This window comes from Lactuca saligna, chromosome 2 (genome assembly GCF_052625555.1).
Source record: "Lactuca saligna cultivar CGN05327 chromosome 2, ASM5262555v1, whole genome shotgun sequence".
NCBI lineage: Eukaryota > Viridiplantae > Streptophyta > Magnoliopsida > Asterales > Asteraceae > Lactuca > Lactuca saligna.
In genome coordinates, this window is record NC_136418.1 from 127,592,048 (window position 1) to 127,736,226 (window position 144,179).

Here is a 144,179-nt window from a genome sequence, read left to right on the forward strand (position 1 = left end):
GGAATTCGTCATTCCATTCCAATAGAATTGGAATCTCACCAATATCATCCATTAAATCATCTACATAAATGAATAAGATTATTCCAAGATTCACAATGTACAGAAAGCCAACCAGGATCTGAAATAACAAGAAAGATATTAAGCCAACAACAAATTTATGTAATTGTGAAATACCAAATGCAAGTAAAAAATCACCTGGGCAGGATACAACTGGCCTCCTGTAACATATTGTATGTCACCTTCCTTTTTTTAACAACAAAATCGATAAATAATGTTTAAAATATATATGAGAAATGAAAGAAAAACCATTGAAATATGGATTTAAAACCTAAAAACGGGTTCTTGAGCTTTTGTTCAATTCTTTGACATTTTATGGTCAACCCATTGAAGTCTGAATTGAGTCCACCGAGTCCTGTTTTCAGAAATGGCATAACGAATTACAATCAGGACTTGTATACTAAAAACAATGGATAAAATGTTTGGTAGATTGTTTTAATAATTCCTGTTTTTTTAAAGATTTGTGAGAAAATATCAATAACTACATCATATGTTATGATGAGTGAAACTATGAAAGACATTGCATTGTACCCATTAGGTTCACTGAGTCGAAATGAAAACAAAACTTAGTGTAATAAATCCAAAAAAGTAAGAAACTTGCCATGATTTATGAATTCAGGCTCGATGATGTTGCTTCCAGTGCCACTAAAGCGGCTGAGACTATGAGTCGACGTACAGATACTGATCTCGATTTCGCCTTTGATCGTTTCAACGAATTCGGAATCTGGATTGTTGGGGCCGATTCTGGACCTATCGAGAACTGAATCTGCGGCATGAATTCCCTCTTGGGTGTAAGAACCCACCTCCGGGATCGCGTAATCCACGACATCTCCAACTTTACAGAAATAGGTTCTTATTGAAAAAAAAAACGCAGAAATCGACACAGTAGAACCATAGGCGATGGGGGAAGAAATCGACATTTAAAGTAAGGAAGAAGACGTGATGATCAGTAAGGAAGAAAGGGAGAACATCGATTACCAACACCAAGACCACCTCTATTCGATGCTTGATCGCTCGATTCTTCCCTCTCTCGATCTATGAAGAAGACGATGAAGGGTCGATGGTATCGATTTGTTCAATTTAGGGTTTTTATAATCGGTTTTTAGATAAAGAAGAGAACGAGATTTACACTGGAGAGATACCATGATTATAGGGATTATTTTTGGAATTTATTAAGCAAATTACTAATTTACCCTTATTTATTTATTTAATTATTTATTTTTTTATTTAATTTTGATTGGCCCTCATTTATGCATACAATAACATAATACTTAGTTAAAACATTTGAACCTAGCTCTCTCTCTCTCTCTCTCTATATATATATATATATATATATATATATATATATATATATATATATATATATATATATATATCATGTGTGGTATCAAGTTCCATATTCGTATTAAGATACGAATATGGGAGGTGTTTATGATTGCACCATAATAATAACAAACAAAGAAGAAACAATGCAAATGAGATTGTAATCAGTGGCAAAGCCACTACAGGGGCATGAGGGTGTTCATCCCCCCCCCCCCTTCCTTTTATGCCCGCTTCAATTAGAAAAAAGAAAGAGGAAACCAGTAGTTTTTGAAGATGAGTCCATAATAATAGAAAAACTGATAAATTTTATTTTTATTTAGAGAATTTGTTAAAGAAAATCAAACCTAATATATTATAAACTCTTAAATCTATCACAAAAATTCAAAATCGTAGCCAAGAAGTCTAAAAAATCATCAAAATAATTAAAGAAATTAAATCATAACAAAGTATACAACTTCATAAATCTATTTAAAAAATCATAACCTAGAGAAAATTGCCACAAATCGTGTTTGATTGTCGGTACCGTGATTCACGTCTTTGATTTCACTGTATGAGATTCACCCTTTTTGCATCTCCTCCACCGCTCAACCTCTCGAAGATCCCTACGTGCTTTAATATGATCCCTAAATCTTTCAGATCTTGTCCTCTCCTGCCTTGTCGGTCGCCATTCTGCCATTGTCGACCACCGTCCGCCTCTGCTTTGCGGCTTATTCTCTCAAGAGTCAAGTCTCAATAGCATCGCTCTCAATCTCCGATATCCCAAGCATTCATAATGCAGGTATGCCACTAAAGTATTAGATTGTCCTTTTATAAACTTTATTTTTTATTTTTTGTTCTTAATTTTCTACACTTAGATATAGGCATATAGGAATAGCCTTATCCTTAGCCTTCACGTGGTGTTGCTAAACGATGTGTTTTACTAACATTCAATTGTCATTCATTATTAACTGCACTTAGATGTAGGCATATATGAATAGCCTTAGCATTATTTTTAAATATTTGTTAATTATTTTTACTTGTATATTTAACCTAAGTTTATAAAGATTCGATCCGTCATACGTAAAGTGTTTGGTGGTTACTCTTCTATTGATTTATAAATATTTGTTTACTTCATTCTTGTGCTGTTTGTTTAGCTTTTATTACTTTATGCAATATTATGAATGAATATTTAGTGAATAAACTCAAAAAATTGCACACAAACTAGACGGGTTCTTTCCTAACAAAAAATCAAGAAGCTTATCTTGCCCCCGTCATTCCAAAATCCTAGCTCCGCCCCTGATTGTAATAGGTTATATTTGTAACAATTTTGGAAATGTGATAAACATGAACAAGTAAATAAAAAGATAGATTTGATAAACAAACTAGACTTATAGTTTGTAAATCTGAAAGCAAACTAAGACCTATTAGTTTGAATGCGATCAACTTAAGAAGCACGTCCAAAAGATGATAAAATGTGAATTATGGCAATAATTTGAATGAACACGAAGGGTTTTATGAATTTTTTGATTATTTCAAATAAGGAATCAAATGACTATTTAAAGCCTATAACAACCGGTGGTTACAAACTTAAAAGCCACACTAACTAAACATATTTATTAAACATAATAAAAGTTAATTAAAAGCTAATCACAAAAACACTACTTAAGGCTTATTAACTAAACCTATTAAATGCCTAAAAACGTTTTCAAGAGTTGAAAATATAATAATCAACCAAGGTCCCCATGTCAACCCTATGGGCCATTGAGCCCAAATAATCTTCGAATCCAATAAGAAGTACCATCCCATCAGCATTTTGGCCTTCCTCTTCCACACACGCATCACACCAGAATCGACACTTCTCATCCCACCAGTTACTGTTCTGATCGAGCTCTACAATTGTTATCGTGTGGTCGATTATGGTTGCTTCGATTTTCTCCCTTTTGTGGGTTTGTATCTTGATGCAGTTAAAGGAAATGGTGATGGGATGGGGTAGGTGTGTGTGTGTGTGAGAGAGAGAGAGAGAGAGAGAGTTGGAGAGAGAGAGAGAGAGAGCAATTTATTTTTATATTTTTTAAATATTAAAAAAAGGAATAAGGATATTTTAGTCTTTTTAAGTTGGAGATGGACCTTTTCCACACACAAACATTGCCAAAATGACCACCAATCCAAAAAAAATCGGGTTTGGATCAAAACCCATAAAAATGCATACCATATGGATCATTTTTGCAGTTTTATTTAATATCTAACTTTTAACCGATCAGACCGGTTCGGTTAAGGTTTAGTAGACTGTGATCGCAAACAAATCAATCATTTATTATTAACGAAAAAATATCACTGTAGCACAATCAACTTAGGTGTTTGGTCCATTTTTACATTTTTTACGCAATAGACAATCTAACTTATACTATATATCTATACATGTCAATTAAATCACTTTCGTTAGTTTTTAATAGATTCTGCATTAACCAATTATTTCTAAATTATATGAATGATCCATATGTTTTCAAGTTCTTTCATGGTAATATTCTGTGATTTAAACAAATCTAAACAAAATCTATACATCATCCAATGTTATTATTTTAAAGAGTAGTCGTCAATACATCGAGCTTTTTCAGCTGTCAAGCCGCGTTATGATAAAAATGATGATGAGTATTTGTCGTTTAAGATGGTGATACATTTTGCTTATTATTATGGTTTTTTAAAATATTCAAGTAAAAATACAAATAATACCATGTTATTATCCTAAAAAATAGTGATGATAACATTGAGGCTTTTCAATTGCCAAATGTGTTACGATATTCTTTATCATTTGAAAAAGTTGATATACCTTTCCATATATCTTTGTCATCTTTGTAGTTTTTATCTTTACATTAACCTTATCTAATTTGATTACTTTCTCAGTGACATTTAGGTTCCAAAAAATAATCTATGTTCTCGACAAATTGACCAACATTTAAAATGTGCTACAAATTGCTCTCAATAACGAAAAAAAATGTCAAAAGAGAAGGTAATGAAGGTTTTTAAAGACGTTAGTAAAGACTATAAACCGATGGATAAAATGTTGGAGGAAATCAAAGATTTTTCAAGTCACTTAAGCATTTGTGATTAAAAGAGTTGATCATCGTTGCTAAGGACAAATATTTGCAGACCATGAGGGTTTTGTTGGATGTTCTTCTGTCCATTGAAAACTAGATTACGGAGGGAAAGATTTTAGTTGATTTTTTTTTGAACATGAAAAGATTTTTGTAATCAAACAATTGATGTAATAGATGTTTATTTTATTCATAACTTTTTGATTTTTTCTTATTTTCTGTTAATAATAGCTATAAACTATGAACGATTTTCGTTGAATCAATAACAATTATCACAAAAAAATATTTTCTTTCATAAAATGACAACCCATAGAAGTTGAAATTCTTGATATCGAACATAAGGTTATGATAAATGAATATTATATTGTTCGACATTGTACACAATCATCGACAAAAAATATTCCAGTTTTGCAACAACATCGTCGTTAGATTTTACCGAACATAAGTGTGAACAATTTTTTATTAATCAAAAATATTTATCATAAAAAACACTTTTTTTTTGTATTTTTGAAAAGTCAATTGATAGAATTTAAATTTGTGGATACCAAGCATAAGGTTATGGGAACTAAATACTATAGCCTTCTATACCGCACATAATATAGCCTTCGATACCGCACATAATCGTCGACAATACTGAATATAATTTGACTAATGTTCAACTGTAAATGCAGATATGGAGACCGAATATGTATCATTTTAGCAACGTTAATTTCAAATCTCCCTATCTAATAAAAGAATAGTTTTATTCTCATTTTGACATGTATCATCTTATTAGGCCTCTTAATTAATGCATATATTATTCTTCTTTTGCCATATATCACCATATTATATCTCATAATTAATACATGTCATTTGTAAACCTATTAATTATCCATTTCAAATTTCAAATTTCAAATTTCAAATTTCAAATTTTAAATTTACCACTCTAATTACATTAAATTAATAACATTATAATAAATATTTAAATAAACTTAATACAAATTATAAAATGATATAGTTTTACATATTTATTTAAATCAATGATTACAATTTATATACCTAAAAAAATCTTTTAATTAATAATTTATTTAAAATAATTGATTAATAATTTTTAATTTTTAATTTAAAAAGTTAATTAATTGTATAACCGTGGACCGTAGTTCTCAGATGATAAACTAGTTGGAAAATATATTAATTACCAAATATAATTTAACTAGTGTTTAACTACGAATGAAGGTACCGGGCCGAATATATGTTGGTAGTGGAGTTAAAAATTTGTTAAAAGTGATTTTGTTACGAGAAAAGAGATGATTTTGCAAAGTGTGTGCGAATAATTTTTTCGTTAGAAAAATAATTTTAATGAAATTTTGTGAATACCATGTATACGAAATAAATAAAAAAATTTATAATACCTATTTAAAAATAGTTAATTTAATATTTTTGTGAAAAATAAAACCACAAACATTCTTTACTTAAAACCCCTCAAATTTACAACCGCCACAAGCATTAAAGCATATATGTGCAACTGGCGTTTTGGAGCCTTAATCATTGAAATTCAACCTTTCCTTCCCAGAGCAGCGAGGGCCACAAATGATGGCATTTTGCTCACAGAAATCAATCAAAATTCAAAATACTTAACATTCCTCTCAAGAATCGATGACAGCTATGACGCAGTCTCATCAATTTCTCCTCCCAAATTCCTTCATTTTTGATCCAATTTCTCCAAAGAACTCTTTATCTTTGAAAACCTGTTGTCCCTATGTACATCCGAATAGATTTCACTCCCATAAACCTATAATCACATGTGCAAGGAGCAGCAATAAAGGGCTCTTCGGATCTCAACGATCCAGAAAAACCCTAATTCAATTTGTCCGTTTCGCGGCATCGAATCTCCATTACGTCTTACCAGAGCCATTGAATTCCGTGATGAGGGAATTCGGAGGCGGGTCAGGCAGCGGTGGGTCAGGCGGCTCGTGGAAGGGATTCGGGTGGGGAGGATTCGACGGCGGTGGTGGGAGAAAAAGGAGGGTTAACCGGAAATCACAGTTTTGGTTTTGGGGGTTTGCAACATTTTGCTGTTTAGGGTTTTGGGCATTGATTTTGGGTGGAGAATTGGAATTAAAGAGCGATGTATTGTTAGGTGCGCTGTGTTTGTCAATGCTCTTGGTGTTGCTTCGCAATGGATGTGTTCCTGAATGGGTGTTAGGTTTTTGCAGTGGTGCTGCTGTTGTGGGTATGTCACTACACAAGAAAGATGAATTGCAGAGGTTTGTTAAAGGTTTTAAGGCAATGGGGATTTCAAGAAGACGACAAAGAGGTCGTAGAGCTCTATGAAGATCAAGTAAAGATGCTTCTTTCACATATTCTTTAATTTTCAAGTAAAGATGCTTCTTCATGATTTTCTTGGAGCTCAATTTTGCTGTTTTTTTTTTTTTTTTTTTTTTTTTAACAATGAGGATATAAACAACAATTGGTTTTGAGATTGTACTTGGTTTGTTTTTGATGTGGTGATTGAGATTTTATTTTGGTAATCAATTCGTTCATTATGATTTGTGGTAGTGAAAGTTTGTTTGATCGTGTTTGGGTTATAGTTTTTACATTAAATTTTGTTTTTCTTAAAGTTATTGTCTTTGGAGTCTTAAATTTCTTGAATTTTTTTTGCATATTAGCATCAATAACATGAAAAACGTAACATTTGTGAAGTTTGTGTGGTGGTTGTTGACGCGTGATCATGGTGATGGTGATGGTGATTGTTGAACATGAAAAACACCAGGAACATGCATATCATGAATAAATTCAAATAAGAGTAATTTATTAAAATAAATAAACAAGATTGATAAATAAATGTATTAATTAATTAATAGCGCTTACAATATAATAGTTGTAATAATTATAACAATGTTACCAATGTTCTGAATGATCAACAACAATAACAACATATCCCATAAATCTCATTAGAATAGGAAAGAAGAGATAAATTTCGACAATTATATATTTATTATGAGATAGTTTGTACAGTGATGTGTCACATAAATACATCAAATAAATAACATTCGGCATTTGTATTATTGTATACGGGAATGGGGGAATGGTAAAAGAGGTGAAAATGCCAAAGTAGCAAGGCATACATACAAATGTTAAATCATTCAAATAATGATTATAGCAGGTTGTAACAAAATGAAGAGCCCCAAACATAATTACCATGAATGTAAATAATTAATAAAAGAGTTAAGTAATTATAAGGGTAACATAAGTTATGTTTTGTTCATATTTAGTCTTTTAAGTTTTTTTGTCCATATATTATCATTGAATTTGTTTCGACTGCATACATTATATTTTTATCACTGGTTGGTATAGATAACATCCTTTAGGTTTTGTTCATATTTAATCTTTTAGGTTCTTTTTATCAACATGTTACTATTGAGTTTGTTTGGACTGTTCACATTACATCCATATAATTTTTTTGAATTGTTTACATTATATCTTTATGACCTACCAGTTCTGGTTGTCCTCTATGCCTATAAACTATACGTCTACTAACCCGTACGAGAGGTGTTTAAGTTTGAGTCCGATCCCGCTGGATCTTTCATCTTCTTTAAACTGTCACAACTCTTGCATTTAAAGTTAGAATGACATGATTTTTTTTTCGATCCGTAGTCTAGAGTGTGTACTTCATTTTAGAGTATATAAACACCTTATTTGGTTATAGATTAAGTAAGTTACAATCCCCGAAACATAGAATATTAAAGCTTATTTGTTTTATATTTCAACATTATGTACAATCTACCCATCTTTTTTAAACTAGCATAACTTCTTCGTTTGAAGTAGGAATAACATTTTTTTCAACATGTAGTTTAATATTTGTACTTCATTTTAGACTATAGAAACACATTATTTGGTTACATATTGATTGAGTTATAGGCCCCATAAAACATGGTATCAAAGCTGAATTGTTTTCTGTTTTAGTGTTATGCACAATCTACCCCTCTTTTTTAAGTTGACATAACTCATTCGTTTGAAGTTAGAATGACATGATTTTTTTTAACATATATTTTATTGTTTCTACTTCATTTTTGTCTTCTGGTTCCAAACCGGGTTCGACCAATTCACACTGACTTCTCACACCAATTTCAGTTACGCATCATTGGTTTGGTCAACCTTTATCTGATCAATCCAAGACCAGTTCAGAAAGCATGTCTAGATTAGAGTACTACTATATATTGAGTAGCTCTAAAGTAAGCTTGATTGGACTTAATATGCCTAGATTTGAGTTCATGGCTTTAAACTAATGTTGGGGACTTTGGGCTAATATTTGTACATCACGAGCCAACAACTTTTAGCCTCTTTTTTTGCTAAAAAATTATAATACAATGTTGACGAAAAAAATATGTATGTTTTTATATTTAATCATGGTCCATGAAGTATATCTAAAAGTACGCGTTCCATCCATTTTTTCTTGGGTGAATGATTTATAAGGGTAATATAGTTTAGGTTTTGTTTACGTTTATTCCCTTCTGTTTATTCATAACGTTTTGCAATCATAATATTCATAATAACTATACAAAACTATTTAAATTATACGGTACATTGTTTAAAAAAGATTAAGTAATTAATTATTATAACAAATACAATCAGATCATCAAACCTAATTTAACTTTTATATATAAAATGACACATTATTAATGCCATGATAACACCCAAATCAAAAGGAACAACAACAATAACACCCAAATCAAAATCAATGTCATGGTTCCAAGACTCATCATTAACAAATGTGTATTTTTCAATAATAAATCAAGACACAGATAATTCTATATTCAGAAAATATAATTTTATATATCCCAAGTTTATATTATCCCAAATTATCTACTCATAAACACCCATACAACCTTTAAAAAAAGCAAAAACCAAAACCAAAACCTAACCCCATCATCATCATCAAAGCAAGATGCAATACATAAACAACATACCTGTATGTAAATGCATCAAAATGAAAGATCTTAATTCTTGATTCTTAATCATCTTTTCATCTTTCTACGAGCTTTCATGACTATTCCTTCAAGAATTCCATCAGTTCCAAAATTCCCAGAAAATTGTTGAGGATCAACAGGACCTGGAAGCTTAAATGAAACTGAAAAGTGACCTGGAGGACAAAGTTTGTGTGTCTGCATTTCAAATATTTGATCAAATCTACACACACTTTTTTCACCAGTTACTGTTACCCCTCTTACCAATACTTTCCCATCATCTTCAACCTCACAACTGAATTCTCCTACACCCATCAAATATCCATGTTTTAGCATCCTACTTTCAAGATTTAGAGATTATGATGAAAAGGTGATACCTTTTTTTAAAAAAAAAAAAAGAAAAAAAAAGTAACTTACTTTCATCCCTTTTGACCCCAGGAAGAGAGACACGAAAAAGGTAGGAGTCTTCACATTCCCCAATGTCAATGCTTCCAATACTTGGCCCAATTCGACCCATTGTAGCACTTCCACTCAAAGCAAATCCACTTTTGGTAAAATTCAAGATTCTATGCCATTCTTCCCTAGTGGGATAAGATGAAAAAAAGATCATGTCTGATCCAAGATCAGCCAAGGAATTTGTTTTCATTCCAGGTGACACGTAATCATCAGAACCAAATATAGATGGTGTTGGTGTTGTGCCATTGTTTGTAGCTACACCATTGAAAGAACCTTTTTGCTTCAGTAGAGGACTTGAAGGAATTTTTTCATCTTCTTGACCACTAGAAGATGATGGTTTCTTTAAGTCTTGATGATATTCGATTTCTTGTACATCTATGTTGTATAAAACTTTCCCATCAACGGTTGTATGACGCCTAGCATCATCTCTATCCAAACAGACATCTTCTAGTCTAGTCAACCTTTTGAACCTTTCAAGATACTCTTGCCCAATGTAAAGGATTTTGGGGTCACTAATGAATACAATGTTGTTAATGGCTTCATACTGACCTTTGATGATTGAATGTGGATGTAATTCGGGGGGAAAAAGATCATCAAACTGTGGGAAAGGTGGAGATGGGGTTCTGGAGGAGGTTGAGAGATGATTCCTCCCGTGAAAGAATTCTTGCAGCAATGGTAGTTTTAATGTGACAGATTGATCGGCTTTTCTGAGTACATAGTAGTAGATTCTTTCTACTTCAACTGTTTTCATGCAAGAACCTGCTAGTTTTTGTGGAGGATATGGTGGAAGACCCTCTGCACGTCTTTGGAAAACAGATTTGTGTGATTCTCCCTTGAGATCAGGGCCAAAATAGGTGCCCATGATGAAATATAAGAGGAAGAATTGATCATCTGTTGGTGTTCTTCCGCTTGATTTGTCATCCATGTCTGCTCCCATGTCGATGAGGTATTCTCTAACTGGGAGTGAGCCCTCCATTACTTGAAGAACAACTACAACGAAAAAATCACCAGATTGAGATCCCCAAAGTAGTTGCAGCAGATTAAAAACCAAATCCAAAAGAATTGGAGCTGTTAATATGTGTTATGGAGGTCAAAGCTGTTCGTTTCTGAATTCAAAATTGGTACAGATTCTGTCCCGAAATCAACATTAAGCTTATTCCACTTGTAGGATATGATATAAAGTTCGATAGATTTTGGAAGAATCCGTATCCAATTTCAATATGGAAATGAATCAACTTGAGCCCAAAACATCTTAACGAATTGAGAGAGGTATTAGTATAATCAAACGTAATTAACATTTTTATTTTGTAAAAAAATCATCGACTCACTGCATTAGAATCTCACAAGTTCAATTGTAAGGGCATGGAAATTTCCCGAAAACCACAATCTCTCATAAAAAAACGAATAATTAGAAAACAAATGCCTCGGTAATGATTAATTAACATGAATAGAAGAAGAAAAACAAGAATGCATGTCGAGAATGCCAATCAAATTGCACGGAAAACATAGAAGCGTAAGAAATCAAAGTGGAGACGATATTACTAAGAATAGCAAGTGAGGGAAGGGGGGAAATCTGACCTTTACGAGATGAAAATCGTGGAACCTCCGACGAAGGAGCAGTTTTCAGGTGAAATTAAGCGTTTTGATTATTGATTTTTGAGGGTTGAAGGCTGAGGGGTTGTGAGCTCCGGTAGTTGAGCACACATGATGCCGCCGGCAGGAGGAAGAAACAGTTCTAAAACGTGGAATGCTTTGGCTTTTACCCAAATTTATTTGTTTCTTTTTGTAAATTTTTACAACAGAATTTATTATTTTCTAAAATAATTATTTATTATCAACATATATTTTATTTATAAAAGAAATTACTGATGATAAATTTAAAAGCTATATGCTATTTGTTTTTTTTTACTATTGTTAAATCAATGTATTTTCGGTGTTTTTTTTATCAAAAAATTGTATTTTGAAAAGTTATCAAATTATAACGTTGTATTTTCTGTTTTATTCATATTATGAAATTATATTTTTAAAAATCTAACCTATTACCATTTAAAAAAATTGTTTTTGGATAACATTGAATAGTTAGATTGATTATTCAATTAATAATCTATTTAAAACAAAAATACAATGATTTAGGATGCTATAAGCATTTGAATATGTACTTTAGGTGACTTTTGACTTGTTCAACCCATTTGAGTATTTTTTTTATATTTAAAATTGTTTGATTCATTATCAATAAAATACAAAATATATTCACTTGTTTTAACGTACATGTTGAGATTGCTACCTTTATTAGGGATGTTATAGTTTATTTTAAAAATCAACATTTTTACTACAACATTTTAACTGTAGCTTATGATTAGTTTGATGCTAAAACATCACAAAATGATAAACTACAATCACTTTTGTTAGTTACCAGAAAATACTTTTACAACACTTCCAAACACTTTGTTAATGGTAGTTAAATTAACTTTTCATATGCCTTCAATGAACTAATTTGTAAGTTTTTGTGAGGCAATTTACTACACGTCAAGTGAAGATATCTGTAACGTACCTCAACTTCGAAGCACCAGTGGTTATAATGAACTTGTTTTTAAGCTTCACTAATTGATTGTAAATTCATGAGAAAATTAAACATTACACTGAGGCCTCATATAGAAAAGATTTATGCTTTGTTTCTAAACAAAGGAATGAAACGAATTTGATATAAACAAAAGAGAAATATTCATCGTGGAACCTACGTAACATCCTCATTTTAAGACTAAATTTAAACTTTGTTCGATTAATTATTAAATAACAAATAAAATAGTGAAATAAACAGAAAATAATAATAAAATATTTTATTTATTAGTTTGAAAGGAGAAATTCATAATTTAATAAGGTTAAATAACCAATTTGGTAAAAATAGGGTTAATTTGGTAAAGTAAGAAAAAACTTAGAGGGTGTTTGGCTTAGCTTTTGTGGGGCAAAAGTTCTTTTTGTAAAATGATTCAAAAAGTTTTTTTACAAAAGTTGTTTTTTAAAATGTGTTTGGATTAGCTTTTGAAGGGAAAAAATCAAAAGTTAAAGTGTTTGGTTTAATTTTTACATGCAAAATGACTAAAAATGACATGTTTACATATTTATTGGGGTTAGATGGAGATATAAAAGTAATTTTAATGTTTAACCCTGTTGAAAAGTTAGAAAAGTCATGATTTCGTGACTTTTCAATAAGACCAAATTTACTCTATTAGAAAAGTCATTTTCATCTTCCCAAACATCTTTTTGACTTTTTTCTAAAAGAAAAAGTCAAAAGTCATTTTAGAATTTAAACCAAACACCCTCTTAGTATTTGACTAAGACTTAACAAATTAACCTCTTGTCGACCAAACGATAGAAACATTATTAGATATGTAAATATATGAGAGACTAGTTGTGGTGTCTATTAGTGGTCAAAGTGAGAATAAAAAGTTGAGGGGTAATAGTTGATAAATTGCATAAGTTAAAAGCTAATCACATTCTCCCCGTCTCCATTTGGATTAAACGAGATTGAGAGAGGGAAGGGAGAATCCATGTTGATTTTGAGAATTTGAGAGGGATTTGAAGTGGAGATTGAAGAGTTGGTGTTAGATTTAAGCTAGAAACATTAAGAAGGTGTAACTCTTCGTTATCCTTATCTTAAAATCGATTCAATGTATGGAGAAATCTAAATATTTAAACGTTAGGGATAATTTACTAATGATTTAGGTTAGTTTTAGTCATTAGATCACCAACTTACTTTTATTCTTCTCATTCATAGTTTGATTTTTGAGTATAAATGCCATTTTGAAAGCTTCAAAGCTTTAACAATGGTAAAAATCCAATTTTAAAAACTATCATGAAATAATGTTAACTTTAACCTAATTTTGATGTTTTAAAACTCTATTTCAAGTAAGCAATCCACCATATGTTGGTAATTATACTTATGGATTTGATTTGAGACTTTCACTTTGACTTAGTGTTGGAATTCTAAGTCTTGGGGTCCAAGCAATCTAATTTATGGAAAGTTTAGTTTATGGCAAGTTGGTCATAAGTTTCCTAGTCTAATACAAGTTGGTTTGTTAGGCTATATATATACCTATCTATAATCGAGTTTATGATTATGAGAACAAATTGTAAAACATTGGTTTTGAGTGATTTTCCAATTAATCAAAGAGTTATTTTGGTTATTTGTTTTGCATTCTTGTTTTCAAAACTTTAATTGGTATCAGAGCTTAGGTTGAGAAGCTGTGAGATCGATTTGTACCTGTTGACGAGTCAGGTCAACATGACAGATACAGGGAGAGAAGGAGAAGCTCCGGTGAGAGTGAAGGAGGTTGGGACAACCTCAGTTTCGTGTCCGATGCTCACATCCACTAACTACATCGTGTGGGCAATGCGTATGAAGGTTGTCTTACGCATCCACAAAGCCTGGACTGTGATTGATCCAAGAACCGATGTCAATGAAGAAAAGGACTACCTTGCCATGGGTTTGCTATATCAAGCTCTACCAGAAAATCTCATAATGCAGATTGGAGATCAGGATTCGGCCAAGAAATTGTGGGATGCGATTAGAGCACGTAATGTGGGCGCAGATAGAGTCCAAGAAGCGAGATTACAAACCTTGATGTCGGAATTCGATCGCCTGAAGATGCTCGAGTCAGAAACAATCGACAGCTTTGCCGGAAAGCTGTCCGGAATCACGTCTACATCGTCGGCATTAGGAGAAACGATTGAGGAATCAAAATTGGTGCAGAAATTCCTCAAATCATTACCCAGAAACTTCATTCACATCGTTGCATCTCTTGAACAGGTACTAGATTTAAAATCGGTAAGGTTTGAAGACGTAGTGGGTCGATTGAAGGCATATGAAGAAAGAATAAGGGAAGTCGATGCTGGAGAAGGACAATCGAGGGTTCTATTTGCCGAAAAATCGACCGGAGATGGAGGTGGGTCGTCGACTGGTGGGGGTAACTCATCGGGAACGAAGGGAAACTGGAAAGGATCGAATGGGTCTAATAAAGCGAATGGGTTTAATGGGACTGGCGGGTCAAGTGGATCCGGATCTAGTGGGTTAACCGGGTCATGCGGATCAGGCGGGCCCAAAGGGAATAATAGGGTTTCTCAAAGCAATCGGCCCAATAAACTGTCCAATTATAATTCTGATTGCAAAAATTGTAATTGTTGTTGTGGCAAGAATCGGAAAAATAGGGAAAAGGATCGATCTAAGGTGATTTGTTTTCGGTGTGACAAACCGGGTCACTTTGCTTCTGAATGTCCGGAACGACTCCAAAAATTACAAGACGGTGATTTTTCGGAACCTGATGACAGTGACGAATCCGTTTTTTAAATACGGATCGGGTTGAAGAATTCTCTAGAAGAACTTAGAGATTCGAGGGTGATTGTTGAAATTATAAGTCTTGGGGTCCAAGCAATCTAATTTATGAAAAGTTTAGTTTATGGCAAGTTGGTCATAAGTTTCATAGTCTAATACAAGTTGGTTTGTTAGGCTATATATATACCTATCTATAATCGAGTTTATGATTATGAGAACAAATTGTAAAACATTGGTTTTGAGTGATTTTCCAATTAATCAAAGAGTTATTTTGGTTATTTGTTTTGCATTCTTGTTTTCAAAACTTTACTTAGGGCTTCAATGGTGATTCAAGCTTGACTTATGACATAACCTAGCTTTTGATCTATTAAAATTTATTGAAATGCTATAAGTTTAATTGACTAAATCAAATAAAAGCTCAGTTGGTTATTATCTATGTTTAAAAGGATCGGTGAGAATTTGAAGTTTTAAATGATTTATATGGAATTTAATCAAACTTATATTGTTCAAATTATTAGAACATCACACTTGAATCATAAATCTATGTATAATTATGTTTTCAAAGGGGTTAATAACATGTTAATGATACCATTTAAGTTATTAAGAGAATAGAATCAACCTAGATAAATCTATGAGATTAAATGAAGCTTAATGCTTAAGTTGGGAGTTTGATGATTTCTATCAAGTTCATTCAATTTCTTAAGCATTAAGACTTTTAAAACATCAAATTATTAATGAAATAAGGTACATTATAGTAATAAAATGCATTTTCAAGACTTATTACACATGTGAAAGTCGTTATGAAGGTTTGAGAACAAATGCGCCAAAGTACACTACCCAAATTAGTCAATAACCACGAAATGGCAAGGCTTGGACACCACATGGGAGGTGTTCCCTTTTGGATCACATGAAATTTTCAAACAAGTCCATATTGACTCAAATTGATCCCATACCTTCCTTAATACTTCCTTAATGTTATGCAATGATTGGATGAGTTGAATATGGTTATAAACTTTGTTTAGAACTTGATTTATATAATTAGTTCTAGATAAATTGTTTAATTATTTACCATAGGTAGTTAGAAAGTGTTTATACAACATTTTGGGTGGAGTAAGGTGGTTATAAGAAGCTTGAAGTGTAAAGGTGATTAAATACCAATAATACATGTCCTTATCCTAGTCATTTGTAATATGTTTGATTTATTTCTATAGAATAATACTCTTGAATGCTAAATGGCTATTACATGCAACTTGTTGCATGCATATAATCTATTTTTAAAGATTATTTCACTTGGAGAAATGTTGAACTCGACGTGGAAAATGGTTTAGGCACCCTATATATGCATATCACTTAGGATGGGTTGACTTGAGTGATTCTTGAACATCTTTGGGATTTAATCTCGTTTTTAGTATTCATTACCACTTTTTGGTATAAGTTACATGGTTTTTAGTATTCATTACCACTTTTTGGTATAAGTTACCATGTAAGATAAAATTTTAAGAGATGAACTTTGCATACTCATTTAATGGATTCGTGTGAGACGCATGTTTTCAAAATGTAGTCATTTTTTATCAGGCCTCTAAATTGGTTTTGGATTTGATACTACTATATTATTCATGTCATTGGACCATCGGACCTTTAGAAAGAAAAAAAAAAGACTTCGTTGAGTGTAGAGAATTTGAGTTAAACATAGAAACATGTGTATTGCATATTTTAGTTTGATTTTGAATTGATTAATATTATTAATGCTTCTTATCCCCATATACATCTTGTAAATATTAAGTGGTTTTAAAAGTATTTTTTGGAGTTGGGTTATTACCGTTGTCCAATTTCATTTAAAAGTCAATTCCGAGTTTACTCAATAGGCTTCCAAAGTCTAAGGGCGCGTTCGACAAAATTAACTGTTAGCGGATAGCTTGTAATTTGTAGCGTTTTATTTAACTAAACGCTAGAAGCTTATAGTGTCGAACGAGACTTTCAGTTCAAAACGGAACATTTTGTGAAACGCTAGAACTCCGTGTTGAACACGCCCTAACTTTGATATAGAAATTTGAAGCATGAATTGAGAAATTAGCTTGGATATTTTAGACAAATTACAAATCCTTACATCCACTACATTTTTATATATTTACTATATGCAACAATCTTACCAAAATTTCAAACATCACTCAGTATCGTCCAAATATATTCCAAGTGAGAATCAACTTTATCTATCAACACACCCAAATCCATGAAAACACCACTATAACTTTTCGGTATTACACCAAAATATGCATCCATTGAAATAATAAGAATATATAAAACATTAGCATAAGAGTTTTAACCACCAATAACTATATTACACCAGTCATCACATCTGTTTATTTAGGACATCACTATTACGATTATAAAAGGCAATTTGAACCTGACATACTATACGATAATCAAACAAATAAAGAGCCATAAAAATGTTTTTACTTGTCAAATAATTTTTTTCCTAACAAATGTCGTTTCCTAATTACATGCACATATACACCATCAAAAGTATATATATATATTATTATAATATAATATAATATAATATAATATCCATTTAACGACGTAAATCTTTTGCTTATTGTTTTTCCCTATACCAAAATACTACCCTTTTCATCATTGTCAAGTAGCGCTCATTGCTGAGATTTTTTCAGTTCTTCCACCTTCATTTCAGTTGCCTTTAATGCTTTCCCATATATGCTTATCAACTGCAACAAGTCAACAATCAATTGTCAGCTATCTGTCATTTTCTCAGATATTTTTTTAAACATCATTTAATCATTTATATACCTCGTCAACTTCACCAGATGTAATTATAAATGGTGGTGACATCATGATGATGTCACCTGAAATACGTACTAACATCCCATGTTTCTGACACTCTGCTCCAAAGTACGCACCTACCCCTAGTAAATCCAAACATTAACAACATTACATAACATTGTAAGGGATTCAATAGTAATTTATTAACATTAGAAAAACTAAACTAAACATTCTTACCCCATTCAGGAGGAAAGGGAGTGTCGCGTGATTTATTATCCGCAAATTCTGTCGCCAAAATTAATCCCGTTCCCCTTATCTACAAAATTAATAAAAACATTTGTATTTTCTCTACATTTTATAATCACAAAAATAATATATAATGAATACCTCTCCAATTATAGGACTTGAGGAAAAGGATTTTAAACCCTCTTGAAACTTTGGTGCCACCTTATTTACTGTATCAACAATGTTTCTCTCCCTGAAAATGTGAGAAACATTTATTGTATGATAATAATAATAATTATTATTATTGTTTTGAAGATGTGAAGTAAGAAAGTACTGGTAAATTTTGAGGGCTTCTAAAGCAACAGCACAAGCTACAGGATGTCCGGAATAGGTGAATCCATGAGAAAGTACACCTAAGGAATATAAAAACGTTGGAAAATGTAATTCCAGACAATGATGGGAATCACCGATTCCGATGGAATAAGGTTTTGGATTTTACCGAGTTTATTGCTTTGTGACAATATGACATCTGAAACTTCTGAGCTAACAAGAACAGCTCCAATAGGCATATATGCAGAGGAAAGAGCCTGAAATTTTTTGGCTTTTTTTATTGTATCTAATTTTAATTGTTTTTATTTATATAATGTTTTAGTGATTATGATTATACCTTTGCTATGGAGACAAGATCAGGTTTAATCTTGTATTTATCACATCCAAACATAGTTCCAATTCTTCCAAATGCACAGATTACCTGTAAATTACAATTGCAAAATGTTATTACTTATTACAACTCAACAAAATAAAAATATAAAGTTAAAAAATTTAAAAATTACCACTTTACCTCATCAGCTATGAATAAAATATCATATTTTTTAACAACAGCCTGGACCTGCAAAATGGTTAAAAAGATATATAACACATGTGAGAGTGAGTCATTGCTTACATTAACTATAACACAGGGGCAAATCTGTAAATTTATACAAATCCAACCTTCTCAAAATAACCTTCAGGTGGAGGTATCACACCTCCTGCTCCCATTACTGGTTCTGCAATAAATGCAGCAATCTGAAATAATAAAAATATAAATAATAATTTTAAAATAAAATGTGATATCATTAAAAATAACCACCAATGATATTTGAGTAACAGATATATCTTTTCAAATTACCGTTTCTGGTCCCTCTTTGAGAATTAAATTTTCCAAATTGGTTGCTAATCTTGTGGAAAACTGATCCTCTGTTTCACCTATATTTAATTTATCCAACTCATAAATGATTAAGTAGATAAAAAAAAAAAAAAGTAAATGAAATTATAAATTTATAGAAAAAGAAAAACCTGGAAGATGGTATCTCCAATAATGGGGACAATCAGTATGCAAAACAAATGGAGTAGGCAGATCAAATTTCTGATGCAATGCTGGAAGACTTTAAAATAATAAAAAAATTGATAAGAATAAAAAATAAAGATTTTAAATATTTAGTAGAATATAGAAGAAGATTACCCAGAAAGACTAGCGGATATGAGAGTTGACCCATGGTATCTGTAAAATACATAAAATTAAATTAAAAAAAAAAAAAAATGAATCTTTTTGGAAGAAATAGAAGCATATGATAAAAAATTTGAGAAATAATATTACGATTTAGATCTAGCAATGAATTTCTTCTTGTTTGGCCTTCCAAGTGCATTGTTATAATACCATACAAGTTTCACCTAAAAAAAATATAAAATTGTTGAGAGAAGTAAAAATTTATAAAATTATGAATCAACTTATACACACCATAAGCAAACCTGAGTGTCATTAGCTTCAGAGCCACTGTTTGTGAAAAAGACTTTCTTCATTTTACTTGCTGTAAACATTTCAAGAAGCTCTTTTGCAAGATCCTAAATATAATACAAAAAAGAAAGCAGATTTAACTTTTAATATACTCAAATTAATCCACTTTAATAAATAATTAACTTTCGAAATACCAGAGAGGGTTTTGTGGTACGATTCCAAAAGGAGTGGTAGAAAGGTAAAGTATTGAGCTGCTTGGTTGCAGCATCAACAAGCCTTGATTCACTCCCCCCTAAATGTTTCAAAAAGAAATATAAAAAATAAATATTTTTCGGAAAATGTTTAATCTATAAAAGGGTTTTGTGTATACCTAAAGCTGTGCACCATAAACCAGCAAGAGAATCAAGATACTTTTTTCCATTGATGTCATACACATATGAACCCTATCATAACAAGAATCAAACCTTTTTCACAATAGGTATATTATATATAGAATATACAAAATTCCAATAGTTTTAAATGTTAATAATCTTCTTTACCTCAGACTTGTGTATTATCAAGGGATGCAAATCATCAGTCTGCCATCCAGCAGTGAAAGGAGCCAACATGTCATGTCCCTTATACCTGATATTGGAATAGAAAAAATAACTTTTTTTTTAAAGAAAATGCAATATTTTGAAGCATAGTGTTAAAGATGCATTGTTATAACATAATACCCCTTATGATCAACTGCAGAATCAGCAGTTTGTACAGCTTCTGTACTAGTCCACCTCACCAGGACACTTCTAGAACCTCCAACATTTTTTGTGTATGAACAAATCTATACATGAAAAAAAAGTTTGTGCATAAGATTTCTAATATATTTTATTCTGAAAACATATTTTTAGCTAAAAAAAACCTTTTATTAAAGAAATTTGAGTAAGATAATCATAATTAGATTAAGTTGCATTCAAAGGAATATTGTGTATCATTCATTTGAAAAAGGACAACAAAATCAGCAGATCATAAAAGGGTAAGGTGCTCCAGACATGAATCTTATGCTCCATTCCTTATACTCGTTTCTAGAATTTCAATTATCCATATCGTAATTGCCTATCTTTACTTAGGTAACTGGACCACAATCAAATCTCCTTATCTTCTACCACAGTAGAAACGGTATCCAACAAATTTTATAATTAACATAACTAATTAGCTCTTAATCATCTGAAAACATATCCTCTAGTCCTAGAAGGATGGAGAATATCAGCCCTAGCCGATATCAGATCAGTAATAGCGATAGCAGTATACTAATTTTAACAAGGACCATGTATAGTTCAATAAGGCATATATTCGATTTTAATTCGTGTAATAAACTGATTCCGATTCCGATTCCGATTCCGATTACGATTCCGATTGCGTGCATGAATGGGAGGAACAACTAATAAGAGGGCCTGACCTGTGATGACGCTCTTCGAAACAGATTATTCATCTTCTCCTATATTTTAGTGAAAAAGCTCCAAGATTCGAGTGAATGTTTTCAACAGCAGTATATGATTTCCCTTTTATACGCCGTTGAAAGAGACAGTGAGGGAGTCGACTTAAAATAAAAAGGAGAGTATGTCGACCGTGCGGTGTTCATAGCTGGCTTTTAATAATCGAAATCGGATAAAGATCGGATCGTAGATATCGTTTTTGATATATTCTTATTTGTTTGAGCTTTTTATAAGAAGATAATTACTTAAATAATTAGTAGATAGACAGTTTGATTAAAAAATACATTACAGATTTGGTAGAAAACATTGGATAATTACAAATTTGGTCCATTTTCTTTAGGAATGTAAATGAGTCGAGCTAGTCGTGAGTTAGTCGAGCTCGGATCGATAAATGCTCGAAACGAGCCGAGCTTTAACGAGTCCAAGCCCAAGTTCAAGTCTAGAATAAAGTTTAGTTAGTTAACGAGCCGATCTTAAGCCTTCAAATAAGAGCTTGTTTAAGCTCGCGAGCCTTAACGGACTTTTGTATAATATAAATTCTACAACTTTATTTTATATATTATTGTTAATTAATAATTACCATACTAAAGTTACATGAGTACTCTTGGGCTTGGGTTTTGTCGTATAATGTGGTTTTTACAATAATCTTATTTTACCCTAATAGATACTTCTCTTTCTCTCACTAACGATCATACTCCACTCTCCATTTTGTTCGTATGCTGGACGCAAGGGCGGAGCTTTATAGGGGCAAGGGGTGGCTGTGGCCCCCCTGATTTTTTTGTTATATATAGCCTTTCTATTTTAATTTTGTACATATTAGGCCTAAAAATATACAAATTTTGGCCATACCCCCCTGTTTACCGATTTTTATACATATTATACTTCCGGCCAAGGGCGGATCCAAGGGGATCCCGGGGTAACCCGAGATACCCCTCAAAAAATTTTGGTAGTGTAATTTTTGTTTATGTATCCCTCAAAAAAAAATCGGTATAGTGTATATATACGCATCCCTCCACTTATAAACACAAACAAATAGTTGGTCTGCTGGTTAAGGTGTTGACTTATTGAAGTAAAGGTTTCAAGATCAATTCTTGCTTCTTACATATTCTTTGTTTACTTTTGTTTTATTTTCCCAGCTATTCTATCCCACATCGCTAAACACATGTAAACTCAGTCATTTTTTTCTATTATATAAACATGTTATCCTCATGCTTTATTTGATATCTACTTTGAATCCCACATCTATTCAAGTATCAAAATATACTTCAACTTCATGTTTATATAACAAGACTTGAGGTTAGCTAAGGATTCGATAAGATTTGGGTTTAAAACTGAAACCGTACCGGGGAAACCCAATCACCCCGGGAAAAAAGTTGGGTTACCCTAAAAAAATTGGGATACCCCTTTACTTTGATCCTGACTCCGCCACTGCTTCCCCCCCCCCCAAATCAAATGTTAAAGCTCCGCCCCTAGCTGCACGTCTTTGTTTAACACCCAAGTTAGATTTGTTTTTTTTTTCGATGTTTATTTTATCTATTTTTATTGATGTTGTCTCTATATTTATGGCATTAACCTCGATGGCCCTGCAAGATGCACATTAAGGCATTAACCTCGATGGTGAGGTAGATCGACATATTGGACAGAGGACCTTTGTAGTATGGAAGGAATTTGTTGAAGTGACTCTTCCTGATGGCAAGGTAAAACTTGAATGTGTTCATTGGAAGCACTTGACTAAAGTTAGGTCTGGCACTACAACAACATATAGACGACATTTGGATATCAGCCCAATATGTAAAGCTTAGTAAGGAAGAAATTACTACTAAAGTTGTACAACCTGCTATGAAATCAACATAGGCGACAGTATAATACCATACCCATTTGTTAACTTATAGATTTTTAATCATCTACTAAGCATCACTATTTTAATGCATATACATTTTCAAATGGAGGATTTGGTGATATATTGGTATTATGATTTTGAAGTTGGACATGTTAGTTACTTCTTAATATTTTAGTTTTACAAGTGAACTATCGTTATCATGTTAGTAATATAGTTTGGTGGTGTTGGTTTCTAGTTGATATTTGTAAGTTTCGTCTAAGAGTATTCATGTTACTTATATATTTAAGTGATTTTGGTTTCTAATTTATATTTTGGGGTATATGTATGAATTGAATACAACCGGATATTGTAACGCCCGTAGATCAGGGCTAGTCAATTTAGAGACGTTAAGCGTCAAAAATGATTTTTTGATGGAAGATTATTTTAAAGGAATAATCTTAACTAATATGTAATATATGTTACAAGGATTCTGTACATATAAAGAACGCCAAAATCCGAGTTATAACGAAGAAGTTATGACATGTCGAAGTTTCGCGACAGAACCGGTACGACGCTGAATGATGTAAAAAGTGAATTTACGTTAGAGTGATATTTAGCCTTAGTGATCTAAACGAAAGTCATAGAGTTCGTTAAACTATGAGCGTGCATAAAAAGAATGTCCTAATCTGACTTCATATGAGGAAGTTATGATTTTTCTAAGTTTCGACTTAGCGGTGTGCAACCCCAATACTCGATTTGAAATCGAGCAGTTTTTAGCCGAAAAAATCTAAACGAGAATTGAAGATCTTGTTGATGGTAGTGCAACGGTGAAAAGACAGACGAAAACATACGTCGCATGAAGACGTTATTAATTTATAACAGAGTTTTCCTGTCCCAACCTACTAAAATAACATAATAAAAATAAATTCAAAATTAGCTGACGGAGTCTAACGAAAGTTGTAGATCGTAGTCTCATCTACGTGGGGATATAAAGAACGTCGAAAACGGAGCTCGTATGAGGAATATATGAATTTGTGAAGTTTATTAAATAATTAAAGTATTTAATTTAAACATAAATTCGGATATTATCCAAAGGGGGGAGTCACCGGCCTTATCCGGGTTACGCCCAGCGTACCTAAGATTACGCCCAGCGTAATCGAAGGGTTCCAGCCCCTATAAAAGGAAGTTGAGGTTGCCGAGTTTCTTTGCTCATTTTCTTTCTTTCTCTCGCGTTTTTGCATCGTTTTTCGTGCAAGAAATATCCCGAAGCCCCGGCATCAACCCCGAGACGCAAAGCAAGTCCCGAAGCCCCGAAGATCCCGAGAATTAAAGTTTCCGAGCCGAAGCTCTGCTTGCGAGAAGCGAATTTTTGTGAAGATCTTCCAAATCTACCGAATAATACTACTTCTACAAGCCGTAGTGTTGTCCGATTATCTTCTGATCAAGTGAGTGTGTGGTCACTTTCATCTTACACACACACACATATCTATATATATATATATATATATATATATATATATATATATATATTGTTGTTTATACGTGTGAGTGTGTGGTTAGTTTCTTCTAACACATAAATATGAAGTATTTGCTTTGAAATGCGTGTTATGTGTTTATATACTATTGTTTATTTGATATAAGTGTGGAATGGATGTTTTATATGGTTTTTAAATGAGTTAAATCATACATGTATTTTATATCTACTAATATGTTAGGTAGAACATGGGTAGATGATATAGTTGGTATGTGATAAAATGATGAGGTAAATGACGAGGTATGTAAGATGCTTAAAGAATCATATTGGTAGATGCACCAAGTAGAGAATGTCATAATACTAGCAGATGCGCTTAAGAATAATATTGGTAGATGCACAAAATAGAGAATGTCCTAATACTAGCAGATGCGCTTATAGGATAATCTTGGCAGATGCGCTTATAGGATAATGTCGACAGATGCGCCCAAAAGAGAATGCCATAAACCTAGCAATCGCGCCTCATAGTGTATGACGTAATCCTGACAGAGGTGCTTAAAGGATGATGTTGGTAGATGCGCCTTATGTAGTAATAGATTTTGTGACAATTGCTTAGGTCAATCCTTAGGAATGAATGAATGGCGGGTAGTTGAATTCTGAGGGTAAAATCCTAAGAAATAAAGAAGATAATGGGTATGGTTAATTTGGTTGATTGTTTGATGGTTGAATATAATAATTATATTATTGTGGGTTGAAAACCCTATATGCTCACCAGGCTCCCAAGCCTGACCCACTCAGTTTTCTTTGCATTACAGGTAATGACACAATAGTATAAGTTGGTGGACTTGACAAGAGATTTTGGATTATAGATCAGTAGTTATAAATGATTGTTGTAAACTCTATTTTTAATGTTTATGCTTTTGGTCTGTATCGGAACATGACATCTCGAGCTCTTGTTATTTAATGAAAATACATTTCTTTAAAGAAATGCTTCGATAAATTATTATCACGTTTTGTTTTGGGAACAAATTCCGCAACTGTTTTCTTTAAAAGATTACTCTGATTTTAAAAACAAGCATAAACAAATCGGTCTTTTATGGCCGTGAAATTGGGGATGTCACAGATATTAATATAATCATATATGACTTTTACAAATCTTAAATATAAAGTATGTTTTAAGCTTAATGCGTATTTTTTGTGTGATTTTCAACTTCATAAATTGAGCTCCTTAAAGAACTTTAACTATGTTACTAACAACCCGATCTCGATCTGAGTTGCGGTCATTTAGGCTTCACAAATAAACGAGTCTTAACATGCCAATCCCCGAGCTTTTTATATGTTGCAAAAGCCAATCCCAAGCTTCACACCCCATGCTCAAACGGGCTCGAGCCTGAGCTCGAGCTTCTATAACTTCAAACGAGTCTAACTAGATTAGTGTCGGCTCGGATCGAATCGTTTACATCCTTAATTTGCTCCTTGATTTAGAGTATATCATTTGGCACCCCAGAACCAACACCCCACTAACCATTTAATTATTCTATTTAAAACGGGGTGTTACACTTCATCACCACCATCACTTTTCATCTTCAAACTCAAGATTCTCTCACTTTTTTTCCTCTCTAGCACAAAGAACATTCCCCCTCCATCAAAGATCATCGCTCTTGGTAAGTTTTTGTTTGACTCTATAGTTTTAACCTCAAGTTTACACCAAAAATATCTTCTTAACCCACATAATTTCATTATCTATGCTCTTAGAACATCTTAGAGCTCGAAAATCTCCTCAAGAACACATATAGGGCCGTGATCTCCTCATTTCCTCACCAAAAACCGAGAACTTTAGAGCAAAGTGAGTTTGTACTCCCTATTTTCGATTTTTACTTTGTTTTGGGGGAGAATACAATTTGTTTTGTGTAGATCTATGTGTGCATGCATGATTTTGTGTGTTTTCTTTAGTTATATATATATATATATATATATGTGTGTGTGTGTGTGTGTTTATGTGTTGTAAACTTCATGAACTTAAAGATCTTCTAAAAGATGATGATATTGGTATAACATAACACTTATTTCAACTTACCTTGCAAGAAAAAGGTTTAAAATACATTTAGGTTACTTGGATCAAAGAAAAACTTCATAAAAGGGGCCGAAATCGGCAAAATGACAAAGTATGGGTTATTTATGTAACTCACGGCTAGTAAGGGGTTCAAAAGAAATTTTTTGCTAAACATGGCTAATCTCGACATTTGAGACCTTATAGGGACCAAAAATGTGAATATTTTCATAAATGGGCCTTATTTGGGCCTCTCACAGTTTTAGGCCCAAAAATTACAATTTTTGATCTTGTGTGGGCTTAATTGTCATTTTCAAGAAAGTTGTGCCAAAAATGTAAATTTTTGATAAAAAAGGGTCAAAGTTGTGAAATTATGAAAATTTGGGGCAAAAAGATGAAATTTTTTATAATGGGTCGAAGATGTATATTTTCACAAAAATCAAGCCAAAAATGATATTTTTGACAAAAGTGAGTTAAAAATGTTATTTTTACTAAAATTGGGCCTTAATTGTAAATTTTTGGCTTAATAGGCAAAGAATATCATTTTTACAAAAAATAGACCTTTTATGCTATTTTAGTAAATAATTGAGTTAATACTAGCAAAATAATAACAAACGGACTAATTTTTACCATTCTCAGGTTATTGGGCCTTAGTGGCTCATCTATATGCTTGATAGGTCCTGAGTTGTTCGCTACAGTTAGACTACACTGTTTTAGGGTGACAAAAACCTTATTCTATTTTCTGTCGGCGTTCATAAACGCTAAGACATACGAACTTGTCATTATCTAGTATGATTATAACGACTCACTTAGAGGAATTAACATTATGAAATTTACAAGAGACCATTCTCTTTTCTCTATGGATTACTCGGGAACATACTCGCGCCAGTACTCAATCTCGGGGGTTGATATACCAGCATTCTCTTTTACAGGCAACATAGGGTTGTCTGGGGGCATTCTCTTTATATTATCTTCATTTACTCTTGGCATTCCATTAAACAAAAACACACATGCATTAATACAAGATCTGACACAAACATACTAAACCATTTTAAGAAAATATAGGATTTTCTTGTGATTACAAAGTTGTACAAATCATTTTCTCAAACATGTTCATGAACTCACCAACATTTTTATGTTGACATTTTTAAATTAACTTGTATTCTTAGGAAACCGTTGAAGCAAGTTGAGTTGAACAAACTAATGGATGTGTTGTTATATTTTGTTTCATCATACTTATATTATTTTGGCATTTAATATTTAAACACAATACTCGATGTAAACTATGTACGTTGTTATATTACATGTATGATGATGATGATGTTATGTTTCAATTATATACTATGTGATGATACTACAAAGATGAAGTCACGCACAAGCCCCCAGACGTTTTCGCCGTCTAGTTCGGGGGTGTGACATACCTGCTTGTACGCCCAACGTACTCACCCTCTTCAGCCCAAACTTGATTTTTCACTTAATCCAATAAGGCATAGCTCCAAAACACAAATCTGACTTCCTTGAGCTGGAATACCACGTAAAGTTGCCAACTTTACGTTCACATATGGCTAAAAGAAGCTCTTAAGCTTAAAAGGGACTTAATGGTTGTCTTAATGCATGCATGATACCAAAATACACATAAAGCTTGCACCTTTATGCTCGAGGATACCAAAACAAACTCAGATCTAAAAGGATGAACCTTCAAACAACCTAACTCATCCATAACCCAAAAAGGAGACCAAAATCATAATAAACTAGTCATGAAGAGATCTAATCATACACGATCCAAGATGCAAACTTGATACCTCATAAAGCTTCCCTACAATATGATGATCATGGATCCAAAGTCTCTCCACCAAGCCAAACAACTTCAAGCTTCTCTTTTTTCCTTCCCAAGGGAAAAATGTGCACCAAAAACCTTCTAAGAGCTCAAGAACACCACCAAGTGGCTAAAAGGATCGATCTAGGGTTTTTAGAGTATGGAGGCTAGCTTAGAAATGAACCAAAGGGACTAACATAATGTTTATATAGGGTACATCCCTAAAAATTAGGGTTTCATCATTTGCCTCGTACGCCCAACGTACGAGGTCTCGCACCCCGATCCCATATCTGCAGTACGCTAAGTGTACGCTCCATTACGCATGACGTAACCCCTCTCGCATTAGTACGCTCCACGTACTCCCTTGGTACGCCCCGTGTACTGGAGTTTTCCCCTCAAACCCTAATTCACTCCGAAGGCCATAACAACTCCAATTCAGACCATCCTTATATCCATGAAAATTGTATTGAGAAGCTCTACATTCTTATCAACTCATACTTGACTTAAAGTTCCCCGAACACAAAATCCAATTTCCATAAAAGCTTGCTGCTAATTTACCAAAATACCCCTTGACACCAAAACCAATTCTGAATGCCCGAACCATTTACATATCATCACCCACGACCAAATGGGTAACGTTTCAAAACAAGGTTTTACACAAAGGTAAAATAACTATCTTTTCCTTTCTTTCTAACTCGAGAATTGAAAATTTTACTTTACTTCCCTTTCTTTAAAGCGCTCAAAAATTACATCAATACCATTTAAAGAAAAAAAGAAAAGTTTTTAGACCATGGTGATGATAACCTAAATTATATTCCATTTTTTGCATAATTTTTTTTTTCATAACTCGGGGTTTGAGACCAAAACCAAAAATGGACCAAAAAGAGGAGAGCAGCTCCATATTCGACCCTTGCCCCATTTGCCTCTCACCGATTAATCAAGAATCCTACTTGGATCAATGTTTTCGTACGTATCATCTTCTCATCTCTTGCTTTCTGATTTCTCTTCTCACCTTGTTCGAATCTTTAATATATACAGAGAATTGGCTTGGCTCGTATTATATCATCCGGTGGCTTATAGCTCTCTTGATTTTCTTCTTTCTAGATTGTATGAACTGTGTAATCACCAACTAAACTGTTTGTATTCTTGTATGAATCGTGTCATCATCACCCCAATTGTTCGTATTCTCTCAGTTTCACCCAGAAAGACGTAATTTCATAATTTTAGGTAAGACGGACCATTATTCATCTTCAAAGTTGATTTACCTCTAATGAATTCGCTGGAAAGTAATTGTCGAAGTTCATGACAACTATTCCCTCCCTTCCATCAAATCACTATAGGGAGTTCCCATGAAAATTGCAATCTTCAAAATTAGTCCTTTGCCAAAATTGCAACTTATTTCATAATTTTCAGGATATTTACACCTAACGATCAACCATTTTTGTTAATCGATTGCAATTTTCGGAAGTGGTATGAAGAAAAACTAAACTTTTGAAAAAAAAAATCAAAATATCAATTTTGAATTTCAAAACATTAAGGCTCCATTATCTTTTCCCCTTTCTGTTCCTGAGTTGCAAGTCTAGCTTCATATATATCACTATCAATATGGGCAATGTACTTTGTTTTTACACATTTCTATGATGCTATTATAGTAAAAAAAAAGTAAGTATGTTGCTATTATGTGCATGAAGACTAAACCTGTGTATTTTACATGTGTTGTGATGACTATTTGCAGATAAATTTTGCTACAGTTGCATCCTGCAATGGACAAAAGTAGTTGCTACTAAGCATTCTCCTCGTGAACCCTTCATAAAGTGTCCTCTTTGTAAGGTTTGTCATACATAATAACTTTCAGATATATAAAAACTAATTCCATGAAAATGAGAAAAGATTTATAAAAATGCATTCTTGGTGAACTGATTTTACAATTATGGTTATCTTGCAGACAAAAAGTTCATCAATAATATATGGGTATGATGGAAGCTCTTTCCAACAGCATCTTCTTTATGAGAATTCAGAAAATAGGTAATTTTTCTTTCTATATTATATTTTATTATACTACTATGTTTTGTCCTTGTTTTAGATATTTAGTAAGCTTACTTATTCTATCCTTTGTAAATGTAGCATTTTCTTCACAAAAGCCCATAAGTACAGATTACAGTGCTACTACGTTGAGCTAGGTATTCTACTTTGCAAATGGTTTTGTATTATTGTATTAAACCAAAATAGTGATGAGATAACTTAAGAAAATCAAACTGTTTTATACCTAATAACCAACGTGACACTTTTTGCATATTTTCTTCTATACTTACAAATTATGTGTATCAGGTAACTCAACTGGTAATATTAACATATCGCGTTATTGGAAATCCAATAAATATCTTCAACCGAATCAATGGCTATATAATTGGGTTAGAAGGGAAATTCAAGCTTTGATTCAGGTCCACTTCATTATTTTTCTTGTATTCTTGATATATTTTATACCATAAGAAAGCTATTATAATTGATTCTTCTTTTTGTGTAGGAGAAAGATGTTGATATAATTGTTCATCATATTATTGGAGTCATTGATTCATGGAGAAGGTAAGTTATACCATTTGGTTGACTATTAGTCAAATATCTCAGTAATGGCAAATTGGTAATTTAGCAGAAACGAGCCAAAGGGGTCTAAAGTTTCGGCTGAATTAAAACAAGAAGGGTTCAAGAGAATGGTGGTGGATGCTGCGAAGCCTTTTTTGAGAGGGAGAGTGGATCGATTTGTGAATGAGGTGGAAATGTTTTTAGCTTCTGGATTGAATATCGAAGCATATGATAAAGTTTATGTCAAACATTTGGGTTGGAAAATTCCGGAGATAGTGGGTGATGATATTGATGATGATGATGATGATGATGATGATGCACATGTTGATTGTAACCCGGTGATTCCGTTGTTGTCTTTTTCTGATGATGATGAGCTTGATGAAACTAGTTGAATGGTTTTCGGGTTTTAGAATTAGAAAAATATTGTTTTGATGAAAATGTTAACTATGTGTCTATGTCGATGTTGTTAATTGTTTATTAATTTTTTTGGAACAACCAATTGAATATATTAAACCAACTAGCAAGGAGTTGGTGAATAAATTAAAAAAATACATCATCACGTCATGTTACAAGTGGATTTTTAATTTAATCTCATCAAGAAATCTAAAATTTTCTACATCTTGATGATAAATTGATAACCAAGAAAATGCAATATCAACTATCGAATTAGAAAGTGAGTTCTTGTGCATTTTGTCTCGTTTGTTCTAGATCTTGCAAAACCATAGTGGGAGCTTTAAACATGAAAAAACAATTAATTAGTTTTTTTTACATAATTTGATGAAATTAGATGTGAATATTCACATCTATTAGAGATCGGTAAATAAGTTCTCTAAAATGGAGCAAATTAGTAAAAAAATAATTGTTATGCATGTTTTGGACATAAAGAAGTTGTGGAATGTGGACCCCTATCCTTCATTCAAAACGTTATGTACTCCACTCTACACTCCACTCCTAATCCTCTATGTTATCTTCTCCGACTGAAAATTTCAAGCATACACAGACGATAACATGGCAGTGAGCTCCGATTACGGAGCGTTCATGGAGAAATTTATTCTCCCGCCCTTGCCAACAACTTCTCCGGCGCAGCTCCCCTTGAATCGCCTCACTTTTGCTGTCAAAGACATGTGAGTTTTCTCTTAATCCTCCACTCATGGTCGCTGACTTTCAACCTCTCATGCTATCTATTAACGTACTTATTATATACAACTGTTTACTGATACGGTGGTTCACCTGGTTTCATTATCAATTTACAACAGTGATTAATTAATTAATTAACTGGTACTACTTTTTTATTTTATGTTTGTAAAGCAAACGAATGCAGTGTTTGCGTTTCTACATTTTGTTTGCAACACATGAACAAATGTAGATTAAAAGCAGGAAATCACAAATTATTTGGTTAATCTCTTACACGATTTCAATGGCCAACTGACTAATCAAATGATTGGTTTCAATTGCGCCTGATTGAAATGTTCTCTGTCAAAACCACTTTAGTTGAAAACCTACGTATTCATTACTCAATGCATTTGTACTTTGTACTTGATTCAGTTTAGTTATTTTTGAACTGCAAATCAGATTTGACATGGATGGATACGTGAGTGGATTTGGGAATCCAGATTGGCTGAAGACTCATTCTGCTGCAACCTCCACAGCTCCTGCTGTTTTGGCCATGTTGAATGCAGGTGCCACATGTATTGGAAGAACTGCCATGGATGAAATGGCTTACAGGTCAGATACATGATACAACAATACATCCATAATAATATCTGTTCAATCTACATGAAATATAAAAAGATGTTAAAATTAATGTTTTGGAGCACAGCATAAATGGAGAAAATATACATTATGGTACACCCCTTAATCCATGTGCACCTGATCGTGTTCCTGGTGGATCTTCAAGTGGCTCTGCTGTAGCAGTTAGTGCTGAACTTGCTGATTTCTCTTTAGGTGAGTGAGTTTACAGGGAATGTTCTTTTTTAGAGTAAATGAAACGAGAGTAAATGACCATTTTGCCCTTTTGTCTATACGTGTAGGCACTGACACAGGTGGAAGTGTAAGAGTTCCTGGATCATACTGTGGAATCTTTGGGTTTCGTCCATCTCATGGAATTGTTTCCACTGAAGGAGTTATTCCCATGGCACAGAGTTTTGATACTGTTGGTAAGTTTTAATAACTGTTATTTTCATTAACAGGAAATCAAATAATGTATGATATGATTAAATCATGTGGAAAATATGTTATAAAAACTTGTAATTTGGAATTTCAATACAGGATGGTTTTCTAGGGATCCTGGGACTTTAAACCATGTTGGGAAGATATTATTAGGGTTACCTAATGAAAAACTTGTGCACCCTAATAAAGTCTTAATTGCTGAAGATTGTTTCAAGCTTCTTAGTATTCCAACCACACGAGTGACCAAAGTCGTTGCTACATCAATCGAGAAGTTATTCGGAGGTAATCCTTATGTAAAATGACCGTTTTGCCCCTGATTTATATCTAACTTCAGTATTGCAGGTGATATTTTACAGTCTGTTAACCTCGGAGACATTATCGAAAGCAAAGTTCCAAGTCTGAAGCACTTCATGCAGAATGATAATACAGAAAACAAAGAATTCAGCATTAAATCTTTGGTTGCTCTTTCTACTTCCATGCGATTGCTTCAAAGGTGTGATTTTAATATTTCATCTTCTAGAAGATTAACATTGTGATATAACATGGTAACTCCCCCATTGTGGTGTAGATTTGAATTCAAGAAGAACCATGGTGAGTGGGTAACCACAGTTAAACCTAACTTGGGTCCAGGTATATCAGAAAGGGTATTTGATGCCCTTAACACATCAGAACAAGACATAGGCCCCTTTGACTCCATTAAGACCCAACTACAAGAAGCTCTCTCTTCTCTCTTAGGGGTATCACTCCTCTCCCTCTTGAAATACATTTATTTTATTTCTGGGTAAAAAAAGTAAAAAGTATATATATATATATATTTTTTTAATTAGGAAAATGGGATAATTGTTTTCCCTACTGTTCCTGGACCCCCACCTAAATTGCAAACAGAGACGACTTCATTGGAGACTTTTCGTGCCAGGGCATTCAGCTTGCTGTCTATAGCTGGAGTATCTGGATTCTGCCAGGTCAGCATTTAAAAACCATTATTTATTTATTTATTTATTTATTTATTTATTAAGAGATTTAAAACATGGTTTGGTTTACAGGTGACAATTCCACTAGGGAAATATGAGGATCTTCCTGTGTCGGTTTCTATGTTGGCAAAGCATGGTTCAGATGGGTTCCTACTAAATCTTGTTGAAACTCTTTATGACACTTTGAGAGAACAAGTTTGTATTGCTGAGAAAGTGAATTACTAGATTCAGAAGGCTAAATGTAATTGATAAATTGAAATTGCTTGATATGTATGAATATATGTGTAGATACACAGTTATATGTATATGAAAGCAGCAAGTAAGAGTAAAGTACAAGCATGGATCTACTCTATTACAGAGTTATTATGATGCTTCTAGTTCTAAAAAATGATATCCAGTTTTTAATGTCAAAATGTATGATGCTGATAAAATACCTAGTTTGAGTCCCAAACAAATTTTTTATTGATGTTAAATACACACGAAACTAAGTGATGTGAGTGGTGTACATATATAAATAGTATAAGTAGTTTTCGTTCATTACATTGCGCATCAGACACACAAGTTAATCTCAAGTCTAACAATGTACAAATCTTTGCTTCTGTCCAACTCATCAAACTCTCACATGCAACAAAACAATCCATCACCATTTATTTATTTATTCTCTCAAATTCATCATTTTCATCCTAATGGTTTTACCTCTTATACTTAATACTTATCCTTTCTATTCATCGTAATTATATATAATGAATAAAGGGCCCGATATCAATATTGTTTCTATAATAATAATGAATCCACTTTGAAAATCCAAAACCATCATTACTTTCCATAATTATTATTAAAAACAAAACTTAAAAAATCCACATGTATGAGAAAAATCTTCATTTATCAACGTGTAACAAAAAGAATATAAAAACTTTAACATTACATAGGCGTAAAATAGAAATAAAGTAAAATGTATGTAGCAAAGAGAGCAAGGAATACAAATAAACTTTTTTCCATTTTAATATCTTATCATAGGAATCAATACATGTGTAAAGAAACCACATCCTACCCCTTTATATAAAGGGCCGGATATTAATATTGTTTCTATAATAATAAATCCACATTGACAATCCAAAACCATCATTATTTTCCATAATTATTATTAAAAACAAAACTTAAAGAATCGACATGTAACAAAAATAATATAAAAGCTCTAACATAACATAAACAGAAAATAGGAATAAAGTAGAATGCTTGTAGCAAAGAGAGCAAGGAACAACATAAACACAAATAAACTTTTTTTTTTCATTTTGATATCTTATCACAAGAATTAATACATGTGTAAAAAAACTACACTTCGCTCCCCTTGTATAAGTCTTGTTATTAATAATTTATTCACCTTTTCAAATTAGGTGTTTCAAAAACTCAATTGATGCACATGTAATCCACAAATTAAAAATCTCATTCCAATCTAACATCACATAACCTATATTCAAAGTTGAAACAACTATATAATTTCAAAATTTTAACAAAATCATATAAAAACTAACTTCATAATTTTTTGAAAGAGACAAAATTGACTTCATAATTAATTATTTACAAGCACATATTACATTATTACAAATCAAATTTAAGAAGATAATTTTACAAACAATCATATGTATTTATATAAAGATATAAAGCATTACAAAACGATATTGTTAAGTACCAAAAATTAGGGCTTTTAAAATTACCAAACAAAAGTTAGGTTAAAAGTTAAAACCTAAACAAATAACTAATTAATTACAATTACTTCCTATCTGTTTCTTTGTTGAAATCCTTAATGACAAGTTGCCATTGGTGAGTAAATGAGTTACAAGATACACAATTATATGTATATGTATATGTATATGCAACCAGCAAGTAAGAGATTATTATTATTATTATTATTATTGAATTTCATTCTATTTCCCTCCAACCAAACAAATGCATGAGCATGAGCATGACAAATTATGATTCCAATTCCTGTGACAGATTCAATTCCTTTAAAAAAAAAAGTCTACAAAATGTTACAATAAGAATAAAGTACAAGTATGTTACATAAGCCAAAATGGAAAACAGAAAGTGATTAGGTCTTGATGAAGCCATCAATTATTATTATTATTATTATTATTATTATTAGGGGAAAGAAAGGTGAAATCAACTCAAATACAAACTATCCAAAACCGCAAATCCAGCAGCAACACCACCCTCGTTTGATGAAGAAACTTTAGTACGCATCAGGTAACCACATTGCTCACTAACAATCACCTTCTCCTTGTTTCTGTCACATTTACAATCGCATAATATGTCTAAAACACAATATATATATATATATATATATATATATATATATATATATATATATATATATATATATATATAGAGAGAGAGAGAGAGAGAGAGAGAGAGAGAGAGAGAGAGATAAAAGCAATAAAAGTTAGATATATTTATTTATATATATATAAATACCTTAGATATGAACTAAATATCCCGAGTTCAGAAATGGCCTGTTCTTTATAGCAGATACCTTCTCGAACAAGAAGTGTCGGGAAATCTTTTGGGAAAATCCTTTGCATGAGAATGTATGCTGCTGCTTCTTCTTCGGATCCTTCTTTTTGCAATCTTACAAGCATTTCCTTCACTTCATCCCCATAAATGTTGTTACCTGATTTGAATGAAAAGATATTTCGTTACTAGACTAGAGACGATCAGAAGGGCATTTACGTCTTTTTACAAACTATAAAGAATCTAGGTAATCGTGAGGAAGTCCCAATTCTTGTATGTGGGACAAAAGATTATAACTTTTATCCCAGTGACATCTGTCCCAGTCCCAGATAACAGATAACAGATAACAGATAACAGATAACAGATAACAGATAACAAATAACAGGTGAGGTGTGAGTGTGACCTCCGCCTTCTCTTTGTGGCTTCATGACAAATGCTCCTGGCTGCTCGATAGCATTCTTGACAGCATTTGAATCATCCAAACTCCATAATCCAGCAAAGCATGCCTGAAGCTTGGCTATGTCATCTTTATTATCAAGAAACCTACTCCCACATGAAAAAATACAAACACAAATTACCAAAATACCCCTATATATATATATATATATATATATATATATATATATATATATATATATATATATATATATATGACTGCAACAATGAAATCAAGAATATTTACCTCTCGAGTACATTAGGTTTTGCAAGCTCCTGCTGAACTTTCTTGGTGCCAGTTAAATGATAAGAGATTGAAGGACACTTGATAGCTACAGATTCCTCCATAAGTAACCTAGCTTTCCACTCCTACAAGATTCATAAAGCCATTAAAACATTAAATTGAAAATAATAGAATAAATGATTAAAGAATAAAATTCAAGAAATGTCTACTCACTGATTCAGAAGGATAATCGTTAGGTGCATATCCGGCTCTAAAATATATGACTGCAACCGTTTCACCATCCCTGCAAGTTAGTTTTCAACATTTAGCTTGTGTTGACCAAATTACAGAAATACCCCTATACTCTATACATACACTACAAGAGTTCCATCTGAAAGAGTCTTCCCTTGTGCATCAATTTCCACCAATGTCTTCCGAATAGCTCTAACATTATGTGTGTTGATGAGCTCAGGATCACATTTCAATTAATAAAAATTATATATATTTTTTTAATTCATTTCAATATGTGTAATGAGGGTATTTTGGTCTTTAATAACAAAAGAAACAACAAAATTCAACTTCTTTCCATTTGAAGGAATCCATCAAACATGGAATTTGAATTCCAATTCCGTCCATTTGGCATGGCAACAAAACAAGCCATGGAATGGAATCTTGAATTCCAATTCCACTGGAATCCACAGCAATGCAAAAAGGATATCTTTCAGTGAGGGTTGCACTGAGCCAATGTTGGTCATACATATTCCGTTCTTCAGGTTGAACAACCACCATAACTACAGCACTGTATCACATAATTAACTTCTCATTCAACATTATATAATAAAAAACCAAATAAAAAAAATCAATAACAAGATCCAACCTCGGATTGTTATATTCCATCCACGCCTTTGCCAACACCTCAGCAAACTTATTTGCTGAATTATTTTTTGGAATCCTTCTGAAATCAACCCCCAAGTGTTCTTTATATTGAGAGAGTAAGCTCCTGTAAGATGATATATGTATTCATAATCTTATTCATAACAACCAAGAATTAGAATTAGAATTAGAATCGGAAACAGAAAAACAGTTGATTAAAAATAGAAATACTTACCTATGAAGCTCACTAACAAGACAACTTAACCCTGAGAATGAACATGATATTGTGTTGAGCTCTATTTGGAGAAGTAAATTTGTATTTTCATCAAGCATATAATCAGAGCGATGTAATCCCAAGCGAATATCCTAGGGGCAAGATTTAGAAAATTTAGTTAACTTCCACAAAACCTAATTTGGTAAAGTATGTATTCACTTAATAGAAAATGTCCTAACGTTTTACAACATAAAGATTAAAGGGTTGATTACCCTACAATGATACCTCCTTCTTGCCGATTTGTAGCATCCTGGAGTGAATATCTAAAAGTCTGGAGGTGAAGGCATCCACTTTCTTTGTTCTGAAATTACAAAGAGAATGTGATCATTTTCATCCAAATTGAATCTAGCTTAAGTGATTTATAGTTAACAGAAATCATTTCAGAGAGAAACCTTGAGAGAGTGTCCTGCAAAAACTTGCCATCCAAACTAACTCGGTCTACTAACTCATTGAAAATGGGGGCTAACTCACAAGCTTGCTTCCAGTGGCTTTCTGGAAACGAATATGGTAGTAATGCAATTGGGGCGTGAACCAAACCGACTCCAGGAATCGATCCTGATCTCTGCAAATTCAGTTATAATCAAAACGATACATGTCAGTATATCAGAATCCTCAATTCGATAAATAACTTAAAACTTAGAACCCTACAAGTGAATCGACTGAATTCGATAAGTGTTTGGTTGAAGCTAAAATTACATAACAGGATGAACAAACCTGGACGTTTCTGTCCCCAACAACGAGTCCATGAAGAGAGCTCCAAACGAGAGCATCATAAACCAACTTTTGAAGTAATTCCGAGTCGATTGTGTGAGGATCAGACATGGGGTTTTTCACGAAGCTTTTTTGTTGGGTGGTTTTGATTTCCGGAATGCTGCCGCTGCCGCAATTGGGTGGCGAATTTATTGAGAATTTGGATGAAGATTTGTGGAATTGGGAATAAGTGTGAGTGGAGAGAATGAATGTCGATGTTGATTTGGGGTGATGGAGAGTGGATGAAAAGCAATGGTGATTGGGTAAAGAAAGGGAGAATGAAGAAGAGGAAGAGCAGCCAGCACCCATTTTGACCTTGTGTCCCACTTACACATCCCATCTTTATAAGTGTGCTTACAAATAATATTTGTCTGAATTAAGTTCAAGATTTTGTCTCTTTTTGTTTAACTTTTAGAATGGGTGTATATATATATATATATATATATATATATATATATATATATATATATATATATATATATATATATATATATATATATATATATTCATTTTATTTGATAAAAAAAATTAATTTGTGTAAATAAGTAATTAAAGATGTTTAGTAAAATAAATATTAAAATTAGTTTATAATACGTGAGAACTATAGTTACAAAATTAATTAAATTTTCATAGTAAACACTCAAAATTATTAATCAATTATTTTAAATAAATGATTAATTAAGATATATTTTTTAGTTATATAAAATTATACTTGTTAATTTAAATAAATATATGAAATTATATCATCTTATAATCGGTATTAGTTTTATTATAATGTTATTAATTTAATATAAATAGAATGAGAAATTTGAAATTTGAAATTTAACATAGAAAATTAACAGGTTGACAAGTGTTATAATATTAATTAGGAGACTTAATATTATGACACATGATAAAAAAAGAATAAAATTATTCTTTTATTAAAATATATTTAAAAAAAAGATATATATTTAGCAATGGGGTCATCATTTATAATTTATATGGCTAGTCTTTATGATTTTACGTAGATATTTGTGATCTCTTATTTAAGATGCTTATTAGTTATTGTAATTTGACACCACTAATAAATATTTTTTAGTTTTTGGATAAAGCAAAAATATAACAATTATTTACTTAAACAAAGAGTTGTTCATAAATGGATACATCGTAAGTTATTCAAAACATCTTATAACTTGCTTAAACAAAATTACTAACCTTATTATAACTTTATATATACATATATCTAAGATGTTTTGTTTTTTGGTCATTTTATGCGAATAAACAAAAATTGTCAAACACTAAAAAACAACTTATCAACTTATTATATTTTGGTATCGGATAAGTTAATCCAAATGTTTTTTTTTTTTTTTTTTTTTTTAACTTTGTTTTTACACCGAATAAACCAACAAACACTTTTACAAATAAGCATGCACCGTTGTAAATGCAAATGACTATTTATCCTATTTTATTATTATTCTTTTATTTTTGTTGTATGTTCTGTTGTTTAAGATTTTAAATTAATCTTTTTTTTTTCTCTCTCTCACGAAATAAATCCAACAAGATCAATGCATTAACATGTTCCCAAACTCTTTTCAGTTTTTCTTTATTATCAATTGTTTCCTAATCGATCGTTTCGTTAGCAATTCTACACTAAAACATGTTATATATCAGAGCATCTCTAATTATGGGTGTAATCAAGAGGTGTGAAAGCGGCATTAAGGCTGGACACAAGGGTTCGTGGTTGAGGGCGACAACGATGTTGCTGACGCCGTTGTAGAGGTTGGGCGGAGGAGTTGCCAGCAGGATGGAGGCGATGTGTGTATGCGACAAATTTGCAAAGACATTAGTGAAAGCTCTTAGAGCATCTTCAACTAGGGGTGTAATCAAAGTCGAACTAATTCATGACAACTCTAGTGTATCGGAGACTAATTATTTTACGTGAGTTGTCATTATCTAAGAAGTAGTTATCTATTTCTAGATTTTTCAAAAAATTGTTGTTAGGAAATTCTTTGTAAGAAATAATTATCTTATTCGCTTCAGTTTGTGATAGTTACATATTAATTGCATTAATAATAATTCAATATGTTTTAATGAGTTCTCATTTCAATAATCAACTTATGAGTAAATATTATTAAAAAAAAGAAAACCAATACAACCATAATCGTATTATATAATCGTATTTTACATTAAAGTTTAATTTATAAGAACATCTAATGGTCAAACTATACGATGACTTAAAATTATCGTCACTTTTTAACCTTTAAATAAAAGTTATCTCTAATGGCTAATGTCTTATTATGCGGAGCCTAAAAGCACCATGTCATAAACATGAGTATTGATTTGTTGACTTCATTTCTCTTGTTTTAATAAGCTCTCGATCACATATAACCTGGTTTTCCTTTGCCAAAAAGAGATGAATAAAGATCCAAAAGTATTTCGAAAATTAATGTCTATATTTTTTAACCGGTTCTAATTTTTTGAAGATATAAACCTCATGATTTTCGAACTAGTTCAATAATTTTGAAAGAATAAAATATCAATTCCAAAGAGTATTTCTAAAATTCATGTCAGATTTTCGAAAGTTTCCAAACTAGTTCTAGGTTATCAAAGATAGAACCTACTTCTATTTATGCAAAATGATTTTCGAAGATATATATTCTGATTTTCGAATACACTCTTCAGGAAAACAAAAGTCAATGATTTTGGAAGGTGATATTTCGAAGTCACGAGAAAATCGTGAAAAAGACATCATCTTGAATAGAACGGGACCACTTAGAAAAAAAAAGATATTTGAAAATCTATACTTCACACATATTAATACTTTGTAGCACGTTCCAAATACATACTACATTTTCAAAAAGCATGGAAAAAATGATCATTACGACATATCTTTTCTATGTGGTTAATGAGGTCAATACCTCTTAAATCAAACATTATGTTTCTTTACACAAATAAAGCATCCAAATTGATTTCAAACTTCATTGACCCTTTTGTACTCTCACACATCCTTTTCTATATCTCCACATGAACAACTATTATTTTGCAACTGTTAAGAAAAATATCACAAACGCCCTCCAAACCGAATCTCAAGTCCTTTCCCACCAATTCCAGCAATGAAACATCTGAATCCACACTGCTGTAGCTCAGCTGTTACTGCATCAACAACAGAAGCAGACAACACTTTTCCAATAGTTAAGGAAACTATAAATAAACATATCATGTCATGTCATGTTATTATGTAATAAAGAAAAGGATACATGCTGGTAATAAAGTGAGAACACATCCACCACCACCAGCTCCTGTCAATTTGGAAGACAATTTGTATTTATGGGTTGTGCTAATTACTGTTTCAATAGAAGCATGGCTGACACCCATACATTGAAGCAGACCTTGATTCATTTCCATCAACTCTTCAACTTTCTCTTCTTTTTCAACAACTGCAAGATCATTGGAAGAAGATAATTGGATTGTGGATGCCAGCTCATTGCTGATGTAATCAACAGCAGTGAAAACAGATGTCATTGTGTCTGGATGTCTGTCTCTTCTTTCTGCAACACTTGTGATTAATGCCTTTGTGTTTCTACTAACTCTTGTGTCTGTGATTAGCATTTTCAGTGGCATATTGGATTTGATGGAGGTTAAAGCACCAGATTCTAACTTTATCAAGTTTCCTATACCATATATAATTTATATCTTATAGATATACAATCAGAAAAAAGAAAGGATGATAAACACATATATAATAAACTCAAACATAAGTAACATACCCATTGTGCTAACTGTATTGTCTATCCCAGATGGCTTTCCATGAATAATCTTTTCACCTTCAAAAGCCCATTCGTTTGCCAATTTCTGTTCTTTTTCACCAAGTGATAGCCAATCCTCACTGCTGAAGTCAAGATTCACAGAATCTGATGAAGCAAGTAAGGCGCCAGATAGTGAAACACAGTATGCTGCAGATGAGCCTAATCCTGAAGCAAGAGGAAGCTCAGAACTCACAACTACCCTTGCTGGTTTATCCCTGAATTAAGTCATTAACCACATACATAGACAATTAATCAACAGGTTTGAAGGTTTATAAGAATAAGATCCATCGACTTACCCTTGGATGGAGGTGTATAACCAGAGAAAAGCAACAACTCCAGCAGCTATTTCGATTTTTGACTCTGGAATTGAATGCTCTTCCACTAGTGTGGTGATGAGTTTCATGGTCTCTGAAGAACATGACGTTGGTGAGGATGCAGGGCTATCGATTGTTTGAGATAATGTTTCTCTGATTCTTTTAGTCGGCCATGAAAATTCCAGGCCGACATCCCTGAGCTGGAGTGATAGTGTTTCAGAGCTATCTATCCAAACAAGAAAAAAATATACAAGGAAGAAATGAGATTCTCTGTAAATAGATCACACCTAATTCATAAACGGAATAACAATTGCTATATATTCAATTTCATGATATGAACCCTAGACAGAGAATGAGGATTTCAAAAGGTCAGCAACATTGTCATTCTATCGATCAGCTGGAACGCATCTTAATCAGTTTATTTATTTATGAGATTCAGAAAAGAAAACGAAGATGAATTTGAGATTATGATACAGTAATCGAGAGAAAAGAAAATAAAGCGAGATTCGAAAAGAAAATAGTGGTACGTAAAAACGTAATGTACAAGTAGAGAAGGGAAATGGCGAGTGCATTACGGGAAGGTGGAGGGAAAGTAAGAGAGACGTAAGTGTAGAGGTCGATGGCAGCAGCGACGGCGGCGGATCCATAGACGACGGCGTGCTCGCCGGAGAGTATGATCTTGCCTGGAGCCCTGGCTTTCACTTCCATACCCCTGGTTAACATGCTGCTCATTATGATTATGATTATGATTATGGCTGTTTCTGTTACGGTTGGAGCCTGAGCTTAAAATTTCTCTTCATATGATGTATTCCCATTTTTTAATTATCATAATTCATAAATACATATGTAATCAGATTCATCTTTAGTTACATATTTATTTATACAATAAATAAATAACAACTACTTTTTTCTTTTATCTATATATAATGAATTCTTTATATCAATTTTGTAACATTGTTTTGTGTTTACCGATTTATGCAACCGATCATGAGATGAATTGTATGATCATGTTTGATCAGTGACGAATTTAGAATCAAAATCAACGTGATTCCTTATATAAATGAAATGGAAAAAAGTATGAAAATGTATGTCTTTTAGCAAAAATAAAATAGTTCCTTTTGTTTTTTTATACAGAATTATTGTATTAAAAAAGAAAAAAGGTATGTAGCTACGCGCGTTTGATTAAACAGGTTACAATTAAATGATCAAATTTCACAAATAGTCATTTTGGTTAAATTTGTTCACAAAATAATATGTAATTTTCTTTTATGAACGATCTTTAGTTTTAGGAATCTTTATTAGGACTTAACGTCTTTCTAAGTCTTTCTAATCGGACGTTAGTCATAAAGATAATTTATTGTGAAGTTTTCTACAAAAGAACTAAAAAATTTATAAAGACTATTTTTGGGACAAATTTAAAACCAAAACTACCATTTGTAAAATTTTATCTAATTAAAAGTTGTATATTTTGATCTCAAAATGAAATGTTATTTGCATATTTGATTTGGTAGTATAAATTTGAAAAAACTATAAAATAGTTATTATATACATAAGCATATAACCCTTTTTAGTTTTAATACCATATATTTTATTTATATTTTTTAGTTATATAAAAAATATAATATTTATTTTGTGTTATTCAAATGGATATGAATTAAAATAAAATGTTATTAAAATTAATAACTATTACCATATCTAATGACCAGGGGTTTGATCTTTTTTTTTTTACTTGTTTCAAGGCATTAAGATATTTGATTATTAGTTAATATTATTAGATTATGTATAGTTTGTTACATATTTTTAATATATGTGTCAATTGATGAAACAAAAAAAAAATACATGAAATGAAATGAAATTGGAACGAAATCAAAATTTAAATTCTTGTTCTCCGTATCAAGTATCAAAACACGATGTCGTGTCGTGTTCATGTTCAAAATTTCATATGAAATTAACACGATTAGCATGTGTTTTTCGTGTTTGCCGTTTTATATATGATTAAATTTGAATTAAAAAAATAAAACTAATAATTGTATTATGTTATCTTTGTTGCGTCATATCATGTATTTCGTTTTTAATAGATTCGTTCGTTTTAATGAAAATAAACACGATAGCATGTTGTGTTCATGTTACATAAAACATTATTGTATCGTGTCAGACAAAAACACGACACGATTTTCCAATTTGACATCCATAATTTTTAATGATATAAATGCATTATAACATATGTCCATACCCAATATCAAATCTTTAACCTTGGGACGAGAAATCTGATCCAAAACCTGAACTAGACCATGTCCTTAAAATCCATAACATATGTACTTGGGTTTATAATTAGGCCTTTGTAACCTGTTTTAAGATCTTAATTAGTCGATTTATAGAAAAAACTATTTAAAAGAATCTTATAGCCATTGTGTTTCAACCAAACAACTTAACCTATATTTACACACATCCTAGAACGGTAAAATGGTCAAAACTTTGCCAAAAATGGAGTTTAACAACTCCATTTTTGCTTAAATGTTGCACTAAAAAAAACTAGAAAAATCAGACTTTCTACAATCAGAATCTTATTCATGTTAGCCAGTTTTGACCCAAGCCTATGCCCAAATAGGTTAATCTGTGATGACAAGATTTGTATCTATTTCCATAAGGTTGCTTGTAGCATACCTTTAACAAAAAAAAAAAAATTAAAAATCTTCATCTTATCCTCCTCACATAATAAAAATAAATATGAACATAATACACCCAAAACATTATAGAAATGTATAATTACCATCAAACGGAAGAGGTCTCAAATTCAAACTTTAGGGATTTTAAATAAAAGATACCATGAGAAGAAAGCATAACCTAGTTTTGGAAGCCACAATGTGCAGTGGGGAAGCCGTTTATATTTAACATTAAACAAATTCATTCTAATAGAAAACTCAATAAACACTACTTTTTGTCAATATCACCATTATGGTTATTCTCATCATTGCCATCACCGCTTACATGGTCAAAGAAAACACTGAGCTACTGTGAAAATTTTTCCATCCATGCACCTTTCGGGGCTTCGGCCCGCTGCTTTTACCCGGCTATCATTTCATGATATGGTCCCCATTGTTGCATTTCTATAAAGTTGTAAGTTGTAAGCTACAAGATGTAAGATGTAAGATGTAAGCTAGAACTAGACTAACTTTCTAGGACTATTAATGATAATGAGAGGGCATTCAAGTCTTTTGTTGTCCCGTGATGGATAAAAAGTTGTCACTTTTATCTAATCCAATACATGCCAAACACAAATCAATTTTAATCGGTTCATGTCAAACGTGTTATTTAGTATTGTCCCATACTCAAAATGCTTTTGAAACTGAGAATTAATACACAAGGGTTTAAGTGGCTTATTTCCAAGATTTTAAACCGAATGTGTGCTAATTTACTAGATTCACGTATTCTAAATTTACTAGGTTAAATTGTTATTAAAGAAAAAATTGAAATTTTTATACATACAATTTTTGCATTAAAACACCTAATTAAGCTATAAACTAAAACCGACAGACAAAAGAATTAACTATGCATTAAATAATGTAGTTTCAGGTTATTAAGAAACTGAAATCTTTCAACTTTTAAAAGCTCATCGGATAGAGAAGTACCCAATCTCCATATCTTTGAAGTGATAAACAAAACTTAAAACCTTCATTAATGAAGATGATGAAGTTATCTGTAGCACTTTTGGCAATCCTCATGCTATTTGACCGTGGTAAACATGTTTAGAGATCTTCTTGGTTACATTAACATGTGGCTGGCTTCTTGAAGTAAAAATCTTTATTTAGGGGGTGTTTTGCTAAGCTTATTTAAGAAGTTTATTAGCTTATTAGCGGTTCCATACCACTATAAGCTAAGAAAGTGTTCGGATAAAAATAACTTATTGTGGTGGGAAACCGCTAATAAGTCATTTTTTCATAAGTAACCTCACGCTTATAAGCTAATAAGATAATAAGCAATAATTTTTTTTTGTCAAACACCCTCTTAGAATTTCAAAATTTATTTGTTTTTTGTAAAAATCATGACAACAGTTGCACATTCTATTCTATGTTTAGTATATCTTATGAGATACTGTTAAAAAATTAAACAGCTTTTCTACTGATGTGTATCAAATTTCATGGCCAGTTTTTCTATGTTTGACCTTGAAAACTAACTTAGGGGTTAAGGGGTTTTTAAGGTCAAACATGTCACATTACGAAATAAAATTTGATATTGTTCATTTACAATAAAGCCAATGTTTCTCTCTTGTATATTTAGTGTATGGTGATATATTTCAATAAGCAAATTACGAAGATATATAGAATGTGTATACAAGTTTGAAACAGTCTAGTTCATGATCACATCAATATATATTTTTCTATATGTCATGTATTTAGTATATATTTTGATATATTTCTTTTAACAAAACTAAAAGAAAACTAAGGAATGCATACTGGTTTTGTGAATGAAATTTTGAACTTTGGCCTTCAAAGTCAATTCATAACGAGATTTACATATATTTGATGATCAAATAGGTGTGAACTGCAAGTTGACGTTGATATGTAAAGATGAACAAGTGTCAAAGCCACCTCTTTCATGCTCACCAAAGTCATGCGACCAATTGTGTGCAAAATTGCATGATAAAGGATGGGGAAAATGTGATGATCACAATAAGGATGTTTGTCAATGTTTCTATGTTTGCTATAAAGACTTTCGGATTGCCAAATAAACTCTACAAGCTTGGCTTCTATCGTTATTGATCTTCCTAGTTTCTTACATGCTTTTTTCGTGTTTGTTTGTTTAATTAATCATAATCAATATATGCTCCATGATCATCATTATTCTGATAACCTTTAGTAGCATCATGAATGTATTTGCACTTCTATTCTAAACTAATCATTACAATTGTGTTTTAAACACCGGCGAAATCAAGTATTCTTGAATGAGTGTGTTTTGGCTTTTAAGAAAGAAAATTGAGTTGCACTTATGCGCGATCTGATAAATTCATGTCGCTAGGGGATGTTTGAACGTGTAATTGTTTACCCAACTTTTTTTTTGGTGTATTCTAATTCACTAAACTAATAAATAACCTGTTAAAAGGGATATAATTCTTTTGGAATTTTGAAATTTCATGGTTGGGCACAATGCAAAATTTATAGTCAGTTTGATACTTTCCTACAAAAAGTTTTCATTTATGGAAAGCGTTCCCCAAATATGACTACTTATATAGCTGCTAAACCGTAATCAATTACAAGCAGTTTGTAAAAACAAAAATTGCAAGATGATTTTATTTCTATATTTAAATTAAATGAGGAATGAATTATTGTTTCCAACATCAAAAACCCAAAATCCAAATATAAACCGAGCACACAAACAGTGAACTGCATCAGTTACTACACAGCTGGTTTGGTTACAAACCATCATCTGTTATTCAACCAAAGCTATACTAAAACACAGAGAGAGAGAGAGAGAGAGAGAGAGAGAGAGAGAGAGAGAGAGAGAGAGAGTTGACTTGTTGACCATCTCAATTCCTGGGCATATAGATATCATGGGGAGAAGTTGCAGCAGTTATTGGAAAAAACCTGATGGAAAAAGCACAAGGCAAAGGAGGAAGCATGTACTTATCATGAACACAAGGAGACCAGCTGTCATCACCACCTATACCCATATGCTTGTGGTCAAGATGCACCTGTGGTTGACCAATATTAAAAGCAACATTCATGTCACTCAGTTGCATAAATACATATATATATAGTAGATGTGTATGTATGCATTATGCATGAAAGCAAAAAGTTACCTCAATGTCATCTCCCTTAACAAGTTCCTCATTGTGTGTTGCACGATCAAGCTCCTTTGTGGTATAATAACTTGCATTCAATTGCATTGGTGAAGAAGAGTTGCCATAAATAGAAGCATAGATTCCGGAACCTTTATCGTTTTGGAAAGTGACCCATCTAACATCTGCTCGACCTGAGCATTCTCCAGGAACTATATAAGGAACATGCATCTCATCAACTTTCTTCTCATATAACCCTACATGAGCAGCCGCCTTACGATCCGGATAACATTCAAACGGGCCCCTCCCATACCATTTAACATTATTCATCGATTTCTCCAAATGGAATTCCACACCAACACGTGGCAAAGGTGGAAGATCTGATCGAGGTTTTACATTGCAAAACAACACAACATCTCCTGAACCATGGAACGAGTATTTCATGTCAACTTTGAAAAGATTGTTTGATGATGATGATGATGATGATCCTTCCGGAGTATTATCACCATGATACACAATGTTTACTTCAAGAAGATGATCTGAGATCTTTGTAACACTTGAGTTTTCTTTAGTGAAACAAATGTTATCCAAATTAGCTGCTTTCCATTTAGAGAAATAACTATTGGCTTCACCTCCTTTGTCATTGTCAGTGGGAGCACGCCAGAAGCATGGTGTTATGCCTTTAAGCATCACTGGAACTCCTTCAACCTATTTGTTTATATTATAACCATCAGTTAAAAATTTAAACAAATTTGCATGTTTCATGGAGATATAACATAGAAGAAGTGATTACCTTCCAGCTCTCTATTGCACCAGATTGGATGTTGAAAGTTATTTCTGAGACGTTTTGGTGGATGATAAGTTTGTGGTCTATGGTTTCCCAATTCAATGTGATTTCTTTAGTCTTGGGGACCTGTAACTCCAATAAGAGAGTGTAAGGTGCTATTTTATTTCTTTTTAACTTTATGGACTTGATGGGAACATGACTTAATTTTTTACTTAATAGCTAAACAAAAGGATAAAAAGGTCATTTACTCGCATTCAGATAGTTCATTCGGTCCACGAAACAGATTTTGTCTATACAGAACTTACTCAGACACACATTTTATCACCATTCATCACTTTATACACACAAGAAACAAAGCCCTTAATCCTGTAAGCTATATACGAGTGTTTCTTCACTTAATGCAGAAAGAACTTAATAAAGGAGGCTTTCCCATTAATTAAGTGCTAACTTTTTACAATTCCATTCCTTCATTTTCTCCAATATTTTTTGAACATCCTTTATCCAGACAACACTTAATGAAAAAGAAGAGAAACAAAACCTAAGATGGTCTCTAAACAAGATTTCAAGAACCAACATACCATTGTTGATTCCTATAAACTCAAATGTGAGATGAGAGGCTTTTTTAAAATGAGAATGCTTACATGGGAGATGGAATCTTTCTTCATAGGCAACTCGAATTGTTGAGATGACACGACATGACCAGATTGAAGCCACCGTGTGGGATGCAAAAGCTTTGCAGTTATAGTCAAAAAGGTTTCAGAAGAAGAGGATGAAGTGCATGATGAATACCATGGGCCCGTTTCCCATTTGATATCATAACTACTTTGGGGATCTAATGTTTGTAGACTAAGAATTCCAGAATCAAGTTTACATCCATCACCTTCAATCACCCAATTAAACTCTAGATCTTCTGTTGTTTGATAGAAATTGGTGTTTGTAATCTATGAACAAAAAACACAAGATCAAGGTTAACATTAGCTATATAGAAAGCACAAATGGACATATATATATGATACACAAGATAAATATTTTCACGAAAATGATATAGCCATATAAGTAAGAGGAGTGATGATATTGATACCTTAATTACGCCATTGGTGAACGAAATTTTAATTGGTTGATAGCAATACTTGACCTCTGAAAACAAATAAACAAAGGATCGCATCATAATCAGCTCAATGAAGTAATTCTTATACATTGTCTCTACCAAAAGATTCATCATGGAAACATTTATGTTGGTAATAACTAAAAACAAAAAGCAAAAAAAATATAGTAATCACCATTTAGAGCAGGATGAGGAGTCCGATCCGGCCATATGAGACCATTTAAGCAGAAATTTAAGTCATTTGGTGTATCTCCAAAGTCACCTCCATATGCCCAGTATTTGCTACCATTTGCATTTTCCTTGAGTAACCCCTGAAACCAGATGCAAATATTTAGAACTACCCTTGCACCACACTTACAATTTTAAAAAATTTAAAAGACGAGTTTCAAACCTGGTCAACCCAATCCCAAATAAACCCTCCTTGTAGACCAAATGTGCTATCGATTGCTTCCCAATATTCATGAATGTTTCCATTGCTATTACCCATGGCATGTGAATACCTGAAATTTGTATGCAAGTCAATTTAAGTAATAAACAAAATGGTAGCCAATAAAAAGAGAGTATTTAGATTTAGAGTGATGAGATGAACATACTCGCACAATATAAGAGGCCTTGTTTCATTTGGATCTTTAGCTATCTTAACACAATCCCAAATACGCATGTACATAGGACATACAATGTCTGTTGATGAGGTCCTCGATCTTCCACCTTCATAGTGTACAACTCTTGATGGATCCTTCCCACGAATCCACCCTGAAATACATGATTTTGTATCAATCAATATAAATTATAAAGTGAAAGATAACTTTGATGCAAAACAATTCAAATCATATATACCAGCAAGAGCAGCATGATTTGGTCCATAGCTTGCTTCATTTCCTAAAGACCAAGAAATTATGCATGCATGGTTTTTGTCTCTTTCCACCATGCCAATAACACGATCCAACATAGATATAGCCCAACTCGGTTCCTGTGATGGATGCTTGAAATCCCGAGAAAGATCAAAACCGTGTGTCTCAATATTGGCCTCATCTATCATGTACATTCCAAACAAATCGCATAATTCATACCACCTTTGATGTTGAGGATAATGGCTGTTTCTAACAGCATTGATATTATGTTCTTTCATTAAAACCAAGTCCTACAATACAAGTAACAAAACTACTTCATAAAATGTTTTGCAAGAAAACAAATAGAATTTGATGTGTCACCTTAACCATGCAAGATTCAATGTTTGTCTTTCCTATACGTGGATGGTGTTCATGTCTGTTTACACCTCTTATTACAACTGGATGCCCATTAACAAGCAACTGTTTTGGAGCTTTTGAAATTTGTCTTATGCCTACTTGACATGATTCACAGTCGATAATATTGCCTGATGCATCTTTCAGGGTGACAACTAACGTATAAAGATTTGGCTGCATGCAACATAATCCAGTGTTATTAGGATGAAGAGGTGAAAAAAAAAAGTAATTTGTTTGATGAAAAGACAAGATTTCTCACTTGTTCAGCAGACCAAAGCTTGGGATTTTTCAGTTTTCCTTCTAATCGATACCCATGAAACCCTAAAGGAAAATGAGGTGGCTGCTGAAGCTCCAAACTGGCCACGTTAGTTGATAGCAGATTAGTACCCTCATTGGTATTGATATCAAACAGTGTGGCTTCAATTTTGACATCTGTAATGTCATTGATCTTCATAGACTTATCAAGTATTACTTCAACCTAGTGTATAAAAATAAAAGAATTCCACCATTATACAACTCTTCTTCCTTTAAAAGATCACGAAATCAAAGGCAAAAAATCAGTTGTGAAGATGTTAATTACCTCTAAATCCGCATGGGTAGAACTTTCGATTAAACTTGATCTACAGAAATAATCTGCAATGAATACCTTAACACATGCAGACAACATAAGTTTGTGTGAAAGAATAGAATCTAACACTTTAGGTGATGTAAGAAAAGCCAAAAACCTTTGGTTTGGATAAAAGGAGAACATCTCTATGGATGCCAGACAACCACCAATGATCTTGATCTTCAAGATAAGAACCATCACTCCATCTATATACTTTTACAGCTACAACATTCTTCTTGTCAGATCCACACTCGTGACAAAACTCAGTTATTTCAAATTCAGCAGGTAGTCTACTATCCTGGCTGACCAAACACCAAAACCAATAAATCTTGTGAATATGTATATCATATTAGAATAACCGTGCTTGTTGGAAGGGTACAATGGTCATTTACTTTCATTCAGACATCTCAATCAGTCTACAAAAGAAATACTACTTATATATATCCATTCAGCACCAAGCATTTAATTTATGGATACTTTCTTATTAACTTGGTATAAAAAGAATGACGTTATAGAGAAAGTGAGGGAAATGAAGTTCTCATTAACTCCTAACTCTTTAAAAATTTGTCCTTATTTATATTTTCTTTCTATTTCCCCAAGGGTGCTTCTTGTCAGTTGTCATTTTCTTAAATATGTTTGAAACATCATTTATTCACATAGCACTTAACGGGAAGATATTAAAGAAACATACTTAAAGAGCATGCAAGACAAAACCTGTATCCAACAAGAGATCCATTGACCCAAACATGGAAAGCAGAATCAACCGCTTCAAAGTGTAATAATATCCGCCTACCTGCCAATATTAATCAAGTCATAATTAAAGATTCTACTTCTTTAATTTATTTCCCTAATCAAGAAAAAAAAAAAAAAAAAAAGCTTGAGAAAATATATCAACCATACATTTTATATCAGGTTAAAATACTATCGAGTTCATACCTTCCCATTCTTTAGGGAGTTGAAAATATGTCCTGTAACATCCAGTGGGATTGTCCTCAGGAACATGTGGTGGATCAAGTGGAAATGGATATATTATGTTTGTATATATGGGCCTATCAAACCCATGCATTTGCCAATTCGATGGAACTGTTCCAAATAACAAAAGGATATAAGGTTAAAAAAGACAATTCACATAGCAATATATACTAGTTAGGATACAATTAATGATAAGATGATGATGATACACCACCTGGTATTGTATCCCATGTAGAATCTTGAAACATTGTATCATGAAAATTTGAAGGAGCAGTGGTAGGACTTTGAGCAAGGAAGAACTTCCAATAACCAGACAACGACTTAACAAAAGGCAAATCTTGAACCCAATACTTGGCGCATTCAATTGATCCCGAAACAGCATCATCATCCCAAACTGCTGATTTTGATACAAGAACATCCACTTTGTTTCGTTCATACCAGTATCTTAAAGAACCTACAAATGTTGAAGAAAGTTGATTGATTTGTTATTGCTATGCTACACCATGGTCAATATTCTAAGGATCCCCATTAGATACACTTGTTTCTAATGTCAAAATCAAAGTTCATAACTAAACGCAAACCGATTCAAACTATTCAAAAAAACCTAATAATCAAAGAAAGTCAACGTTTTCTCGAGAAGCCCACCTTCTACGGAATCATGGCAATGAAGCGAAACATGAGAATCCCTCTTCCTCCATTTAATGAACGATGGATCCTCCCATACCTTATAATCACCATTACTTGCAGTCACGATTAACTTATTACTCAAGGCCATTGTAGCAGAAGAAGCCATCTTCCTTGATATTACCCAGAAATCAGATACAGATTAAGCGGAAAAAAAAAAAAAAAAAAAAAAAAAAAAAAAAAAAAAACGTTAGATTCGAAGTAAGACACAACTCTGTGATCATCATGAGTATTTTCGATCGAAAACAGAGAAAAGATAAGTAGAAATTAAGAGGAAGAAGGTGCATACCAGTTTGGGTAATGGCGGAAGTGGGTAGTGAGATAAGTATGAGTGGTGTAAACCCCAAATCGGTGTTATAAATGATTACGAGAAAAAAAAAATCCAACTGAAGCTGTTGTTTAGATTCTGCAAGCAGTAGGTAGAGAGAGACTCCTTTACGGTTCTTGTTTGCCACGTCATATCATATTTATCCTTTCTCGGATCTTTTGACATTAATATTAAAATTTTAATAAATATATTTATTTGAAGTAATTATGCTTCATTAGTTAATAGTTTTTTAATTTTTATGTATGTAGGTTTTGTGTTTATAAAATTTAATATAATTTTAAATTTAATATAACTTTTAATTATTATTATATTTATTTTAGTTTACTAATTATTTATTTTGTTATATTTTAATTTCGAACACAATCATTATTTAAAATATTAATTATTGTTTATGTTTCTAAATTATTGTTAACTTAATTTATAAGGTACCTTATGTTAGTTTTAATTATCATTCTTTATGTTAATTAGTTTTATAACCATAATTATTATTAAAAAAATTATAAGAACTTTTTAAAAGATATTTGTTATTATTAAAGCGCTATAATATTAAAGTTTTTGTATAAATTTTATTTGATTTTTATAGTTATATTGTGTTAATATACTTATTTAGATTTATTACTAAAAAATATCTGAAAAATTATATGACTTTGACATCTATTATAATATACTAGACAGATAGATAGATATAGATTGCGTAGATTAAAATTATATAGTTAAAATTTTGATATATATATATATATATTAATGAAAACTATTATGTCATTGAAATTAACTATAATAATAATCAATAATAATCGGTATTTCATTAAACTGATATATAATATTATAACTATATTATAATTAATTAATTTAAAATATATTTATTTGATTATTTTTTTTATTTCAATCATAATTATTATTTAAAATATCAACAATTGTTTAAAAGTTAACATACATATAAATAATTTGTTTGTGTAAGTTGACATTATCTCGCATTTTTTTTTGTTTCTAACCATATCATATGATTTGTTAATCTCTTCATCTACATATAAAGAATTCCACCATCAAATGGTTAGATATTATCATATGATTTATAGTGATAATTTTTCTTTAAATATTTTGTATTAGAATATGATGTGTGTTTTAATAAATGAAAATTTGAATAAAAGAATTCTATAGAATTTTAAATAGATGGTAAATCAGTTAAATTAATTTTTTATATTAGAAAATATATTCTTAATAACCGGTTAAAGTTAATGAAAAACTTATAATAATAAAAAATCATTGTATATAAAGACCATCGTGGATCTAATATTTGTAATTCAAGGTAATAAAACTTATTGATTAATATGATCAAATTGTTTCAGACCTACATAAGTAATGGTGTGGTGGGTGATGGATAGACCTAGCAAACATGTCGAGTTCATGTCGTGTTAATGCATTAAAACGTGTTAAAAATGCTTGACCCTAACCTAGTTCGTTTAATTATCATGTCGTTTCATATCAACTTGTTTAGTTCCGTGTCGATTTCATGTCGGGTTTTGGATTGAAGTTTAGACCTTATAAATATGTTATGTCATGTTGGATTGAAACATTTTAAATGTTGGAAAGTGGGAGACAGGAAGCGAAAATGAAAAAGTGAGACACTGGAGTTGAGAGATGAAATGACAAAATTCATAGTAGGATTAGAAGATAGAAGACAAAATTGAAAGAGTTAGAGTTGGGGGTAGGGATGCAAACGGATCGGGGATTCCCTATTACCCGCGGGGACCCAACCCGAACGGATCAGGGATTCCACGTCTTAACGGGTAATGGATCGGGGATGGGTACTATATATCTTACCCGAAACGGAGATGGGACGGGAATGGGTATTATACTATCCGCCCCGTTTAAAATCCAATATATATATATATATATATATATATATATATATATATATATATATATATATATATATATATATATATATATATATTCGAAATAAGTTTTAATTTTCATTAATTATTATTTAATATATTTCAATTAACAAAACACAAAGAATAAGAAGCTTGTGTCTCTTAGTAAGATGTGAAAAGTCTTAGCTTCGTAAGGTGTGAGCCTATTACCATTTAATAGCTTTCAATTTACAACACATATAATATCAATTGTATGCTTTTACTCAATTTTTCTTTACGATGTATATGTACTCGATTTGTTCAAAAAACATATATTGATTTTATTTGCAAGCTTTAATTTTAGCTTGAGGGGGCAAAAGGGATCGATGGTGAAGAGGAATAAAAAACTAAGTCAATTTGAAAACTTAAATTTTAACTTGAATTCTTGAGTTTCACACACTACAAGTCTATAAATGTAATATATTTATAAAATATGAAATTTATAAAAGAAATTATCTATAATTATACAAGTTATCTTCAAGTTGAAAAGTTTGATCCTAACTTAATCTATTTAATTTTCGTGTTTGTCAACCCTTAAACGTGTTGAAATATTGACAAAATTGCAAAAATGGTCCCTGTGGTATGCAAATTTCTGGGGTTTTGGTCCAAACAGTGATTTTTTTGGATTCGTGGTCCTTTTGGGCTAGTTTCATTGTAAAACTGGTCCCCGATAAACTTGAAAAGACGACTTTGCCCTTTTAATTTGTTTTTTCCATTTACTTAATTATTTTTTTCTTTTATTTAAATATAAATGTTAAATTAAATCAAATGGGACCCACCTGTCTTCTCTCTCTCTCTCTCTCTCTCTCTCTCTCTCTCTCTCTCTCTTCGTTCCTTCCTTCAGTCATGGCTTCTCGTTTTTCTTCACCACCGGCCACCGGAGCTTCCTTCTCCTTCCTCCTCCGGCCGATCAACACCACCCAAACACCCCTAAAGATCATCCGCTCCCCCTTCGTGTGTTGCTACTAGCGCCAAAGCAAAAGAACCAAGGAGGGCTCGCCAGAGATCGGCTGCCCCAAAAAAACCCCAAAAACCCACTTCCCCCCACCCGTTCTTTTTTCTTCTTCCTTACCAGCACCACCATTCTTGAACATTCTATATGTTTCTTTCTTACCTGCACCACCATTCTCCAACTCGTGATTTACAGACTCGTCTTCAACACACAAGAAAAAAATCGAGACCTTCGTCTCTCGATTCAACTGGTGAAACAGATTAAAGGGAAACGACCAATCTACACGGAATGAGGGGATGGATGGCTTACCAGCAACGGCAGCAGCAGCAGACGGCGGTGGCTGCAGGATGTCGGTGGCAGCAGTAGCGAATGACAGCGATTTGCGGTGGCGTGTGGCAGGGGGCTGCTTTGACGGCCTTCTGTCGCTTCACTTCTGTTTGAATTAGATGGAGACATGAGTGGACGAGGAGGGGGAACTCGGTGGTGATCGAAATCAATAGTGGTGGTGGTTGTGGGTGGTTTTCTCGCCGATGAAGATGGTGGATGGCGGTTTCCGACCTTCCTTGCAACATAAATGGTGGTGGTGGTTGATTATCTGAACAGGAGGAGGGGTGGACTTTGTAGAGAGAGAGAGAGAGAGGGAGAGAGAGAGAGAGAGAGAGAGAGGTGGGCCCTCTCATTTTTTAATAATTAAATTAATAATTAAAATGAATAAATAATCATTAAATTAAAAAAAATGAATTTAAAAATTGAAAATAAATACCCCAAGGGTATTACAGTCATTTCACTATTCAGAGGGACCAAAAACGCAATGAAACTAGCCCAAAAGGACCACGAATCCAAAAAAGTCACTGTTTGGACCAAAACCCCAGAAATTTGCATACCACAGGGACCATTTTTGCAGTTAACTCTGAAATATTTTACGCGAACCCATTAATTTTGTATCAGGGTATCGTATCGTGTCATGTGTTGTAAACTAAAGGATCTATTTGCAAAATGTTCACAAATTAGGAACTCTTGCCCTCGTCTTATTGTTCTGCGCACCTTCGTCTATCACTCCGATTCCGATCAGGAAACCTCTCTTAAACCCTAATCATGAGACGAGCTTTACTCAACAAAATCCCTGTCCATTACCTCCGAACCCCTCCTCAATCATCTTTTACACCGAATCGGAAAATCATTAACACACCCTTGACTAGCTTTCGATCGAAGATTAGATTCTTTTCAACCGAAAATGAGAATCCACCCACAGACAAATTGAACCCTCCTTCAGAAACAAGCAGCATTGCTCCACCGCCAACGAAGGAACTAGACGTCCAGGATGTCAGCAATAAAGGTACCTTAACACCTAAATTAGGGGTCACCGGAACTACATTCATTAACCCTATTTTGGTTTTAGTTTAGTAAACTGTAAGCTTTGTTTGTGGTAAAATCATGAGTTCTGTAGCTGGTTCTTTTGCTCTTCTGTTCAGCTATATGAAGTCAATGATTTGATTTATTATTCCATGAAATTGATTTCAAATCGTTCACTATATAGTTTCTCTTGTATTCAAAATAGTAAAGACACTCATTCACTTTATCTATCACAACAATAGCTAGAATTGAAGGGTCACTTCAAACACTGGATTTCTTAATCTATGTTGTAGTTCGAATCAATTTAGGACAAGTTGTTTAATTGATTTTTTTATGTTTCAGAGCTGAAAACACAGATAGAGAAGTACTTTAATGACAAAGATGAAGAGGCTCTGCCTGCTGTTTTTGAATCAATAATCCGGAGGAAGATGGCAAGAAAGCATGCAGACACAGATGATGAACTACTGGATGAGTTTCAAATGCGCCCAATTGATGGTGTCAATGATAAAGAATTCGAATCAGATTTTGAAGAAATACATGAAACCGATGAGGAGATTGATAATCTGTATAGCGCCAAAGACATTGTAACAAAACGAATGACAAAAAATGAGTTCTTTTACATGGATGATAGAAAATGGGAAGGCATGATCAAAGAAGCTACTGATAATGGTTACATTAAGGACACCAAAGAGTGTGAGCAGATACTACAAGACATGTTCATGTGGGAAAATCTCCTCCCAGGTATATTCATTCACATTCTTAACCTATAAACTATAAAATTATTTTACTTATTTTATGAAAAAAAATGTTATGAAGATCATTTGAAGAAACTAGTGGAAGAGAAATACAATGAGATAGCAGATATGGTTGAAACTGGAGAGATTGAAGCGGAACAAGGTTATGAGATGTATCAGGAGTTTGAGCATAATATGCTGATGAGACATAGTAAGGAGATAGAGGAAGCGGGTCCCCCAAAGTTTGATGACGTGTCTAAGGTAGAGAAGAAGAATGAAGATGACCCTCCAGGTGAAGGGCCTGTGCTGAGGTGGCAAACACGGGTTGTGTTTGTTCCAGGTGGCGATTCGTGGCACCCGAAAAACAGAAAAGCAAAATTGGGTGTGACTGTGAAAGAGCTTGGGCTTTCAAAGAATCAGTTCAGGAGATTAAGGGAATTGGTTGGGAAAAGATATAATCCAGGGAAAGATGAACTTATAATAACCAGTGAGAGGTAATGTAATTTGTTTTGTAGTAAAAGACGAAAATACCCCTTGTCATATGTATATATATGTATTTTTTTGTAGGTTTGAACATCGTGAGGAGAACAGGAAGGATTGTCTGAGGACATTATTTGGGCTGATTGAGGAGGCTGGAAAAGCTGATAAGCTGGTTGATGATGCAAGGACTTCTTATGTGAAGAATAGACTTAGAGGTAATGAAAAGTTCATGGAGAAGTTGAATGCCAAGATCATGAGAAGGAGAAACCAAGGATCTAAATCCTTGAATGTTTGATCAAACAAAGAGAAGGGTATTTCTAGATAATGAAGAGCTGTTTGTTTTCCCTTTTGTTCTTTTGTTAATCCAATGAACCAGAAAGAAGATGTGTCTTTTTGGGTTGTATACCATAAATTGAAATTTTGTTTGTTACGCATTGAGTTTAGCCTTTCTAACACATGATAGGGAGGTATAGTTGAATTTTGAACCATAATAATGTATCATGTATGTTCATGTTCATGTTCATGCAGGAAACACTTCCATCTCCAGCAGGCTGTATCTTTTTTGTTTGATGTTTGTTGTAGAGGTGGATAGTCGAGGGTGTAGTATTTTTCTCATGTCTTTATTTAGTTTTCATATTCCTGGGAATTAACATTATGAAAACTTACTATAAGGACTTGACATCATATTCAATTAAGTTTTGAATACCAGTTAAATTGTTCAATTAAGTCCTGAATACCAGTTCAATTATTTAATTTTGGACAATTTTTCAAATTAGCTGATTAATCTGAAAATTTGTCCAAAACTGAATTTTTTAACCGGTATTCAGGACTTGATCAGAAAAAAAAAAATATAGAGACTTTAATTGAATACGAAGTCAAATACATGGACTTTATAGGAGATTTTCCTAAATATAAGTTTTTGCAAATTACACGAATTGTATTTCATGTATGTCTCAATAAACACATTTAATCTCTATTTCAAAAATTAACTTGGACCGTTCTTCGTTTTTTTTAAACTTGCAAGCTTCATCGATAAATTTATGCGAACTTAGTCGGTGCCAAAACTGAAATACCCATTATACCTTTATGTTTTTATTTTTCATTTAATTTAATATGGTTATTATTATTTTCAATTAAAAAAAAAAATATAACCCACTACAACAACCTCCCCCTACACTTTCCCCACCCCTTTCACTTCCAAACCTAACATCGACTAACAGGAGAGAAATATAGAACCACAAAACACACACGTGTGTGCAAATACGATATCGGGAGAGGGAGCAGCAGAGATACAAAAATGTTTAGGCCTTTAGGACACGCAAAAATGAGATTATGTTCAAAAGTTAACTAATAACAAATATTTTAATCATACAATTAATATGATTACTATTTCAAACACTATAATATTAAGTTGATTCTTGATGCAAATGTAAAGCCTCTGTATTTTAACCTCATATTCAATTCTCTCTCTCTCTCTCTCTCTCTCTCTCTCTCTCTCATATCTGATTAAATCCCAAATACCAGTTAAATTATTGAAGTTTAAACAAATTTTCAGATTAAACAGCTAATCTGAAAAATTGTCCAAAATTGAAGAACCAACCGGTATTAAGACCTTAACTGAATAATTGAACTGGAATTTATAGCTTAATCAGAAAAAAATAATAACATAAGGCCTTATTTAATATGAAATGAGATGCAACCACCCATTCACCTTGACATCAACAATAGACTTAGTGTCTAAAGAAAATCCAATCCAATCCAATCCAATATAGATGATAAATAGGCCACTCTCTTGCCTCAAATGTACAAAATCTCAACACCCTCCCAAATCCCAATATCCTTTACTAACTACCACCATAACACAAGTATAAATAAAGAAATCCCTTTTTATAACTAACTTACAACACAAGCCAAACAATTTGAATGCACCCAAAATTACTTTTCCTTGTTTGTACCATGAAATTCTCTTCCAGCTTCAACTGCTTCCCTGAAAGCATGAACAAGCTCCTTGTTTTCAGGGTCAACCTTAACTCCCTCATAGAACGCATTTGCTGCTTCATCAAACTTCTGCATCATTTATAAACAAAATGAGAAACAATAATTTAGTCTCAAAAGTTTTTATTTTATTTTTTTAAATTAAAAAAACACGCCTGCATCAAACGCAAAGCTGCACCCTCTCGATACCAAGCTTTAGCCCAATTAGGTCTCAATCCCCTACACGCTTGTGCATCTGTTAATGCCTGATCAGCTTGCCCAAGTCTTATCCAACAAAGACTCCGATTTGAAAACAATGTAGCATCACTCGGGTCAAAATCAATTGCCTGTTTTTTCATCATCATCATCAAAAAAAAAAAAAAAAAATTAAAAATTCAAATTGTTACACTTATTTTTATCATATTTAATCTCAAACAGATTCCATGTATGTGTACTTGAGTATAAGCATCCACAGCCATTAAATAGTCTTTTCGTCTGTAAGCATCATCACCTCTTGCTTTTGCTTCAGCAGCTTTCTTCTTCGCCTCCATTGTCACCTTCAAAACATTCCCAAAATACATCATAAATAAATACAACTACACTTTGCAATAAAAAGGTAAAATAAAATGTTACATACATACCTCAGGAATTTCTTTGGTTGAAACTGTAGCATCATTTGACAAGTTACCATTTCTTGTATTTCTTTCGGCTTCCTGAATATATAAAAATTCAAATACTCTAAATTTCCTATAACAAATCCCACAACAGAAATAGATTCTCAAGTAATGAATTAATTACATGTTGTTCCTTAGCAACTTCAGATTGCATATGTTGGATTACACCATCAACACTCCAATTTGGAACAGTTTTTACTTGAGATGATAAAGGAAGAAGCACCTCAACAGCATCACGATTCCCTCTTGCAGCTGCAACTTGTACTGGTTTTAAACCATCCTAAAGTAAAAAGAAATTAAAAGGGTTATTTAAAAGATATATTTTTTTTTGTCTCTTTGTATGTTTTTTGACTAAACCTCATCAGTGACATTGGGATCAGCTCCAGATTTTAACAAACATGTGATTATTTCTGAGTTGCCACTATCAGCAGCAATGTGCAATGGGGTTGCTCCACCAGCAGTAATGTTTACTTTAGCTCCTCCCTGTTTGTTATCACCAAAAGTTTAAGATGCAACATCATAAAATGATAATTAAAACATTTACTCCTTCAATATCATGAACCTGAATTAGTAGCTCTAAACATGGAAGTGAGCATGCAGCTACAGCTGACAGCAGAGGAGTAATGCCATCATCAGTTTCAATATTAGGCTGCGAGACAATCACCATTCACCACATCTTTATAACATATAAATACATACATACAACAGAAAAGGCTTATCAAGAAGTTGAATAAGATGGTTATCAAGTCATCAATAAAGTCTTACATTAGCCTTGTGTTTTAGTAGGAGTTTTAAAGCATCTTGTTGCCCATGACCAGAAGCCCAAACAAGAGGTGTTCCAGCATCACTTTGTGAATCAACTTCAACACCAATGGATAGCAAAGCCTCCATCAACTCAATATTTCCTATAAACATCAAGTTGCATATATTCAAGCCAAAAGTTTCTCAATAAAGTAAATAAGATAGTAAGAACTAAAAAACAGCTCACCTATTCCAGCAACATGATGTAGAGCTGTAGCTCCTAATTCACTTGATAGTGCAGGATTAGCACCATGTTCAATCAGGTATTTGGCAGTGGAGGTATGCCCTTGTCTTGCAGCATGAATAAGAGGGGTCTCACCTGAAGCAATATGGAAATCAATAGTTCAATACAAAGCTATATTCATCATGTGTTTAAGTAACATAAGAAATTACCATCCTCATCTTTAGTATTGACATCAAGCTTCAATTCTTCCAACAAGTACTTGCAGACTTCAGTCTGCCCTTCTCTTGCAGCAAAATGAAGAGCTCCTCGTTTATTGGCATCCTTAATATTTGCCACCGTGTGTGATAGTCCTTTTCCATCATCCAATTGTGCTGCTACACCTATCAAAAGAAGAAGAAATCAACGAAAATAGTAAATTATTAACCAAACGTCTAGTATCCACCATGATATTACAAAGCGAACTCTTTGCAACAATTGCAATAGAAATTTTAACCTAAAAAGTTGCCAAAATAATACCCTAACTTGCACTTTCTATCAAAATAGCAATTTTGCTCTTGCGAGTTAACGAGACATGGAGCAATAAGTATTGTAATTTCAGAGAGAAGTTACGCTATAGTTGCAATTGTCTCAATTTCATGGAACGATCGATTGTGATAGCTAAGAATATCGTTGAAAATCCACAAAAAAGGACTCACTCTTCAAGAAGTCGAGATTTCCGGTAACAGCGGCATTCAGAAACTGTTGAACTTTCTGCCTCACTGAAATTAACAGTATTGAAGATCAGTAAGGCGTGCAAACAATAAAATATCTACATATATTAAACTTTCATGGAACCTGCAAGAGCATCCGAAGCATCTGGAGCCATGGCTTGTTGCACAAGGAGAAGTGTTAGCCTTTTGCTTCCCTTAAACCCTAAAAACGAAATAGAACTTTGGAGAACCTGTGGGTTTTAGTGGTATTTGAATATCATATTAAATATGAATATTAAACATAAGCAGTTGTTATCGGATCTGTCGATATTTTCTTATATTTATCGCTAAGCAATCGGATGTAAATAAATAGATCCTTAATTACTTATTAGTCTTTTACATAAAAACTAATATTTATTTAAAAACAAGTTATCAAATCCATATATTATATGAGTTAATTTAAACATAAAATATAAAAAAATCAAAATATTTGAAAATTTTAAAATTATAAAAAAATAAGAAAAATAATGAATTATTATAATAAAAATGTTTTTTATTTTTTAAATTTAAACAAATAATTTAAATAAAAAAAGAAACTAATGAACTTTAATTTTAGGAATTTTGAAATTAAAATATAAATTTATTGATGAAATTAATATTTATTTATTATTACATTTATTGCAATTGTTATATTAAAATATTATGTAAAATTTAATAAAATAGAAAAAAACTCATAAAATGACATGTGGAAAAAAAAATTCAAAATAACAAAAAAAATAACATTTAACTAATTGAATGAAAGTGTGACAAATAGCAAAAAAAATCCATTTATTAGAAATGATAGTCTTTAAAACTATAGATGATTAAGTGCGGTTACCGATCAATTGACTATTTTTTGGGGTCATTGAGCTACCGTTTGGTGGACCATCTACTTTTTCGGGTCCATCGGCTCAGAACATACAATATTGTAATTTTCAGTTTTTCTCGTTTTGTATGTATTTATAGTTTGAATTTTTTTTTTCAATAGAGCCTTCAAAGAATAATTAGTACTACTCTGAATCTTAAACTTTTCTTTTGTTTTTCTTATTTAGTATAGAATTAGTAGATGCGTTTTGTTTTGTTTTTTTTTTTTTTTTTTTTAAATATCGTAGACTCTTAAGAAACCTATGTTGTACAATCTTTCAATGCACAAAACGTGTATTAATTACTTGTACACCATAGATTTCTTTGGAACCTACGGATTTCGTAAATTTTTTTTTTTTTTTTTTTTTTGTAGTTTGTATAAAATATCATATATAACTCAATGTTGTAAATTTTTGTTACAAAAAAAAGGAAACTGTAAGTTTCGTAAGAACCTACGTGTACAAGCAATCAATGCACGTTTCGTGCATTGATTGTTTGTACACCGTAGGTTCTTACGAAACCTACGGTTTTGGATTTTATTTTATTTTATTTTTTTGTAATTTTAATGTAAGCTATATAAGTTGTACAAGTTGTTAACATCATTCTTCTCTTATACAATTATAAATTGTGCTAATTAGACAATAGGTATAATATTTTTTTCTCATTACACCATGAATTTTGAAAAATATACCAATTTTTTTATCAGAAAGCACAATAGATTGTTATTGTTCGCAATGTAAAGTAATGTAACGTCCGCGTTTCCAAGCTAGGTATTTTCGTTGATGTAATAGTCTAGGTTAACCTTTGCAACCCGTTTTGAAATAATAAGAGCGTATTATTTGTGTATTATGTGTTTCGTGCTTAATTGCGTAATTATGTAATTTGATTAATTAAGAATAAAATAAGCGTTAAAATTAAAGTATGAGATTACCCCAAAATCTTTGCATAAAAATGTAGTGGTCGAAACAAGGATTCTTAAGATATAAAGAATGCCAAAATCCGAGTTATAACGAAGAAGTTATGACTTGTCGAAGTTTCACGACAGAACCGGCAACGCTGAATGACGTAAAAAGTGAAATTTACATTAGAGTGATATTTAGTCTTTGTGATCTAAACGAAATTCGTAGAGTTCATTAAACCGAGAGCGTGCATAAAAAGAACGCCAAAATCTGACTTCGTATGCGGAAGTTATGATTTTTCAAAGTTTCGACTTAGCAGTATGCAGCCCAAATACTCGATTTGAGATCGAGCGGTTTTTAGCCAAAACAATCTAAATGAGAATCGAAGATCTCGTTGTTAGTAGCGAAACGATGAAAATTTGGGCGAGAACGGACGTCGGACGAAGAAGTTATGAATTTATAACGAAGTTTTCTTGTCCCGGCCTACTAAAAATAAATAATAAAAAATAAATTTAAAATTAGCCGACGGAGTCTAAACGAAAGTTGTAGAGCGTAGTCTCACCTACGTGTGGATATAAAGAACGTCTAAAATGGAGTTTGTATGAAGAAAAATATGAATTTTCAAAGTTTATTAAATAATTAATATTTAAATTTAATTATTTATTCCGATATTATCCGAAGAGGAGTCACTGGACTCATCCGAAGTACGTCCAGTGTACCGCGAAGCATGACGCACCTCGCACTTGAGTTCTTCGGATGACGCATGCAGTGACGATTTCAGAGGCTTACGCCCAACGTACGGCGAGGCCTCATCCTCCTACAAATAGGATGCGAGGGTTCCGGGCATATTTGCTTAATTCTTCTCTTTTTCGTGCTGAAGCTCTGCGTGTGAACCCCCGAAGCCATCCCGCCACCTCGGATCTCATATCCAAGTTAAGAAGAAAGTTTTACGCTCCCGAGATCCCGAGAAGTGCGATTCCCAAGCCGAAGCTCTGCCCACGAGAAGTTCGATTTTTGTAGAGATCTTCCAAATCTACCGAAAAATACTACTATTGTAAGCCGTAGTGCTGTCCGATCATCTTCTGATAAAGTGAGTGTGTGGTTACTTTCTTCTAACGCATAATTATGAAGTATTTTATACGAAAGACGTGTTATGTGTATATTTTGTGTTATATGTGTAAATGTATATTCACTTTCTTCTATCTCATAGATATGATTTATTCTCTATGAAATACGTGTTATGTTTATATGTGTCATCTGTTATTTGGAATATGTATTGAATGAGAATGTTATACAGGTTTTAAACTATGTATAAAAATGTATATTTTTATCTACTAATATGTTGGGTAGAACATGGGTAGATAGTTGGTTTGTAATAAACAGATGAGAGGCGTCGATGTTGTTTTTGATCCAGGCATCTAGCGGAGTTTAGATGACGACCACAAACTTTTCTAGACAGTCCTGTGGAACGCTACCAAGTTCGCCACCTATAGGTGTTAATGAACTTGGGTGTTCATTCGCTGTACTCCATCCCCCTCATGGTTGCCTTATTTGACTTACATTGCTGAGGAACCCCCGAAGCATGTGTTGTCGCCCCGATGAAATATTCTAAGACTAGGTCTCTTGTGTTAGTTGTTTTAGGGACGTAAAGTGAGAATAACGGGAATGGGTAATTGGGTTATTGTGGTTGGTGGAATTAAATATAATTATTTATTGTGGGTTGAAAACCCTATATGCTCACCAGGCTCCCAAGCCTGACCCACTCAGTTTATTTGTATTACAGGAAGTGGCGCAAGGGCATAATATGGATGAATCATCAAGTTGTTTTGTTTACAAGTCTGTATATGTATATATTTGTTGAATGACTTGTAATGTTATCGTTTATGCTTTATGGTCTATATCGGAACATGATATCGAGTTTTGATTATATAACGAAAATACATTTCTTTTATGAAATGTTTTGGTAAATATTATTTTATCAAGTTATGTTTTTGGGAACAAATTCGGAAACTCTTTCAAATCAAAAGGATTTACTCTGAAATTATTTTAAAAGCATAAATGAAAATCGGTCTTTTCTGGCCGAGATTTCGGGGATGTAACAGTTGGTATCAGAGCCAAGTTTAAGCGAACTAGGAATTTTTAAGATTTATAGACTTAAACTTAAAATGCTAAGTGAAATTTTGAGATGTGTGTCTATTATGTTTTAGACACGAGCACTAGTTTATTTTAGGAAAATTGCCTAAAATGCTTTTATGTGCTAAATGTTATATGTTGCCATATATGATATTATTTGTTCGGATCTATGGTCTGTTGCCGACCGGATCTAGAAACCTTATGTGCATAGGATTCTAAGCGTACGTCTACGATATTAGAACTAGCATGTAAACGTTTCAGAGTGATAAGGATGATTTGAATATCTATCGTGATTGGGGATCTAATTTCACTTTATTCGGTGTGTAGAACAAAATGGTGAGAACAAGGAGTGGAGTTGGAAATGCTGATGAAAACAGGAATCAACCACCAGTGATTGAACAATTACCTGTTGTAGCTGCAGCACTGGAGCCAATAAAAATGGTTGGTGTACAAATGATGATTCAAACAATGTTGGATCGTCAAATGGAGGAGACTAGGCGGTTGCTTCAACAGAATCGTGAAGAACTGTCAATTCATGTGGAAGAGACCGAATTAAATGAAAGGCACTCTGAAGGTGGAAACTTCAGTGGATCTGTTGGTCACGCCAACCCACTGATAGTTAGGCAAAACAACCATGATGGAAAGAATGATGGAATGGGATGCAAGTACAAGGACTTTCTGACTTGCAAACCATCGACCTTCACTGGAAAGGGGGACTCGATCGAAGTGATGGATTGGATCTCCGAAATGGAGTTAGCCTTCATGACTTGTGGCTGCAGAGGCAAGTCCACGCTTTGCATTCCAGCGCACCTTCACTATCGGGATACGACTCTGCTTTTTTTGCTTGACCTCTCGGTCCATGATCTCTACTGGTTCCTCCATGAAGTTGAGGCTCTCGTTGATCTCGATCTCGTCGAGTGGAATAATAAGAGTCTCGTCGGATAGACACTTTTCAAGTTCGAGACGTGGAAGGTAGGATGTACGTTACTGAGTTCTTGCGGTAGATTTAGTTTGTAAGCCACAGGTCCGATTCTCGCGAGAATCTCGAAAGGCCCTATGTATCTTGGATTGAGCTTCCCACGCTTCCCAAAGCATATCAAGCCCTTCCAGGGTGAGACCTTCAGTAGGACTCGGTCGCCCACCTGGAACTCCAATGGTTTCCTACGCTTGTCAGCGTAGCTTTTCTGTCGGTCTCTAGAGGCTTTCAATCGTTCACGAATTTGAACGATCTTCTCTGTCGTTTCCCGAATGATCTCCGGACCCGTGAGAGTGCTTTCGGGAACTCGTCCCTTAGCTAACTGGGTATCACCCACTTCAGCCCAGCACAGAGGGGATCTGTACTTTCGGCCACAGAGTGCCTCGAATGGAGCTGCCTTTATGCTCGTGTGATAACTGTTGTTGTAGGAAAATTCGACAAGAGGTAAATGGGTATCCCAAGCTTTTTCAAAGTCAATCACACAGGCACGCAACATATCTTCTAAGGTTTGGATAGTTCTCTCACTTTGCCCGTCGATCTGTGGATGGTAGGTTGTACTCATGTCCAACCTAGTTCCTAGGGAATTTTGTAATGACTGTCAGAACCTCGAAGTGAATCTACTATCTCTGTCTGAGATGATAGATAAAGGAACACCGTGCAGCCTTACAATCTCCCTAATGTAAGTTCGGGTAAGTTTCTCCATCTTGTCTATTTCTTTGATCGGTAGGAAGTGTGCAGACTTGGTCAATCTATCGACGATGACCCATATGGAATCAAGTCCACCCATCGTCTTGGGCAACTTGGTTATGAAATCCATAGTGATCCGCTCCCATTTCCATTATGGTATCTCCGGTTGATTTAGGAGGCCGGAGGGTTTCTGGTATTCGACCTTGACCTTTGCGCAAGTAAGGCATTTACTCACGTATGTAGCAATATTTGCTTTCATTTTAGGCCACCAGTAAAGCTTTTTAAGATCCAAATACATCTTATCTGAACCCGGGTGGACGGAATAATGAGTGTTGTGAGCTTCGGTCATGACCAAGTCTCTGAAGCCACCGTGTTTCGGTGTCCGTATCCGATCCATGAGGTATAAGGCTTCGCCACCCTTGGCTTCTAAGTTATTATCCATCCCTCTAAGGGATTCACCAGCCACGTTTTCAGGTTTTAAAGCGTGGAGCTGAGCCTCTTTAATTTGTGTGGACAAGTGTGAATGGATAGTTAGAGTCAAAGATTTGACCCTATGACCAGAATATTCTTTCCGACTTAGGGCGTCGGCTACTACATTGGCTTTACCCGGATGATAACGAATTTCGCATTCGTAATCGCTGAGTAGCTCGACCCACTATCGTTGTCTCATGTTGAGCTCTTTCTGGTTGAAAATGTGTTGTAGACTCTTATGGTCCGTAAAGATCGTGCTTTTTGTACCATATAGGTAATGTTGCCAGATCTTCAGAGCAAACACAACTGCTCCTAGTTCAAGATCGTGGGTTGTGTAGTTAACCTCATGTGTCTTCAGCTGTCTCGAGGCATAGGCGATGACTTTACCTCACTGCATCAGAACACATCCGAGTCCTTGATTGGATGCATCGCAATAGAAAATGAAGTCTTTTATCCCTTCAGGGAGGGATAGTATCGGGGCGGTGCACAAGGCTCGTTTGAGCGTTTGGAATGCTCTTTCCTGTTTCTCTTCCCAGTCAAAGGCCACGCCTTTCTGGGTCAGGGTTGTAAGAGGTTTCGCTATGCTGGAGAAGTTCTGAATGAACCTACGATAGTAGCCAGCGAGACCTAGAAATTGACGAATTTCGGTAGGTGTCTTCGGTGCTGACCAGTTCTCAATGGCTTTGATCTTGTAGGGGTCCACATGTATTCCCTCTTCGCTAACAACATGGCCCAAAAATTCGACTTGCCGAATCCAAAATTCTCACTTTGAGAACTTTGCGTAGAGCTTCTCCGATCGCAATGTTTCTAAGATTTTACGGAGATGTTGATTATGTTCTTCCTTACTTTGAGAGTACATGAGTATGTCATCAATGAAGACGATGACAAACTGATCCAAGTAAGGACGACACACCCTATTCATCAGATCCATGAATACTGCGGGCGCGTTAGTTAATCTGAACGGCATCACTACAAACTCGTAGTGCCCATAACGAGCTCGGAAGGCTGTCTTGGGAACATCCTCCTCTAACACTCGTAGTTGGTGATATCTGGATCGCAGATCTATCTTCAAGAAGTAGTTGGCTCCTTGAAGTTGATCAAACAAATCATCAATGCGGGGTAAGGGATAACGATTTTTAATGGTAAGTTTGCTGAGTTCTCTATAGTCGATGCACATGCGAAATGATCAATCTTTCTTCTTGACGAACAAGAACGGTGCTCCCCATGGTGAGAAGCTTGGTTGAATGAATCCCTTCTTGAGAAGTTCGTTAAGTTGACTGGAAAGTTCCTGCATCTCAGCCGGTGCCAGATGATAAGGAGATTTGGCTACTGGGGTAGCTCCTGGCACTAAGTCGATTTTGAACTCGACTTGGCGTTGCGGTGGTAAAACGGGAAGTTCTTCTGGGAATATGTCGGGAAAGTCGCATACTTCTGGGATGTTCTGGATGTCTTTCAGTTCTTGACTGATATCGACGACGTGTGCTAGGAATGCATGATATTCCTTTCGCAAGCACTTCTGGGCTTGAATGCACAAAATGATACGAAGGCTCGTACTAGGTTTGTCGCCGTAGATAATTAAGGTTTCGTTGTTAGGAAGGTTAAGACGAACTGCTTTTTCAAAGCACGGGATGTCGGCGCGAAGAAGACTCAACCAATCCATACCGATGATAACGTCGAAACACTTAATTGGGACTGGCATGAGATCTATCTTGAAAGTATGGCCATCTAAAGTTAGGGTACAACCTACGTATATGCAGTTAGTACTCTTCATTTTCCCGTTATCCATTTCTACCGTGAATGGATTACCTAAAGCGCAGGGTTTTTGTTTAAGTAGGTGTGCGAATTTGTGACTTACAAAACTTTTCTCTACTCCACTATCGAAGAGTATGCAAGCATATGAGTTATCGAGGAGAAACGTACCAGTAACTATCGTGGGATCAGCTACCGCTTCCTCGTGGCCTAGGGCCATAACTCTTCCTACTCCTCCATTCATCCCTGATTTAGGGCAGTTCCTCTTGTGGTGGCCCACTTCGCCACAACCGTAGCAGGCTTGGCCCATACCGGTATTAGGAACCTGGGCGGCCTAAGCTGTTGGAGTTTGGCAGAAACGGGCTGTGTGCCCCTTCCTGTTGCAGTTGGTGCATTGCATCTCCTTGCAAGGTCCGCGGTGGTGGAAGCTGCATTTGTTGCACTTAGGGAGAGATCCAGCATAAGTTTTTGCTGGTAAGGGGTTCGCAGGGACACCGAGAGTCACTGTGGCAGCATTGATCGCCACAAGTTGTTGTTTATTGGAGGATCCTTGCGAAGCCCCTCTTTTCCTCTTATTCCACCCCTTCTTGTTGTAGTCAGGGTTGGACTTTTGGGGTACGGGTGTAGGGATTGTTGGGTTCCGAGGTTTCCGGTGATCTATGAGAGATTGTGCCAGTTCCTTGGCACTATTAAAAGTGATAGGCCTGGAGGCTAGCACACTTGACTGGATCTGGGGCGATAGTCCCCATATATACCTTTCTATCTTCTTGCTCTCGAGAGCAACCATATCAGGGCATAAGTTCGCCAGATCACAGAACCTATTGTGTAGGTCGTGATGTCGGATCCAACCATTTGAAGACCCCAGAACTCCTGCTCGAGTTTCTATACTTCACCACGAGGGCAATACTCTTTCATCAGCATGTCCTTCAACTTTTCCCAGCTGATGGAATATGCCACCACCAGAGTCAGATACTTAACATGTCCGTTCCACCATGTTAATGCTCTGTCAGAGAAGGTACAAGCTGCGAACTTGACCTTGTTTCCTTCTTGGCATCCGCAGATCTCGAAGATAGATTCCATCTTCTCGATCCACTGCCTTAACACCATATCACCCCCAGTTCCATTGAAGCTGTGGGGTTTGGCGTTCGTGAAATCCTTGTAAGTGCATTCCCGAGGGTGTTTATGGCTTTCGCCGTGGTTCGAGAGAGGTGCACATGTTCCCGATCCACTAGGGACAGGGGCGTTGATTGTTAACACAGCAGCTGCAACTGCTGCTGTGAAAGCTGCCTGGAACATGTTGGCATCGAAAGGATTAGGTGGTTGAACAGGTACAGGCGGTGGTGGAGGTGGTGGTATCGGTGTTTCGTTGTTTGGGTTACGCCTTGTACTTATGCGTGGCGGCATCTTTAACTATACGTTTAAAAGATGACGACATGGATAAGAATACATGATTTATGAATGTGTCTCATGGACTAACTCCCCATAGTCCAATAGCTGAATGAATAGAATGACTAACTGAAAATGATAGTAGTTGGATAATAATTTCCATAAGATTAGATATCTGTCAATAATACTGGAATTACAGATGTAACAAGTTCGGGAAAAATGGCCTAGAAGTAGGCCTTACATCAACCAAGATGGAAAATTTTGACAGAATTAAGACTAGATCAAGACCTAACAGGTCCAAGATTTATAAAGACAGGAAACTAGACCAAAGTTTTACATAAACTAGGTTATATCCAAAAGATGAGTCGATGAGATTCTATCGGCGACGAGAGCTGCTTGCATGAGTCCTCGATCCCGACAGTAGACGTTCAATGTCCCTTGTACGCCTGTTCGACCTTGCTTGCTGAGCTTGAAGTTCTCTAACTTCAGCTCGGGTTTCAGCAAGTTCCCTCTGCAGATTTGCATTGCGGACCAGAGTCCTTTCATGAGCAGACTCTAGTTGGTGAATGTGGACAGTGTTAACACCAGAGTTGGCGTCAACTTCCAAAACTTGATTGATAGTCGCCTGAGCCATTATCGTGTTCCGAGAAATCCTACGCACCATGATTGGTAGGACTCTATCAGCAGAACCTCCTTCAGTGAGGTTGTAGAAACTTCGGTCTCCATTGTAGGGAATGAGTTGACCTTGTTCCTGACTCCATTCAGTCAAGTTAATGGCCCACAAGGGTGTGGGTCCTTGAAACACAGGGCGGGGGTTCAAGTTTGGGTTTTGAGCAGCTGGGGGTAGGTTGTTGACTTCTGGCTCCAAGTCAGAACTATCGGAAAAACCCTCAGCATGGTGATCATCCAATGGGATTGGGTGATCATCTTCTGGTTCTGCCTCTAGCCAACCAACATTGCCCTGGTTCGGGAAGTACGGATCGCCGTGGTGAAATCCAGCCATTTTATTCTACGCGAGAAAAGGGATTATAAGAAATAGCTAAATAGACGAACTGACTAAGATAATTACAGTAAGACCAAATACCCCTATGATATTTCTTTATGGTTGTGTTGGTAAGTTTTTTTTTTGACTTGTTGCCACATTACAACCATTCTTGGGCATATGCTAATCACTCCTCGGACCAGCATAGTTGATCAGGCTATGCCATTCCCAAGACTGACCATATATCCCCAGGCTTACTTGTGATATTCAACAATCGTAATACTTTTGTTCTTGTCATTGTGACACTGATTTTAGTATGAATGCAGGAACGTATACTTTGTTAAATATTTTATTATTTAGAAGTATAACTCTTAGACAGAGTGTTTTAATCCCATGTATTTATAGTTAGTATATCTTTTATGGGTTGATATACTTAATTCACTATAAACAATGCTCTGATACCAATCTGTCACACCCCAAAACTACGAACGGCGGAAACGTTCAGGGTGGAGGACGTCATGTACAGTATCACAACAGTGTAATATAATAAACAAGCAACAACATCATCCATTGCATTATAAGTAAAGTTTTAATACATGTGTGTTCTTCATTGTAATAAGACACCAAAAATATACAATCAAAATAAAAGATGAGACTTGTCTGCTCCGTCTTCTCAAAACCTGGCCTCCGTACCTGTCTACTGATGACCTGAGAATACAAGTTATTTTGAAAGAGAGTATCAGCTTTAAAGCTGGTGAATTCATAAGTATTTAAGTGTCATTGTCTTGCTTACTGAAAACTGTTTCAAAGGTCATGCAAACCTTTAAATGTAAATGTTGATGTAAGTATGAAAAACCCTAGAAAATCCCTGATTTTCTATCAGTTTGAGATGTAGTCTTCTACCAAGACCTGAATATTTTGTTAGTAAAATGATAGTTTTTCCTTTAATTGTTTAGTACTAAAGTACTTACTCAAACTCATCGTTTATGTGAAAGTATCACAAAATAAAGTAAACAGGAAAATGTACTACTGTAAGTGTTGTCACTGGGTACTAGGACCAACACAACGTCGCGTTAAGCGAAAAATGCAACCTAATGAACATCCGAAGATTGTCCAGAAAAGTAATAATGTAAGTGTCATCGCTGGGTACTAGGAGTAACACAACATCGCAATAAGCAAAAAGTATAACCTTATGAACAATCGAAGATTGTCCACTTGTCCTCTGTAGCAGCAGTAGGTGGGTGGAGGGGTTAGCCCCGGTTATCGATCTTCCTAGTATAAGTAGTAACCTTAGACCTCCATAGATGGTCATCGACCACTGCTAATCAGTGGGGTTCGGAATGGTAAGTCTCGCCTAGATATCCCATTGAACCGGGATAGGAAAGATAATTTACACAGAAAGTACTAATAAATTATCCTCGTAGTTCTAAGTACAAGTATCCAGGTAAGTGAATACAGGATAATGCACCTATGTAAAAGTGATTCCTGTATGGTATTCATGTAAGTGTGTTCATGTAACAGGTATGTATGTGTATATGTACTCATGTATCAGGTAATGTACTAGTATGAACTCATGAATGAACTGACTCTTGTGTGACTCCTTGTAATAGGAGTAATGTTTGATATCCGCAAATTATCCCTATGATAATTTACCGAACTATAATTGGTTAATCATGTAGGTTTATACACTCTTACTACTCAAGGGTGTGGGAAACAAAATGAAAGATGTAAACTATAACATCAATACATATATAAGAATATAAGTGTATATGCATAGTTTAGTTCAAGAATGTAAAATGGTTTTGTAAGACATCTTATGGGTTTTGAACAATAATTAACAATGACTTGATGTCATTTTTAATATACATTTCAAAGGTAAAACATTTGATAATAATGTGTTTTTAAGATTTAAAACCATTTCATGCATCACATTTTGTAGTATGTGAAATCTATTAAATGACAAACACAGTTATAAAATACATAACAATGATTTAATAACATGTTTTTTTCTACTTGTATTCCCCCCTTTAAAGCATTTAAAATCATTTAAAACATTGATTAGGGGTATGAACTCACCTGTAGTTGGTGATTGGGATGAACTGAACGGTATAGGATTGCTAGGTGTCAAGCGAGGACTTGTACACACACTATGATCCTAATGAACATATAATCACACATATATGCACTCAATTAGTCTCTAATCACTAATTGATAATGTTAAGACATCCTAGACATAATAAACACTTTATATAAGTGTTTTAGGCCCTAAGGATTGCATCTAAGCTAATGTGGGACAAGACACTTTTGTTTAGGGTTCCAAAAGACCCCATATATGAGTTTACTCCTCATATACTAACACACATGGAGATTATGGTTGTAAAATCTTGAGTTTACAGCCGTAAACTCCCAACCATGGGTGTTTTGTGTGTCTTGAAGTTCCAAATGATTCCTAGAATTATTCCAACTTGGTGGTTCAATTCTTGAAAGGGTTTAAGGTCTAGAAACACTCCATTTAGGAGTTTACGGCCCTAAGGCCATTTCCTTTGGAGTTTACGGCCGTAAAATCCCTTGGAATGGTGTTCTTGTTGTTTTCAAGTCTCAAGCATAGGTGGTATAAGTTCTAGGCTTTTATTCCAAGCATATGAAGACATTAGGCACACTTTGGTGCCATTCTTTCATGTTTACGGCCCAAGAACAAAGTCTTGGCCGTAAACTCACTTTGATAAGTGATTTTGATGTGCTTAAGGCCTTAGATTAAATGGGAACAAGTCTTGATAAAAGTCTTAAAGCTTTAGGTGCCTTAAAACACCATTTTGGGTTTGAAAAGGGAGTTTACGACCTAAGAAACTCTTGGGCCATGAACTCCCAAACTTGGGTGATTCTTGGTTATTTTCTTGTCCCTAACACACATACATATGAGTCTAAGGCATTTGCATAACACAAGGGTCAATCTTGGCTTTGTTTCGGGAGTTTACCGCCCAAGAACACCTTGAGGAGTAAACTCCTAGATCTAATGATTTAGCCATCTAAATCATGTTATAAGCACATAATAAGCTTTCTAACACTACTAGAAAGAGTTACTCACGTTTTGGGATAAAAACCCGAAGATCCGTGAGAGAGAAAATGGCTTTTCTCTCGTTGGAAATGTGAATAATGAATGAATTTGGTTCAGAATTCTATTTATAGTTCTGAGATATTTTTGGCAGAAAATATTTTTATTCCTGAAATGATCTCTAATAAAATAAAGTGTTGGAATAACAGTGTTGCACAAAACCCTAATGCACCCACTCTCCTGATATTTCCTGAAGTGTAAACCCTGAATTACTCAAACTTACGCGAAAAAGTCTGAAAATTAACTGTGACTGCTATAACTTCTATTGAAGTGATATAGTTTGTACAGAATGGAAATTTCGGGTTGTCACAAAAATGACTCTCATGGGAGTACGCAGTGCCAGTTCGTCAGGCACCTACTCTAGAGGCAGCTATTTGGGCTGCCAAGTCTGTTGAGTACGCAGTGCCAGTTCGTCAGGCACCTACTCTCATGGGAGTACGCCCAGCGTACGGCGAGGCCTCAACCTCCTATAAATAGGATGCGAAGGTTCCGAGCATATTTGCTCAATTCTTCTCTTTTTCGTGCTGAAGCTCTGCGTGTGAACCCCCGAAGCCATCGCGACACCCCGGATCTCATATCCAAGTTAAGAAGGAAGTTTTACGCTCCCGAGATCCCGAGAAGTGCGATTCCCAAGCCGAAGCTTTGCCTACGAGAAGTTCGATTTTTGTAGAGATCTTCCAGATCTACCGAAGAATACTACTATTGTAAGCCGTAGTGCTGTCCGATCATCTTCTGATAAAGTGAGTGTGTGGTTACTTTCTTCTAACGCATAATTATGAAGTATTTTATACGAAAGACGTGTTATGTGTATATTTTGTGTTATATGTGTAAATGTATATTCACTTTCTTCTATCTCATAGATATGATTTATTCTCTATGAAATACGTGTTATGTTTATATGTGTCATCTGTTATTTGGAATATGTATTGAATGAGAATGTTATACAGGTTTTAAACTATGTATAAAAATGTATATTTTTATCTACTAATATGTTGGGTAGAACATGGGTAGATAGTTGGTTTGTAATAAACAGATGAGAGGCGTCGATGTTGTTTTTGATCCAGGCATCTAGCGGAGTTTAGATGACGACCACAAACTTTTCTAGACAGTCCTGTGGAACGCTACCAAGTTCGCCACCTATAGGTGTTAATGAACTTGGGTGTTCATTCGCTGTACTCCATCCCCCTCATGGTTGCCTTATTTGACTTATATTGCTGAGGAACCCCCGAAGCATGTGTTGTCGCCCCGATGAAATATTCTAAGACTAGGTCCCTTGTGTTAGTTGTTTTAGGGACGTAAAGTGAGAATAACGGGAATGGGTAATTGGGTTATTGTGGTTGGTGGAATTAAATATAATTATTTATTGTGGGTTGAAAACCCTATATGCTCACCAGGCTCCCAAGCCTAACCCACTCAATTTATTTGTATTACAGGAAGTGGTGCAAGGGCATAAGATGGATGAATCATCAAGTTGTTTTGTTTACAAGTCTCTATATGTATATATTTGTTGAATGACTTGTAATGTTATCGTTTATGTTTTATGGTCTGTATCGGAACATAACATCCCGAGTTTTGATTATATAATGAAAATACATTTCTTTTATGAAATGTTTTGGTAAATATTATTTTATCACGTTTTGTTTTTGGGAACAAATTCGGCAACTCTTTCAAATCAAAAAGATTTACTCTGAAATTATTTTAAAAGCATAAATGAAAATCGATCTTTTCTGGCCGAGATTTTGGGAATGTCACAAGTAAAAACAAAACAATGTGAATAGGTGTGACAGTTAGATATTATAAACGAAATTGTCTTCAAAATAAAGAATAATAGATTGTATTTAGGCATTTTGTGATCAAATATGATTTTCTCATTATACCTTTATAAAATACAAATACTATTTTATGTATTTTTCTCTATTTAAATATGTAGTATATAGAAAGTCTAAACTTTTTATCTCTTAGGTAATTATTATGTTTCCTTTGCTATTGCATACATTTTAATCATTGTATATGAATCGATTAAGTATTATTATGTGTGTTTAGATGTTAATACTTTGTTTAGTTTATAACATGATTTATTGATTTTTATTGTTTTTTTAATTTTCAACATGCAAATAAACAAATGATTGCAAATAAACAAACGATTTTATAAAATGTATATAAACACGTATTATATAAAAAATTATTCAAACATGTTTTTATAAAAAAATATAATAAACAATTTTATAATAAAAATATAGATACACACCTATTTGTGTGCATATATATATATATATATATATATATATATATATATATATATATATATATATATATATAAAGGTGATAGTGTTTGTATACATTTTTTTTATAAAAACTGATTTGTATATATTTATATACTTAATAAATACATATTTTTATAACTAGATATTTCATATGTAAAAAAGTTTTTTAAAAAAAGTTTTTATATAGAAAATATAAGATTTTGATGTGAAAATACATTTTTTTTGTATAAATATGATTTCATAAAGAAAAAACATATTAGAAACAAATTTTTGAGAAAAAAAAAGTTGTAAAAAAATTAAAGTTATGATGAATTCATAATAAAATTTTAAATTTGGGCCAAAAATATAAATTTTGGACCAAATTAGTAACTAAATTTAAAATTTAGGGCAAAAGTGTAAATTTTTAACCAAATTTGTAATAAATTTTTAAATCTGGGTCAAAAATATAATTTTTGAAAGTTGGATAACCTGTTGACCGAGTCAAATGGTTAAATTGAATACGATTACTGGTATTTGAAACTTAATTGAATAAAAAAAATTATAAATACTAAATCGATTATTATGAAGTTAATATGTAGGAACTTTATTGTAGTTTAGGATGTTACAACTAAATTCCAAAATAGTGGATCAAGAATAATGGGTAGGTCAATCTAACCCAAACCTGACATACCTAGCATGTATGTATTACTATTCATAGATTACAAGCAGCATGGTTGTATTCTACTTCAATTTTATATATATATATATATATATATATATATATATATATATATATATATATATATATATATATATATATATATATATATATATATATATATATATATATATCAAAACAATAACTTTATACACCCTAATACATACCTTATAAACTTTACAAAATTCAGAACTTTTTTTTTAGCTCTCCATTGTCAACTTAATTACAGGATGTATTTTCACATGCCATCACTTGTTCCTACCAGAGCTCGGTGTAACACTACGACCCCTAAGAGATGCAGTCCGTGAACACGAGCCTTTCTCTTCTATGGACGAATGGGTTAACTCATAATTGCAACTCCTTCCACGCGTTAACTTTGGTGATTTGGCACGTGTCACAGGCATCTGCAATTGTAAAAAAAAAAAACACTTAAAAACATCTTTTTATCATACTATATATTGTTTTTATTTTAAAATTTACCTTTTTATGTTCGACCTTAGGTGGAGGTCCTTCACGATAAAAACTTGGAACAGGATGTGCTTTAACAAATAAGCTCCTTCGGAATTCCTTTAGAGCAGCTTCTTCTTCCTCCTACATTTGTTTTCTTATTTATTTTTCTTAAAAATGTGATCATACATAAAAAAAAACATGTTTAATTAATTACCTTGGCTCTCATTTCGGATTCTATCTTTTCTGCCTCCAAAGCTTGCTGCTTTTGCTCCAATTTCATGTAGTACTAAGCAAAAAGAAAACCAGATATATACAAGTATAGAATTTAATTATGAAGTCTGTATAATAATAATCTTTTTTATGGTATTATAACTAAGAATTACCTCCCTACGTTTCGCAGCACGTTCAGCGCTTCTAAATGAGGGAGCTGTTCCAACTGTTAATCCCATTGCTCGAGCTCTGGCCTGATATATAATATACAAATCAAGAATGAAGATGAATCAATATATCAGAAGAAGTTAAATTTGGGAAATGATAAATTGTGAAGATAACGTCAATGATAGTATGGTTTTAAGAACCGCTTAAGAAATATGTTTACCTGTGCTTCATCGTCCTCGCTAGCATCCCTACCCATCACCTGCAGGAATAAACGTAAAAACACAAGCAAGATCAAGCATTCTGTGTAAAATTACTCGAGTTTCAATCATCATATACGGTTAAGTACGTAACAAGGACAAAAAACAGAAACGCTAAAGTTTATGCATGTGGGAAGAACATTCACATTTACACACGCAACAACATTGAAAACGATTGATAACAATTCACAGCAGGTTGAAAGGAAAACGATAAGAAACAAAAATGGGAGATCGATCAAAGTTTTACATACGAGGTTGATGTGTGCTCTGATTTGTCACAACCTGGAAGGGAAAATCTTTGTTTGGGTTCTTCTGAAAAAATGAAGAAACAAAAACCGAAGTTCTTCTGCGGAATCTCTCTTGAGGAGAGAATCAGGATCTAAATTACAATGGCGCATGTCGATTCTCCATTCTTGAAACCGTTATTGTCGGTCTGTTGTTCATTTGCATGACTAGCTTCTTCGATTTGGTGATACGTAGGTACAAAAACGTTGAACAACCCGTGAAAAGGTATGTACAATTCACCAATGCGATTTGGTTTATGAGTTGAAAACTCTCTATATATTTAAGCAAAATTACAAAAATGGTCCATAGGTTATCATTTTTTATACCGATTGTTTAAAAGTTATTTTATTTATTTATTTTTTATTTTTCAAAAAATGTCACTATGTCATAGTTTCGTTTCCTTGGTCAAAATAAAAAAGGAAACGGATCGAAACAGACATGGATTTAGTAAATATACTTTTGAGGGTTCCGTGTAATCAACTTATGTTATGAGAAATCGACGTGGTAATATATATATATATATATATATATATATATATATATATATATATATATATATATATATATATATATATATATATATATAGGCTTAGGTTATTTTGTTTTTACTAACTATTGTGTGTCAGAATGCACAAATCTGGACCACCGGATGAATAGAATCAACAATCATGATTTGAGGGTCTATGATATTACAATAGGGTAGCATGTATCATATAATCACACAAATTTCAGCAAAAGGGCATTTTAGTCTATTAACTTATTTTAAAAAATGAAAATTTCGGATTTTAAGGGATCCTTAATTCCCTTAATTTTAAAAAATTTGAATTTTTTAAATTAATTCAAATTTAAAAATCCGATTTTATTCTATCAGAATGACTGAATGCCAACCATAAACTAGTAAATATATTTTTCGATTTTATTCTTACAGAATATATTTCCAATACATGTATTTTTGAAAATTAACCTGATTTAAGAATTCTAGATTATTATTCATATATATCCAAGTTGGGTCTATGATTTTATTCTTAATACATATCCGAAATAAAATACAAATTCATACATATTCTTACGGACTAATATCCTTATACATTTTAATATATTTATACATATTCTAACAGAATATCATCAAAAATGAATAAAATTCTTAAAAAATAGCATTCTTGAATTCAGTGGTCCATATAATCCACTTGATCTTCGCATATATACTTGTTATTGAACTCGATTCCAAATATTTCTCTTTGTATGATCAATATTGAATTCATTCTCCATGAAATTCTGAAAGAATAAAATACATTACTCGTTAGTTTTATGTTAGTATTACTAGTTAAACAAAAATACTTGTTGTTAACAAACATTCTCAGAAGACATTCTAACAGAATGCATATATATAAATAAATTCTAACAGAATACATTAATCGTTAGTATTACCAGTTAAACAAAAATACTCGTTAAAAAACATTCTCAAAAGACATTCTAAACATAATGCATATATATAAATAAATTATAACAGAATATATAATAGAATGCACTTAAATCATATTATTTTTTTCTATATGCATAAACATTCTAAAGCATGTATAAATGTATTGTGTCAAAATTACTAGCAACACATGTTTTATGTAATATTTATATTCTCATAGAATGAACATTTGTTTCATTTGTTTGCATTCTAATATGAACCAATCCAAGTAACACATAATTGGAAATTAAAATTAAGAAAAAAAATAATTCACGAAAACTAATGGGATTCAAATTGAAAGAGATCACCAAGTGAAAGAAACATACATCATCCCAAATTGAAGCTAGATCCTCTGGAGTTTGAAGCTTTTCTCTCTCAACATTAATGAAGGATTCCAATGGCTTGTGCTTCAATGGAGTGAAGCCATAAGCAAAGCTTGAAAAGTTGCGGGTGGGAATTGAAACCCATTTGTGAAAGTCCCCTAGAATGGAATGCTTTATTTCGGACTCTCTTCCCACAGAATTGGTGAAGAATGATTGTTTTCTGAAGAATGATGAATGATATTCAGCTGAAGATAGTGCACTTCTTGTGAGTTTGATTGCTACACATAGCATGGTGATTCTCTGTTGTGCAATCTAAAAGAAAAAGTTATAGATCTTGCAGAGCTATACATAGAAGATATCAAGAAACAAAGTGTAACTCTTTTCATAGTAATAACTATAGATCAAACACTATTTGAATATTTCCCAATTGAAAAGTTTCATGTTTGACATTGACAATCAAAATGCAGCTCTTACTGTTGCTACAGAGAGAGAAAAAGACATTTCGAGGTTGGATTTGAGTATACTTTAACCTAAAAGCAACACGTGTCTTACACAGGACTGATCAAACTTCTTACTGGCATTTCGTCAAGCAGTTGTAATGCATCATATGTATGAAACATCGGTTATTAGGCAAAAAAGATAGAAACAAGCATAATCATGAGGAATATAGAAAGACGGATAGTCAAGCTAACTGACCTAGAGCCTTTCTGGTTTTCTTCTTTATACTGACTTCCTCTGCATCCTCAAGAACCAAATTCATGTACTCATCAAAACCCTACATCAAACAACCAAGCATACGAAAAATAATCAGGAAATTTAAATAGCCATATCTGGATATGCGCATTCTGTTTCACACACAACATAAAACTCAGAAAATCAGCCAATTCGTTCAAACAAACCATTGAATGAAATTCAAAACGTGAGTAGATCTTACACTTTGAAGGAATCTGGATATCAGGTTCTGGAATTAAGAGGAAAAAGTTAAAGATTCTATTAGTCGTAACTTCAAATAAAAGTTAAAATGCGGGAAATCAATTAGGGTTGCCAGTTAATTAAGTTGGTTTTGGAGAAGGAAAGAATATGTACGATAAGTTGGGTCATTATCCTCTGAACTTTAGTCGCCATGGCTGCTTGTTGAATATGAGACAGAGATCTTCACCCGAGTCTTTTGGTTTTTGGCTGAGCGAAAATATGAATCTTCAATCAAACAATTAATCTTCAATTGATTATGTTATCAAATCTGGAAGTGGTAGTTGTAGAATAGAGAAGAAGAAAAAAATGGTATTACCGTCCTTTGAAGGTGTCCTCTCTGATGTTGTTTTTAATCGATCTACAGGGGTGGTGGGAAGCGGTGAAATCGATTTAGGGCTAATGTTTTATATTTATCATTGCTTCTTGCGTGATATAAGGAATTGTTGTTGATCTACCATAATTAACTATGCAAAGATTACTATAATATCCTTAAATGATTTATTTAATGATTTATTTGTTCCTAATTTCCTATTGGTGCATTCATGCACACAATAGTTGCTAGAAACATTTGAACCTAGCTCTCTCTCTCTCTCTCTCTCTCTATATATATATATATATATATATATATATATATATATATATATATATATATATATATATATATATATATATATATAGATCAATGTTTTAAATATCGGTTTGAACCGGCCGGTCGAACCGGTTGGACCGGGAACCGGAAGAAGGAGCGGTTCAACTATCACCGGTTTTACATTGATTTTTAAACCGGATTGAACTGGCGGTTTTTAGAAAAAACCGGTTGAACCGGTCAAAATAAACCAGTTGAACACGTTAAACTGAATAAAAACACACGAAAAAAACCATTTACATTATAAACTTTGGTGATTTTTTTTCAAATATATTTAGTTTTCTCTAAATAAAAACATATGGTAAATGTTATAGATTCTTTTGATGTGTTTGTATTCATCAAAAACTATATTTTGTTTCGGTATTATACTTTATTTTCTTTTTGACTTATATGGATTGATGTAAAACGCTAAAACCTATGGTTAAGTGTTATTTTAATATATTTGGATTAATTTACAATTTATTTTTATGTGTATTTTGAATGTTTTAGCTTGTAAACATCAAATTCATAATTTTTATATGTATGTATGTGGAGAAAAATAGAAAAAAAAAACATAAAAAATATAGAAACCTGTTCATCCGGCGGTCGAACCGGTTAAACCGAGAACCGATCACCATACCGGTTCAACTAAAAAACCGGTTTTTAAAACATTGATATAGATAGAGTTAGGTTATAATGTTGATGGACAACTATTATTTATACAAACGTGTGGATAATGCTATTCTATGATAATTACTAAGAGAATGAGTTATTTAGTAATTTAACTACGTTCAATCTTATATAATATCGTCATTTTCATATATTCTCACTAATTATTATTCATTTGTGTTTTTACATATCGTTTTTTCCTCATTTTCATTCTTACAGAATACAACTCAATAAACATTCTGACAGAATGAGAATAATAATAAAAAGTCTATAATATCCTTATAGACGATTTAATTTGTGAGAATAACAATAGTCATGTAAGATTGAACGTATTTATATTATTAAACAACATATTTTATTTGTCATTGTCACAGAATAGCATTGTTCATACGTCCGTACAATAGATGTCAATCCACATTTGAACTTAGCTCTGTGTGTGTGTGTGTGTGTGTGTGTATATATATATATATGTGTGTGTGTGTATATATATATATATATATATATATATATATATATATATATATATATATATATATATATATATATATAAGATCAACGACACATTCATTTTCTAGGAGCGAACCAACGAACTTTGCATCTTGCTTGTCTTTCTCCCTCTTGTTGTTCGACAGCCACACCAAAAAATAGTTCTTCCTTGCATCTTAATTTTAATCGATTCACAAAATCGATCGACACCCATGACTCACCCCAAAACGGCATATGGTCGGAGATGTTGCAATGCATTGCATTGAGATTTTTAATTGTGCAAGTATAGAGATTAATGGAGAAGATAAAAACAATGCATCTATCAAATCCATATGTTTATTTTTCAAAGCTTCATTATCAGTCACACCCCTCAACGAATTCACGTTTCCTTTCCTTCTTAAAGCATGTTCGAAGCTCAAACTACTCCCTTATGGCCAAATGCTTTGAAGATGTGGGTGTCTGTAGACTCAGACTCAATAAAACGAATATTACTTTTTGTTTTAAACAATATAACTTGTGCTATAAGCATTGACTCTTAAGCTCCCATGATGATGTGTTATTGGATATGAGTATGATGGAGGCTAAATATGGTTCATTAATGGAGTTTGAGAGACACACATAATTGATAATAAAAGTACAAGATTTCATGCCCACCAACTATTTGATGTAATTCCTTAACTAAATTTTTCTTTTCATTTATTTGTTGATTGATTAGAGTCTTATTTATTTTTCTTCATACATTCATATCGGTTATTGGTTGATTCTTTTGCAGATACTAGGAAAATCCTACCTACCATCAAGTGGTTTAATTTGTCAATTGCTTCTCACTCTCGGATCACCTATTCAGTATGTATTACCAAATAAAATTTGCTTCAAAGACTAAAAATATAAATATTTTAAACTTTCTTTTCTTTTGTCAACGTTAGACCACCACCAAAAGGGTTGCCAGGAGTTATTGACCAAACAAATATGCTTGTATCACAGACAAGTATATTAAAATGAATAAACTAGGGAAAGCTTTTTATTCCATTTAGATAATTTTACACTAGTGATCAAACATCTGGTAGCTTTGTAGATACATTCAAAAAAGTTGCTTCATTAGTAACTCAAATTCTGCAACAACTATTCATGCTGCCATTGAGCAATCTGTTGCTGAGGTTTCCATTGGAAGTGGTCCAAGAACTTTAACACCAACTTATGCAACATTTCACACTCGCTTTGTTGGTCAAGGTAAAAACATGTATATATTTTTACTATAAGGGTATGTTATTCTTAGATGTTGTTTGTTGTTTGTTTTTTGTTTTTTCCAATGATTTGACAAGTAATAAAATGTTAAATCAACAATCAATGAATTAGTAAATATCACACCAATATATGTTTAAGTACAACAGAAAGTAGAATAATGTCTTAATTGATCTGTACGTTATTTCATAAATTTCGTACGAAAAACTGTACAGATATTTGATTATATAGACAACATCGCATGTATGTTTTTATGATTTGGTTGTTTTTACACCCTAAAAAGGTAGAATTTATGATATGCATCCAACTAACCATGTGTTTGGTTCTCTTTAAAAGTTCATTGTTGTTTTTGGTTCTTTTTTTAAAGTGCATTGTTGTTTTTGGTTATATTTTGAAAGTGTATTGTTGTTTTGGTTCTATTTTAAAAGTTCATTGTTGTTTTTGGTTCTATTTTCAAAGTGTATTGTTGTTTTTGGTTATATTTTGAAAGTGCATTGTTGTTTTTGGTTCTATTTTGAAACTTCATTGCTGTTTTTGGTTATATTTTCAAAGTGTATTATTGTTTTTGTGTAATGCCCCGATTCTCAGGTATTGTTAATATGAGTTTTTGGATTAGGCCCTACTCGACGAGTTGGTTTACCTACTCGTCGAGTAGCAGTGAGAAGGATCGCGGGTTAAGTGACCTACTCGGCGAGTCCATATTGGGACTCGGCGAGTAGGAGCTGGCAAGTGAAACCCTAATTCCCGGGGATTACACCCCTATTTAAAGGGACCTTAGCCTCCCTTGGACCTGTTTATAGTTCCAAAGAACCCTTGAGAGCCTTATTCGTGTGTGTATGCCTTGTATGTGTGTTTGAAGCTTGGAAGAGAGTTCTTGGAGGAGAAGAAGATTGAAGCAATTGGAGTGTGGGAATCAACACTCATCTAAGATATCAACTTCAAAAGGTACCCAAACTGTTATTCTCCTTATAAATCTTCTTTTTAGGTGAGTTTTAGGGTTTTCATGAAATATCAAGTTGGTATGATGAGCTATGGACTAGATTTGAAGTTGTAACTTCAAATCTGGACTCTCTTTGGATTCTAAAAGCATAAATTTGCAGCTTTAGTCATGATTGAGGTCCCCTTTGTGCATAAAGACCCATCAATAGCTTAGATTTGCCATTTTGAGCCTTTAAAGCCACGCATGAACGTAAAGTTTGCAACTTTACGTGATAAGCATGGCCTAGAAGCTTGGATCTGTGATTTGGAGCCGTTGCATGGCTCAAAATGGATCTGTATGGGAAGAGGACTGAATGGACTCGACGAGTCGCAGGGTCGACTCGACGAGTCGCATGAAGATGGCCATTGAACTCGACGAGTTGGTTGAACAACTCGGCGAGTCCTATGAAGATTGTCATGAGACTCGACGAGTTGAAGAACAACTTGGCGAGTCGGATGAGTTTTAACCAAGAAAATGTTTCCGAGTATATCCGTCGAGTCGCAGGGAGGGAACTCGACGGGTGGCCTTAAGGTTTGATCGGGATTCGAAGGAACTTGACGAGTCACCTCGATGACTCGGTGAGTTGGATTGTACTTCAAGGGACTCAGGGAGTAGCTAGGTGTACTCAACGAATTGAGGTCAACATGGATTGTTGACCTTGACTGAGGAATTTGACCTTGATCAGGGGTTGACTATTGGGTTATGGAGTACCTTATAAGGTTAAAGACTTATGCGCATATTAAACTATGGTTATAGGTGGTGGGGCCTGTGTTGAGTGATCCGAGAGTTGGAGTTTACCTTCTAAGTCAACATCTGCGAGATGAGTTATCCTCACTATATCGATAGGGTCTACGGCACCAAGGCCGACCCTTTAGTTGTTATTATTATGGTATGTTACATGTGGTTATGATATGTTAGATTGGAATCGGGGTAGACAATATGTTATGCCCTTATGATCCATAGGGATTGGTATGTTAGTGACCTGTTAGGTCGGTACTCTAGTTACATGAGAATTCTATGATTTATGATCAATGTGACAGATATGTTTGATGTTTATATATGCTTGTACATGATAATATGCGCACATGGTTATTTGCTTGTGGCTGGGTTGAGGCGGTCCTGCTTTGTGTTGAAGGCCAATATACCCTATGAGCGATCCGGGGAGACTGTAGGCCCACGTGGCGGACCAGTTATGCCGAAGGCTCAGGATAGATTCAGACAAACTGTAGGCCCGGTATGTATGTTGATTGATTGATTATTACTATTGTGGTATTGTCAGTATGGTATTGGTATTTTGGGGGTAGCTCACTAAGCCCTTGGGCTTACAGTTTTCAGTTTACTGTTTCAGGTACTTCAGGCTATCATGGAAAGGCGAAGGCGTGACCGTATCGCTCCTCATCCTTATGTTATGGTTTTTGGGACACTCTGATGGAAAAATGTTTTGAAAACATTTTTTAAACAATGCTATGTGGTTTTTCTTATGATTTAAAAAGTTTAAAATTGGTGTGAATTTTATGGATGTTACATTTTGTTTATATTTTGAAAGCGCATTGCTGTTTTTGGTTCTATTTTAAAAATTCATCATTTTTTTTGTTCTATTTTCAAAGTGCATTGTTGTTTTTTGGTTATATTTTGAAAGGGCATTGTTGTTTTTGGTTATATTTTGAAAGTGCATTGTCGTTTTTTGTTCTTATGTATAGACATATGCTTATTCATATGCATATGAATATACATATGTCATATACTTATTCTTTTTCATATGCATATGCATATGAATATGTCATATATTTATGCTTATTCATATGCATATGCATATGTATATGTTATATGCTTATTCTTATGCATATAGTTATTCATATGCATAGGCATATACTTATAAATATGCATATATTTATTCTTATGCATATGCATATGCTTATTCATATATATATATATATATATATATATATATATATATATATATATATATATATATGAATATACATATGTCATATACTTATTCTTATTCATATGCATATGCATATGCATATGTCATATACTTATTCTTATTCATATGCATATGCATATACTTAATCATATATATATATATATATATGTATATATATATGTGTATATATATATATATATATATATATATATGCTTATTCATATGCATATGTCACATACTTATTCTTGTGCATATGCATATACATATTGATAGACATATGCATATGCATATAGTTATTCGTATGCACATGCATATACTTATTTATATGCGTATACATATAGTTATTCATATGCATATTTCATATACTTACTATTATACATATGCATATACATAAACATGATCATAATCATATGTATTTAGTTGTCTTATGCATATACGTATTCTTATGCATATGCATATGCGTATACATATGCATTTATTAATTAATATGTATATGCATCTGCATATGCTTACTCTTATACATATAGTTGCATTAAAAATATTTTTTTAAATGTGCATGTGCATATGCGCATGTTTTTTGTTTTAAATATGTAGATACACAAATAAATATGAATATGCATTAAAAATTCATTTTTATGAAAAAGTATTTTTTTCAAATAATAATTTGAAACGTAATGAATATTTTTTCATTGATTTAAAAAAATTAAAAATTAAAAAAAATATATATTTTTTCAAATATATGAAAATATACCATATATTTCGAAATTAGATTAAAAAGTGGTATTACAATAGTTACTTCTACTTTTCTTGGTAATTAGATAAAATAGAAGATGAAAATATAAAATAAAAAATTAGATTTTTACTATAGCTTGACCTCATTCAAGTAACAATGTATATGCATATGTATATTTATATGCATATGCATATGTTCCAAGATTCATATACTTATTCATATGTATATGCATATGGATATACATATAGATATGCATATACATAAACATATGATATGCATATGTCATACACTTATTCTTATGCATATAAATATTTATATACTTATTCATATTTATATATGAATAAGTATATGCATATATGTATTTGTATATACTTATTATTATGCATATGCAGATACTTATGTATATTAATATACATATACTTATGCATATATAAGCATATACATATACATAAGCATAATCATATGTATTTAATTTTCATATGCATATGCATACGTATATGCATATGCATATCCGTATGCATATGCATATGCATATACATATACATATGTATATGTATATGCATATACATATATTTATTCATATGTATATGTATATGCTTACTCTTATACATGCATATAGGAATGAGCTGCAGGCATCTATTTATAGGCTAGGATTTGGGCATGCACGCCATGCAAGGGCCTTGCGCGTCACAGACACGGTTGTGGTGCCACGTGTCGAAATCCTATTGGTGCTACTCGGCGGCTCTAGAAGGTCGCGTGTGTGGCGCCGACACGTTCAACATTTTTCAAACTTCAAAATTGCGTAACTTCTTCATAGGAACTCCGTTTTGACGTTCTTTTTATCCACACGTATCTATCAATGGGATTTATAACCTTCATTTAGACTTCGTCGGCTAGTTTTGAATTTATTTATTTTACACAGGCTTAGACTGCTAAAGCCCGTCTAAAATGCATAACTTTGTCATCCGACGTCCGCTTTCGACTGTCTTCTTATCGTTGGACTCCTGTTAATGAGATCTTCGACTCTCATTTATATTTTTTCGGATAACAATCAACTTATAGAAAATTCGATATTTAGGTTATCTACCACTACACTGAATCTTAGAAAAATCAAAATTTACTCTATTGAAGTCAGATTTAGACGTTCTCTATGTGTACACTCTCGGTTTAACAACTCCTAGGACTTTTTTTTAGATTACTAAGGCTAAGAAGTAACCTAACAAAAATTTACTATTTACGACTAGCGTTGCCGAATCGGGTCGAATTGTGAAACTTTGATGGACCATATCTTCTCCGTTATAAGTCCGATTTAAGCGTTCCTTATATCCCCAAAATCCTTGTCACAATCACTTCAAATTTCGTCAAGGGTACTCGGCCTAAGTATTATTCTATTTTGGATGTGTATTTTATTCTTATTTTATTGTATTGCTATAACCATGTATACTACAAATAATCACACATAAACCATATAATACTCAAATAATTTCCCTTTATTATATCAAATAAGTTATAATTGTTGACCCTCAATATTGGCATAATTCTATTGTAGTAGCAAGTATACTAGTATTTACTTTCTATTAGAGACTCATTAGTGTGTAACATCGTGTAGGAATCGATAGTGGTACAAGTGGAACGTAGTTGAAGGCACCATTTGCATCATCTCAATGCATATTGTGAGTATTCACGACTCCCCCTATTTTCGGTTTTTATGTTTTGGGGTGGAAAAACATGTCTGAAAAACTATTTATTGTTCGTTGCATTTAAATTGATTTGTATTAAACTTGGTTGCTATATTTTGCATATTGTGAGTATTCACGACTCCACCTATTTTCGGTTTTTATGTTTTGGGGTGGAAAAGCATGTCCGAAAAAACTATTATTTGTTCGTTGTATTTAAATTGATCTGTATCGAACTTGATTGCTATATTTTGCTATATTTCTCTATGTATGTCTATGAAACACGAAACATGAGGTATTATCATCTTAAGTCCCTTCGCTTATACTTTACTCTAACCATTAACTCTTTGAGCCAACGGTCAATATGGATAGCGTTATTAGGAATTGACAACTCCTCACTCGCCCGATTGCTTGAGTGCATGATACCATATAATCTATGGAACGATAAGCATAAATCTTGATAGGGCATCAGTCATAGGCTTGGTTGTGAACTCATTGTTTGCTCATATACATACAAAGTTGTTATTTATTATGGTAATAAACTTGTTTATTAATTATAGCAATGAACTTTGTTTCTCATTCCAACAGCGAACTTTTTTATGCAAGCTTATTTACTCATTTGCAATATATTTCTACTTATGGAAACTTTATTTCCCATGAGAATATGAACGTTGCATCTCATTTGGGCAACATACTTTATCTCACATTATGACAACAAACTTTGTTTATACAAACTTAATTTACTCATTTTAACAATATACTTTTATTTATGGAAACTTCTATTAAAACTTTGATTACGATTCATGAAACCAATATTATTTTTAACATGTGAGTACTCACAAACTATTTTTATAGTTGATGCTCGTTTTACTTGCATTACACAATCTTATTAATTGTTGGTGATTTAATATCATCAATATTATTTAAGTATAATAGGATTAAATTTGTTGACCAAAAGTGATCTTGATGAATATTAAACAAGTTAGGATGGTGTAGCCATGTAGGAGTGCAAACTTGTTCAAGTTTTTCAAAATTCAAAGTACACTGTTATTTAGGGGCGAAGCCCTTAAACGAACGGGGGTCCGGGAGCAATGCCCCTGCGAGCGGGGTCCATATACCCATTTTTTATGTTAGTTTTTATAGTTTTATAACAATTTGAAACTATCATATGACAGTTTTCAGACAGAGATCATAAATCCGTTTTTTGGTCATTTTTCTGGTACGTCTTGAAGAACGTTTTCACAAACATTCTCTGATTTCATATCTCTAATTTGCATCCAATTGAGTGTTCAGCCTGTACCATCGAAATACTTCAATTTGATAGTGAATCACGACTTTCAGAGAATCCAAACAATCTATTCATCCCCTATTTCTAACATTAATGCCTATCGAAAAATATGGACGTTACACGGCTTGACTGCACAATATCCCCTGATGATTTTTCCGCAGTGACTACTATTATTTTACTTTGATGTTTGAGATACATTTTACCATCATTGATTTTGGAACAAATGTTGTATGGATTTGATGGTTTGAAATAAAAATTTTTATTAATATTTTTGGGACGTTACAAATGTACCGAATTCGGAAGAATTTACAACAACCTACACAAAAGCGGATCAAAAGATTTCGTTGTGTTTAAGGCGGACTTGGATAAATTTGAAAAAACAATGCCAACCCACAAACCTTTTCCGTATCTTAAACTGTGGCTCAAATTGAAAGATGCTCTAAAATGGAAAGAGCAAATCGAAGGAACTTCACAAACCTCTTCGGTTTCAAAGTGTTCAAGAAACTTTGATGCACCTTCCCAACAATCGGACAGACGAACACACGTTGACATCAACGATGATCCGATAGATCTTGAAAATGAGCAACCTTTTCGTCGGCCCGTTGGAATAAATAAAGCAAAAAAGTGGGTTCGCCGGCTTCGGGATCTAGCGCTATTGATCATTTTGGAGACAAATTTGATTGATATGTCCAAATACAAGAGACGGAGATGGAGATGAAGAGTCGGGTGGAACAAAAAAATGATAGAAGTACAAATGTCATTTCAAGAGGAACAAATGATGCTTCAAACAAAAACCAATATTGAGATTTTGAAGATCAAAGAGGACGATCTCGAAGGCGAAGATTTGAAGATATTTCTCGCAATAAAAGAATTCATTCGAACTGGAAATAGGAATATGAGGTAGTTTTTTTAGTTATGTTCACCATTTTAGGTTTTTTTAACGTTGCGTTTTTTAAGTAATGTATTTTTTTTAATGTAATGTGATATTTTAAATAATGAGCAAACTAGTTTTCTTGTAATCCAACTTGTCTTTACAAGAAATGGTTGTCTTTTATTTCAAATTTTAAAACAATTATATATTTTAATGTATTTTTGAATTAAATTTAATTAAAAAAATATGGTGAAGTGGTGTGTTAGTGGTGAGTATCTCATAAGTTTAGTGGTCGAATGTAGTGTTGATGTAACACCCATCACTATAGTGGTTAGGCTGGTGGAAATGGTGTCATACTTGCCACTATCCACGTAGGCCCTACGTCATCTTTGCCATACTTTATACAAAATTTGTTATTTGCATGGCGTTGTTTGTCACACTTGACATACTAATTTTTTTAATTAACATAGAAAATAAATATTTCAATCATTTTATTTTTTTAAATTTTAAATTTTTAATTTCATTAAACATAAAATAGAAGTACAACACACTAAAAAAACATAGAAATTAAAATTACAAATCTATAAATTTAAAAAATGAAACCAAGAAAAAAAATTAAAAAAAGCTAGATGTTACAATTTTTTTGTAATATTCTCTTTGACTTTTATCGCCATTTTCCTTTCATGTCTGGATAGATCGCTTGTGTTTCTCGTGAAGATGGACATGACACGAGTTTTTTCTTTTTCGTGTGCGAGTTCCAAGTATATATCCAAGCTCGACTTCAAATTGTCTATTTTTGTTCTTAGTTGGTTGATGTCACCGGAACTAGTTGTTGCCGCTTTCGCTTGAGCCGGTCTCTTCCCATGAGACAAGTGGCTATTGGAACCTCAAACGGTTCCTCTTCATTAAGGTCAATCTCGACATGCGCATCGGACGATTGACTATGCGTCGTTTCGGATGTTTTGGTTCTTTTAGAAGAACCACCCGTAAAATTTTCAGAATCGTCGATATCTTGCCATTTTTTTTTTGACAATTTTACAATATTCCAGACATGTAGAAATTTGAAATCCGTCCCTTTTTATTCCGATACATGTCAAGAGTTTTTTGCAAAATGATTTCGTCGTTTGCACCACTTTATTATTGTCATTTCACATTCAAGAATAGCGCGTTAAACTTCGTCACCACAATGTTGACATTTCTCCACTTCGAATAAATTTTGTATTTTTTATGATAATCTCCAAGATTTATTTCCGTGAGAAAACACCATGTAATTTTCCGGAAAAAAGTTGGACCGTCTTGGTTGTTTCCTACCACCAGATATTCGGTAACATCCACCCACGCACAAACTAACGTCTTTTCTTCGTCCAGTGTCTATTGTTTAGGAACCGTCCTTCCACTTTTTTTGGGTCGTGGTTGATTCTCTTCCGGTTTGGGGATAACTTCAGGTTTCGCTTGAGTTTGGAAATTGAGTGGGGGAGATGGGAAGATCATCAAATGGATTGAACTCATTTTCCATTTGGGATGAGAAGTTTATTTGTGGTTAGTTTTGAAATTGGAGTTGTCTACGAAATTGTGGTTGGATTTGGAATTGAGGTTGGTTTTTATATTGTGCTTGATTTTGGTATTGAGGTTGGTTTTGAGCTTGAAATGAGTAGTAAAATGTGACAACCCGAAATTATTCCGTCACCGTAAACCGTTTTCCGTTAATAGAACTCGTTCTTATTTGACTTTTCCGTTAACATTGGGATTAAACAAATAAAAATTTGTACTTTTACTATGACTTCATAAGGATCGGAATAAATTAAGAATGCGGGAAACACCCTAAATATCCTTTTAAGAAGTTTTAGTTACAAACGAATTAAAATACGACCATTTAATCGGGTACGACCATAAGCCCCGTTTAACGTCGGTATCGGGTAAAATTCCACCGGACCACAAACTCAAACCCTATATAAGGGTTGATTGGTCACCAAGTTAGAACTTTTACCACTCTAATCCCTCTCTCTCTCTACTCTCTCTCTCTTCAAAGTCCGATTCTCCCGAAATCCACTAGTTTCCGCTCCAAACTGTAAGTACACTTACCCTAGCTTGTTCTACAACCCATTGCATGTCATTATAGCTCAAAAATCATCCAAGAAGGCCAAGAGTAAGGATTTTACAGCCCAAGAACACTCTAGGGCCGTAAACCCCTAAAACTTTGCCAAAATGGTCCCAAATCCCTTCCTTAGGCTTAGAGGCTAATTTAGAACATACCCTAGAAGTGTTTTAACCATTTAATCTTGTGTTTAGAGGCTTAAAAGAGGGTTTACGGCCCAAGAATTTCCTTAGGTCATAAACTCCCTTAAACCATGCAAAATGAGCCTTTAACCCCCTAATTAGCCTTATACCTCCACCTAGAAACACATAGGAGTGAACAAATGACCTCAAAATCAAAGTATAGGGGGTGTCCAAGAGTTCACGGCTGTAAACCATGGGGTTTACGACCATAAACTCCCAAGGAGTGGTCCTAGGACCGCAAACTCCAAGGGAGTGCTCCTTTGGAACCTTAAACACCCCTCAAGCCTTGTATATTGCCTTGGAATCCCTTCTAGAGCCACAAGAGACTTGAAAACACACCAATACACTCCTCCCATGATTTTTCGGCCGTAAACTCATGCGGGAGGTGGTCCCTCAGCCGTAAACTCACCTAAGGTGAGTTTGTGAGGAGTAAACTCCATAGAGAGGCCTAAAACTCCTTCCATGCAACACAATAGCCTTCTAGCGCTTAACCATAGAGCTTTTATTCACATTAGGATGTCTATATGTGTTTAATTAGTGTTTAAATCACTAATTACTTGTAAACATATGTCTTCATATGTTACTAGGGTCTTACAGTGTGTACAAGTCTTTACTTGGCACCAAACGCTCAACCGACACTTCCACCCGATCTACTCGCTTCAGGTGAGTTCATACCCCTTAATTAACCTTTTTAAATGTTTTTACATGTTTAAGAGGGGGGGATACAAGTAAATGCAACAAATTCTAGTTCCTAATCATATGTGATTTATAACTTACAACCAAAAAGGATTTTTCTATACTTTTAGCTATTTGTCAATAAAACTGTTTTAAATATTCATCAAACGCATTTTCTAAACTAAATTGTTGTTAAACTATTTTCAAATTTTATTTAAATTACTTTTCTTTTAAACTATATCGACATCAATATATTTATATAAATAAGACTTGAAGGACTTAGGACCGATAGCTCACCTTATTTTCTGTTCTTGTTTGATTATGGTCTTAAGGTATATTGTTATCCGTCCGACGGTCGTTGATTTCTTACTTATATATATATATATATATATATATATATATATGTGTGTGTGTGTGTGTGTGTGTATGTATCATATATATGGTGTTAGATATGAAAGTCTTCATGTTATATAATACCTTTGCATATCAAAGGCATGCGACTCTACACTATATATAACTATAATAGGTATAGTTAATACTACTGCTCGTTACCTCTATCACTATGATACCCGCTATAATTACTACCAACACGAGTTAAGACACATTTAAGAAAACACTCTCTATACTATACTATAAGTTACTATACTATAATACCAGAGATTGCACTATGTGACATCCCCCAAAATCACGGCCAGAAAAGACTGATTTTGTTTATGCTTTATAAAAATCAGAGTACTTCATTTTATAAAAAGGTTGCGGAATTTGTTCCCAGAAAAACACGATAAATAAGTTATTAAAACATTTTCGAAGAAACGTATTTTTATTCATCTTAAAACGTTTGGGATGTCATCGTTAATACAGAAACATAAGCATAAACAGAACTTACAATTATTTACACTAGTGATCTACATCTCTTTAAATCTCTCAGTGTAATGTCACTTCATATCGCCACCTGTGATGTAAATAAACTGAGTGGGTCAGGTTGGGAAACCTGGTGAGTACATAGGGTTTTCAACCCACAATAATATAGTTATTATGTTTAAACAATCAACCCAATTACCCATCCCCATTATCTTCTTTTAGTCTTCCCTAAAGATATTATCTCAAGGGTCATCTCCTATATCATATTTACTTCTCATCTCCTTACAACGTATTTCCTTATATGATTGTTCCTACGAACTTTACCTAAGGATCATCACCTACATTGCATAGACAATACTAATCCGGGGATTACTCCGTCAATATGTGTCTAGCAAGAGTTAGGGTATCATCGCATGATTACGCAGCCACAACATCGCCTGGACTTGTAAATCATGATAAGGGTTAGTCTATCATCACATGAATACGTAGCCACAACATCGCCTAGACTCGTAATTCATAATAAGGGTTAGACTATCATCGCATGAATACGTAGTTACAACATCGCCTGAACTCGTAATTCATCACCTACAGGTTACTAGCCTGCTGGTGTTTCCACGGGGTTGTCTATGATAGTCTGTGGTTGCCATCTATAGTCTGGTAGATGACTACATCTCCAAATTATCGGACAAGGTTGTAGTATCCTACATCACCGATTCATAATCACCTATCTATCATCATCACCTTCCTATCATCACCTATCTCTCATTATTTTATTTCATCACCTACCAACTATTTCATCTACCCATGTTTTATCCCATCATATTTGTAGATATAAAATAACTATACAGTTTAAATCATTTAAAACATGTATAAATCATTCATCCAGCGTAGACAACAAGTATTCAAACAATATGCACACATAGCACGTAATTTATATTAAAATACTTCATATCTATGTGTAAGATGAAAGGGACTATGCACTCACCTGAGTAGGTGGTGACTTAGCACTCGGATAGCGCTTCGATACTCTCAAAACGATATTCCTTCGATAAAACCTAGTACCAGTACCACTAGGGTTTAGTCTAACGATAACCGCGACAAATTAATTAGTCTGACTATTATTAAGCGTTAATAACGCTTAATATAACTCATAATAATAGCCCAAACAACTATTTTAAGGACCTAATAACATTCATATAATTATTTGAAAGCTATATTAAAAATTGCGTAAGCGTAGCACACTTACAACGAATTTTATCGAAAACCGGAACTTAATTGGAGCAGCATTTCAAAACCGAAAAAATCCTTTTTCTCAGGACTCCGGGAGCCTTGGGGCTTCCTTCGGGAGCTAGGGGGTTTACCTAGGGTTTAGGAGGGGTTTGGAACCCTAGAGAGAGAAAGTAGTGAGAGAAAGAGGGTGGAAAGGTGTGAAAAATCCAAGAGGCTTCGCCTCCCTTATATAGGCCTCAGCCTCAGAGTACGCTGGGCGTACCGAGGCCCTTACGCAGGGCGTAGCATCAGATAAGGCGGATAGGTGGTGCTCTTCGGGTGGGGCTACGTGTTCGCTTCTCGGACCACACAAGACTGAAGTACGCTGGGCGTAGCCTTCTTCCGACGCGGGGCGTTCCCTTCGTACGTGAGTCGTAATGAGGCGAGGTGTCCGAATCCGAAGACCAGACCGTGACCAGCAAGCTACGGCCTTGATCGAACCACGTCATCACCCTCGCACCAGTTTTGCAATTTCGAGTTACAAGTTCAAAAATCCGTATCATCTTCATACGAGCTCCGTTTTTAACGTTCTTTATATCCACGCGAAGGTGGGAACGTAATCTATAACTTTTGTTTAGACTTCGTCAGCTAATTTTGGCTCGATTTTAAATTTTATATTATTAACAGGTCAGGACAGGATTGGTCCGTTAAATCCTCATAACTTCCACATCCGATGTCCGTTTTTGCCCACCTTTTTCTCGTTACGCTACTCTTAATGAGATCTTTGATTCTCGTTTAGGTCGTGTCGGCTAAAAATGGCTCGATCTAATATTCAGATTTCGAGTTGTACACTGCTAATCCGAAACTTCGAAAAATCATAACTTCTTCATACGAAGTCAGATTTGGGCGTTCTTTTATCGATGTTCTTAGTTTAACATATTCTACGAGTTTCGTTTAGATCACTAAGGCTAAATCTTGCTCTATCGTAAATTCACTATTTACGCTTCCCGGTATCGTGTTGGTTCCGTCGCAAAACTTCAACGGGTCATAATTTCTTCATTATGACTCGGCTTTCGGCGTTCTTTATATGTACGGAAACCTTGTGACACATACTACAACTTGGTTAAGATTATTTATTCTAAATAATCATTTGTCAAAAAGTCATTTTCGAATCCTATTGCCTCTAATTTGACTAGCCCGGATTTGCGGGCGTTACAATTATCTCCCCCTTAGGATGATTACGTCCCGGAATCATCAATGAAACAGGGTCGTATAATGACTCCATGCGTCATCTCTTCATCCTAGGTAATAATTATAACTTCTACATTCCTTCAAGTCTATCTCTTAATCTCATTGACTGTAAGAGTATTCGATCGTGCACCTGCTCTCTACCACAGGCTAGATTCCCAATTATGACCTTCAAGTCACAATCTCAATCCTTACTGGATACGAACTTGAGATGATTTCTTTTATTACTACTATGGATCGATGTGCCATATTCTAATGACCTATCATCATATGTTGCAACACTTAGACTTAGGTATCTTAGAGTTAAACAAGCTATGCCTTCCTTCATGCTCTAATGTGATATAATCACACTTTAACATTTGGCATTTCTAGCTAACAACTTCTTTAACAACAAGTGCGATACTTCTATTGATCGCTTTGATTTCAACCGTTTGGGTTAAGTCGGACGCTACATCAAACTTGGTTCTCTAAACCATGTAACCTATTCATCGTAGTCGGACTCAATGGGACATGACCACTAGGGTCAGAATATCAGCAATTTTCTTAGTCACTACCGAAACAATGGTAAAAACAAACTTGAATAAAACGAAATCAATTACTAGCTTCTTGGTAACCTTGTGACTTTCCTTGATCCAAGTGTGAGTCCTGTGCTTCCGGTAGTATAGGCCTCTACTACCATTCACACCTACTCATACTCGTCCCAAGTATTGTCTCACAGTTTCCCAAGTCATCATGCAGTGAATCACACAACAACTTAACTCATCAGATAACAAAACAAAGGTTTTTATATTATTTCTTGAAACGATTACATAGGTGTTCAAGTTCACCCTAGGTTATGCCTATAATAGGCTACATCATACAATACTATGGCTACTGCATAACTTGATCTTCGGATATGAAGTCCTCATCCTTGATCCCTCGCACGGTTTTCTGCTTCGTCGAGGATCATGTGAAATGTCCTTGGCCTTGGTGGCGTTTCTGGTCTTGCTGCTTTATTTTTCTTTGGGCAGTTCTTTGAAATATGCCCATCATTTCCACGTTCGTAGCACTTCTTGTTGTCGAATGTACACTCTCTAGAATAGTGACCGGTCCTACCACACTTATAACACGTCACTTCTCCATCGCATCTTTCGAAGTGCTTCTTCTTGCACTTCTCACACCACTTGGCTTCATTCCTTCGGTCGTCCAGGTTAGACTTCGAGAACTTTCCCTTATTATCAGGTCTTGAGGATCCTTCCAACTTCCTCTTCTCACCAACTTCAACTTTCTCCAGACCCTTTTCTCTTATTTGGGTCTCAACATTCTTGGCTGCCCAGATGGCGGCTTTCAAAGTGGTTGCTTGTTTGACCATTGGACCAAAGTCTGCTAGTAATCCATGGGCAAACTTATTGACCTTGGAGAGTTCAGTTGGAACTAGATAAGGAACAAGCTTCATTTTCTCCGTAAAACTTGCAACATACTCGATGACACTTATCTTTCCCTTCTTTAGATTCTGAAACTCGTTGTTGATTTCCAGAAGATCCTGTTCAGAGCTGTACTGCATTTTTAGCTGCACCAGAAAATCCTCCCATGACATTTTGCTCGCTTCTCCTTTGGGCATCGAATCAGCTAGTAGCTTCCACCAGCTTAGTACTCCAGATTTCAACAGAGGAACCACGAGAGCGGTCTTTTGCCTGTTGCTACACTCACAACTCTCAAACATCGTCTCCATCTCGGAGATCCAGTTTATGACTTCCACCGACGTCGGGCTTCCAGATAGACTCGGTGGTTTGGACGCCATGAAATCCTTGTATTTGCATCCACATCCATCGTTTCCTCCATCCTGGCGGTTTTGCCTAACTATTGGTGGGTTGGCTTGACCAACAGTCCTACTATAGTTTCCCTCCTCAGTCTACCCTTCGTTCAACTCGGGCTGTTCGATCTGAATGGTTGCTTCCTCTCGATTTTGCTGGAGCAAACGCCTAGTTTCCTCCATTTGACGATCCAATATCGCTTGGATCATCGCTCGCACTCCGGCCATTGAGACTGGCTCAGCAGCGACTTCCATCACCGGTATTTGCTCAATCACTGGGGGTTGGTTTCTGTTCCCATTTGCATTCATGTTTCCGCTACGGGTTCTTGCCATCTTGATATATACACCGAATAAGGTGAATCTAGATCTTTACTTAAGATTGACGTTTAAATCATCCTTATCACTCTGAAACTTTTATATGCTAGTTCTAATATCGTATTCATACGTTTAGAATCCTAAACACATAAGGTTTCCAGATTCGGTCAGCAACAGACCATAGATCCGATCAAACTATAGCATCATTTAGCACGTAAAAGGAATTTAGGCATCATTCCTAAAATAAGCTAGTGCTTGTGTCTATTCAGGTGCATTACCTAAATCAATTTGACACACTCCTCACAATCATCACTTAGCATTCTAAGTTTAAGTCTAGAAATAAATCCATATTCCTAGTTCGCTTAAACTAATGCTCTGATACCAACTGTGACATCCCCCAAAATCACAGCCAGAAAAGACCGATTTTGTTTATGCTTTATAAAAATCAGAGTACTTCATTTTATAAAAAGGTTGCGGAATTTGTTCCCAGAAAAACACGATAAATAAGTTATTAAAACATTTTCGAAGAAACGTATTTTTATTCATCTTAAAACGTTTGGGATGTCATCGTTAATACAGAAACATAAGCATAAACAGAACTTACAATTATTTACACTAGTGATCTACATCTCTTTAAATCTCTCAGTGTAATGTCACTTCATATCGCCACCTGTGATGTAAATAAACTGAGTGGGTCAGGTTGGGAAACCTGGTGAGTACATAGGGTTTTCAACCCAAAATAATATAGTTATTATGTTTAAATAATCAACCCAATTACCCATCCCCATTATCTTCTTTTAGTCTTCCCTAAAGATATTATCTCAAGGGTCATCTCCTATATCATATTTACTTCTCATCTCCTTACATCGTATTTCCTTATATGATTGTTCCTACGAACTTTACCTAAGGATCATTGCCTACATTGCATAGACAATGCTAATCCGGGGATTACTCCCTCAATATGTGTCTAGAAAGAGTTAGGGTATCATCGCATGATTACGCAGCCACAACATCGCCTGGACTTGTAAATCATGATAAGGGTTAGTCTATCATCACATGAATACGTAGCCACAACATCGCCTAGACTCGTAATTCATAATAAGGGTTAGACTATCATCGCATGAATACGTAGTTACAACATCGCCTGAACTCGTAATTCATCACCTACAGGTTACTAGCCTGCTGGTGTTTCCACGGGGTTGTCTATGATAGTCCGTGGTTGCCATCTATAGTCTGGTAGATGACTACATCTCCAAATTGTCGGACAAGGTTGTAGTATCCTACATCACCGATTCATAATCATCTATATATCATCATCACCTTCCTATCATCACTTATCTCTCATTATTTTATTTCATCACCTACCAACTATTTCATCTACCCATGTTTTATCCCATCATATTTGTAGATATAAAATAACTATACAGTTTAAATCATTTAAAACATGTATAAATCATTCATCCAGCATAGACAACAAGTATTCAAACAATATGAACACATAGCACATAATTTATATTAAAATACTTCATATCTATGTGTAAGATGAAAGGGACTATGCACTCACCTGAGTAGGTGGTGACTCAGCACTCGGACAGTGCTTCGATACTCTCAAAACGATATTCCTTCGATAAAACCTAGTACCAGTACCACTAGGGTTTAGTCTAACGATAACCGCGACAAATTAATTAGTCTGACTATTATTAAGCGTTAATAACGCTTAATGTAACTCATAATAATAGCCCAAATAATTATTTTAAGGACCTAATAACATTCATATAATTATTTGAAAGCTATATTAAAAATTGCGTAAGCGTAGCACACTTACAGCGAATTTTATCGAAAACCGGAACTTAATTGGAGCAGCGTTTCAAAACCGAAAAACTCGTTTTTCTCGGGACTCCGGGACCCTCGGGGCTTCCTTCGGGAGCTAGGGGGTTTACCTAGGGTTTAGGAGGGGTTTGGAACCCTAGAGAGAGAAAGTAGTGAGAGAAAGAGGGTGGAAAGGTGTGAAAAATCCGAGAGGCTTCACCTCCCTTATATAGGCCTCAGCCTCGGAGTACGCTGGGCGTACCGAGGCCCTTACGCGGGGCGTAGCATCAGATAAGGCGGATAGGTGGTGCTCTTCGGGTGGGGCTACGTGTTCGCTTCTCGGACCACACAAGACCGAAGTACGCTGGGCGTAGCCTTCTTCCGACGCGGGGCGTTCCCTTCGTACGCGAGGCGTAACGAGGCGAGGTGTCCGAATCCAAAGACCAGACCGTGACCAGCAAGCTACGGCCCTGATCGAACCACGTCATCACCCTCGCACCAGTTTCGCAATTTCGAGTTACAACTTCAAAAATCCGTATCTTCTTCATACGAGCTCCGTTTTTAACGTTCTTTATATCCACGCGAAGGTGGGAATGTAATCTACAACTTTTGTTTAGACTCCGTCAGCTAATTTTGGCTCGATTTTAAATTTTATATTATTAACAGGCCGGGATAGGATTGGTCCGTTAAATCCTCATAACTTCCACATCCGATGTCTGTTTTTGCCCACCTTTTTCTCCTTACGCTACTCATAATGAGATCTTTGATTCTCTTTTAGGTCGTGTCGGCTAAAAATGGCTCGATCTAATATTCGGATTTCAAGCTGTACACTGTTAATCCGAAACTTCGAAAAATCATAACTTCTTCATACGAAGTCAGATTTGGGCGTTCTTTTATCGATGTTCTTAGTTTAACATATTCTACGACTTTCGTTTAGATCGCTAAGGCTAAATCTTGCTCTATCGTAAATTCACTATTTACGCTTCCCGGTATCGTGCTGGTTCCGTCGCGAAACTTCAACGTGTCATAACTTATTCGTTATAACTCGGATTTCGGCGTTCTTTATATGTACGGAAACCTTGTGACATATACTACAACTTGGTTAAGATTATTAATTCTAAATAATCTTTTGTCGAAAAGTCGTTTTCGATTCCTATTGCCTCTAATTTGACTAGCCCGGATTTGCGGGCGTTACGCACTAATCTAGAATATAACACATTGTTCCTCTATACGACACTATACTACGTAAATACCATGTAACCAGGGATTCCCAAAAGGAAAGCAACGCTACATGTATAGATCTATACAGGACGAACGCTATTACATCCCGACTGTTATTTACAGTCCGAGCGACTAGGCCCAGGGATGGCACTACATCACTACACTACGGATGACCGGGAAGGTCATCGGACCCTCTATAATCACTCAGTTTGGTTACATGAGAAATCATATCCATATCCAAATTAACACACTAAGAATTAAAGTCTAAGCTAATTCCCGAAGTAAATAAACATATATTGAAGTTGCAACACTACTACAGTCAATCAAAAATACTTTTACTCATCTACGTTTCTTGTATGAAATTTATTACTTTATTTTTAACACTGAAAATTTCAATGAAAATACTTTTACGCACTCAAAGGATTTAACTTACAAATATACCATCCTGGAAAATATAGGATTTTCTAGGGATTTCTACTACTTTCAACATTTATTTCAACTTTTATATTACATGATTGTAAACACTTTTATACAAGAAATGACACTAAAATCTTATGAACTCACAAGCTTTATACTGATACTCGTTTTGAAAATAACTTGTATCCTCAGGTCAAAGATAGACAGGTACTGGTGCAGCTTTTGGGAAGATGGAGCATATACAAGACTCATCTTTTATTTTTGTTATGCTTTTGGAGTCTATCAATTGTACAGAACATGTTTGTATCTAAAATCACTATATTAATGCAATGGTTGTTGTCACTTGTTTTTACTATTATGCAATTGTTATGATACTGTACATGATCTCCTCCATCCCAGAACGTATTCCGCCGTTCTCTTTTTTGGGGTGTGACAGATTGGTATCGGAGCATTGTTTATAGTGAATCAAGTATATCAACCCATAAAAGATATACGAACTATAAACACTTCGGGACTAAAACATTCTGACCAAGAATATATACTTTTAAATACTAAAATATTTAATTAAATATATATATATATATATATATATACATTCACCAATACAAAGGGTCAGTATCATTCTAGAACAGAACAGAAGTATTAAAGATTGTTGAACAACACAATTAAGCTTAGAGACATATAGTCACACCTGGGTGGATGTAGCATGATCAACTAAATCTCTCTAGGAGTGACTAGCATGTGCCTAAGATTGATTGTGGTGTTGCAACAAGTCTAAAACTTACCAACACTACCACAAGAACAAGAATACTATAGGAGTATTCTGTACTCTACTCGTTACTATTCCCACGTCTTAGCAGTAAAATTTTATGAGTACGCGTTAGTGCTACTCTTTGTATGTAGGTCGACCCTGCGACTATGTGATTAAACTATTCAAAGGGCTTTTGTAATGCCAAAACTACCTTTTGTAACGATGTAATGTAGACCCTTATGAGGTCAAACTTTTCCCTCTAAACGTTATGTACTAAAAGTTATCAATGAAATTTGGCATGTGTTTTATTTATTGAATGTTTGGCACTATACATCATAACCTGATCACACAAACAGTTTACGAATAATAAAGTTATGATAAAATACAAGAGGGATGAAACCAGTAACACTCGACTCGTTATCACTATTGAAGTCTTACCGACCAGTCATTTTTTTTTATGACAGAACCATGCCACCAAGGAAAAGACCAAGGCCTTCCAACAACACAGTGCCGCCTCCACCACCACCTCCGCAGTTTGATCCTGCAATGTTCCAGGCTGCAGTAACGGCAGCCGTGGCGGCAGCAATGTCGCAAATGGGAACCAATGGTTCTGGATCCGGAGCTACCAATTCCATTCATGGGGACAGCACGGGGCGTACGAGGGAGTGCTCTTACAAAGACTTCACGAATGGCAAACCCGACCCTTTCAATGGAAGCGGGGGCGTTATCACACTGGTGTAATGGTTCGAAAGGACCGAGGCAGTTTTTGAAATCTGCGCTTGTCCCGAAGCGAGCAAGGTCAAGTATGCGGCATTCACTTTCACTGGAAAAGCACTTACTTGGTGGAATGGCCGAGTTAAATCACTTACTCCTGCAGTAGCTAACGCAATCAGCTGGGAGGATTTAAAAGCCCTAATGTTAAAGGAATACTGCCCGAGGGGCGAAATACAAAAACTTGAAGAAGAACTTTGGAACCTCAGAATGACAGACACTGATCTTGAAACTTATACTGCCCATTTCAACGACCTAGCACTCCTCTGTCCAACAATGGTCACTCCAGAAGAGAAGAAGGTGGAACGATATCTCTGGGGGCTGTCATCCCAGATTCAAGATAGTGTATTGGCCTCGAAACCCACTACCTTTGAGAGTGCCAAGGAATTGGCACAACAACTCATAGATCACAGGGCTAGCCGTGGTACCGTGATAACCACCACCGACCGAACAAAAGGAGGGAACAACAAGAGGAAGTTCTGGGGCAATACAAAGAAACAACCAATTCAGGACCCCGCCAAAAAGCAACAGATTGTTGCTGTTCGTGCCGCGACTACTGCTGCCGCTCCAGCGCCACCGAAACAGTATACAGGAACTCTTCCAAAGTGCAACAAGTGTAACTACCACCATAACAGTGCTTGTCGAGAGTTACACTGCAATAACTGTAACAAAAAGGGGCACACCGCACGATTCTGTAGAGCGACTACCCAACCCGCCGCACAAGTCGCTACGACCGCCAACACCGGAGCAAGCCAAACCTGCTGTGGATGTGGTGAAACGGGACACTTCAGGAGGAACTGCCCCAAGGCACGAGCCCCTAATGCTGGGGGTGTCCTAACTTTAGGGCAGGGAGAAGCAGTCAAGGATCCCTCTGTGGTTACTGGTACGTTCCTCCTCAATAACTCTTATGCATGCGTACTTTTCGATAGTGGGGGAGAAAGAAGTTTCATAAGTCACCAATTCAAACATATACTTAAGCAAAATTCCCAACCACTAGAAGATTCTTACATTGTAGAAATGGCAAATGGAAAGGTTGAGCGCGCTAATGATATTTACATAGGGTGTACTCTCACTCTAGACAACCATTTGTTCAAAATTGACCTTATGCCGGTCACCATAAAAAGCTTCGATATAATCATTGGTATGGATTGGTTAAGCCTTCATCGTGCCGACATTCTATGTTACGAAAGGGTCGTCCGCCTCAATCTGCCGAATGGCAACGTTCTCACCGTTTATGGCAATAAACCTAGTGCGAACCTACAAATCATCTCTTGTGTTAAAACCCAAAAGTACCTCCGAAAGCAATACCATGCTTTCTTAGCCCACATCGTAGACAAGAAACAGGAGGTGAAGGACATCAAAGAAATTCCAGAAGTATGCAACTTCCCTGATGTTTTCCCATACGATCTGCCAGGTGTACCACTCGCACGACAAGTCGAATTTCGGATCGACTTAATCCCAGGAGCTACCCCCGTCGCCAGGGCTCCGTATCGCTTAGCACCGGCAGAAATGCAAGAACTATCCAGCCAGTTGAATGAACTATTGAGCAAAGGGTTCACCAGACCAAGCTTCTCGCCCTGGGGAGCACCAATCTTATTTGTAAAGAAGAAGGATGGGTCTTTTCGCATGTGAATAGACTATCGAGAACTAAACAAACTCACTATCAAGAACCGTTATCCCCTACCCCGAATCGATGACCTCTTCAACCAGCTCCAAGGAGCCAGCTACTTTTCAAAAATCGACCTGAGGTCGGGCTATCATCAACTACGAGTTCAGGAAGAGGATATCCCCAAGACGGCATTCAGAACTCGTTATGGGCACTATGAGTTTGTAGTGATGCCATTCGGGTTAACTAACGCGCCTGCGGTGTTCATGGATTTGATGAATCGAGTGTGTCGACCCTTCTTGGATAAATTCGTCATCGTATTCATCGACGATATCTTGGTCTATTCGAGGAGCGAAGAAGAGCACAGACAACACCTACGACTAGTTCTGGAGATTTTAAGAACCGAGAAGCTTTAGGCCAAATTCTCAAAGTGTGAATTTTGGCTCCGTGAAGTAGGATTCCTTGGCCACGTAGTAAGCAAGGAAGGAATACATGTAGACCCCTCAAAGATCAAAGCAATCAAAGATTGGTCAACACCTACAACGCCAACAGAAATCCGATAGTTTTTGGGACTCGCAGGATACTATCGAAGATTCATACAAAACTTCTCCAAGATCGCTAAGCCTCTTACCACCTTAACTCAGAAAGGTGTAGTGTTCGAATGGGAAGATAAACAAGAAGCCGCCTTCCAGACACTAAAGCAAGCCCTATGCAGCGCACCAGTCTTGTCTCTTCCAGAAGGAACCGATGATTTTGTGGTGTATTGCGATGCTTCGAATCAAGGCCTCGGCTGTGTGCTCATGCAAAGGGGAAAAGTCATCGCTTATGCATCAAGGCAACTGAAGACACATGAAGTTAATTATACAACCCACGACCTTGAACTGGGAGCGGTGGTGTTCGCCCTGAAGATCTGGAGGCACTACCTCTACGGCACCAAGTGCACCATCTTCACTGATCACAAAAGTCTTCAGCACATTCTCAATCAGAAAGAACTTAACATGCGCCAAAGAAGATGGGTGGAATTACTGAATGACTACGAATGTGAAATTCGCTACCACCCGGGCAAGGCCAATGTAGTAGCCGATGCCTTAAGCAGGAAAGAATACACGGGTCGCCGAGTAAAATCCCTAGCCATGACCATCCACTCCCAACTGGCCACCCAGATCAAGGATGCCCAATTAGAAGCCTTGAAACAAGAAAACATGGCAAGCGAAGCACTAAGGGGGATGGATAAGAACTTGGAAGTCAAAGGGGATGGAACTCGTTATCTCATGAATCGAATCTGGACACCGAAGTTCGGTGGGTACCGAGACGTTGTAATGAACGAGGCCCACAAGACTCGATACTCCATTCTCCCTGGGTCAGATAAGATGTATCTCGACCTCAAAAAGTTATACTGGTGGCCAAACATGAAGGCTGAAATTGCTACTTATGTGAGCAAGTGCCTCACTTGCGCCAAGGTCAAGGTGGAATATCAGAAGCCATCAGGACTACTTCAACAACCGGATATACCCGAGTGGAAGTGGGAGCGAATAACCATGGACTTCATAACCAAACTGCCTAAGACATCAGGTGGGATGGATACCATATGGGTGGTTGTGGACAGATTGACCAAGTCCGCGCACTTCCTGCCAATAAAGGAAACAAACAAGATGGAGAAGTTAACCAGGTCGTACATTAAAGAGATCGTGCGACTACATGGTGTACCAACATCCATTATCTCTGATCGAGATAGTAGATTCACCTCGCGTTTCTGGCAGTCCCTACAGAAGTCTCTGGGAACCAGGCTAGACATGAGTACGGCCTACCATCCACAAACTGACGGACAAAGCGAGAGAACCATCCAGACATTGGAAGACATGCTGAGAGCCTGTGTGATAGATTTTGGTAAGGCATGGGATACCCATCTACCGCTTATCGAATTCTCTTATAATAACAGCTATCACACTAGCATTGGAGTCGCTCCATTCGAAGCTCTCTACGGTCGCAAGTGTAGATCACCATTGTGTTGGACCGAAGTTGGAGATACTCAGCTAGCCAGAGGGCAAGTCCCTGATAGCACCCTTACTGGGCCTGAAATCATAAGGGAAACCACAGAAAAGATCATTCAAATTCGGGAAAGACTAAAAGCGTCTCGTGATCGACAAAAGAGTTACGCGGATAAGCGACGCAAACCTTTAGAATTCTAGGTCGGAGACCGGGTACTACTAAAAGTTTCCCCCTGGAAGGGGATGATACGTTTCGGTAAACGAGGGAAACTAAACCCAAGGTACATCGGTCCGTTCGAAATCCTTGCTAGGATTGGTCCTGTGGCGTACAAACTCTGACTACCACAAGAACTTAGTAATGTACACCCTACCTTCCACGTATCCAACTTAAAGAAGTGTCTGTCTGACGAGACACTCGTAATACCACTCGAAGAAATCGAAGTTAATGAAAATCTCCACTTTGTGGAGGAACCCGTCGAGATCATGGATCGAGAGATCAAGAGAACAAAACAAAGTCGCATTCCCATAGTGAAGGTTCGTTGGAACGCGAAACGAGGGCCTGAGTTTACCTGGGAACGTGAAGATCAAATGAAGCAAAAGTATCCACATCTTTTCCCAAACCTTTGAAGTTCCCAGCCGAATTTAAATTTCGGGACGAAATTCCCTCTAACGGGGGGATGATGTGACAATCGTCAATCTTGAGTCAAGTCAAGTCATCAGGTCAAGCCGGTCAACTCGATTAAACCTTGTGTATTAGGGTTTGTGTTATGTTCGTACTGTATAACTTGCTATATTAATGGGAAAACATCATTTGAGAAAAGTCTCGTGTTAAAAATTTCCTAAGCCCTAGTGCTAATCAATGAACTAAACTGATAAAAACCATGTTGCATACTCATTGGGAGTGTGTGGGATCCTTAACCATGACTTAACGGGGCTCAAGAGACTTGCATTGCGGAGCCAAACACTCACAAATGCCACACTTGAAATCTCTCTCAAATATCTCTCTGTATGAGAAATCTCTCTAAGAATGTCAAATCTCTCCTAAATCTCTCCAAGTATGTGAAATCTCTCTCAAATATCTCTTTGTATGAGAAATCTCTCCAAGAATGTCAAATCTCTCCCAAATCTCTCCAAGTATGCGAAATCTCTCTCAAATATCTCTTTGTATGAGAAATCTCTCCAAGAATGTCAAATCTCTCCCAAATCTCTCCAAGTATGAGAAATCTCTCCCAAATCTCCCTCAAATAGTTCCCGTAACTTTTTAGAATCATTCGGGTCATTCCGGCCCTTAACCGGGTCAAAAACGGCTTAAAACGGGGCGAAAACGAGAAAAATAGGCTTTAGGAACCGAAACCAATAAGAGAGGCTTCTTAGGCGAGGACCGAGCCTCTGTTGGCTGTGGCATGCGAGGACCGAGCCTCTGTTGGATAAAGAATGCGAGGACCGAGCCTCTGTTGGCTAAATGCACGCGAGGACCGAGCCTCGGTTCTCTGTCGCCTCATCTGCTCCCTTCTTCTCGCTCTGTCTCTACCCGCCTCTCTGTCTCTTCCCTACGCTCGGTCTCTACTCCGCCCCTCTGTCTCTTCGCGCCCTCTGTTCTCTCCTCCCCCCTCTTGGTTCCTTCCCTCTCTCTTCTCCCCTCTCGGTTTCTACCCTCCCTCCTCTCGGTTTCAGCATCAGAAGGCCGAATCTCGGCTAGACTTCGGGAATTTGTCACTTTTAGCCAATTTTTGATATTTTTAACATTTTAAGCCCGTTTTTCGTGATTTTAAAGCGGGATTTTCTCCAGAAATTATATTTTAACATAATAAACTCTAAATATTCATAATTTAAACATATTTTTATGAAAATCATTATCTAAATAATAAAGATCTAATGGGGGATTTATTTAAGGTGGAGTGTTGACTTTGCCTTAACTTATGACACAAGCAACCACCCCACACCCACTCTATGACCAGCCATACCTCCCCACCTTACCTATGTCACTTCAATGTCCCCTTACACTCAAATTTCCCTCACTCCCACGTTTTTTTTGAGCTGGAACAAACAACCACACTCCTCATTTTCTCTCATTTCTCTCATTCCACTAAGTAACAAACACCACTTTTCTCTCAAACTTTTTCTACACAAATTTTCGAGATTCAAGGCTGATTTCAAGTGTTCTTCCACTCTTAGTAAGTAAAAATTCACCCTCCCTATTATTATTTCACTTCCTTCTACTCAAATCTTTGATTGCTTACACAAACTCCATAACCATAATGTTAGATTCTCGAAAACCTTCAAGGCATCTCCAAGTGTTCTTGAATTAAACACTTCCATTCTTCAACAATCATCTACTGAAATCACTTAAGGTGAGTTTGTACCCCTACATTTTCATGTTTTCTCAAGTTTTCAGGGGGGAATACAAGTTAAAACACCAAGAACATAACTAAAATTTTCTAACAGCCTTCATCAGAAAAGTTCAACTCCATTCACGGACTGTTTTGGGCATCTTAAACATTTTTGTTTTCAAAACTGTACAAGATGAAAATAGTTCATGTTTGTAGCTTTAAAATGACTACTTGCACATCTCTATACGATTTTTCTACAATTTATGGTGATTTTTACAAAACTGCCTATCATTTCAAACAACAATCCGGACGAGTCTGTGATTATGGACTTTTTCACACAAGTTGAAGGTCATTAAAAATCGTGATAAAAATTATGAGTAAACTAGACACATTTTGTGAACTCTCAGAATTTACGGATCTAGTTTTCGACTTCGTATGATTTTTCTATGATTTTTCCAAAACAGGGCAGAATGGCTAAAGTTAGCCAACAGCATGTAAATATCATAACACTTTGTATTATGTTGAGCAAAGTGTATAATCATAAGTTCTAATATTTGAATGTGTTTCCTTGTTAGTTTATCATTATGAACTGAAACTAAGTCATTCATACTAAATATTATTCATTCATTTTGGAACACGTATTATTTAACTATAAAAAGTATAGTTTGATAAATTCACAACACTAATACATTTCCATAAAAGAATTCATACATATTACATACATTTTAGATAAACTATAATAGGTATAGTTTATGATACATCACTCAACACACTCGTACAAAAAGGGTACATTCATACAAGAAAGATTTATATTCACACACATTTCACGTAAACTTGTTAACCTATGTTGTGAGACTCTCTCTCTCCCCGTACGTCCGAGTGCGGGATATAATTCTTGGTAGTTATAATCAGAATCTCCTTGAGGGAGAACGTGATACTTGTATATAGATCTATATTGGGTTTGACACCCCACACCTTGCTGCTAGCTATAGTGGGACCTGCAGGTCTACGGGTGACAAATGTCATTTCATTTTCGCGACGCCTGAGAAACGTTGTGGCAGGTTCACATAGTCACAGTATGATTATAGCGACTCACCTAGGGAGTTAACAATTCATAAAGTTTACGGGATTTCATAAAACCGAAGTAGGTTTTAGGTTGATTAAAAATTTACTTTCCATATCATTTTAAACTCACGACATTTCTACTAAGTAATGATGATTTCTTATACATTTTGGTCTTTGGTTATAAGGCAACATTTTATGGATTTCAAGGAAAATATTGGATTTTTCTGAAACAAACGCGACATTTACATGTGAAAGACTTCTACTAAGATTATTAATAAAAGCTTATGAACTCACCAACCTTTGTGTTGACACTTTTCAAACAACTTGTATTCTCAGGAAAACACTAAACAGGTAATCAAGTGCTTTTGAGGATGGGACGTTAAGGCGTCAAACTTTTCATATTTTGACAACATATTGTAATTGATTTTGAAACATGTAATTCATACAAGTGATGTAACTTTTTCAATTATATATATGTTGGTTGTGTTTGCTTAAATTACTATTGAAATTGGGGTTATGATACTATACATGAAGTCCTCCACCCCCAGACGTTTCCGCCATCCTTGGTTTGGGGGTGTGACAGATTGATATCAGAGCGCGGTTTATAGTGAATTAAGTATGTCAATCCACATAAGATATACAAACTATAAACACATTTGGGACTAAAAGTCTCTGATTCTTAAAATGCTTTAACGAGTTGTACTTTTAGAAAACAAATAATTTCTTGTTTTAAAGTATACTTACATGCATTCTATACCAGCATGGTGTCATAACTTAGGAGAACATAAATTGAAAGAGGAAGAGTCGAACATTATTAATATGCCTTAGCATGTGTAATCAGTTCTGGGAGGGATATAGCCTGATCAACTATATCCGTCCAAGAAGTAAATTACGCACACTAAGGAATAGTCGTATTGAGCGACAAATCTGATAACCTAATTACACTCCATAAAGAACACGCTAAGAACCAAATATAAACATTTAAAAATACTATAGGAGTATTTGTACGTTTCTATAGCGCCAGATTATTATTTTCCGATATGTGCTTCTTAACCCCGTTTCTCGTGCAGACGACATGGCAGGATTTCATATACCCGGGGACCCCTATTTTCCCAATCAGGGAAACGCGGGATGGATCGATGATGAGCCCGAGGAGGATCCCGAAGAGGATCCCGAGGAGGATCCCGAAGAGGATCCCGAAGAGGAGCCCGAGGAGGAAGACGAACAAGAAGAAGAAGAGGAAGACGACCAAGAAGAAGAGGAAGACGAAGAGGAAGAAGAGGAAGGTGATGAGATAGTCATGTTTGGGAACGAAGCGAAGGAACCACCAGAAGTACCTTCCCTACATCGCGAGGGTACCCGCGCACCGTTTTGGATACAACGGACCTGAACCCCCTTGGGTAACAACGATCGAAAGATGGAGCCGAAAACAACGCCAGCGGTCACCATATGGCTACCAACGAGGTTACTATGATCTCACTCATGGTGGACCGGCTGACAGAGCTCTCCCCGTCACGATACAACGAATAGCAAGTATGGATGATCGTGGTAGGACGACGACCGATCAGGTCCGGGAGTTAAGTGCCATCGTACAATCTACTACTGATCACACCAGAGACTTGGAACGAGACTCCCACCACAGAGACCAACTCATTCAAGACCTTCTCGCAGCTCAAGCAGAAACAAGAGAGTATCGGGAAAGATACATGGCACTCGAAGAGAGAATGGTTGCAGCCGAACGCAGATTGGCGGAACTACAGGGCGCATCGACATCATCGCAGCCTCCGTCAAAGAAGGGTCGCAGTGATTAGAACTCGTTACTATTCCCACGTCTTAGCAGTAAAATTTTATGAGTACGCGTTGGTGCTACTCTTTGTATGTAGGTCGACCCTGCGACTATGTGATTACACTATTCAAAGGGCTTTTGTAATGCCAAAACTACCTTTTGTAACGATGTAATGTAGACCCTTATGAGGTCAAACTTTTCCCTCTAAACGTTATGTACTAAAAGTTATCAATGAAATTTGGCATGTGTTTTATTTATTGAATGTTTGGCACTATACATCATAACCTGATCACACAAACAGTTTACGAATAATAAAGTTATGATAAAATACAAGAGGGATGAAACCAGTAACACTCGACTCGTTATCACTATTGAAGTCTTACCGACCAGTCATTTTTTTTTATGACAGAACCATGCCACCAAGGAAAAGACCAAGGCCTTCCAACAACACAGTGCCGCCTCCACCACCACCTCCGCAGTTTGATCCTGCAATGTTCCAGGTTGCAGTAACGGCAGCCGTGGCGGCAGCAATGTCGCAAATGGGAACCAATGGTTCTGGATCCGGAGCTACCAATTCCATTCATGGGGACAGCACGGGGCGTACGAGGGAGTGCTCTTACAAAGACTTCACAAATGGCAAACCCGACCCTTTCAATGGAAGCGGGGGCGTTATCACACTGGTGTAATGGTTCGAAAGGACCGAGGCAGTTTTTGAAATCTGCGCTTGTCCCGAAGCGAGCAAGGTCAAGTATGCGGCATTCACTTTCACTGGAAAAGCACTTACTTGGTGGAATGGCCGAGTTAAATCACTTACTCCTGCAGTAGCTAACGCAATCAGCTGGGAGGATTTGAAAGCCCTAATGTTAAAGGAATACTGCCCGAGGGGCGAAATACAAAAACTTGAAGAAGAACTTTGGAACCTCAGAATGACAGGCACTGATCTTGAAACTTATATTGTCCATTTCAACGACCTAGCACTCCTCTGTCCAACAATGGTCACTCCAGAAGAGAAGAAGGTGGAACGATATCTCTGGGGGCTGTCATCCCAGATTCAAGATAGTGTATTGGCCTCGAAACCCACTACCTTTGAGAGTGCCAAGGAATTGGCACAACAACTCATAGATCACAGGGCTAGCCGTGGTACCGTGATAACCACCACCGACCGAACAAAAGGAGGGAACAACAAGAGGAAGTTCTGGGGCAATACAAAGAAACAACCAATTCAGGACCTCGCCAAAAAGCAACAGATTGTTGCTGTTCGTGCCGCGACTACTGCTGCCGCTCCAGCGCCACCGAAACAGTATACAGGAACTCTTCCAAAGTGCAACAAGTGTAACTACCACCATAACAGTGCTTGTCGAGAGTTACACTGCAATAACTGTAACAAAAAGGGGCACACCGCACGATTCTGTAGAGCGACTACCCAACCCGCCGCACAAGTCGCTACGACCGCCAACACCGGAGCAAGCCAAACCTGCTGTGGATGTGGTGAAACGGGACACTTCAGGAGGAACTGCCCCAAGGCACGAGCCCCTAATGCTGGGGGTGTCCTAACTTTAGGGCAGGGAGAAGCAGTCAAGGATCCCTCTGTGGTTACTGGTACGTTCCTCCTCAATAACTCTTATGCATGCGTACTTTTCGATAGTGGGGCAGAAAGAAGTTTCATAAGTCACCAATTCAAACATATACTTAAGCAAAATTCCCAACCACTAGAAGATTCTTACATTGTAGAAATGGCAAATGGAAAGGTTGAGCGCGCTAATGATATTTACATAGGGTGTACTCTCACTCTAGACAACCATTTGTTCAAAATTGACCTTTTGCCGGTCACCATAAAAAGCTTCGATATAATCATTGGTATGGATTGGTTAAGCCTTCATCGTGCCGACATTCTATGTTACGAAAGGGCCGTCCGCCTCAATCTGCCGAATGGCAACGTTCTCACCGTTTATGGCAATAAACCTAGTGCGAACCTACAAATCATCTCTTGTGTTAAAACCCAAAAGTACCTCCGAAAGCAATACCATGCTTTCTTAGCCCACATCATAGACAAAAAACAGGAGGTGAAGGACATCAAAGAAATTCCAGAAGTATGCAACTTCCCTGATGTTTTCCCATACGATCTGCCAGGTGTACCACTCGCACGACAAGTCGAATTTCGGATCGACTTAATCCCAGGAACTACCCCCGTCGCCAGGGCTCCGTATCGCTTAGCACCGGCAGAAATGCAAGAACTATCCAGCCAGTTGAATGAACTATTGAGCAAAGGGTTCACCAGACCAAGCTTCTCGCCCTGGGGAGCACCAATCTTATTTGTAAAGAAGAAGGATGGGTCTTTTCGCATGTGCATAGACTATCGAGAACTAAACAAACTCACTATCAAGAACCGTTATCCCCTACCCCGAATCGATGACCTCTTCAACCAGCTCCAAGGAGCCAGCTACTTTTCAAAAATCGACCTGAGGTCGGGCTATCATCAACTACGAGTTCAGGAAGAGGATATCCCCAAGACGACATTCAGAACTCGTTATGGGCACTATGAGTTTGTAGTGATGCCATTCGGGTTAACTAACGCGCCTGCGGTGTTCATGGATTTGATGAATCGAGTGTGTCGACCCTTCTTGGATAAATTCGTCATCGTATTCATCGACGATATCTTGGTCTATTCGAGGAGCGAAGAAGAGCACAGACAACACCTACGACTAGTTCTGGAGATTTTAAGAACCGAGAAGCTTTACGCCAAATTCTCAAAGTGTGAATTTTGGCTCCGTGAAGTAGGATTCCTTGGCCACGTAGTAAGCAAGGAAGGAATACATGTAGACCCCTCAAAGATCAAAGCAATCGAAGATTGGTCAACACCTACAACGCCAACAGAAATCCGACAGTTTTTGGGACTCGCAGGATACTATCGAAGATTCATACAAAACTTCTCCAAGATCGCTAAGCCTCTTACCACCTTAACTCAGAAAGGTGTAGTGTTCGAATGGGAAGATAAACAAGAAGCCGCCTTCCAGACACTAAAGCAAGCCCTATGCAGCGCACCAGTCTTGTCTCTTCCAGAAGGAACCGATGATTTTGTGGTGTATTGCGATGCTTCGAATCAAGGCCTCGGCTGTGTGCTCATGCAAAGGGGAAAAGTCATCGCTTATGCATCAAGGCAACTGAAGACACATGAAGTTAATTATACAACCCACGACCTTGAACTGGGAGCGGTGGTGTTCGCCCTGAAGATCTGGAGGCACTACCTCTACGGCACCAAGTGCACCATCTTCACTGATCACAAAAGTCTTCAGCACATTCTCAATCAGAAAGAACTTAACATGCGCCAAAGAAGATGGGTGGAATTACTGAATGACTACGAATGTGAAATTCGCTACCACCCGGGCAAGGCCAATGTAGTAGCCGATGCCTTAAGCAGGAAAGAATACACGGGTCGCCGAGTAAAATCCCTAGCCATGACCATCCACTCCCAACTGGCCACCCAGATCAAGGATGCCCAATTAGAAGCCTTGAAACCAGAAAACATGGAAAGCGAAGCACTAAGGGGGATGGATAAGAACTTGGAAGTCAAAGGGGATGGAACTCGTTATCTCATGAATCGAATCTGGACACCGAAGTTCGGTGGGTACCGAGACGTTGTAATGAACGAGGCCCACAAGACTCGATACTCCATTCACCCTGGGTCAGATAAGATGTATCTCGACCTCAAAAAGTTATACTGGTGGCCAAACATGAAGGCTGAAATTGCTACTTATGTGAGCAAGTGCCTCACTTGCGCCAAGGTCAAGGTGGAATATCAGAAGCCATCAGGACTACTTCAACAATCGGATATACCCGAGTGGAAGTGGGAGCGAATAACCATGGACTTCATAACCAAACTGCCTAAGACATCAGGTGGGATGGATACCATATGGGTGGTTGTGGACAGATTGACCAAGTCCGCGCACTTCCTGCCAATAAAGGAAACAAACAAGATGGAGAAGTTAACCAGGTCGTACATTAAAGAGATCGTGCGACTACATGGTGTACCAACATCCATTATCTCTGATCGAGATAGTAGATTCACCTCGCGTTTCTGGCAGTCCATACAGAAGTCTCTGGGAACCAGGCTAGACATGAGTACGGCCTACCATCCACAAACTGACGGACAAAGCGAGAGAACCATCCAGACATTGGAAGACATGCTGAGAGCCTGTGTGATAGATTTTGGTAAGGCATGGGATACCCATCTACCGCTTATCGAATTCTCTTATAATAACAGCTATCACACTAGCATTGGAGTCGCTCCATTCGAAGCTCTCTACGGTCGCAAGTGTAGATCACCATTGTGTTGGACCGAAGTTGGAGATACTCAGCTAGCCAGAGGGCAAGTCCCTGATAGCACCCTTACTGGGCCTGAAATCATAAGGGAAACCACAGAAAAGATCATTCAAATTCGGGAAAGACTAAAAGCGTCTCGTGATCGACAAAAGAGTTACGCGGATAAGCGACGCAAACCTTTAGAATTCTAGGTCGGAGACCGGGTACTACTAAAAGTTTCCCCCTGGAAGGGGATGATACGTTTCGGTAAACGAGGGAAACTAAACCCAAGGTACATCGGTCCGTTCGAAATCCTTGCTAGGATTGGTCCTGTGGCGTACAAACTCTGACTACCACAAGAACTTAGTAATGTACACCCTACCTTCCACGTATCCAACTTAAAGAAGTGTCTGTCTGACGAGACACTCGTAATACCACTCGAAGAAATCGAAGTTAATGAAAATCTCCACTTTGTGGAGGAACCCGTCGAGATCATGGATCGAGAGATCAAGAGAACAAAACAAAGTCGCATTCCCATAGTGAAGGTTCGTTGGAACGCGAAACGAGGGCCTGAGTTTACCTGGGAACGTGAAGATCAAATGAAGCAAAAGTATCCACATCTTTTCCCAAACCTTTGAAGTTCCCAGCCGAATTTAAATTTCGGGACGAAATTCCCTCTAACGGGGGGATGATGTGACAATCGTCAATCTTGAGTCAAGTCAAGTCATCAGGTCAAGCCGGTCAACTCGATTAAACCTTGTGTATTAGGGTTTGTGTTATGTTCGTACTGTATAACTTGCTATATTAATGGGAAAACATCATTTGAGAAAAGTCTCGTGTTAAAAATTTCCTAAGCCCTAGTGCTAATCAATGAACTAAACTGATAAAAACCATGTTGCATACTCATTGGGAGTGTGTGGGATCCTTAACCATGACTTAACGGGGCTCAAGAGACTTGCATTGCGGAGCCAAACACTCACAAATGCCACACTTGAAATCTCTCTCAAATATCTCTCTGTATGAGAAATCTCTCTAAGAATGTCAAATCTCTCCTAAATCTCTCCAAGTATGTGAAATCTCTCTCAAATATCTCTTTGTATGAGAAATCTCTCCAAGAATGTCAAATCTCTCCCAAATCTCTCCAAGTATGCGAAATCTCTCTCAAATATCTCTTTGTATGAGAAATCTCTCCAAGAATGTCAAATCTCTCCCAAATCTCTCCAAGTATGAGAAATCTCTCCCAAATCTCCCTCAAATAGTTCCCGTAACTTTTTAGAATCATTCGGGTCATTCCGGCCCTTAACCGGGTCAAAAACGGCTTAAAACGGGGCGAAAACGAGAAAAATAGGCTTTAGGAACCGAAACCAATAAGAGAGGCTTCTTAGGCGAGGACCGAGCCTCTGTTGGCTGTGGCATGCGAGGACCGAGCCTCTGTTGGATAAAGAATGCGAGGACCGAGCCTCTGTTGGCTAAATGCACGCGAGGACCGAGCCTCGGTTCTCTGTCGCCTCATCTGCTCCCTTCTTCTCGCTCTGTCTCTACCCGCCTCTCTGTCTCTTCCCTACTCTCGGTCTCTACTCCGCCCCTCTGTCTCTTCGCGCCCTCTGTTCTCTCCTCCCCCCTCTTGGTTCCTTCCCTCTCTCTTCTCCCCTCTCGGTTTCTACCCTCCCTCCTCTCGGTTTCAGCATCAGAAGGCCGAATCTCGGCTAGACTTCGGGAATTTGTCACTTTTAGCCAATTTTTGATATTTTTAACATTTTAAGCCCGTTTTTCGTGATTTTAAAGCGGGATTTTCTCCAGAAATTATATTTTAACATAATAAACTCTAAATATTCATAATTTAAACATATTTTTATGAAAATCATTATCTAAATAATAAAGATCTAATGGGGGATTTATTTAAGGTGGAGTGTTGACTTTGCCTTAACTTATGACACAAGCAACCACCCCACACCCACTCTATGACCAGCCATACCTCCCCACCTTACCTATGTCACTTCAATGTCCCCTTACACTCAAATTTCCCTCACTCCCACGTTTTTTTTGAGCTGGAACAAACAACCACACTCCTCATTTTCTCTCATTTCTCTCATTCCACTAAGTAACAAACACCACTTTTCTCTCAAACTTTTTCTACACAAATTTTCGAGATTCAAGGCTGATTTCAAGTGTTCTTCCACTCTTAGTAAGTAAAAATTCACCCTCCCTATTATTATTTCACTTCCTTCTACTCAAATCTTTGATTGCTTACACAAACTCCATAACCATAATGTTAGATTCTCGAAAACCTTCAAGGCATCTCCAAGTGTTCTTGAATTAAACACTTCCATTCTTCAACAATCATCTACTGAAATCACTTAAGGTGAGTTTGTACCCCTACATTTTCATGTTTTCTCAAGTTTTCAGGGGGGAATACAAGTTAAAACACCAAGAAAATAACTAAAATTTTCTAACAGCCTTCATCAGAAAAGTTCAACTCCATTCACGGACTGTTTTGGGCATCTTAAACATTTTTGTTTTCAAAACTCTACAAGGTGAAAATAGTTCATGTTTGTAGCTTTAAAATGACTACTTGCACATCTCTATACGATTTTTCTACAATTTATGGTGATTTTTACAAAACTGCCTATCATTTCAAACAACAATCCGGACGAGTCTGTGATTATGGACTTTTTCACACAAGTTGAAGGTCATTAAAAATCGTGATAAACATTATGAGTAAACTAGACACATTTTTTGAACTCTCAGAATTTACGGATCTAGTTTTCGACTTCGTATGATTTTTCTATGATTTTTCCAAAACAGGGCAGAATGGCTAAAGTTAGCCAACAGCATGTAAATATCATAACACTTTGTATTATGTTGAGCAAAGTGTATAATCATAAGTTCTAATATTTGAATGTGTTTCCTTGTTAGTTTATCATTATGAACTGAAACTAAGTCATTCATACTAAATATTATTCATTCATTTTGGAACACGTATTATTTAACTATAAAAAGTATAGTTTGATAAATTCACAACACTAATACATTTCCATAAAAGAATTCATACATATTACATACATTTTAGATAAACTATAATAGGTATAGTTTATGATACATCACTCAACACACTCGTACAAAAAGGGTACATTCATACAAGAAAGATTTATATTCACACACATTTCACGTAAACTTGTTAACCTATGTTGTGAGACTCTCTCTCTCCCCGTACGTCCGAGTGCGGGATATAATTCTTGGTAGTTATAATCAGAATCTCCTTGAGGGAGAACGTGATACTTGTATATAGATCTATATTGGGTTTGACACCCCACACCTTGCTGCTAGCTATAGTGGGACCTGCAGGTCTACGGGTGACAAATGTCATTTCATTTTCGCGACGCCTGAGAAACGTTGTGGCAGGTTCACATAGTCACAGTATGATTATAGCGACTCACCTAGGGAGTTAACAATTCATAAAGTTTACGGGATTTCATAAAACCGAAGTAGGTTTTAGGATGATTAAAAATTTACTTTCCATATCATTTTAAACTCACGACATTTCTACTAAGTAATGATGATTTCTTATACATTTTGGTCTTTGGTTATAAGGCAACATTTTATGGATTTCAAGGAAAATATTGGATTTTTCTGAAACAAACGCGACATTTACATGTGAAAGACTTCTACTAAGATTATTAATAAAAGCTTATGAACTCACCAACCTTTGTGTTGACACTTTTCAAACAACTTGTATTCTCAGGAAAACACTAAACAGGTAATCAAGTGCTTTTGAGGATGGGACGTTAAGGCGTCAAACTTTTCATATTTTGACAACATATTGTAATTGATTTTGAAACATGTAATTCATACAAGTGATGTAACTTTTTCAATTATATATATGTTGGTTGTGTTTGCTTAAATTACTATTGAAATTGGGGTTATGATACTATACATGAAGTCCTCCACCCCCAGACGTTTCCGCCATCCTTGGTTTGGGGGTGTGACAGATTGATATCAGAGCGCGGTTTATAGTGAATTAAGTATGTCAATCCACATAAGATATACAAACTATAAACACATTTGGGACTAAAAGTCTCTGATTCTTAAAATGCTTTAACGAGTTGTACTTTTAGAAAACAAATAATTTCTTGTTTTAAAGTATACTTACATGCATTCTATACCAGCATGGTGTCATAACTTAGGAGAACATAAATTGAAAGAGGAAGAGTCGAACATTATTAATATGCCTTAGCATGTGTAATCAGTTCTGGGAGGGATATAGCCTGATCAACTATATCCGTCCAAGAAGTAAATTACGCACACTAAGGAATAGTCGTATTGAGCGACAAATCTGATAACCTAATTACACTCCATAAAGAACACGCTAAGAACCAAATATAAACATTTAAAAATACTATAGGAGTATTTGTACGTTTCTATAGCGCCAAATTATTATTTTCCGATATGTGCTTCTTAACCCCGTTTCTCATGCAGACGACATGGCAGGATTTCATATACCCGGGGACCCCTATTTTCCCAATCAGGGAAACGCGGGATGGATCGATGATGAGCCCGAGGAGGATCCCGAAGAGGATCCCGAAGAGGAGCCCGAGGAGGAAGACGAACAAGAAGAAGAAGAGGAAGACGACCAAGAAGAAGAGGAAGACGAAGAGGAAGAAGAGGAAGGTGATGAGATAGTCATGTTTGGGAACGAAGCGAAGGAACCACCAGAAGTACCTTCCCTACATCGCGAGGGTACCCGCGCACCGTTTTGGATACAACGGACCTGAACCCCCTTGGGTAACAACGATCGAAAGATGGAGCCGAAAACAACGCCAGCGGTCACCATATGGCTACCAACGAGGTTACTATGATCTCACTCATGGTGGACCGGCTGACAGAGCTCTCCCCGTCACGATACAACGAATAGCAAGTATGGATGATCGTGGTAGGACGACGACCGATCAGGTCCGGGAGTTAAGTGCCATCGTACAATCTACTACTGATCACACCAGAGACTTGGAACGAGACTCCCACCACAGAGACCAACTCATTCAAGACCTTCTCGCAGCTCAAGCAGAAACAAGAGAGTATCGGGAAAGATACATGGCACTCGAAGAGAGAATGGTTGCAGCCGAACGCAGATTGGCGGAACTACAGGGCGCATCGACATCATCGCAGCCTCCGTCAAAGAAGGGTCGCAGTGATTAGAACTCGTTACTATTCCCACGTCTTAGCAGTAAAATTTTATGAGTACGCGTTGGTGCTACTCTTTGTATGTAGGTCGACCCTGCGACTATGTGATTACACTATTCAAAGGGCTTTTGTAATGCCAAAACTACCTTTTGTAACGATGTAATGTAGACCCTTATGAGGTCAAACTTTTCCCTCTAAACGTTATGTACTAAAAGTTATCAATGAAATTTGGCATGTGTTTTATTTATTGAATGTTTGGCACTATACATCATAACCTGATCACACAAACAGTTTACGAATAATAAAGTTATGATAAAATACAAGAGGGATGAAACCAGTAACACTCGACTCGTTATCACTATTGAAGTCTTACCGACCAGTCATTTTTTTTTATGACAGAACCATGCCACCAAGGAAAAGACCAAGGCCTTCCAACAACACAGTGCCGCCTCCACCACCACCTCCGCAGTTTGATCCTGCAATGTTCCAGGTTGCAGTAACGGCAGCCGTGGCGGCAGCAATGTCGCAAATGGGAACCAATGGTTCTGGATCCGGAGCTACCAATTCCATTCATGGGGACAGCACGGGGCGTACGAGGGAGTGCTCTTACAAAGACTTCACAAATGGCAAACCCGACCCTTTCAATGGAAGCGGGGGCGTTATCACACTGGTGTAATGGTTCGAAAGGACCGAGGCAGTTTTTGAAATCTGCGCTTGTCCCGAAGCGAGCAAGGTCAAGTATGCGGCATTCACTTTCACTGGAAAAGCACTTACTTGGTGGAATGGCCGAGTTAAATCACTTACTCCTGCAGTAGCTAACGCAATCAGCTGGGAGGATTTGAAAGCCCTAATGTTAAAGGAATACTGCCCGAGGGGCGAAATACAAAAACTTGAAGAAGAACTTTGGAACCTCAGAATGACAGGCACTGATCTTGAAACTTATATTGTCCATTTCAACGACCTAGCACTCCTCTGTCCAACAATGGTCACTCCAGAAGAGAAGAAGGTGGAACGATATCTCTGGGGGCTGTCATCCCAGATTCAAGATAGTGTATTGGCCTCGAAACCCACTACCTTTGAGAGTGCCAAGGAATTGGCACAACAACTCATAGATCACAGGGCTAGCCGTGGTACCGTGATAACCACCACCGACCGAACAAAAGGAGGGAACAACAAGAGGAAGTTCTGGGGCAATACAAAGAAACAACCAATTCAGGACCTCGCCAAAAAGCAACAGATTGTTGCTGTTCGTGCCGCGACTACTGCTGCCGCTCCAGCGCCACCGAAACAGTATACAGGAACTCTTCCAAAGTGCAACAAGTGTAACTACCACCATAACAGTGCTTGTCGAGAGTTACACTGCAATAACTGTAACAAAAAGGGGCACACCGCACGATTCTGTAGAGCGACTACCCAACCCGCCGCACAAGTCGCTACGACCGCCAACACCGGAGCAAGCCAAACCTGCTGTGGATGTGGTGAAACGGGACACTTCAGGAGGAACTGCCCCAAGGCACGAGCCCCTAATGCTGGGGGTGTCCTAACTTTAGGGCAGGGAGAAGCAGTCAAGGATCCCTCTGTGGTTACTGGTACGTTCCTCCTCAATAACTCTTATGCATGCGTACTTTTCGATAGTGGGGCAGAAAGAAGTTTCATAAGTCACCAATTCAAACATATACTTAAGCAAAATTCCCAACCACTAGAAGATTCTTACATTGTAGAAATGGCAAATGGAAAGGTTGAGCGCGCTAATGATATTTACATAGGGTGTACTCTCACTCTAGACAACCATTTGTTCAAAATTGACCTTTTGCCGGTCACCATAAAAAGCTTCGATATAATCATTGGTATGGATTGGTTAAGCCTTCATCGTGCCGACATTCTATGTTACGAAAGGGCCGTCCGCCTCAATCTGCCGAATGGCAACGTTCTCACCGTTTATGGCAATAAACCTAGTGCGAACCTACAAATCATCTCTTGTGTTAAAACCCAAAAGTACCTCCGAAAGCAATACCATGCTTTCTTAGCCCACATCATAGACAAAAAACAGGAGGTGAAGGACATCAAAGAAATTCCAGAAGTATGCAACTTCCCTGATGTTTTCCCATACGATCTGCCAGGTGTACCACTCGCACGACAAGTCGAATTTCGGATCGACTTAATCCCAGGAACTACCCCCGTCGCCAGGGCTCCGTATCGCTTAGCACCGGCAGAAATGCAAGAACTATCCAGCCAGTTGAATGAACTATTGAGCAAAGGGTTCACCAGACCAAGCTTCTCGCCCTGGGGAGCACCAATCTTATTTGTAAAGAAGAAGGATGGGTCTTTTCGCATGTGCATAGACTATCGAGAACTAAACAAACTCACTATCAAGAACCGTTATCCCCTACCCCGAATCGATGACCTCTTCAACCAGCTCCAAGGAGCCAGCTACTTTTCAAAAATCGACCTGAGGTCGGGCTATCATCAACTACGAGTTCAGGAAGAGGATATCCCCAAGACGACATTCAGAACTCGTTATGGGCACTATGAGTTTGTAGTGATGCCATTCGGGTTAACTAACGCGCCTGCGGTGTTCATGGATTTGATGAATCGAGTGTGTCGACCCTTCTTGGATAAATTCGTCATCGTATTCATCGACGATATCTTGGTCTATTCGAGGAGCGAAGAAGAGCACAGACAACACCTACGACTAGTTCTGGAGATTTTAAGAACCGAGAAGCTTTACGCCAAATTCTCAAAGTGTGAATTTTGGCTCCGTGAAGTAGGATTCCTTGGCCACGTAGTAAGCAAGGAAGGAATACATGTAGACCCCTCAAAGATCAAAGCAATCGAAGATTGGTCAACACCTACAACGCCAACAGAAATCCGACAGTTTTTGGGACTCGCAGGATACTATCGAAGATTCATACAAAACTTCTCCAAGATCGCTAAGCCTCTTACCACCTTAACTCAGAAAGGTGTAGTGTTCGAATGGGAAGATAAACAAGAAGCCGCCTTCCAGACACTAAAGCAAGCCCTATGCAGCGCACCAGTCTTGTCTCTTCCAGAAGGAACCGATGATTTTGTGGTGTATTGCGATGCTTCGAATCAAGGCCTCGGCTGTGTGCTCATGCAAAGGGGAAAAGTCATCGCTTATGCATCAAGGCAACTGAAGACACATGAAGTTAATTATACAACCCACGACCTTGAACTGGGAGCGGTGGTGTTCGCCCTGAAGATCTGGAGGCACTACCTCTACGGCACCAAGTGCACCATCTTCACTGATCACAAAAGTCTTCAGCACATTCTCAATCAGAAAGAACTTAACATGCGCCAAAGAAGATGGGTGGAATTACTGAATGACTACGAATGTGAAATTCGCTACCACCCGGGCAAGGCCAATGTAGTAGCCGATGCCTTAAGCAGGAAAGAATACACGGGTCGCCGAGTAAAATCCCTAGCCATGACCATCCACTCCCAACTGGCCACCCAGATCAAGGATGCCCAATTAGAAGCCTTGAAACCAGAAAACGTGGCAAGCGAAGCACTAAGGGGGATGGATAAGAACTTGGAAGTCAAAGGGGATGGAACTCGTTATCTCATGAATCGAATCTGGACACCGAAGTTCGGTGGGTACCGAGACGTTGTAATGAACGAGGCCCACAAGACTCGATACTCCATTCACCCTGGGTCAGATAAGATGTATCTCGACCTCAAAAAGTTATACTGGTGGCCAAACATGAAGGCTGAAATTGCTACTTATGTGAGCAAGTGCCTCACTTGCGCCAAGGTCAAGGTGGAATATCAGAAGCCATCAGGACTACTTCAACAACCGGATATACCCGAGTGGAAGTGGGAGCGAATAACCATGGACTTCATAACCAAACTGCCTAAGACATCAGGTGGGATGGATACCATATGGGTGGTTGTGGACAGATTGACCAAGTCCGCGCACTTCCTGCCAATAAAGGAAACAAACAAGATGGAGAAGTTAACCAGGTCGTACATTAAAGAGATCGTGCGACTACATGGTGTACCAACATCCATTATCTCTGATCGAGATAGTAGATTCACCTCGCGTTTCTGGCAGTCCATACAGAAGTCTCTGGGAACCAGGCTAGACATGAGTACGGCCTACCATCCACAAACTGACGGACAAAGCGAGAGAACCATCCAGACATTGGAAGACATGCTGAGAGCCTGTGTGATAGATTTTGGTAAGGCATGGGATACCCATCTACCGCTTATCGAATTCTCTTATAATAACAGCTATCACACTAGCATTGGAGTCGCTCCATTCGAAGCTCTCTACGGTCGCAAGTGTAGATCACCACTGTGTTGGACCGAAGTTGGAGATACTCAGCTAGCCAGAGGGCGAGTCCCTGATAGCACCCTTACTGGGCCTGAAATCATAAGGGAAACCACAGAAAAGATCATTCAAATTCGGGAAAGACTAAAAGCGTCTCGTGATCGACAAAAGAGTTACGCGGATAAGCGACGCAAACCTTTAGAATTCTAGGTCGGAGACCGGGTACTACTAAAAGTTTCCCCCTGGAAGGGGATGATACGTTTCGGTAAACGAGGGAAACTAAACCCAAGGTACATCGGTCCGTTCGAAATCCTTGCTAGGATTGGTCCTGTGGCGTACAAACTCTGACTACCACAAGAACTTAGTAATGTACACCCTACCTTCCACGTATCCAACTTAAAGAAGTGTCTGTCTGACGAGACACTCGTAATACCACTCGAAGAAATCGAAGTTAATGAAAATCTCCACTTTGTGGAGGAACCCGTCGAGATCATGGATCGAGAGATCAAGAGAACAAAACAAAGTCGCATTCCCATAGTGAAGGTTCGTTGGAACGCGAAACGAGGGCCTGAGTTTACCTGGGAACGTGAAGATCAAATGAAGCAAAAGTATCCACATCTTTTCCCAAACCTTTGAAGTTCCCAGCCGAATTTAAATTTCGGGACGAAATTCCCTCTAACGGGGGGATGATGTGACAATCGTCAATCTTGAGTCAAGTCAAGTCATCAGGTCAAGCCGGTCAACTCGATTAAACCTTGTGTATTAGGGTTTGTGTTATGTTCGTACTGTATAACTTGCTATATTAATGGGAAAACATCATTTGAGAAAAGTCTCGTGTTAAAAATTTCCTAAGCCCTAGTGCTAATCAATGAACTAAACTGATAAAAACCATGTTGCATACTCATTGGGAGTGTGTGGGATCCTTAAACATGACTTAACGGGGCTCAAGAGACTTGCATTGCGGAGCCAAACACTCACAAATGCCACACTTGAAATCTCTCTCAAATATCTCTCTGTATGAGAAATCTCTCTAAGAATGTCAAATCTCTCCTAAATCTCTCCAAGTATGTGAAATCTCTCTCAAATATCTCTTTGTATGAGAAATCTCTCCAAGAATGTCAAATCTCTCCCAAATCTCTCCAAGTATGCGAAATCTCTCTCAAATATCTCTTTGTATGAGAAATCTCTCCAAGAATGTCAAATCTCTCCCAAATCTCTCCAAGTATGAGAAATCTCTCCCAAATCTCCCTCAAATAGTTCCCGTAACTTTTTAGAATCATTCGGGTCATTCCGGCCCTTAACCGGGTCAAAAACGGCTTAAAACGGGGCGAAAACGAGAAAAATAGGCTTTAGGAACCGAAACCAATAAGAGAGGCTTCTTAGGCGAGGACCGAGCCTCTGTTGGCTGTGGCATGCGAGGACCGAGCCTCTGTTGGATAAAGAATGCGAGGACCGAGCCTCTGTTGGCTAAATGCACGCGAGGACCGAGCCTCGGTTCTCTGTCGCCTCATCTGCTCCCTTCTTCTCGCTCTGTCTCTACCCGCCTCTCTGTCTCTTCCCTACTCTCGGTCTCTACTCCGCCCCTCTGTCTCTTCGCGCCCTCTGTTCTCTCCTCCCCCCTCTTGGTTCCTTCCCTCTCTCTTCTCCCCTCTCGGTTTCTACCCTCCCTCCTCTCGGTTTCAGCATCAGAAGGCCGAATCTCGGCTAGACTTCGGGAATTTGTCACTTTTAGCCAATTTTTGATATTTTTAACATTTTAAGCCCGTTTTTCGTGATTTTAAAGCGGGATTTTCTCCAGAAATTATATTTTAACATAATAAACTCTAAATATTCATAATTTAAACATATTTTTATGAAAATCATTATCTAAATAATAAAGATCTAATGGGGGATTTATTTAAGGTGGAGTGTTGACTTTGCCTTAACTTATGACACAAGCAACCACCCCACACCCACTCTATGACCAGCCATACCTCCCCACCTTACCTATGTCACTTCAATGTCCCCTTACACTCAAATTTCCCTCACTCCCACGTTTTTTTTGAGCTGGAACAAACAACCACACTCCTCATTTTCTCTCATTTCTCTCATTCCACTAAGTAACAAACACCACTTTTCTCTCAAACTTTTTCTACACAAATTTTCGAGATTCAAGGCTGATTTCAAGTGTTCTTCCACTCTTAGTAAGTAAAAATTCATCCTCCCTATTATTATTTCACTTCCTTCTACTCAAATCTTTGATTGCTTACACAAACTCCATAACCATAATGTTAGATTCTTGAAAACCTTCAAGGCATCTCCAAGTGTTCTTGAATTAAACACTTCCATTCTTCAACAATCATCTACTGAAATCACTTAAGGTGAGTTCGTACCCCTACATTTTCATGTTTTCTCAAGTTTTCAGGGGGGAATACAAGTTAAAACACCAAGAAAATAACTAAAATTTTCTAACAGCCTTCATCAGAAAAGTTCAACTCCATTCACGGACTGTTTTGGGCATCTTAAACATTTTTGTTTTCAAAACTCTACAAGGTGAAAATAGTTCATGTTTGTAGCTTTAAAATGACTACTTGCACATCTCTATACGATTTTTCTACAATTTATGGTGATTTTTACAAAACTGCCTATCATTTCAAACAACAATCCGGACGAGTCTGTGATTATGGACTTTTTCACACAAGTTGAAGGTCATTAAAAATCGTGATAAACATTATGAGTAAACTAGACACATTTTTTGAACTCTCAGAATTTACGGATCTAGTTTTCGACTTCGTATGATTTTTCTATGATTTTTCCAAAACAGGGCAGAATGGCTAAAGTTAGCCAACAGCATGTAAATATCATAACACTTTGTATTATGTTGAGCAAAGTGTATAATCATAAGTTCTAATATTTGAATGTGTTTCCTTGTTAGTTTATCATTATGAACTGAAACTAAGTCATTCATACTAAATATTATTCATTCATTTTGGAACACGTATTATTTAACTATAAAAAGTATAGTTTGATAAATTCACAACACTAATACATTTCCATAAAAGAATTCATACATATTACATACATTTTAGATAAACTATAATAGGTATAGTTTATGATACATCACTCAACACACTCGTACAAAAAGGGTACATTCATACAAGAAAGATTTATATTCACACACATTTCACGTAAACTTGTTAACCTATGTTGTGAGACTCTCTCTCTCCCCGTACGTCCGAGTGCGGGATATAATTCCTGGTAGTTATAATCAGAATCTCCTTGAGGGAGAACGTGATACTTGTATATAGATCTATATTGGGTTTGACACCCCACACCTTGCTGCTAGCTATAGTGGGACCTGCATGTCTACGGGTGACAAATGTCATTTCATTTTCGCGACGCCTGAGAAACGTTGTGGCAGGTTCACATAGTCACAGTATGATTATAGCGACTCACCTAGGGAGTTAACAATTCATAAAGTTTATGGGATTTCATAAAACCGAAGTAGGTTTTAGGTTGATTAAAAATTTACTTTCCATATCATTTTAAACTCACGACATTTCTACTAAGTAATGATGATTTCTTATACATTTTGGTCTTTGGTTATAAGGCAACATTTTATGGATTTCAAGGAAAATATTGGATTTTTCTGAAACAAACGCGACATTTACATGTGAAAGACTTCTACTAAGATTATTAATAAAAGCTTATGAACTCACCAACCTTTGTGTTGACACTTTTCAAACAACTTGTATTCTCAGGAAAACACTAAACAGGTAATCAAGTGCTTTTGAGGATGGGACGTTAAGGCGTCAAACTTTTCATATTTTGACAACATATTGTAATTGATTTTGAAACATGTAATTCATACAAGTGATGTAACTTTTTCAATTATATATATGTTGGTTGTGTTTGCTTAAATTACTATTGAAATTGGGGTTATGATACTATACATGAAGTCCTCCACCCCCAGACGTTTCCGCTATCCTTGGTTTGGGGGTGTGACAGATTGATATCAGAGCGCGGTTTATAGTGAATTAAGTATGTCAATCCACATAAGATATACAAACTATAAACACATTTGGGACTAAAAGTCTCTGATTCTTAAAATGCTTTAACGAGTTGTACTTTTAGAAAACAAATAATTTCTTGTTTTAAAGTATACTTACATGCATTCTATACCAGCATGGTGTCATAACTTAGGAGAACATAAATTGAAAGAGGAAGAGTCGAACATTATTAATACGCCTTAGCATGTGTAATCAGTTCTGGGAGGGATATAGCCTGATCAACTATATCCGTCCAAGAAGTAAATTACGCACACTAAGGAATAGTCGTATTGAGCGACAAATCTGATAACCTAATTACACTCCATAAAGAACACGCTAAGAACCAAATATAAACATTTAAAAATACTATAGGAGTATTTGTACGTTTCTATAGCGCCAGATTATTATTTTCCGATATGTGCTTCTTAACCCCGTTTCTCGTGCAGACGACATGGCAGGATTTCATATACCCGGGGACCCCTATTTTCCCAATCAGGGAAACGCGGGATGGATCGATGATGAGCCCGAGGAGGATCCCGAAGAGGATCCCGAGGAGGATCCCGAAGAGGATCCCGAAGAGGAGCCCGAGGAGGAAGACGAACAAGAAGAAGAAGAGGAAGACGACCAAGAAGAAGAGGAAGATGAAGAGGAAGAAGAGGAAGGTGATGAGATAGTCATGTTTGGGAACGAAGCGAAGGAACCACCAGAAGTACCTTCCCTACATCGCGAGGGTACCCGCGCACCGTTTTGGATACAACGGACCTGAACCCCCTTGGGTAACAACGATCGAAAGATGGAGCCGACAACAACGCCAGCGGTCACCATATGGCTACCAACGAGGTTACTATGATCTCACTCATGGTGGACCGGCTGACAGAGCTCTCCCCGTCACGATACAACGAATAGCAAGTATGGATGATCGTGGTAGGACGACGACCGATCAGGTCCGGGAGTTAAGTGCCATCGTACAATCTACTACTGATCACACCAGAGACTTGGAACGAGACTCCCACCACAGAGACCAACTCATTCAAGACCTTCTCGCAGCTCAAGCAGAAACAAGAGAGTATCGGGAAAGATACATGGCACTCGAAGAGAGAATGGTTGCAGCCGAACGCAGATTGGCGGAACTACAGGGCGCATCGACATCATCGCAGCCTCCGTCAAAGAAGGGTCGCAGTGATTAGAACTCGTTACTATTCCCACGTCTTAGCAGTAAAATTTTATGAGTACGCGTTGGTGCTACTCTTTGTATGTAGGTCGACCCTGCGACTATGTGATTACACTATTCAAAGGGCTTTTGTAATGCCAAAACTACCTTTTGTAACGATGTAATGTAGACCCTTATGAGGTCAAACTTTTCCCTCTAAACGTTATGTACTAAAAGTTATCAATGAAATTTGGCATGTGTTTTATTTATTGAATGTTTGGCACTATACATCATAACCTGATCACACAAACAGTTTACGAATAATAAAGTTATGATAAAATACAAGAGGGATGAAACCAGTAACACTCGACTCGTTATCACTATTGAAGTCTTACCGACCAGTCATTTTTTTTATGACAGAACCATGCCACCAAGGAAAAGACCAAGGCCTTCCAACAACACAGTGCCGCCTCCACCACCACCTCCGCAGTTTGATCCTGCAATGTTCCAGGCTGCAGTAACGGCAGCCGTGGCGGCAGCAATGTCGCAAATGGGAACCAATGGTTCTGGATCCGGAGCTACCAATTCCATTCATGGGGACAGCACGGGGCGTACGAGGGAGTGCTCTTACAAAGACTTCACAAATGGCAAACCCGACCCTTTCAATGGAAGCGGGGGCGTTATCACACTGGTGTAATGGTTCGAAAGGACCGAGGCAGTTTTTGAAATCTGCGCTTGTCCCGAAGCGAGCAAGGTCAAGTATGCGGCATTCACTTTCACTGGAAAAGCACTTACTTGGTGGAATGGCCGAGTTAAATCACTTACTCCTGCAGTAGCTAACGCAATCAGCTGGGAGGATTTGAAAGCCCTAATGTTAAAGGAATACTGCCCGAGGGGCGAAATACAAAAACTTGAAGAAGAACTTTGGAACCTCAGAATGACAGGCACTGATCTTGAAACTTATATTGTCCATTTCAACGACCTAGCACTCCTCTGTCCAACAATGGTCACTCCAGAAGAGAAGAAGGTGGAACGATATCTCTGGGGGCTGTCATCCCAGATTCAAGATAGTGTATTGGCCTCGAAACCCACTACCTTTGAGAGTGCCAAGGAATTGGCACAACAACTCATAGATCACAGGGCTAGCCGTGGTACCGTGATAACCACCACCGACCGAACAAAAGGAGGGAACAACAAGAGGAAGTTCTGGGGCAATACAAAGAAACAACCAATTCAGGACCTCGCCAAAAAGCAACAGATTGTTGCTGTTCGTGCCGCGACTACTGCTGCCGCTCCAGCGCCACCGAAACAGTATACAGGAACTCTTCCAAAGTGCAACAAGTGTAACTACCACCATAACGGTGCTTGTCGAGAGTTACACTGCAATAACTGTAACAAAAAGGGGCACACCGCACGATTCTGTAGAGCGACTACCCAACCCGCCGCACAAGTCGCTACGACCGCCAACACCGGAGCAAGCCAAACCTGCTGTGGATGTGGTGAAACGGGACACTTCAGGAGGAACTGCCCCAAGGCACGAGCCCCTAATGCTGGGGGTGTCCTAACTTTAGGGCAGGGAGAAGCAGTCAAGGATCCCTCTGTGGTTACTGGTACGTTCCTCCTCAATAACTCTTATGCATGTGTACTTTTCGATAGTGGGGGAGAAAGAAGTTTCATAAGTCACCAATTCAAACATATACTTAAGCAAAATTCCCAACCACTAGAAGATTCTTACATTGTAGAAATGGCAAATGGAAAGGTTGAGCGCGCTAATGATATTTACATAGGGTGTACTCTCACTCTAGACAACCATTTGTTCAAAATTGACCTTTTGCCGGTCACCATAAAAAGCTTCGATATAATCATTGGTATGGATTGGTTAAGCCTTCATCGTGCCGACATTCTATGTTATGAAAGGGCCGTCCGCCTCAATCTGCCGAATGGCAACGTTCTCACCGTTTATGGCAATAAACCTAGTGCGAACCTACAAATCATCTCTTGTGTTAAAACCCAAAAGTACCTCCGAAAGCAATACCATGCTTTCTTAGCCCACATCATAGACAAGAAACAGGAGGTGAAGGACATCAAAGAAATTCCAGAAGTATGCAACTTCCCTGATGTTTTCCCATATGATCTGCCAGGTGTACCACTCGCACGACAAGTCGAATTTCGGATCGACTTAATCCCAGGAGCTACCCCCGTCGCCAGGGCTCCGTATCGCTTAGCACCGGCAGAAATGCAAGAACTATCCAGCCAGTTGAATGAACTATTGAGCAAAGGGATCACCAGACCAAGCTTCTCGCCCTGGGGAGCACCAATCTTATTTGTAAAGAAGAAGGATGGGTCTTTTCGCATGTGCATAGACTATCGAGAACTAAACAAACTCACTATCAAGAACCGTTATCCCCTACCCCGAATCGATGACCTCTTCGACCAGCTCCAAGGAGCCAGCTACTTTTCAAAAATCGACCTGAGGTCGGGCTATCATCAACTACGAGTTCAGGAAGAGGATATCCCCAAGACGGCATTCAGAACTCGTTATGGGCACTATGAGTTTGTAGTGATGCCATTCGGGTTAACTAACGCGCCTGCGGTGTTCATGGATTTGATGAATCGAGTGTGTCGACCCTTCTTGGATAAATTCGTCATCGTATTCATCGACGATATCTTGGTCTATTCGAGGAGCGAAGAAGAGCACAGACAACACCTACGACTAGTTCTGGAGATTTTAAGAACCGAGAAGCTTTACGCCAAATTCTCAAAGTGTGAATTTTGGCTCCATGAAGTAGGATTCCTTGGCCACGTAGTAAGCAAGGAAGGAATACATGTAGACCCCTCAAAGATCAAAGCAATCGAAGATTGGTCAACACCTACAACGCCAACAGAAATCCGACAGTTTTTGGGACTCGCAGGATACTATCGAAGATTCATACAAAACTTCTCCAAGATTGCTAAGCCTCTTACCACCTTAACTCAGAAAGGTGTAGTGTTCGAATGGGAAGATAAACAAGAAGCCGCCTTCCAGACACTAAAGCAAGCCCTATGCAGCGCACCAGTCTTGTCTCTTCCAGAAGGAACCGATGATTTTGTGGTGTATTGCGATGCTTCGAATCAAGGCCTCGGCTGTGTGCTCATGCAAAGGGGAAAAGTCATCGCTTATGCATCAAGGCAACTGAAGACACATGAAGTTAATTATACAACCCACGACCTTGAACTGGGAGCGGTGGTGTTCGCCCTGAAGATCTGGAGGCACTACCTCTACGGCACCAAGTGCACCATCTTCACTGATCACAAAAGTCTTCAGCACATTCTCAATCAGAAAGAACTTAACATGCGCCAAAGAAGATGGGTGGAATTACTGAATGACTACGAATGTGAAATTCGCTACCACCCGGGCAAGGCCAATGTAGTAGCCGATGCCTTAAGCAGGAAAGAATACACGGGTCGCCGAGTAAAATCCCTAGCCATGACCATCCACTCCCAACTGGCCACCCAGATCAAGGATGCCCAATTAGAAGCCTTGAAACCAGAAAACGTGGCAAGCGAAGCACTAAGGGGGATGGATAAGAACTTGGAAGTCAAAGGGGATGGAACTCGTTATCTCATGAATCGAATCTGGACACCGAAGTTCGGTGGGTACCGAGACGTTGTAATGAACGAGGCCCACAAGACTCGATACTCCATTCACCCTGGGTCAGATAAGATGTATCTCGACCTCAAAAAGTTATACTGGTGGCCAAACATGAAGGCTGAAATTGCTACTTATGTGAGCAAGTGCCTCACTTGCGCCAAGGTCAAGGTGGAATATCAGAAGCCATCAGGACTACTTCAACAACCGGATATACCCGAGTGGAAGTGGGAGCGAATAACCATGGACTTCATAACCAAACTGCCTAAGACATCAGGTGGGATGGATACCATATGGGTGGTTGTGGACAGATTGACCAAGTCCGCGCACTTCCTGCCAATAAAGGAAACAAACAAGATGGAGAAGTTAACCAGGTCGTACATTAAAGAGATCGTGCGACTACATGGTGTACCAACATCCATTATCTCTGATCGAGATAGTAGATTCACCTCGCGTTTCTGGCAGTCCATACAGAAGTCTCTGGGAACCAGGCTAGACATGAGTACGGCCTACCATCCACAAACTGACGGACAAAGCGAGAGAACCATCCAGACATTGGAAGACATGCTGAGAGCCTGTGTGATAGATTTTGGTAAGGCATGGGATACCCATCTACCGCTTATCGAATTCTCTTATAATAACAGCTATCACACTAGCATTGGAGTCGCTCCATTCGAAGCTCTCTACGGTCGCAAGTGTAGATCACCACTGTGTTGGACCGAAGTTGGAGATACTCAGCTAGCCAGAGGGCAAGTCCCTGATAGCACCCTTACTGGGCCTGAAATCATAAGGGAAACCACAGAAAAGATCATTCAAATTCGGGAAAGACTAAAAGCGTCTCGTGATCGACAAAAGAGTTACGCGGATAAGCGACGCAAACCTTTAGAATTCTAGGTCGGAGACCGGGTACTACTAAAAGTTTCCCCCTGGAAGGGGATGATACGTTTCGGTAAACGAGGGAAACTAAACCCAAGGTACATCGGTCCGTTCGAAATCCTTGCTAGGATTGGTCCTGTGGCGTACAAACTCTGACTACCACAAGAACTTAGTAATGTACACCCTACCTTCCACGTATCCAACTTAAAGAAGTGTCTGTCTGACGAGACACTCGTAATACCACTCGAAGAAATCGAAGTTAATGAAAATCTCCACTTTGTGGAGGAACCCGTCGAGATCATGGATCGAGAGATCAAGAGAACAAAACAAAGTCGCATTCCCATAGTGAAGGTTCGTTGGAACGCGAAACGAGGGCCTGAGTTTACCTGGGAACGTGAAGATCAAATGAAGCAAAAGTATCCACATCTTTTCCCAAACCTTTGAAGTTCCCAGCCGAATTTAAATTTCGGGACGAAATTCCCTCTAACGGGGGGATGATGTGACAATCGTCAATCTTGAGTCAAGTCAAGTCATCAGGTCAAGCCGGTCAACTCGATTAAACCTTGTGTATTAGGGTTTGTGTTATGTTCGTACTGTATAACTTGCTATATTAATGGGAAAACATCATTTGAGAAAAGTCTCGTGTTAAAAATTTCCTAAGCCCTAGTGCTAATCAATGAACTAAACTGATAAAAACCATGTTGCATACTCATTGGGAGTGTGTGGGATCCTTAACCATGACTTAACGGGGCTCAAGAGACTTGCATTGCGGAGCCAAACACTCACAAATGCCACACTTGAAATCTCTCTCAAATATCTCTCTGTATGAGAAATCTCTCCAAGAATGTCAAATCTCTCCTAAATCTCTCCAAGTATGTGAAATCTCTCTCAAATATCTCTTTGTATGAGAAATCTCTCCAAGAATGTCAAATCTCTCCCAAATCTCTCCAAGTATGCGAAATCTCTCTCAAATATCTCTTTGTATGAGAAATCTCTCCAAGAATGTCAAATCTCTCCCAAATCTCTCCAAGTATGAGAAATCTCTCCCAAATCTCCCTCAAATAGTTCCCGTAACTTTTTAGAATCATTCGGGTCATTCCGGCCCTTAACCGGGTCAAAAACGGCTTAAAACGGGGCGAAAACGAGAAAAATAGGCTTTAGGAACCGAAACCAATAAGAGAGGCTTCTTAGGCGAGGACCGAGCCTCTGTTGGCTGTGGCATGCGAGGACCGAGCCTCTGTTGGATAAAGAATGCGAGGACCGAGCCTCTGTTGGCTAAATGCACGCGAGGACCGAGCCTCGGTTCTCTGTCGCCTCATCTGCTCCCTTCTTCTCGCTCTGTCTCTACCCGCCTCTCTGTCTCTTCCCTACTCTCGGTCTCTACTCCGCCCCTCTGTCTCTTCGCGCCCTCTGTTCTCTCCTCCCCCCTCTCGGTTCCTTCCCTCTCTCTTCTCCCCTCTCGGTTTCTACCCTCCCTCCTCTCGGTTTCAGCATCAGAAGGCCGAATCTCGGCTAGACTTCGGGAATTTGTCACTTTTAGCCAATTTTTGATATTTTTAACATTTTAAGCTCGTTTTTCGTGATTTTAAAGCGGGATTTTCTCCAGAAATTATATTTTAACATAATAAACTCTAAATATTCATAATTTAAACATATTTTTATGAAAATCATTATCTAAATAATAAAGATCTAATGGGGGATTTATTTAAGGTGGAGTGTTGACTTTGCCTTAACTTATGACACAAGCAACCACCCCACACCCACTCTATGACCAGCCATACCTCCCCACCTTACCTATGTCACTTCAATGTCCCCTTACACTCAAATTTCCCTCACTCCCACGTTTTTTTTGAGCTGGAACAAACAACCACACTCCTCATTTTCTCTCATTTCTCTCATTCCACTAAGTAACAAACACCACTTTTCTCTCAAACTTTTTCTACACAAATTTCGAGATTCAAGGCTGATTTCAAGTGTTCTTCCACTCTTAGTAAGTAAAAATTCATCCTCCCTATTATTATTTCACTTCCTTCTACTCAAATCTTTGATTGCTTACACAAACTCCATAACCATAATGTTAGATTCTCGAAAACCTTCAAGGCATCTCCAAGTGTTCTTGAATTAAACACTTCCATTCTTCAACAATCATCTACTGAAATCACTTAAGGTGAGTTTGTACCCCTACATTTTCATGTTTTCTCAAGTTTTCAGGGGGGAATACAAGTTAAAACACCAAGAACATAACTAAAATTTTCTAACAGCCTTCATCAGAAAAGTTCAACTCCATTCACGGACTGTTTTGGGCATCTTAAACATTTTTGTTTTCAAAACTGTACAAGATGAAAATAGTTCATGTTTGTAGCTTTAAAATGACTACTTGCACATCTCTATACGATTTTTCTACAATTTATGGTGATTTTTACAAAACTGCCTATCATTTCAAACAACAATCCGGACGAGTCTGTGATTATGGACTTTTTCACACAAGTTGAAGGTCATTAAAAATCGTGATAAAAATTATGAGTAAACTAGACACATTTTGTGAACTCTCAGAATTTACGGATCTAGTTTTCGACTTCGTATGATTTTTCTATGATTTTTCCAAAACAGGGCAGAATGGCTAAAGTTAGCCAACAGCATGTAAATATCATAACACTTTGTATTATGTTGAGCAAAGTGTATAATCATAAGTTCTAATATTTGAATGTGTTTCCTTGTTAGTTTATCATTATGAACTGAAACTAAGTCATTCATACTAAATATTATTCATTCATTTTGGAACACGTATTATTTAACTATAAAAAGTATAGTTTGATAAATTCACAACACTAATACATTTCCATAAAAGAATTCATACATATTACATACATTTTAGATAAACTATAATAGGTATAGTTTATGATACATCACTCAACACACTCGTACAAAAAGGGTACATTCATACAAGAAAGATTTATATTCACACACATTTCACATAAACTTGTTAACCTATGTTGTGAGACT

At 36.1% G+C, this 144,179-nt stretch overlaps 10 protein-coding genes across 14 annotated transcripts; 3 read left to right on the forward strand and 7 right to left on the reverse strand.

Annotated features, from left to right (window-relative positions):
* Positions 1–9,177: 9,177 nt before the first annotated feature.
* On the reverse strand, positions 9,178–11,613 carry LOC145031551 (increased DNA methylation 2-like). The gene is made up of 3 exons (XM_078980131.1): positions 11,432–11,613; positions 9,815–10,843; positions 9,178–9,702 (listed from the first exon to the last, which is right to left on the reverse strand). Exons 2-3 carry the CDS (start codon positions 10,827–10,829, stop codon positions 9,449–9,451), a joined length of 1,269 nt encoding a protein of 422 aa, XP_078836257.1. The 5' UTR covers positions 10,830–10,843; positions 11,432–11,613; the 3' UTR covers positions 9,178–9,448.
* A 6,005-nt stretch (positions 11,614–17,618) lies between these two features.
* Positions 17,619–21,561, reverse strand: LOC145031552 (gamma aminobutyrate transaminase 1, mitochondrial-like). The gene is made up of 19 exons (XM_078980132.1): positions 21,395–21,561; positions 20,676–20,779; positions 20,499–20,583; positions 20,330–20,402; positions 20,154–20,251; positions 19,974–20,066; positions 19,822–19,895; positions 19,687–19,725; positions 19,521–19,609; positions 19,354–19,430; positions 19,176–19,250; positions 19,027–19,074; positions 18,853–18,936; positions 18,685–18,772; positions 18,520–18,598; positions 18,348–18,438; positions 18,198–18,276; positions 17,988–18,103; positions 17,619–17,905 (listed from the first exon to the last, which is right to left on the reverse strand). The coding sequence occupies exons 1-19, from the start codon at positions 21,425–21,427 to the stop codon at positions 17,831–17,833; spliced, it is 1,500 nt and encodes a 499-aa protein (XP_078836258.1). The 5' UTR covers positions 21,428–21,561; the 3' UTR covers positions 17,619–17,830.
* A 7,863-nt stretch (positions 21,562–29,424) lies between these two features.
* LOC145029063 (RING/U-box superfamily protein) lies at positions 29,425–31,680 on the forward strand. 2 transcript variants are annotated; one of them, XM_078977700.1, is made up of 7 exons: positions 29,425–29,553; positions 30,323–30,417; positions 30,533–30,612; positions 30,712–30,767; positions 30,916–31,028; positions 31,112–31,170; positions 31,235–31,680. In XM_078977700.1, the coding sequence occupies exons 1-7, from the start codon at positions 29,460–29,462 to the stop codon at positions 31,557–31,559; spliced, it is 822 nt and encodes a 273-aa protein (XP_078833826.1). In that variant the 5' UTR covers positions 29,425–29,459; the 3' UTR covers positions 31,560–31,680. The 2 variants fall into 2 exon arrangements, with proteins under 2 accessions (XP_078833826.1, XP_078833828.1); XM_078977702.1 differs by having other exon boundaries at positions 31,238–31,680.
* Positions 31,681–32,103: 423 nt separating this feature from the next.
* On the forward strand, positions 32,104–34,643 carry AMI1 (amidase 1). Of its 2 annotated transcripts, none has more exons than XM_078980134.1 (9): positions 32,104–32,291; positions 32,740–32,892; positions 32,987–33,111; positions 33,198–33,323; positions 33,436–33,618; positions 33,679–33,829; positions 33,905–34,073; positions 34,222–34,298; positions 34,380–34,612. In XM_078980134.1, the coding sequence occupies exons 1-8, from the start codon at positions 32,176–32,178 to the stop codon at positions 34,273–34,275; spliced, it is 1,077 nt and encodes a 358-aa protein (XP_078836260.1). In that variant the 5' UTR covers positions 32,104–32,175; the 3' UTR covers positions 34,276–34,298; positions 34,380–34,612. The 2 variants fall into 2 exon arrangements, with proteins under 2 accessions (XP_078836260.1, XP_078836259.1); XM_078980133.1 differs by having other exon boundaries at positions 32,105–32,291; positions 34,164–34,298; positions 34,380–34,643.
* Positions 34,644–36,278: 1,635 nt separating this feature from the next.
* On the reverse strand, positions 36,279–39,705 carry GSH2 (glutathione synthetase 2). Its single transcript, XM_078980135.1, has 12 exons — positions 39,335–39,705; positions 39,013–39,182; positions 38,846–38,921; positions 38,582–38,712; positions 38,351–38,473; positions 38,191–38,272; positions 37,849–37,928; positions 37,708–37,777; positions 37,498–37,619; positions 37,219–37,358; positions 36,780–36,975; positions 36,279–36,591 (listed from the first exon to the last, which is right to left on the reverse strand). Exons 1-12 carry the CDS (start codon positions 39,677–39,679, stop codon positions 36,468–36,470), a joined length of 1,659 nt encoding a protein of 552 aa, XP_078836261.1. The 5' UTR covers positions 39,680–39,705; the 3' UTR covers positions 36,279–36,467.
* Positions 39,706–42,121: 2,416 nt separating this feature from the next.
* LOC145031555 (mevalonate kinase-like) lies at positions 42,122–44,240 on the reverse strand. The gene is made up of 5 exons (XM_078980136.1): positions 44,045–44,240; positions 43,452–43,695; positions 43,117–43,370; positions 42,607–43,020; positions 42,122–42,529 (listed from the first exon to the last, which is right to left on the reverse strand). The coding sequence occupies exons 1-5, from the start codon at positions 44,199–44,201 to the stop codon at positions 42,411–42,413; spliced, it is 1,188 nt and encodes a 395-aa protein (XP_078836262.1). The 5' UTR covers positions 44,202–44,240; the 3' UTR covers positions 42,122–42,410.
* Positions 44,241–48,743: 4,503 nt separating this feature from the next.
* Positions 48,744–55,071, reverse strand: LOC145031556 (glycoside hydrolase family 2 protein). 3 transcript variants are annotated; one of them, XM_078980137.1, is made up of 18 exons: positions 54,934–55,071; positions 54,606–54,753; positions 54,175–54,414; positions 53,925–54,071; positions 53,703–53,781; positions 53,107–53,290; positions 52,962–53,027; positions 52,641–52,859; positions 52,349–52,555; positions 51,975–52,278; positions 51,731–51,890; positions 51,529–51,637; positions 51,313–51,448; positions 51,114–51,169; positions 50,674–50,973; positions 50,039–50,158; positions 49,267–49,953; positions 48,744–49,158 (listed from the first exon to the last, which is right to left on the reverse strand). In XM_078980137.1, the coding sequence occupies exons 2-18, from the start codon at positions 54,751–54,753 to the stop codon at positions 48,994–48,996; spliced, it is 3,327 nt and encodes a 1,108-aa protein (XP_078836263.1). In that variant the 5' UTR covers positions 54,934–55,071; the 3' UTR covers positions 48,744–48,993. The 3 variants fall into 3 exon arrangements, with proteins under 3 accessions (XP_078836263.1, XP_078836264.1, XP_078836265.1); XM_078980138.1 differs by having other exon boundaries at positions 54,606–54,757; positions 54,934–55,063; XM_078980139.1 differs by lacking the exons at positions 53,925–54,071; positions 54,175–54,414; positions 54,606–54,753; positions 54,934–55,071 and having other exon boundaries at positions 53,680–53,760.
* A 3,759-nt stretch (positions 55,072–58,830) lies between these two features.
* LOC145031558 (uncharacterized) lies at positions 58,831–60,950 on the forward strand. Its single transcript, XM_078980140.1, has 4 exons — positions 58,831–59,173; positions 59,533–59,931; positions 60,007–60,418; positions 60,492–60,950. The coding sequence occupies exons 1-4, from the start codon at positions 58,933–58,935 to the stop codon at positions 60,697–60,699; spliced, it is 1,260 nt and encodes a 419-aa protein (XP_078836266.1). The 5' UTR covers positions 58,831–58,932; the 3' UTR covers positions 60,700–60,950.
* Positions 60,951–62,142: 1,192 nt separating this feature from the next.
* On the reverse strand, positions 62,143–65,009 carry TPR10 (ankyrin repeat family protein). The gene is made up of 12 exons (XM_078980141.1): positions 64,872–65,009; positions 64,733–64,795; positions 64,247–64,417; positions 64,041–64,172; positions 63,818–63,957; positions 63,615–63,701; positions 63,410–63,535; positions 63,177–63,332; positions 63,020–63,091; positions 62,834–62,935; positions 62,555–62,725; positions 62,143–62,471 (listed from the first exon to the last, which is right to left on the reverse strand). The coding sequence occupies exons 1-12, from the start codon at positions 64,900–64,902 to the stop codon at positions 62,340–62,342; spliced, it is 1,383 nt and encodes a 460-aa protein (XP_078836267.1). The 5' UTR covers positions 64,903–65,009; the 3' UTR covers positions 62,143–62,339.
* Positions 65,010–81,143: 16,134 nt separating this feature from the next.
* LOC145029064 (protein WAVE-DAMPENED 2-like) lies at positions 81,144–82,500 on the reverse strand. Its single transcript, XM_078977703.1, has 6 exons — positions 82,322–82,500; positions 82,034–82,072; positions 81,819–81,899; positions 81,650–81,721; positions 81,466–81,576; positions 81,144–81,389 (listed from the first exon to the last, which is right to left on the reverse strand). The coding sequence occupies exons 2-6, from the start codon at positions 82,067–82,069 to the stop codon at positions 81,234–81,236; spliced, it is 456 nt and encodes a 151-aa protein (XP_078833829.1). The 5' UTR covers positions 82,070–82,072; positions 82,322–82,500; the 3' UTR covers positions 81,144–81,233.
* Positions 82,501–144,179: the final 61,679 nt, after the last annotated feature.

Bases quoted from the DNA above. Each gene is read 5' to 3' on its own strand.
- LOC145031552 (XM_078980132.1), bottom strand. From the start codon at position 21,427: ATGAATAATCTGTTTCGAAGAGCGTCATCACAG. The intron at 20,780-21,394 runs GTCAGGCCCTCT...TTTCATGTATAG, and splicing joins TTCGAAGAGCGTCATCACAG to ATTTGTTCATACACAAAAAA. The intron at 19,431-19,520 runs GTTTTTCTTTTT...AATTAAATATAG, and splicing joins TTGGAGATACCATCTTCCAG to GTGAAACAGAGGATCAGTTT.
- LOC145031556 (XM_078980137.1), bottom strand. From the start codon at position 54,753: ATGGCTTCTTCTGCTACAATGGCCTTGAGTAATAAGTTAATCGTGACT. The intron at 54,415-54,605 runs GTGGGCTTCTCG...CAACATTTGTAG, and splicing joins TTGCCATGATTCCGTAGAAG to GTTCTTTAAGATACTGGTAT. The intron at 51,638-51,730 runs GTATGTTCATCT...TACAAATTTCAG, and splicing joins AGGCCTCTTATATTGTGCGA to GTATTCACATGCCATGGGTA.
- LOC145031558 (XM_078980140.1), top strand. From the start codon at position 58,933: ATGAGACGAGCTTTACTCAACAAAATCCCTGTCCATTACCTCCGAACC. The intron at 59,174-59,532 runs GTACCTTAACAC...TTTATGTTTCAG, and splicing joins CCAGGATGTCAGCAATAAAG to AGCTGAAAACACAGATAGAG. The intron at 60,419-60,491 runs GTAATGTAATTT...ATTTTTTTGTAG, and splicing joins CTTATAATAACCAGTGAGAG to GTTTGAACATCGTGAGGAGA.
- GSH2 (XM_078980135.1), bottom strand. From the start codon at position 39,679: ATGGGTGCTGGCTGCTCTTCCTCTTCTTCATTCTCCCTTTCTTTACCC. The intron at 37,778-37,848 runs GTATGTATAGAG...ACTAACTTGCAG, and splicing joins TCAGATGGAACTCTTGTAGT to GGATGGTGAAACGGTTGCAG. The intron at 37,620-37,707 runs GTGAGTAGACAT...TGAATCTTGTAG, and splicing joins ACGATTATCCTTCTGAATCA to GAGTGGAAAGCTAGGTTACT.
- LOC145029064 (XM_078977703.1), bottom strand. From the start codon at position 82,069: ATGGGTAGGGATGCTAGCGAGGACGATGAAGCACAG. The intron at 81,900-82,033 runs GTAAACATATTT...ATTATATATCAG, and splicing joins GCGAGGACGATGAAGCACAG to GCCAGAGCTCGAGCAATGGG. The intron at 81,577-81,649 runs GTAATTAATTAA...AAACAAATGTAG, and splicing joins AATCCGAAATGAGAGCCAAG to GAGGAAGAAGAAGCTGCTCT.
- TPR10 (XM_078980141.1), bottom strand. From the start codon at position 64,902: ATGGCTCCAGATGCTTCGGATGCTCTTGCAG. The intron at 63,958-64,040 runs GTGAGCTGTTTT...TGATGTTTATAG, and splicing joins ACATCATGTTGCTGGAATAG to GAAATATTGAGTTGATGGAG. The intron at 63,536-63,614 runs GTTCATGATATT...GATAACAAACAG, and splicing joins GTTTAGAGCTACTAATTCAG to GGAGGAGCTAAAGTAAACAT.
- LOC145029063 (XM_078977700.1), top strand. From the start codon at position 29,460: ATGGACCAAAAAGAGGAGAGCAGCTCCATATTCGACCCTTGCCCCATT. The intron at 29,554-30,322 runs GTACGTATCATC...GACTATTTGCAG, and splicing joins CTACTTGGATCAATGTTTTC to ATAAATTTTGCTACAGTTGC. The intron at 30,613-30,711 runs GTAATTTTTCTT...TTGTAAATGTAG, and splicing joins TATGAGAATTCAGAAAATAG to CATTTTCTTCACAAAAGCCC.
- LOC145031551 (XM_078980131.1), bottom strand. From the start codon at position 10,829: ATGGAGGGCTCACTCCCAGTTAGAGAATACCTCATCGACATGGGAGCA. The intron at 9,703-9,814 runs GTAAGTTACTTT...TGATGGGTGTAG, and splicing joins TGGGGTCAAAAGGGATGAAA to GAGAATTCAGTTGTGAGGTT.
- LOC145031555 (XM_078980136.1), bottom strand. From the start codon at position 44,201: ATGAGCAGCATGTTAACCAGGGGTATGGAAGTGAAAGCCAGGGCTCCA. The intron at 43,371-43,451 runs GTAAGTCGATGG...GACTTAATTCAG, and splicing joins TTATACACCTCCATCCAAGG to GGATAAACCAGCAAGGGTAG. The intron at 42,530-42,606 runs GTATCCTTTTCT...CTATTGGAAAAG, and splicing joins TCTCACTTTATTACCAGCAT to TGTTGTCTGCTTCTGTTGTT.
- AMI1 (XM_078980133.1), top strand. From the start codon at position 32,176: ATGGCAGTGAGCTCCGATTACGGAGCGTTCATGGAGAAATTTATTCTC. The intron at 33,324-33,435 runs GTAAGTTTTAAT...ATTTCAATACAG, and splicing joins ACAGAGTTTTGATACTGTTG to GATGGTTTTCTAGGGATCCT. The intron at 33,830-33,904 runs GTGTGATTTTAA...ATTGTGGTGTAG, and splicing joins TCCATGCGATTGCTTCAAAG to ATTTGAATTCAAGAAGAACC.